A 144179-nucleotide genomic window follows, 5' to 3' on the forward strand; every position below is an offset into this window, starting at 1 on the left:
AAGAAACTAAGAACCTAGAAAAAAGGTTTGATGAGATGTTAACTAGAATAAACAGTTTAGAGAAGAATATAAACGATTTGATGGGGCTGAAAAACACAGCATGAGAACTTCATGAAGCATATACAAGTTTCAACAGCTGAATTGACCAAGCAGAAGAAAGAATATCAGAGATTGAAAATCAACCCAATGAAATAAAATGAGAAAGCAAGAATATAGAAAAAACAGTGAAAATAAATGAACAAAGCCCCCAAGAAATATGGGATTATGTGAAAAAACCTAATCTACGTTTGATAGGTGTCCCTGAATGTGACAGAGAGAATGAATCCAAGCTGGAAAACACTCCAGGGTATTATCCAGGAGAACTTCCCCAACCTAGCAAGGCAGGCCACTGTTCAAGTTCAGGAAATACAGAGAACACCACAAAGATATTCCTCAAGAAGAGCAACCCCAAGGCACATAATCGTCAGATTCATCAGCGTTGAAATGAGGGAAAAAAATGCTGAGGGCAGCCAGAGAAAAAGGACAGGTTACCCACAAAGGGAAGCCCATCAGACTCACAGCGGATCTCTCAGCAGAAACCCTACAAGTCAGAAGAGAATGGGGCCAATATTCAACATTCTTAAAGAAAAGAACTTTCAACCTAGAGTTTCATATCCTGCCAAACTAAGCTTCATAAGTGAAGGAGAAAGAAAATCCTTTATGAACAAGCAATTTTTCAGAGATTTTGTCACCACCAGGCCTGCCTTGCAAGAGCTCTGGAAAGAAGCACTAAACAAGGAAAACAACCAGTCCCAGCCATTCCAAAAACATACCAAATGATGAAGACCATCGACACAATGAAGAAAATGTGTCAACTAATGGGCGAAACATCCAGCTATCAGCAAAATGGCAGGATCAAATTCACACATAACAATATTAACCTTAAATATAAATGGTATAAATGCCCCAGTCAAAAGGCACAGACTGGCAAATTGGATAAAAAGTCAAAACTCATCAGTGTGCTGTATTCAGGAAACCTATCTCACATGCAAGGACACACATAGGCTAAAAATAAATGGATGGAGGAAGATCTATTAAGCAAAGGGAGAGCAAAAAAAAGCAGGAGTTGCAATCCTAGTCTCTTTTAAATTGGACTTTAAACCAACAAAGATCAAAAGAGACAAAGAAGGGTATTACATAATGGTAAAAGGATCAACGTGTCAAGAAAAACTAATGATCCTAAATATATACACACCCAATACAGAAGCACCCAGGTACATAAAGCAAGTTCTTAATGACCTATAACTCCCACACAATAATAGTGGGAGACTTTAACACTTCACTGTCAATATTAGATGAATGAGACAGAAAATTCACAAGGATATCCAGGACTTGAACTCAGATCTGGACCAAGTGGACTTAGTAGACATCTACAGAAACCTCCACCCCAAATCCACAGAATATACATTCTTCTCAGCACCACATGGCATCTACTCTAAAATTGACCACATAACTGGAAGTAAATCACTCCTCAGCAAATGAAAAAGAATGGAAATCATAACAAACAGTCTCTCAGACCATAGTGCAATCAAATCAGAACTCAGAATTAAGAAACAAACTTAGAACTGCACAACTTTATGGAAACTGAACAAGTGGGTCCTGAATGTCAACTGGATAAATAATGAAATGAAGGCAGAAATAAATATGTACTTTGAAACCAATGAGAATGAACATACAACGTACCAGAATCTCTGGGACACATATAAAGCAGTGTCTAGAGGAAAATTTACAGCAATAAATGCCCATCAGAGAAGTGAGGAAAGATTTAAAATCGACACCCTTTTGTCAAAATTGAAAGAGCTAGAGGAGCAAGATCAAAAAAACTCAAAAGCTAGAAGAAGACAAGAAATAACTAAGATCAGAGCAGAACTGAGGGAGACAGAGACACAAAAAAAATCCTTCAAAAAACCAATAAACCCAGGAGCTGGTTTTTTGAAAAGATCAACAAAATAGACAGACCACTAGCCAGATTAATAAAAAAGACAAGGGAGAAGAATCAAATAGATGCAATAAAAACAATAAAGTGGATATCAGCACAGATTCCACAGAAATACAAACCACCATCAGAGATTACTACAAACTATGCACATAAACCAGTAAACCTGGAAGAAATGGACAAATTCCTGGACACTTGCACCCTCCCAAGCCTAAACCAGGAAGAAGTTGAAACCTTGAACAGACCAATAACAAGGGCTGAAGTTGAGGCCGCAATTAATAGCCTATGAACCAAAAAAGCCCAGGTCCAGATGGGTTCACAGCCAAATTCTACCAGATGTACAAAGAGGAGCTGGTACCATTTCTTCTGAAACTATTCCAAACAATCCAAAAAGAGGGAATCCTTCTTAAATCACTTTATGACACCAACATCATTCTGATACCAAAACCCGGCAGAGACTCAACACGAAAAAGAACTTCCGGCCAAAATCCTTGATGAGCATAGATGCAAAAATCTTCAATAAATACTGGCAAACTGATAGCAACAATACATCAAAAAGCTTATCCATCACGATCAAGTAGGCTTCATTCCAGGGATGCAAGGCTGGTTCAACATAAGCAAGTCTGTAAATGTAATCCACCACATTAAAGAGAACCAAAGACAAAAACCACATGATTATCTCAATAGGTGCAGAGAAGCCCTTTGACAAAATTCCACAGCCCTTTGGCTAAAAACTCTCAAACTAGGCATCAAAAGAACATTTCTCAAAACAATAAAAGCTATTTACAACAAGCCTACAGCCAATATCATACTGAATGGGCAAAAACTGGAAATACAGCACTAGACAAGGATGCCCTCTGTCACCACTCCTATTCAATATAGTATTGGAAGTTGTAGCTGGAGGAATTAGGCAGGGAAAAAAAGGTATTCAATTAGGAAAAGAGGAAGTCCGTTGTCTCTATTTGCAGATGACATGATTGTATATTTCGAAGATTCTATCATCTCAGCCCAAAATCTCCTGAAACTGACAAGTAACTTCAGCAAAGTCTCAGGATACAAAATCAATCTGCAGAAATCACAAGTATTTCTATACACAAATAACAGACTAACAGAGAGCCAAATCATGAGCAAACTCCCAATCACAATTGCTACAAAGAGAATAAAATACCTAGGAATACAACTAACAAAGGATGTAAATGAACTCTTCAAGGAGAACTACAAACCACTGATCAAGGAAAGAAGAGAGGACACAAACAAATGGAGAAACATTCCATGCTCATAATTAGAAAAAATCAATATCGTGAAAATGGCCATACTGCCCAATGTAATTTATAGATTCAATGCCATCCCCATCAAGCCACCAATGACCTTTTTCACAGAACCAGAAAAAAACACCTTAAACTTCATATGGAACCAAAAGAGAGCCTGCATAGCCAAGACAATTCTAAGCACAAAGAACAAAGCTGGAGGCATCACGCTACCTGATTTCAAACTATATTACAAAGCTACAGTAACAAAAACAGCATGGTACTGGTACCAAAACAGAGATATAGATCAATGGAACAGTACAGAGGCCTCAGAGGCAATGCCACACATCTACACCCATATGATCTTTGACATAACTCATAAAAACAAGCAGTGGGGAAAGGATTTACTGTTTGATAAATGGTGCTTGGAAAACTGGCTAGCCATATGCAGAAAAAATAAACTGGACTCCTTCTTGACACCTTACACTAGAATTAACTCCAGGCGGATTAAAGACTTAAACATAAGACCTAACACCATAAAAACCTTAGAAGAAAACCTAGGCAAAACAATTCAGGACATAGGCATAGGCAAGGACTTTATGACTAAAACACCAAAAGCATTGGCAAAAAAAGCCGAAATAGACAAATGGGACCTAATTAAACTCCAGAGCTTCTGTTCGGCAAAGAAACAATCATTAGAGTGAACCAGCAATCAACAGACTGGGAAAAAGATTTTGCAATCTACCCATCTGACTAAAGGCTAATATCCGGAATCTACAAAAAACAAAACCAGATTTACAAGAAAAAAACAAACAAACCCACCCAAAAGCGGGTGAAGGATATGCACAGACACTTTTCAAAAGAATACATATATGAGGCTAACAAACATATGAAAAAATGGTAATCATCACTGATTATTAGAAAAATGGAAATCAAAACCACATTGAGATACTACCTCATGCCAGTTAGAATGGCAATCATTTAAAAATCTGGGCTGGGCGCGGTGGCTTAAGCTTGTAATCCCAGCACTTTGGGAGGCCGAGGCGGGTGGATCATGTGGTCAAGAGATCGAGACCATCCTGGTCAACATGGTGAAACCCCGTCTCTACTAAAAATACAAAAAATTAGCTGGTCATGGTGGCATGGGCCTGTAATCTTAGCTACTCAGGAGGCTGAGGCAGGAGAACTGCCTGAACCCAGGAGGCGGAGGTTGCAGTGAGCCGAGATTGTGCCATTGCACTCCAGCCTGGGTAACAAGAGTGAAACTCCGTCTCAAAAAATAAATAAATAAATAAAAATAAAAAAATCTGGAGACAACAGACCCTAGAGAGGATGTGGAGAAATAGGAACACTTTTACATTGTTGGTAGGAATGTAAACTAGTTCAACCACTGTGGAAGACTGTGGCGCTTCCTCAAGGACCTAGAAATAGAAATTCCATTTGACCCAGCAATCCCATTACTGTGTATATACCCAAAGAATTATAAATCATTCTATTATAAATACACATGCATACACACATTCATAGCAGTACTGTTTACAATAGCAAACACCTGGAACCAACCCAAATGCCCATCTGGACAAGGAAAGTGTGGCACATATACACCATGGAATACTATGCATCCATAAGAAACAATAAGTTCGTGTCTTTTATAGGGACATGGATGAACCTGGAAACCATCATTCTCAACAAACTGACACAAGAATAAAAAATCAAACACTGCATGTTCTCACTTATAGGTGGGTGTTGAACAATGAGAACACATGGACACAGAGAGGGGAGCATCACACACTGGAGTCTGTTGGGGGGAGCCAAGGGAGGGACAGTAGGGGGATGGGGAGCTTGGGGAGGGATAACATGGGGAGAAATGCCAGATGTAGGTGATGGGGTGATGGAGGCAGCAAACCACATTGCCATGTGTACCTAGGCAACAATCCTGCATGATCTGCATATGTACCCTTGAACCTAAAGTACAATTAAAAAAAAAAAAAACAGAAGGAGGAAAAAAAAAAGAAAGGCAACACTACACAAGGTAAAAGTGCTTTGGTTAAATACACCAAGTTCTTCCACATCAACTCTACACCAGGAGATACTTACATTACTTCCATTTTCCAGGCAAATTTATTTTATTTCTGTTATCTGAATTTGCTAAACTACTCTCATCCTAGATAGGTGATTATTATTTTTCCTGCCTGAGAAAGTTTACCTAGAATCTTTCGTGTTCTTTTTATTCTTCAGGTCCTAGCACTTTTTTTTACAATAATATAAAACCTTTTTGTTTTAGAGCAATTTTAGATTTACCCAAAAATTGTTAAGTTAGTACAGAGAGTTCTCACATTCTTCATATTGCTTTTCTCTATCATTACATCTTCGATTACTGTGGTACATCTGTTCTAGCTAATGAATCAATATTGACACATTATTATTAACTGAAATCCATAGTTCATTCAGATTTTCTTATTTTGTACCTAATATATTTTTTGTTGTGGTTTCAGGATCTCATCTCAGATACCAATCACATTTAGCCATCCTGTGTTCTCAGTTTTCTCTCGACTGTGACAGTTTTTCAGACCTTCCTGGTTATGATTACATTGATAGGTATGAAGAATCATGGTCAGGTATTTTATAAAATATTTTTCACATAAAATTTGTTGATTTTTCTCATGATTACTTTAGGGTTATGGGTTTTTGAGAGGAAGATGACAGTGGTAAATTACCAATTTCACCTTATACAAATGGTACATAATATTTACATCGTATCACTGTTTATGTTGACTTTGATTACCTGCTTGAGGTAGTTTGTCATGTTTCTCCACTGAAAAAGTACTCTTTTTTAAGGTATTTTTTTTAACTGTATTTACTGGAAAGAGGTCATTACAAGCATCCCACACTTAATGCAGCATCATGTCTACATGAGTTATTTGTGATTCTTCTGCACAGATTTGCCTCTTCTCTTCCATTTTTTAAATTAAATTATCTACATCACTATGGACTCATGGAAATTCATTGTATAATTTTGTTTATAATTGAATACTACAATTACATATTTTGTTGCTCAAACTGTTTCAGCTGTGGCACTGATCACTCTTTTATTTGGCTCCCGTGTTCCTTTGACACACTCCCATTATTATGAGCTCAGTTTTTATTTGAGCACTTTCTTATTTCAAGGTCGTCTTAAATAATTTTTCTGTCTCAATCCTAGAATCAGCCATTACTCTACAGATTCCCTCATTCCTTTTATTAAATCCAAGATTTAGGCACTTAGTGTGTTGACTGGTACTGGAATGTCATTGCCTCTGGGGTTCTCAACTGACAGAGCAAGAAAATATATGTCTGACTACTAACCTATGTATACATACATATCAATAAATATGTTGATGTGAAACTATCTTTATGAACTAAACATAAGTTTATATGTGGGTCCCTAACTCTAAAAATGACATTATCTCATGAATTATTCTAGCTTCTACTAAATGCTTATCTATAAACTTACATTCCAAAAATGAGAAACCTGGTTCTCACAGTTCACCATTTATGTATTTAATTGTTCAATTATAGCACATATAAAATTACATATGTGCTATAATTATATTGTATATATGTATTATATATTACAATTATATATAATTTTATATATTATATATACATATATAATTATATAGGTATATGTGTATTATATGTAATTATATATGCATATATATGTTAAAATATAAGTATAGCATATATATGTGCTATAATTGAACTATATATATATATATATATATATATATATATATATATATATAACGGTTTCAGAATTGTGAATCTGTATCCCTATGGAACACAGTTTAATACTTACAGTATTCATATGATTTCTTTTGCCTTTAGTCTTACACATGATACTCATTTTCAGTTAGAGTGACACCATACGCCTAGAACCTTCCTCAGTGTGATTGTTTCATACATGTTAAACAGAAGTAGATTGTGTTGCCACTTCTACGTTCCACACTGAAATATCCCAACCTCAGAAACTTTTTTTTTTTTTTGAGAGAGAGTCTTGCTCTCTCACTCAGGCTGGAATTTACATTCGTAAATTATGTGTGATCTCGGCTCACAGCAACGTCCATCACCTAGGTGCAAGCAATTCTCCTGCCTTTGCCTCCCAAGTAACTGGGATTACAGGTGACCACCACAATGCCTGGCTAATTTTTGTATTTTATTAGAGATGGGATTTCACCATGTTGGCCAGGCTAGTCTCCATTTTCTGACCTCAGGTGATCCACCCACCTCGGCCTCCCAAAGTCCGGGGATTACAGGCGTGAGCCAATACGCCTGGTCAGAAATTACTTTAAAATTTTAGACAGGTGCAGTGGTTCATGCCTGGAATCCTAACACTTTGGGAGGCCGAGATAAGCAGATTGCCTGAGATCAGGACTTCGAGACCAGCCTGATCAACATGGTGAAACCGTGTCTCTACTAAAATAACACACACAAAAAATTAGACGGGCATGGTGACTGGTGTCAGTAACGGCAGCTAAGCGGAAGGCTGAGGCATGAGAATTGCTTGAATCCAGGAGGCAGAGGTTGCAGTGAGCCGAGACCATGCCACTGCACTCCAGCCTGGGCAACAAAGTAAAACTCTGTCTTAAAAAAAAAAAATTGCATCCATCAAAGCTCATACATTGTGTTGTATAGTTCTATGGGGTGAAAATGCATAGGATTGTTTATACACCATTACATTATCATACAGATTAGCTTTATCACTCCAAAAAAATAACAGAAAAAAACTCCCCTGTGCTTCACCTATTTAGTCCACTGCCCCTTCCTAGAATTCCTAGAAAAACACTAATCTTTTTATCATTTCTGTAGTTTTGCCATTTCCAAAATGTCATAGAAGTTTAATTATAAAGTATGTAGCTTCTTCCTATTAGTTTCAATATGCATTTATAATTTATTCATGTCTTTTTGTGGCCTATTTCCTCTTTCTATTGTTGAATCATATTCAATGGTATAGAGGTACCACATTGTGTTTATAAAAATTCACTTATTGAAATACATCTTGGTCACTTTCAGTTTTTAGTGATCATGGGGGATAAAAGCTGCTCTATACATCCATATGTATATTTTTGTGCAGAAAAACATTTTCAAATCAATTGGGTAAATACCTAGGAGCATGATTGCTGTACTGTATTGTAGTACCCTGTTTAGCTTTGTATGAAACCGCCAAACTGTATTCCAAAGAGATTGTAGTGTTTTGCATTCTCACCAGCAATGAATGAGAGTGACTGTAAGCAATTGATATGATAAACATTTTTGGATTTTAGACATTCTTTTCAATAGTGGTACCTTTTTATTGTTTTAATTTGTAACTATCTAAGGACAAATGAAAAATGTCTTGTATGCTTATTTCATAATGTGGAGATTTAAACGTTCTTTGTATTTTTGAATACAAGGTATTTTTATGAGATATGCATTTTGCAAAAACGTTTTTTCTAATCTTTCATTTGTGTTTTGATTCTTTTAACAGTGTCTTCTGCAGAGCAGGTATTTTAAATTTTAATATAAACAAAATGTTTATTTCAATGATGATGCTACCAGCAGTGAATCCATACGAGTCTGCAGCAAACTTGATACTTGCTTCTTTAGAGGAAAGAATTCTGCTGAGAAGTAGAAATAGGTTTAAAGCAGAGGGAAAGACCCATTCACAGTGTCAGTCAGCACTTGGGAGGGTGACTGCATGCGTATTACATTTCTGAGGTTGTGCACTTGTTCTCTAGGGGTGATTTTCCTGCACCAGTCCAATGCCCTAGAGGAAGGCCATACATTTGCCATTTTGTCTCTCAGTGCATATGCTTGAGCCTGCTCACCCACTTCCTCCTGAGATCTTATTGGGAAACTGCTGGTCACCAATGCCAGGTATTTTCTGTTTCTTGGAATATTGTCTTCCCCTGGTGCCTGCTGCAACCAATTACCTTTTCAAGGAGACAGCTTACCAACTACCTGACCATCACCTAAGGATCAGATGACATTCTTTAGGGTGGGGTGGTGGATGCTCTCTTTCCTGCTTATTTCTGCAACTACCTACTCTAACAAGGATGCTTTTAGTATTGCATCTTCTGTGTATTTCCCAAAATACTGTCTATAACCCTGTGAAAAGAGATGTTCAGGGCACCCTTTTTTGTTATTACAAGCTGTTTTTATGTCTTCATTAACCTATACATTCATAATCCCTTAACTAATACTAAAACAAATTTGATGCATATGTCTAATTAACATGTTTAAGTACAGAACATTTATAAAACTGCCATGATAAGCCTATCTCTGCTTTCTTTTTCTTTTAATCTTCTGATTTTCCCTTGTCTCTCTATTTATGAAATGGAGGTATTTCCATTTTTTGCAGCTTAAGACCTGTTATAGACCACTTTAAAAATAGGACAACAGGTATTAAGAGATACTTTCCTGACTACTTTCCTATTTGCCACACAGAAGTATGTAACTAATATTCCAAGAAATTCTAGCCATCAAATAAATTGAAATATTTAGGGATATAATTAGAAGTGGGTTGGGAACAAAATTTGTTATAAGGTTTTATATATCAAATTTTTAAAATGCCAAATGAAATGGCTATTTACTGGTGCTGAGATGTTCTCTTAAAAGGTACAGAGAAGTAGAGCAAAATAATCATAAAGCCCCATCTCAAGCAGAAATAATTCCTATTAAAATATTATTAAGCAAAAGAAGGGCTAGAGATTTGTAAACTATATATTCTATTATTTTTTAACACAAAGTATTAAATATGTTTATTTTAAAAAGCAAATACTATTTAAAGGTATTTTAGAAATACTCAATATGAATTTTAAATCATGTTAATAATAAAGTATTAAATATATAGAAATGTGTGTCTGAAAGTTTTCTGAGATATTAAAGTTCCCATGGCATAATTGGTCTTGGTATTATTGCTTTATTTTATTCTGGGAATTCTGTGTTTGATGGGAATGTGAATTCAATTGAGCCAAATATGTACTGTGTAGGTAAGCGTTGATGACTATTGATTGTATTTTGGAAAACTTTTTAGCTGATACTAAATGAGTGAGAAATTTTCCTCTCCTGCTAAATTGGAGCTAACATACAATGTTGAACTTGCAGAGAAATGATTCTTAGAGCTTAGGTTAGGAATCATTTTTAATGTAAAAGGATAATATTGAACCAACATAAGTTGGCCTTGTTAAATACTTTCACAGAATTTCCACAAACATTTCTTAGTTTTTGAAGACATTTCATGTTTATGCAATCTATTGCATTGTGTGACAGCAATCTTATTGGAACATTTACATAAATCAGTGTGTAAGGAGAGTCACAGTTAGAGAGTATAAATAACCAAGTACCTTGAGTCTCATAGTTGTATTAAATACAACAATAGTTTAAAATAAAATCAAGCAGTGAAAAAATATGATTATGAAAAAATTTTTTATTTGAGCATATGAATAAAAATTGCTGCAATTTCTACTGATCGTCATTTAACATTAAACCCAAAAGCACCAGACAAAAAGACAACAGTATGAAATCTCTAGACTGCAAAACTACACCAATTTCTTATACTTGCTTTTTGGTTTTAGATGCACAATCAAATATCACTGCCAAAAATCAAGAAAGAAAGAAGAGATCTAAAAATCAAATTAAATTTTCACCATGGCCTGGGAGAAATTACCCAGCACTGAAATTCTTAATATTTGGTTCCCCATTCCAGCATTAACTTGTTGTGGGACCATGGGCATTAAACTGAATCTGTGACTCCATCTGTCAACTCTAGTTTAAGCTATCTGGATCACATGGATGGTATGAAAATGAAATAAGAAAACTACAGGTGAACATATTTTGAAAATGTTAGTAGATTATTGTCTTAGTCTATTCCTGCTGCTACAACAAAATACTTAGACTGGGTTAGTTGTAAACAACAGACATTTATCTCTCACAGTTTTGGAGGCTGGGAAATTCAAGATCAAGTCACCAGCAGATACAGTGTCTAATGAGGGCTTTCTCTCTGCTTCCAAGATACTGCCTTCCTATTGTGCTTCAAAGGATGGAAGAGGGCAGAAGAAGCAAACAGTTCCCTTGTATCCCTTTTATAAGGACAATAATCCCATTCATGAGTGCTTTTCCCTCATGACTTTACCTCCTAAAGGCCCTTCCTCTTAACATTTGGCAGTTAAGTTATATTTTGGGGGCATGCCAACATTTGGGCCATAGCAACTATCCAATCATAAGTCAGTAGCAATAAAGGTACTGACCCCATCTCATCTGGTCTTTATTCACCCTTACAAATCCTATTTCTTACCACATTGCTCCTTGACCTCTAGGTTTAGATACACATGCCTTCACTTTGCTTCTCAAGTCATATGTCCTCCTGCCAATAACTTTTGCACATATTTTGATTATCATATGACAGATGATCAGTTGATCATATTTTGCTCATATTTCTATGCCTGAAACATACTTCATTTCTGAGTCTTACCATCATGATCCAAACTCTGGCTCTCAATAGTCTTCATTTAGCTCTATTCTTCCTTCAGATATGAGCTCGGGTTGTACTTTGAAGGGAAACCTTCCCTGGTCTACTACTGTCCATGGTTAGATCAAGCTCTATCTATCATTTACCCTAATGACGCGAATTTCTTTCCTTCACACACTTATCATGGTCTTAATATTTTATTCTTTTATGATTATTTTATTTATTCTGTTTTCATGGTTATTTTGAAAACTCAGTGTGGTCAAGGCCCATGTCAGTTTTTGTTCAATATTGCATTACAAGTCCTTAAAGTAGCAACTAGCACCTATTAAAACTAAAACAAAAATTATTGTTGAGTGAATAAACTGAATAAAATACCTATCTTAGGTCATTTGTGCTGCCATAAAAATACCTGAAACTAGGTAATCTATAAATAATACAGCTTTGCAGGCTGAGAAGCACATGATCAAGGTGCTAGCATTAGCTGTATGATGAAGACCTCAGCAAGATGGCCATGAACACTCTCTCAAGCCCTTTTGAATGGGCTTTAATCCTTTCCATGAGTGCCCTTCCCTCATGATTTAATTGCCTTCTAAAGAACCTACTTCTTAATACTATCATCATTGATCATTAAACTGTAATAGATGAATTTTGAGGGACATATTTCAGACAATAGCAGTACTATATTAGGACTGTCAAAACCAAAAAACAGAACCATGAAAATAGAGCGATGATAGATAGATAGATAGATAGATAGATAGATAGATAGATAGATAGATAGATTTGAATGAAATGTCTCATTTGGGAGGCAGGAAAGTCTGATGTTCATAGGACAGGCTGGAAATTGGAAATTCTGGACAAAGTCGATGATACAGTCTTAAGTTCAAAGGTTGGACACAAGTAGAATTTCTATATTGCGGTCTGGAGACAGAATTTCTTCTTATTCAGGGGAGCAGTCTTTTCTCTAAAGGCCTTTAACTGATTGGCTAAGACTCATTTATATTATGAAAATTAATATGCTTTATCCAATGTCTACTGATTTAAAAGTTAATCACATCTAAAAACAAATACAAATTTTGCAACAATATCTAGACTGGTGTTTACCCTAACCAAGGCAAAGACACCTACATGCTTCATTCTCTCGTTTCCTTCAATTCTTGGTGAATACTTTCCTGACCAGCTTATTTAAAATTGTAATCTACACACCTCCATCCCATCTTTCTTCAAACTCTCCCTATTCTCATTTTTCATTATACGTGTTTTTTTCACAGAATATATTGCTAGTGGACATAAAATGTATTTGATTTATCCACTTATATATCTCTAATAAAATGTAAACTCTAAAAGGGCAAAGAATTTTGTCAGTTCTATTTACAGAGAAATGTCCGTGATGTTCAATAGGTTCTCAATAAGTACTCGTTGAATGAAGTAACTGAATGCTGCACAAGACTTGATTATTGGAACCCCTACTTACTAGTTGCATAAACTTGTGAAGTTACTTAATATTTTCATGTCTTGTTTTATTCATGTAGAAAATAGTTATTGAAATACATTATTTGACTATACACTAACTACAGTTCCAGATCCAATAGTACTAATGCTAGAATTATGATCATTTGATAGCAGACATAAATTCAGAGACCTGTGAAACTGCTTTGAATTCCTTTTCATTTGACCATCCTCAAATTGGCTTTTCCCCAGTCTGGACAAGGGAAAAAAGTAGATCTTGACACCACTGATGGTCAGTTGACAGATAATCAAGAGTTAATTTAAAATAAATAAGTTTTGGCTTTTGTTTTTATTGGAATTGTTTAGATATGTTATTCTTTCTCATACTGTAAGAAAATCTGTCTAAAAAGGTGATATGCTTACTGAACATTGAAATTATAATTTTAGCTTCAAGAGAATAAGAAAAGATACATAGGCAGTATTACAGAGTTGTTATAAATCCAGACCTGAACTTAGATTTTCTAGACTCAAATTCAAGTTTTACTACCTACCAACTATGTAATTTAGGTACCGTCTATAAACTCTAAACATCAGGTTCCTCAAATGTAAAATGGAGTGATAAATGCATCTACCTCATAGGACTGCTATATATTTTAGGACAGAAGATATGACAATGAGATATAAGAGATATATTTCAGGCACAGTTAGTAGAACAGAATCAGTTATGGAAACTTCTTTCAACAGATAAACTGGATTGGTTTTACAGAAAATATTACAGTCCACAAAGACAGAGATGAAGTTCAAGCACCCCACAGTGAAATTAAAATTATTTGACAATATAAATTTTAAAGGCCACAGCTGTCAAATTTCACAGAAGCAATTATTCTATCATCAGATAGATATCTGGAAAATGATCTAACTTACATAGTGATACTCCATTGACATGACCACAGATCATGGCATGGCCTTCCCAGAAATTCTACCAAGCACCAGAAATGGGCTCAGCATTAGCCAGTAAGCTAAAAAGTAATAAAAAACCATGAGTTGATGTTTGGAATTAGTTTGATTTGGAGGTGAGAATTTATCACTTTTTTTGTTTCTTGTCTCAGAAAGAGTTCACTTAAGCTCAACTTTCCTGGTTAACCATGCACAACATTGGCAGGTTTATTGTTCTATCTATATGCTTTGGTTTCATTTGTGTTATATAATTTACTTTGTTTAAATAAAAAAAAAGTCACCTTCAGAATTTAGAAGATGAGGTATTAAATTATATGCTTTCATATGAGAACTCTAAGAAAAATATTTTAATTTTTTATTTATCTTTATTAAATAGCTTAATCCTTCAACCAACAATAAATTTTTTTAGTGTCTTTAGAAAGATGATTAATAATATCTATTAAAATTTTTAAAGTCACATCATGATTAAAACAACAATGTCATTACTGAGGCATTGTATTAAGAAACACTAATGATTAAAGATGTATGCACAGGATATTTATTATGACTATTTTCATCAAAATAAGTAAAATTGCAAAAGGTAAAAAAGAAATTAAATATCCATCACTAGGTGAATTAGTGAATAAATTAATAAATTATATATCCATATCAAAAATTACTTTGCAGCAGCCATTTAGAAGCGGAATTGGACCTCTATTCCCAGAAATATGATGAACTAAGCTGATATTAAAAAGCTTTTACTGGCTGGGTGTGGTGGTCATGCCTGTAATCCCAGCACTTTGGGAGACCAAGGCAGGTGGATCACGAGGTCAGGAGTTTGAGATCAGCCTGACCAACATAGTGAAACCCTGTCTCCACTAAAAATACAAAAATTAGCCGGGCATGGTGGTATGCGCCTGTAGTCCCAGCTACTGGTGGAGGCTGAGGCAGGAAAATCACTTGAACCTAGGAGGTGGAGGTTGTGGTAAGCCGAAATTGCACCACTGCACTCCAGCCTGGGCAACAGAGGGAGACTCCATCTCAAAAAAAAAAAAAAACCTTTTACTCACAGCTCCAGTGATAGACAGTGTACATGCTGAATTAAAAATGTGGTTTTCTTTTTTAAAAATATTATAGCTTAAAATGAAAGAAACAAAAACAAGAAAACAAAAATTCAAGTACCAAAACAATGAGTAGGATGAAAGCCAAAGCAATAGCTGTGTGAGCTGAAGTTTCTGCAGCCATGGAAGAGTTCTGGACTCAGTAACTGTGAGGTTAGGTTTCTGCCCTCGGCTCCTCCAGGAATAGGAGCTTAAGGCTCAGATACATAGGAGGAATGGAGTTACAACTCAAGTCTCTGAAAAAAATCAAGACTACTGGAATGGATAAAATTTTAGATAAAAAATAAATCAATGACCTGATATATGAACCGCCCCCCACACAAATCTAACATTTCTCTTGAATCTGAGTAGAAAGAAATTCTCCCATGAAAAAATGAAATCATACTCCATAGAGTGTAGAGTCCAAATGTACTCTACTCAGTTGTTGTAAAGAAACCCCAAGTCAAAAACTACTACTAAAAACTTGTTCCAAACAACTGATGCTCCTGAACAAAATCAAAGCCAAAATTTTTCTTGCCTGATATTTCAAAAACCTTTATCATATAGAATTCTATAAGAAAAAAAGTGTACTTAAAAATAAGCTCACAGGAAAAAATTTTAAAATATGTAGTAAAACAAAACACCATGAGTAGAAGTAGAAAATACAATAAATAAAAGGATTAGGACACTCAAAAAATGAAATAGAACAATCCAAGATGGCCGATCGCTAACATCTCAGGATTGCAGCTCTCAGGGAAGGCAGAGAACTAGAGGACACCACACTTTCAGACAAAATCTGGTCGCTCACGGAGCAGAAGATCCCCCAGTGGAGGAAACACACGGGTGGCTAGCGCGACTCTCGTGGCCGGCGCAGCGGTTCCACGGGCACCTCGGCGCGGCAGTTCTTGGAGCAGAGTAAACAGGTTCGGAGGACCCCCAAGGGCCCCCAGCACTACACCAGAGCTCGGCGCAGCGGCTGTGATGGCACCTCGGTGCGGCAGCGCTCGGCTCAGAGTAAACGGGACCGGTTCCCCTTCTGACCGAGGTTTGGAGCCCCGTGAAGGCAGAGTCGCCTACTACGGACACAAGAAGGAAGCCCGACAGGAGAATCCTGGGCAGAAAAGCACCATCAGTTTTAACGCTGCTGCTCTGGCCCTGGGAACTAACAACCTGGACGCCCACTCAAGAGACCTAATCTGAAAGTTGCTAAATTCAAAGACGGCAGGAGGATAAATTTACAATGACAGGAAGAAACCAGCGTAAAAAAGCTGAGAACACTCAAAATCAGAACACCTCTCCCTCTAAAGATGATCACAGTTCCACATCAACAATGGAACAAGGCTTGATGGAGAATGAGAGCATCCTGATGACAGAATCACTCTTCAAGGAATGGATAATAACAAACTTCGGTGAGTTAAAAGAACACGTTGTAGCCCAATGTAAAGAAATTAGGAACTTTAAAAAAAGGTTTGATGAAATCCTATTGAGAATAGACAACTTAGAGAGGAGTATGAGTGAATTAATGGAACTGAAGAATACAATACCGGAACTCCGAGAAGTATGCACTGGTTTAAACACTCGAATTGTTCAAGCAGAAGAAAGGATATCAGAGGTCAAAGTCCAACTTCATGAAATAAAACGTGAAGAAAAGATTAGAGAAAAAAGGATAAAAAGGAATGAGCAAAGTCTCCAAGAAATGTGGGACTATGTGAAAAGACCAAATTTACGTTTGATAGGTGTACCTGAATGCTACGGAGAGAATGAATCCAAGCTGGAAAATACCCTTCAGGATATTATTCAGGAAAATTTTCCTAAACTAGCAAAGCAGGTCAACATTCAACCCCAGGTAATACAGAGAACACCACAAAAATATTCCTCAAGAAGAGCAACCCCAAGGCACATAATCGTTAGATTCACCAGGGTTGAAATGAAGGAGAAAATACTAAGGGCAGCCAGAGAGAAAGGTCAGGTTACCCACAAAGGCAAGCCTATCAGACTTACAGCAGATCTCTCAGCAGAAACTCTACAAGCCAGAAGAGAGTGGGGGCCAATATTCAACATCCTCAAAGAACAGAACCTTCAGCCCAGAATTTCATATGCAGCCAAACTAAGCTTCACAACTGAAGGAAAAATAAAATCTTTTATGAACAAGCAAGTACTCAGAGATTTTATTACCACCAGGCCTGCTTTACAAGAGCTTCTGAAAGAAGCATTACACACAGAAAGAAACAACCAGTATTAGCCTTTCTAAAAATACACCAAAAAGTAAAGAGCACGAACATAAAGAAGAATTTACACCAACGAATGGATAAAATAGCCAGTCAGCATCAAATGGCAGTAACCCCAAATTTAAATTGACTAAATCCCCCAATCAAAAGACACAGCCAAAACCCAATGGCATGTTACATCCAGACCTGTTTCACATGCAAGGATACACAAAGACAAAAAAAAGGGATGGAGAAAGATTTACCAACCAAATAGAGAGCAAAAATAAATAATAAATAAATAAAAAGCAGGAGTTGCAAATCTCGTAGCGGATAAAATAGATTTTAAAGCAACAAAGATACAGTGGTAAAAGGATCAATGCAACAACAAGAGCTAACGATCCTAACACCCAGATACATAGAGACTTAGACTCAATGAGACAGAAAATTAATAAGGATATCAAGGACTCGAACTCAGATCCGGAACAAGTAAACTTAATAAATATTTATAGAGCTCTCCACTTCAAATACACAAAATATACATTCTTGTCAATACCACATCACACCTACGCATAAGTTTAAATGAAACATTGATTGGCCATTAATAATACCCAATTTTTTTCAAAATAAAGCAATATTTCCATTTACTCTCCCTCTTTCTCTTCCTCTTTCTTCCTCTCCTTTACTTATTTTTTTTTCTCTTTTCTTCTCTCAAAAAAAAAAAAAGAAATCAACTTGTAAACCTCTAGATCCAGGTCGGCAATGTCTCTCTCATTGCTTGATTTCCTTCCTTCCCTTCCCTCCCTCCCTCCCTCCGTGCTTCCTCCCTTCCTTCCTTCCTTCATCCCTTCCTTCCTCCCTACTGTCCTTCTTCCCTCCCTTCCTGCCTTCCTCACCCCCCCAAAAAAAAATGAAATAGAATAATTTTCATTAGACTAATAAACAATTATGTGCAAGATTATTAGTATATATTTTCAAAAAATAGAACCCACAAGGAAGGAAAAAAAGACATCAGACAAAACCTAACGGAGCTGGGTACAGTGACTCACTCCTATAATCTTAGCACTTTGGGAGGCCAAGGCTGGTGGATCACCTGAGGTTAGGAGTTCAAGACTAGCCTGACCAACATGACAAAACCCCAGCTCTACTAAAAATACAAAGTTTAGCCGGGCCCGGTGGTGTGTACCTGTAGTCCCAACTACTCAGGTGTTTGAGGCAGGAGAATCACTTGAACCAGGGAGGCAGACATTGCAGTGAGAAGATATTGAGCCACTACACTCCGGCCTGGGTGCCAGAATGAGACTTTACTGCAGAAAAAAAAGAAAGAAAAAGACGAAAGCTAATGAGCCTGTTACAAATACTTTATTTTGTTTTATTTTTTTGAGATGAGGTCTCGCTCTGTTGCTCACTCTGTCATTGCAGCGTCAATTGCTCAAGCTCCACCATGTCTGGCTACTTTTTAAATTATTTGTCCAAATGAGGTCTTGTTAAGGTGCCAAGTCTAATCTCAAACTCCTGGGCTTAAGTGATCCTCTTGTCTTGGTCTCCCAAAGTGCTGGAATGACAGGCATGGGCTACCACATATAGCATGTCATGCATATTTTAAAAGAATGAGTTAGAGCTGCACTAGGAACTTGAAGGTGACAAAAAAAAAAAAAAAAGAAAGAAAGAAAAAAAGAAAATGAAAAAGAAAGAAAAAGGAAATTTTTTAAAGAAAAAAAGTATTAAATGACCAATGGGAATTCTTGTTCATCACACTTCTACACTACTAAAACTTATTTATTCTGGAATTCTCATATAATGTAAGTTATACAATTATAAATTTCTTATAATATGAATTCCACATAAATACTTAACTAAGAGGTACGTCTTATAATATTTTAGGTCCACCCATATAGCTCCCTTTAAAAAAATACACACAGACACACACACACACACAAAACACACAAGCTCCAGACATACCTACAACTCAGTGAATACAAAAACACTGATTTCTAAATGGAGACAGTGTATTCAAGTTATACTCTTGCCATTGTCCTTTTTGATTTCTATTACTTAGTTCAGATTTCCTTCTTAGCACTTATAACTATCAAGGATGAATAAGTCATATGATTAATTTCATTAAAGATGTAATTAGATATTTTGCTTTCTCATTGTGAGAATGATTACTCTGACTTTCAGGCAGTTGTGGGTGTCTTTATTTGGATTTAGAGCTAGTGGTAGATCTTTAATGAAGCTGTTAACTAATCTGCATTCAATATTTTAATTTTACAGAAGATAATATTCTTCCACAGACATGAGTAGGAGCCATTCTTTTTTAACAAAATGCTCTAGAAAGACTTATGTGAGAGTCTCTGGAATCACACCCTGCTACTACTAATACTAGCATCTATTTATTTGGTCATTTTATATCGATGCCTGAGTCTGACTCAGCCTTCTAAAGCTTTGCAGAGTGAAGAGCTAGTTTGATCAAAGCACCATTTCTTGTGGTGACAGGTCCTTCAAACTTATTTCCATTAATAAATAATTCTTTTCTAGGAATAAGTTTGCCAAAGCATAGTAGCAGAAGTTACAGACTTTGGTCTTTAAGAAGACCAAATGCACACTAGGCATTCCTCCTATAAATGCAAATTTTTTCTGCAGCTTTGAACTGTTATTTCCTTAGATTTTAGTGACTTCAGTGTTATTCTGTCTATGTAGATGCCAAGCCTAGATTTCTTCTTTTGTTTAAATATTTAGGCAACATCTTTTCTCATAATCATTATCTTCATTTACATTTATGTCCAATCGAAAAATGCAATACAATATTAACAAAGTGAAATAGAGATTATTATACCACCTTAGAAAGTATCAATCAGTATTTACATTTCAAGAGTTAAAAAAGGAGGTTATATAAGTTTCATAATTTAACTTAATGAGGCCACCAGACACAAACTACAAAAAACAATATTTCAAAAACCAGAGACATAATTTTATTTAAAAGATATGGCTATTTTAGCCTCTGGAAAAATAAGTAGAACGTTGTTAATTTTAAGTGTTTTTTTTTCTGGGAAAATAATAAGATCTCTGCTAAGGGTGGCTTCAATTAGATTTGGGAAAAAAATTCTGTACTTCTCTTTTAAGAGATGAGTCACTCAATTGAAACTTTTTTATTTCTCTTCTTTCCTCATTGTTCTCTAGAATTAGGAATAGCAATAGTCCTGAAATCTTGGATTTCCTTATCTAGAAAACTCAATTATCTTCCCTTCCATTTGTCTTAAAATATTAGCACTGTCCTTCCTTATTGACAGGTGGGCTCTAGGGAATTTGTGTGAGTTATAAAAAGCTATGTATCAGGATGGATGATTTTTCTTAAGTGGTCTCCGACAAGTTTACCGCAGCACTTGAAGGAACATGGCTTAGCAAGCAGTTACCTTTGTGCAATGCAAATATTCTTTACTAGTGCTTGACTGCCTTGTTACAATTTGTGCAATTTCACTATTTATTAATTGTATTTACGATTGACATGGTGAATGTATTAGTTTTCTGTTGCTTTATAAATAAACACCACAAAATTAGCAGCTTCAAAAAACACACACATATTATCCAAGTTCCTACAGATCAGAAGCCTGGAGACTCCTTACCCAGGTCTTCTACTCAGAGTCTTACAAGCTGAGAGCCAGGGGTGCATTTTCAACTGAGGCTTGGGGTCATCTCTAAACTCACATGGCTGAATTCACTTCCTTAAAGTGATATAAGAGACAAAAGAGAGAAACGATCAAACGAGCCCAAATGAAAACTCTAGAAATGACAAAATAACTAAATTATATATACAATGAATGAGATTACCAGCAGATAAAAAAAGTAAAAAGAAGAATATTAAACTGAAAAGTAAGTCAAAATTAAATACATAGATTGAAGAGAAAGAGATGTCTTTAAAAGATGAAATAAAGTAAAAAACTAAATGGACTTAGTGACATGGAAAAATGGTCTACCATATTGGAAGGAATGAAGACCAAGGGATTAGGCATAATTGCTTACCATTTTCAAAAACTGTTGAAAGATATTCGTTACAAAGTTAGTAAGATAAATTTTAAAAGATATCAACTAAATATGTTAACTATAGATTCAAGAAGCATTATAGGCGGAGCGAGGTGGCTCATGCCTGTAATACCAGCAATCTGGGAGGCCAAGGCAGGCAGATCACCTGAGGTGAGGAGTTAGAGACCAGCCTGCCAATATGGTGAAACCCCATCTCTCCTAAAAATACAAAAATTAGCCAGGTGTGGTGATGCGTGCCTGTGGTATTAGTTACTCAGGAGGTTGAGACTGGAGAATCGCTTGAACCTGGGAGGCAGAGGTTGCAGTGAGCTGAGATCACACCACTGTACTCCAGCCTGAGCTGAGATGGCAAAAAAAAAAAAAAAAAAAACCCTCATACAAGATACATATAAAATCATAAGAATAATAAATATTTTAGAAAAATTCTTAATATAAAAGACAAAAAAATAAGTGAAACTAAAGTAAAACATTTATTACTTCACAAATAGAAGAATAGCAGCACACAAACTGTTGACTTTTCAACAAAAATCAGTGGAGTAGTGGAGCTATCCCCACTGAATGGGGATATCTTTACTATAAGAATTTTACATACAAATTGAGAGGTGATATTGAAAGACCCAAGTTAAAAAAAAATACTAAATATTCAAAAGTACTCTTCAGGGAAATGTAAAGGTATAACACAGGTTATACTGATTAATTGGAATTAGTCTAAATAAATATTGACTGCAAAACAATAATAATATCTTTGGGGTTTTAAGTATAGAGTATTCTAAAACAGCTTTTAAAGAGAAAGAGTTAAAAATTAATACGGTGTTCCACAGGCCTTGAATTTTCCAAAAAAATAGTAACTTTAGAAACATAACAAATCTGAAGTCGATAATGTACATTATAATTTCTGGAGTGACCAATAAAGCAAGTGGATCTACATAAAATTTACTTACTTAATAGTGAAAGAAAAATTATTTCCTCGGATCAAGAACAAGGCAAGGATGATCATTCTCACCATTCCCACTTAATGATGTTCTCTATTTAACAATCATCAAAGATGTGATACTCAAAATGAAATGAATAAATAACCTGTTTTTGTGTCAATGAGAAAGGTAGTCTCATAAGACAGAATCTTAATTCAGATGATCAATAAATTCCTAAATTCAGAAACATGATTTCTTTAAATTGACCCAAATGATAAATGCCCCAATAGGATCTTTTCATTGTTCAAGGCCAGACACTGGGGTATATACCTCTCATCCATCATTTCACTGAATAGCGATAACTTTAATTAAATATTTTAAGATGATAATAGATGTTTAAAGAGGTTAGAGAATATGTCCAAGGCTACACAGTTTATAAGCCAAATAATTCAGATTCAAGGTAGGCAGTATCATTTTTAATTCTGAATCTTTAAACACTATCATTTTCCTGAATTTACGGTCCTTTATTATCACTAGCAAATTGCTTCAATTCAGTTTGTAAATTTTTAAAGTTGGAAAGTATACCTCCTCTAAAAGCTGGTGACAAATGAGAGATAAGTCTAAATTTAACTGTATTTCATCAATTTAAATCACTTTACACATACTGTTCATTCTCACAACCAAGTGCCATCTTTAAATGTCAAGAATATGCCTGCAAGTGAATCTAAACTTGAAGAATTTATTTTAAATATATAAAATTAGAAGAGTAAAAAGTATATAACATTCCTAGGGGTGGTTAGAATTCAGAGAAAACTATTCTCTCTAGTTTGCACAATACTGACTTGGCTGTCTCTTCCTAAGCCCATTCCTTTAACATCTAGGACTGTTGAACTGAAACATCTTCTGGCTTCTCCATCATGCCTCACAAAAGATAAATATGGGCTGCAGTTTGTCTCTGAAATTTTAGCTAATCCCCTCAACAGGAAGAGAATTTCAAAGAAATTCAGATTTCCTATGCATGAAAGCGTGGCCAGATGAAAATAAAATCCCTCATTAATCTGTGTGCATTGCTTAAAAATTATGCCACCTACTGTGCACAGAAAATAACCTGGCAACTCGAAACCAATTAGTAGGGCCAATTACTTGGATTTGGGATATAAATAATTTCCCAAAATTCCATCAAGGAACACTGTAATCTTTCGACCTCGACAAGAAGCACAAAATACTGTTGAGTCCAGATTTATATATTTGTTTTTCACATACAGTGAGTACTAAGAGTCAAATGAAAAGAATTCTCTTCCCCTGTTTTTTATTTCTTAGTCCTTCCGAAGTGGCCATATGTGTTGGCATTGCTTTTTGGCCAGCCAAATCGCAAGCTCCCCAGATATTTTATTTTTCTATTTTATCTCAAAATTTGTCCTACACTGCCAATCCTTTGGATGTGAAACTCTGGCTATGACTTTGAGGAAAATTTTTCCAGCTGTTCACATCAGTTACTTATTAAATCTCTCTGCCAACATAAACTACAGCTTAGATTTTATATTTTTTAAAAAATTAAAAGCTAATTTATGTTGTACATTTCTAAATTCTAGTACCACCAATACTTTCAGTAATTGTAGAAAATGCATCCTGCTTGGTATTTTTTCTACTTTCACATGTCCATTCAGGACCTGATACATATCAGTATCATTCGATAAATATTTGTTGAATGAATGAATTAATTAAAGAAGAGTATATTAGGATTGATGTCAATCTGCTACCAAATGAACACTAAAATACAGGATACCTTTCCTTAAGGGAAAAAATGTTTGTTGTTAACAATTTAAACCTAATAGACTCATGTTTTTCATTAGAATAGACAGAAGATTAAGAGTGAGTTGTGTTTTTGTTTAGAGAAATTATACAGAAAATATATAATCATTCAATTTGCTGATGATTATTTAAAATTAGCCAGTTTGTGGTCATTAAGCTGCTTTGAATATATTCTGTTTAATTTAGAAGGAAATATAAACATATTGAATATGATTCACCCATTGTGGGGTTCAGAATTTTAATGGGAAAATTTGATTGAAGGTTTGCAACTTAAAATTTTGTCCTCTGAAGGAGCATGGGGAACTTCACACCAAAATATGGCTCCCAGGTATAATGAGTATTTTGAATTAAAGGGCCTTAAAGATCAATAGACACTGGAAGAGGCTTTTCCCCTATCTACATAAAGATCAGAGGCCTCCCCATTCACCCTATAAGGATAACAATTTTTTTCCCCTCTGATATTGTTTGGATTTGTGTCCCTGCCCAAATCTCACATCAAATTGGGAGGAGGGGCCTGGTGGGAGGTGACTGGATCATGGTGTTGATTTCTTCCTTGCTGTTCTCATAATAGTGAGTGATTTCGCATGAGATCTGAGGGCTTAAAAGTGTGTGGAGTGTGTGGCACTTCCCCCTTCACTCTCTCTCTCTCTCCTGCTGCCATGTGAAGAAGGTGTGTGCTTCCCCTTCATTTTCCACCATTATTATAAGTTTCCTGAGGTTTCCCAATCATGCTTCCTGTTAAGGAACTGTCTATTTCTTTTCTTCATAATTTACCCATTCTCAGGTAGTTCTTTACCTGAGAGTAAATAATGAGTAGATAATGAGATAGCAGGGTGGGTGTGAGAACAGACTAACACACCCACCTTGCTATCTCATTATCTACTAGAGAAAAGAAGAGGAAGAATGTAACCACACCTCAATAGACTCTCACAAGATCATATCTGTCTCTTAGTCTCATTCAGTTTCCAACAATAACTATTTACAGGTTAATCTCTGTTTCCTGATTCATTCATTCTCCCTAGTAATAATTTATTGCCCCTCAAGAAAATTACCTATATTCCCACCCCCTCTGAAATAAGGCTATATATAAGTATCTGGGCCCCACTGGGGGGTTGGGTAATCATTTTGTTGTTCTCTCCAATGTGTACATTAATACATCTATATGCCTTTTCTCTAATTAATCTGCCTTTTGTCAGTTGATTTTTCAGTGAAACTTCAGAGAGCAAAGATGTTTACCTTTGGTCCCTATACTTCCATAGAACACTACTTTTAAAAGTTACTCTTTAAAGTTCTCAGATTTATAGTGCATAAGTATATATACTACATAGTGTTTAGTATAGTATAAATACAAGAACTTAATATAAACTGAAACCTTATTGTAAAATACTGACAAAGATTTTTGCAGTTAGCAAAATCATCAAAGCAAAATATATCCAATGTCCTTATATTATAGTAGCAGATTACAAACAACTCTATTAAATTCATTTAGCTCTAGGTGATGCAAACTACTAGATTTATTTCTTCTATTAGGAAAAATCAGAATCATTGGTTTTAAACTGACTTCTTAATAGCACCAATTACAAATTTAAAAATTACAGTATTTCTATGCTTCTAATTATTTCTTCTTGTGACTACCAGCAGATTACTGAGTAATACAGAATGACAGATTTTTCTTTATTTCACTCATGTAAACAATATCTGAACTATAAATTGTCTGTAATAGCATACTACGTATGCACGTTTGAAGCAAGTAACTTCATATAACTGGCCATTATATGTAAAGTGGTGATCCGGCACGGTGGCTCACGCCTATAATCCCAACACTTTGGGAGGCCAAGACGGGCGGATCACAAGGTCAAGAGACTGAGACCATCCTGGCTAATACGGTGAAACCCTGTCTCTACTAAAAACCCAAAATTTAGCCAAGCGTGGTGGCACACGCCTGTGGTCCCAGCTACCGGGGAGGCTGAGGCAGAAGAATTGCTTGAATCCAGGAGGCGGAGGTTGCAGTGAGCCGAGATTGCGCCACTGCACTCCAGCCTGGTGACAGAGCAAGACTCCATCTCAAAAAAAAAAAAAAAAAAAAAGTGCAGTGGCTACAAAGACTAGCTCTCTCATCTCTAGCTCTGTAAATTACAACTTCCTGTCAGTGGCCAGAAAAATGGTCTCACTTCTGATATTCTAGGGAAATAATCCATCCTGCAAAGGACCTAGGTTTTAAATTTCATTACCTATATAAAAGTCAAAGCTTTCAAAAAATTTTTTTCTATATGGTAATTTCTGTGTATCACAAAGTCAGGGACTAGCTTCCTCTTCATTTGTGTCTACAAAACCTACAAAACAGTATGCTACATTAGATAGTGGTTTCCAAATATTTTGTATAAGGCATATTTCTTCTGTCTGGATGTATTGTTTCTCAATGATAACAATTTTAGACAGAAAAGGAAAACATGTCCTTCATTGACTGAAGAGTGTGAAAATAAGTAATTGAAAATTAAAGCTGTTGGAACTTCAAATTATTTTGAGCCTTAAGGAAATGTGATTATGGGTCCTGAGTCATGTGATAGGCAGCTGTAACCTTTATTCCTCTGATTATAGGTCAGCTGTTTGTTTATCTACACTGTTTTGTAAAATGTTATAAAAGACTAAAGGGCACTGGGGAAAGCCCTTTCCCTCTTAAGTGTTGATTTTCATTATAGATTAACTTTCCTATTCTCTTACACAAAGACCTCACAACTATCATATTGTCTAAGACGGAATGTTGAATAAACCCTTTAAATTGAACCAAAAAAAAAAGGTGTTTAAAATTTAAAAAAAAAAAAAATCTTTAACCAGCCAAGTTGCTGTAACTCATAAACCAGCCTTGTATGAAAAATGTTGTAATCTTATTAAATTTTTTTTGTTTTCTGCTTATGTAAGCAAGATCTTAACTTTTCAGGTTTGAAGCACTGACTCTATTCCTTTGGAATCTGTGTTTCCCATATGGCTATCCTTAGCTTTGCAATTAAATGAATTCTTTTAAACTGGATTCTGACCCTTTCAATTATTTCAAGTTGACAATAGGAATACATATCCTTTAGCAAAGAGTAGACAAACAGGACTTATCATCCTTTCTTTTCAAGTGTTGCTTTTTTACCAGATTTTCATAGTGTCAAGATTCTTTTCCTCTAATCAGATGCAATGACAAATCCTGAGTCTTTAACTAGATAGAGGGGAGGTGTGGTGAAAGCACTGGTAAGCTCCAACATGCTAATATTTTAGAATAAAATGATCAGTGTTCTTATTAGACAGATATTGTTACAATAAATATTTCTATACTGTCTGAAATTACCATTAAGAATAATGTAGTCAAGATGTTTTGATTATAAATTACAGGTATCCATTTGAAGCAACTTTAATAATGAATTTGCAGATGCTAAGGTATTTTAGAAAACTCAAGAAGACAAATAAGAGTGGGTCATAGCAACAAGCTAGAAACCAGAGCTCAGAACACCGTCATAACTATTTTTCTGTCTTCTGTGTATGCCAACTCTAAACCCACTTAGGTCCTCATCCATTTGTCTACCTATATAATCTACCTGTATAACCCAAGACCAGTTATTATTTCTCTAAAAAATAAAATGTAACTCCTTGTCCTGGCAGTGGAATTTGAAGCTCAAAATGGACACATAACCTAAACTGTGTCAGTCCAGTTCCTTACTCCAAAATTTGAGAAGGGGCTGAGAGAGAGAAAAAAATATGCTTTAGGAATACCAGATTAAACAAATAAAAATACAGGATGCTCAGTTACACTTGAATTTCAGGTAAACAGCAACTAACTGTCAGCACCTATTTACACTAAAACATTATTCATTGCTCAGAGGAAATACAAATGTAAATAAGCATCCTCTATTTTATCTGGTAACCTTTTGATGACCTCATAACATGTAAAAAGGGATTGTCAGTGGCAATTCTATACAAAAGATACTGTGGTTTTCATCTTTACATGACTTCTTTGCAGAAAAAAAGGTGAGAACTAAGACTTCTGGCTTGAAGCACTCCATCTTAAAAAAAAAGTCAATTAAAACCAAGATTGGCTTAAAACAGTGAATGGCTGATTTAACTTTGGTGACCTACTATACATCTAAATTTTTAAAAGAACAAAAAGACATTATTTCCACGTGCTCTAGTTTCTGTAGCTTTTCCCCTCTTTCCACCTCTAATAGGAAAGAAAAGGAAAAACAAAACAAACAAGCCACTTGAAAAAGTTATTAAAGAAATTTATATTGAAAGCTCATTCCCTAATAGGTCAGATAATCAGGATGGTGACATTTATGAAAGGACAACTAACTTAGACTGGTTGGATAAATGCAAGGAGAACTTAGTATAAACTGAAACTTTATTGTAAAATACGAAGATTCTTTGCTTTACAAACTTAAGTCATGCTCCTAGAACTCTAGAGCTTCTCGTAGGCCCATCTGTGCACTGCCTTAAAAAATACAGTTTTAGCAAGAACTCTATTATATCAGTTTAACAAGAACCCTTCACCCCACCCTTGATATCTGATCACTCTCACTATCTGATCCATTTCCTCATCCTCTATCATCCCCCAGATGATGTCTGATCTACTGGGTCAGCCTTCAGCAACAATCTTGTTAGGTCAGTTTAGCCAAAATACCCTGTGACAGTTGATGACCTGAATTGGATCATTCTTCACATAACCAACTAAATCAGAGTTGAGGGGCCAGGTGGAAAAAAAGCACATAACATTGCTCTAGAAATGTAATTCTCTGCACATATGATGGCTGAAATTGCCTGTGTTAACCTGAAACCAGTTTTACCAATAGTTGCTGAGATGATTAGCTGAAACTCTAGGACTAATTTTGCAGGCCACCACTGCCCACCAATTAGAACTTTCTAGTTCCCCAAAGCTTTACTAATACTAATGAACTTTCTCTCAGGACCACACGTAACATTCCTCCTTTTTTTATAAAACCCCCAAATTTTTCTTTGTTCTTCAGATATACCAAAGACTTTTGCAGTCTGTTTCTAGGGCTCAAATTGTTATTCTTTCTTCTCAAATAAAATAGTAGAGATTCATCTCTATACTTTTATTTTGACTTCCACATGCCTAACCCTTGATGTTTCCTCTTCACAATTTCTTATCCACTGACCTGTGGATACACCTTGTTTCTTGGCTATAAATTCCTACTTGTCCATACTGCATTAGGAATTGAACCCAATCTCTTTGTCCCACTGAAAAATTCTGTTGTGACGGTCCTTTTACCTATTGCAATCATCCTGAATAGAGCCTACCTTACGATGTGTAACAAATGTCATTAAATAATTTTTTCTTTAACAATATCAGTATGAAAGTTTAACTGGCTTTGGTAATGAATGCTAATTCTAATGGGTAAATTTATATCTACTCATATGACAAATATTTATTCAGCAGAAATATATAAAAAAAACAGGAATGAAATTGGTCTCACTAAGAGTTTGAGTTATTGGTCTTTGTCCTCAGTGCCTTTCAAAAAGTCCAGTAAATATTTATTAGCTAAAAGCAAATGTCCTCTGATTATCCAATGTTAATAAAAGAAAAATTGAAGGTTAAATTAAAATAATGTCTACAGGCTTTTGCTCACCAAGTTCCAAGTTTATTCATTAAAAGTATCATTGAGATAATCTGTATAAAAATATCCAGTATTGTTGCCCTTTTAGAAATTATTGCTTTTATATATTAAATATTCCTGTTATTTATAAACTAGTTTGTGCTTAATAACTTAAAATATTTAAACATACACAAAACATTTGCCTAAAATTCATTAATTTGTTAGGGCATAGTACTGCTTCTTTCAGAAAATTCCTCAAGAAAAATGTGATTTAATTACGTAAGCGCAGGATTTAAAAGAAATATTAAGGCTTTCTGAACATTCACAGAGCTAATGAGGTTTAGAAAAATAGGACATTTTGCTTACTAAACTAAAATTTTATTTAAAAAACAAAAGCGAATTAATCCTTTTTAGCCCTAGAAAAGCAGTTAAGAATAATCTGAAAAATAATGGACCTCTAAAATCTGTCTTATTGCCTCCAAAAAATAATGATGTAGAATCAAAGTTTAATTTTGAAACAATTAAAAAAACATAAGAAGGGTTTTCAATGACTGGCAAATTAGTTACCCCAATTAATTTAAATATCTTTTTACTGAAACATTAATCTAGGGTTCTAGTCAAAGTTTTTGCATGGATAGAGAATCAAGAAACTTAGATTTAATTTCATAGTGCCTGGAAAAGAACTGGTGTGTCCTTGTCTCAATAGGTAATCTGGAATAATTTACTCATGTCCTCAGTTTCTTTATCTGTTTTATGAAATGATAATACATAGCCAATTAGCTCATTCTATTAGGTGCAAATAAATGATCTGTAGGTTATTCAGATCCTCCTCTTTATCTCATATGAATCAGCACATTGCAGTCTCTATGTTGGTGTTGGCCATGCTCTCCAAATTCTATTTCTCTACCTGTATAGGCTCACAACTTGACTACATTTCTCTGTATGCGGGAGAACATCATCAAAAATGATAAATGCCACCCTCAGCCTTGCTTTTCAAAACCTGCATAATCATTCATGATCTCTCTCCCTTCCTCTTTGCAGAGTCAAATGCTGAGAACTCAGTGGAAGACTCCAAGACCTTAGAGAATTATGGAGTCACTAGACCAAACTTGTCCAATCCATAGCCCATGGGCCACATGTGGCTCTGGATGGCTTTGAATGCGACCCAACACAAATTCATAAACTTTCTTAGAACTATGAGTTTTTTTGTGATTTTTTTTAGTAACTCATAAGCGATGGTTAGTGGTAGTGTATTTTATGTGTGGTCCAAGACAATGCTTCTTCTTCCAGTGTGGCCCAAGGAAGCCAAAAGAGTGTGTACCCCTGCATTAGACAGAATAAGCATTGGGAACTGATTACATCATTGTACAACATAGGTATGCACTAAACCATAGCATAAAATGTTTTGTATTCCATAAATATATACAATCACAATGTGTCAATTAAAATGAATAAATAAAAATACATAGGTGGCTGGATGCTGTGACTTACACCTATAATCCTAGCACTTTGGGAGTCCAAGGAGGGCAGATCACTTGAGCCCAGGAGTTTGAGATAAGCCTGGGCAACATGGCAAAACTCTGTCTCTACAAAAAATATAAAAAATTAGCTGGGCATGGTGGTACACGCCTGTAGTTCCAGCTACCTGTGAGGCTGAAGTGAGAGAATCACGTGAGTCCGGGAAATCAAAGCTGTGGTGAGCCATCATGGCACCACTGCACTCCAGCCTGGGCAACAAAGTAACACCCCCTCAAAAGTAGGCAAATAGTTATTCTCAGATTCAGATGGTTTTCAAATAAGTGTGTGTAACAGACCTTACTACCATAAATGGAAAGATGGGTACACAAATAAACTCAACTACCATAGAGTCATTATCTTTGTTGTATGCTGATTTTTTATATAATAGTGTGATATGATACAATGAAATAGCAATGATAGCTAAAATTTATTGAATACAGATTATTTACCAAGCACTGTTTCAAGCATAACATGTGACTGATCTCAATCAATACAACAAGCCTTACGAGGACAACATAATTATTCCTATTTTACTGACAAGAAATTGAAGCTCAAGGACATTAAATAACTTGCCCATATTCATGAAGTAGAAAGTTTTGAACTAGGAATGTCTAACTAACAAGTCCATGGCATTGACCACTTCAGTAAACCACAGCATAAAGAAGCAATGTGGAATGACAGCCAGGATACCAGGAATCCAAACTCAGCCCTAATACTAATATTAACAACATAATCATGAGCAGAGAATATTTCTCTTACCTGAGGCTCAAATTTCTCCTGGCCCTTTCAGTGTTAATTTTTTGTTATTCTTATTCAGGATCAAAAAGCTTAGAATTGCTCAAAGATTAATGACTTTCTACACCTGCTTTGCTGGTGTTTCTGTGTTTATCTCCTAAAATAAAGGATATTTCTAAAAATTCTGATTAAAAATCTAAAAAATATAACTGTGACATTGAGATGAAAAGTTTGAAGCAGGTGTCAATCTCTGTTTGGGCATTTTTCTATTTTGAATATCATTATGATGTGCTCCCCATATATACAACCCAATTAGAGAAATAACTTTTTTGTAAGTAGGGCTACAGAACATTCTGTATGTACAGGACATGCTGTATAATTAATGATATTTTCCTGCATCCTGTGTTGACATTGTCAGAATGCCTTAAATATCCTATATTCAGCCCTTCTGATTTTTTTAAGTCAGCAGTTAGAGATATTTTTAGACTATAGCAATTAGAATTTAAATTACTTAAAAGATGGCAACATTAGGTGGATATAATACCACTGAAAAGAAAAATTTGAACAATTTTTTATAATCTCTCCAGGAAACTTGGCTATGGGAAGACCAAATTGGAAGAATGAAAATTAGATGTACTAATTTTTCATATTCAAGAAAGAAAAAGACTATTATTTTGGCTAAAATCCCAGGTTCTGGACAAGAAACCATCTTTAGAGATAACCTCAGATTGGGAAATCTGCTCTGAAAATCAGCCAATCAGCAGCAGCCTCAGAATGGTACCGATACTTTGGAAAGGTAGCAAATCAGTTACAGTCCAAAACTTCTGAATGTCAGCCAGTGAGTGATTCCCTCTGGTGACCACGTTACTGAAAGTCAACTATCAATAGTGGTCTTTCTCCCAAGACCTTACTAACACAGCTGCAAGTCTGGCAATCCCTAAACACTTCTGCTCCTGAAAATCTGGTAATTCCAGAACACTGAACTTCCCAAAACCTTACACAAAATCAACAGAGCTGTGCCTTCCAAGAACAGGTCCCTCCTGCAAGCAAATGGGAAGTTCATTTTTCACATGACATGTGAATTCTATTTATTCATTCACACACTCCCAGTCCAACCCTCATTTACATTTATTTATGGGCAGACATGTGAGTGACAGACTTGTCCATACACTGTGAGATAAGCAAATTTAATATCTTTATTTCTTCTGGTAATTACTGTTAGCCTTTTAAAAAACTGTATATATTTTAAGGTGCCTCTGTAGTATAATAGATAGTACATTGGACTTCTAAAATTGTGCGTATTTGAACACCCAAATGCCAAAAAACAAAAGTGTAAATGTTTGGACAAATGACATAAAAGGTGGTCATTTACTAAACAAGGAAAAATTATTTTGAAGAAATTTATATAGTATGCAATTGTTCAATTATCATCCAATATCAAGAATGGTAGAAAGTAAGATATAAACCAGCATATAGTAATAGCTAAGCATATGAGATGTCTGATTAATTCAACTAGTATCAAAAAAAGTCACAAATTAACACCCTTTAACAAACATCTCCTGATTTTCCCACTCCCCATTTTCTGGCAAACACCATTTTACTCTGCTTCGATGAGTTATTTTCATATTTTGGCTATTATGAGCAATGCTTCAGTAAGCATGGAAGAAGGGTATAGATATCTATTCAAGATGCTAATTTCATTTCCTTTGGATTATTTACCCAGAGTGGGATTTCTAGATCCTACAGTACTTCTATTTTAAAAATTGTTTTAAAGAACCTCTCATACTTTCATTTTCAATAAATTTCTCATACAATTTATTTTATAATATCTGTACTGATTACATTTCTATAGTTTACCAGGGAAGGGTGCCTTTTTCTCCACACCCTTGCCAACACTTAACACTTCTATTTCTTTATAATGACCATCTTAACAGATGAGAGCTAATATCTTATTGGTATTTTGATTTGCATATTTAGGACCTTTGCATGGACCTGTTGGCCATTTGTTTATCTTCTTTGAAAAAAATGCCTATTAAAACAAAGATTGTTATTAATATTGCCAATGTCAGAGCAAAGAAACTTATTGACAGCTAAAGCTACTGCTGTACTTTTTTATAATTTACTCACTTACCTAGTTCCTCCTCCAAAGTCATTACCTTTTGAGTTTAAATTTTTGGTTCCACATTCTCCATACTGAAAGCTAATATGGAAGAAGGGCCAGAGAAGTAATAACCCCCTTTTTTTCTTATTTTCTCTGTTTTTCCTAAGGGTAGACAGCTGTTCACCCCTCATTCTTGTATTTTCCTTCCAGTTTGTACTCTTAGATTGCTTTTTACACATCCAATATAGTGTTTTCATCCTCCTCATGTACTTCAGTAGGTTCTTTTGCTTTCAGGATTTAGAAGCATTGCCAAAGACAGCCACAAAGAAGGAAGCTGTAGAGGTGGTTTCTGTTTGTTTGTTTTTGCTTTTGTGGTGGAGGAAAAGGGCAACAGATAAGAGGTTGTTGCCTCAGTAAAAACCTTCAGGCTGCAAAGCAAAAAGGTGCATAGCCACAGTGAAGATCTAATTGGATATAGTTTTTAAGTCACAGTTATTGCCAATTTAGGCTAATTCTTGGTTTTGGAGTTTTTATACACAATATTTTAATTAGGCTTCGCAGTTGTGCAACCTCTGCTCCAAACAGAAAAATAGAATTTTTTTAAAGGGAGCTTAATTTCTGAACTCTCAATGATTCATATATGTACATAACATCTGTGATGTTATGTTAGATGTTTGTTTTATGTTATGTTATGTTATGATGTTATGTTATGTTGTTATGATCTGAGTAGAAAGAGGGCCTCATATAATAAATTTGGAAGTGTTCCCTCATTTTAAATTTTCTGGAAGAGTTTGAGAAAGAGTTGAGCACCACTCTTTTTTAAGTGTTTCTTAGAATTCACTGGTGAAGCCATCTGGTTATGGATTTTTCTTTATTGGCAGGTTTTCTATTATAGACTCAATATCCCTACTGTTGGACTGATCAGATTTTCTATTGCTTTATGACTCAGTCTTGATAGGTTGTATGCCTCTGGAACTTATCCATTTCTTCTATGTTATCTAATTTGTTGGCATAAAGCTTCATTTGTTGGTGTAAAGTAATCTCTTGTGAACCTTTGTACTTCTTTCAAAGAAGAAATTACAACTGTGGAAATGGCTGTAATATCTATTAGGCATGTCACTCACATAAAGAGATCACCAGTTAGGCTTTATGTAAGTAACATGGCTGTTTATTCACCCAGATGCAGGTGGGCTGAGTCCGAAAAGAGAATCAGCAAAGGGTGGTGCAATAGGAGTTGGTTTTATAGGTTGGAGCAAGTGGTCAGTTAAAGGTGGTAACCTACTTTAGGAAGGGGAAGGGCATCATGGGATGCATGACCACAAGAATAGAGGTCATCTATTACAAACAGGCATGATCATAAGGGTGGGGGTTATCGGTTGCAAGCAGAGGGGAGAGTGAGGTAAATTACACAGGTACAGGGTTAGGGGTCTGAAGAAACCCAATGTCCAGGGGGGAAATTCTGCAAGGATGAACAGGAACAATGGTTGCAGGTTGCAGGTTGAAGCCAGAGAGCAATTAGTTGAGGCAGGAACAATTTGTTTAACTTCTTTCTGTGGCCAGCTGGTTACTTGTGGTTACGTCAGACTTTCTAGCTCCTGAGGACCATCCAGAGGTGTATGTGCGCATCACCAAGGTTACAATTACCAGGCTTCAACTTGGAAGCCTGACAATATCTCTTTTATTTATAATTTAATTTGAGTTTGCTCTATGTTTATTCTTTGTTAGTCTAACTAAAAGTTTGCCAATTTTATTTATCTTTTCGTAAAACAACTCTTAAATTTTGTTAGTCTTTTACATTATTTAGTCTCTATTTCATTTATTTCTACTCTGATCTTTTTTTATTTCCTTTCTTGGGCTGACTTCGGGCTTAATTTGTTTTCTTATTCCTAGATACAAAAAATTAGGTTGTTTATTTATCTGTATTTTTATTAATGTAGGCATTTATCACTATAAACTCTTCTCTTCAAACTGCTCTTGCTATACCATAAAGGTTTCGGTGTGTTGTGTTTCCATTTTCATATCCCTCAAGATATGATTTTTTATTTCCCTTTTGCTTTTCTCTTTAATGCATTGCTTCTTCAAGGATGTGTTAATTTCCACGTTTAAAAAAGTTTAAATTGGCCTTATTATTGGTATCTAAGTTTTACACCATTGTGATTAGAAAAATACTTGAAAATACTTTGATTTTCTCATGGAATCTTCAAGTCGGCTAAGTCAATTTGGTCTACAGTGTTGCTTAAGTAAGCAGTTTTCTTTTTCTGCCTGGACTATCTAACCATTATTGAAAGTGGGATACTGAAGCCCTATATGATTATTGTGTTGCTATTTTTCTCTTCAGCTCTCTTTTAACATCAGTTTTATGTATTTAGGTACTATAATGTAGGTACAAATATATTCATAATTGTCATATCCTCCTCTTGATAAATTTATCACCTCATCATTATATAATGACCTTCTTTGTGTCTTGTGACAAATTTTGACTGTCAATTTTTTAATATATGTATAGTAACCCCTGCAGTCTTTTGCTTAGCATTTTCATAGAATATATGTTTCTCTTCCATTTTTAGCATATGTATGTCTTTTTTTTTTTTTGAGACGGAGTTTCGCTGTTGTTACCCAGGCTGGAGTGCAATGTCATGATCTTGGCTCACCACAACCTCTGCCTCCTGGGTTCAGGCAATTCTCCTGCCTCAGCCTCCTGAGTAGCTGGGATTACAGGCACACACCACCATACCCAGCTGACTTTTTGTATTTTTAGGAGAGATGGGGTTTCACCATGTTGACCAGGATGGTCTTGATCTCTTGACCTTGTGATCCACCCGCCTCAGCTTCCCAAAGGCATATGTATGTCTTTAGGTTTAAGTGAGTCTCTCTTATAGGCAGCATATTGATAAATTTTATTATTATGTTTTTATTCAATTACTTTGTGTCTTCTGATTGGAGAATATAATCTATTTACATTTAAAGTAATTACTGATAAAGACTTACTATTGCAATTTTGTTGTCGGTTTTGTAATTCCTTTGCTCTTTTCTTCCTATCTTGCTGTCTTTCTGTGTAATTTGATTTTTATAATGATATGTTTTTATTTCTTTTTCTTTTATCATTTGTATATCTATGAGAGGTGTTTTTCTTGGTGGCTATGTTGGTGTTTACGTAAATCATTATATACTTATAACATTCTATTTTCAAGTTGAAAATAACTTCAATCACATGCAAAACTCCACTTTTACTCCTCCCCCACATTTCATGCCATTGATATCACAGTTTACATCATTTTATAATGTATTATAGCTATAGTTGTTTTTAATACTTTTGTCTTTGAATTTTTATAGTAATGTAAAAAGTTATTTGTATATTACCCTTACAGAACTAGAGTAATCGGAATTTGTGTATACATTTACCTTTGCTAATGTTTTCTTTTTTTTTTTTTAGAGATGGAGTCTCGTACTGTCACCCAGGCTGGAGTGCAGTGGTGCAATCTCAGCTCACTGCAACCTCTACCTCCCAGGTTCAAGCAATTCTCCTGCCTCAGCCTCCCAAGTAGCTGGGATTACAGGTGCCCACCACCACACCCAGCTAAATTTGTGTGTGTGTGTGTGTGTGTGTGTGTGTGTGTGTGTGTGTGTATTTTTAGTAGAGACAGGGTTTCACTATGTTGACCAAGCTGGTCTCCAATGCCTGACCTCATGATTCACCCACCTCAGCTTCCCAAAGTCCTGGAATTAGAGGCATGAGTCACCACGCCCAGCCAACACTAATGAATTTTATACTTACATATGTTTTCATGTTGTTACTTGGCAGTTTTTCATTTAAACTCAAAGAGCTCCCTTTAGCATTTCTGTAATGAAATGCTTGTCATGAACTATCTCAGATTATGTTTCTCCAGGAATGTCTTTATCCCTAGTTTTGAAGGACAGCTTTGTGAGATATAGTATTCTTAGTTGGCAGTTTTTTTTTTCTCTCCCAGTACTTTAAATATATCATTTAATTTCCTCCTGGCTCACAATGTTCCTGTCGAGAAGTCTGCTGATAACCTCATAGGGGATTCCTTGCATGTGACAAATCTTTTTACCCTCGTAGGCTTCAAAATTCTCTTTTTGTTTTGACAAATAAATATAATGTGTTTCAAAATATTCTTATTTGATTTTATCATGCTTGAGATCTTTTGAGCTTCATGAATCTGGATGTCTGTATCACTCTCAAAATTTAGGAAGGTGTTACCCAGTATTTCATTAAATATTATTTTTTGCCTTTTCTTTTCTTATTCTCTGGGACTCCCATAATTTGTATATTCATATGCCTCATGGTGTTGCATGGGTTCCTTATGTCTTCTTTTTATTTTCTTTTTGTTCCTTTTATTGGCTAATTTCAAATGATGGCTTGTTATCATGCAGACTTGCATTAATGTCTGTGCATTTGAAGGGAAAAATCATTCCTTTCAATTATTAAATACTGCTTTTGGAAGTATTTTGACTTTCTTCTGTCATGTCCCTAGAATATTGGGATTGCCTTTGGTACTATAGCTGAGTAGTGTTAGAATAAAGTCACATGGCTGCTTCTGGGTTCATCGTAGGTTCTGCAGTTGTCAGGCCTCTTACCAGGGGCTCAAGTAGGAGTGAATCCTCTCTGGACTGAGTGAACTACACTGCCTATAGGACCTTGGTCATTAGGGCTGGTGCTGGAATGAGGGTCTGCAGACAGTTGGACTGTTACTAGGTGTGCACATGGTATATCTTCCTCCAGGTACTTGTGAGAGTTATGTTGTGTCACTCAGTGGATCCTGGGCAGGTAGTATTTGCCATGGACTATGGCCTAAAGGGGGCTGCAGCAAAGTTACAGGGTTGCTTCATGGTTCACAGCTTGGACCAAGGTCTGCAGGGCTGCTTTCTAGGGCGTTGGACTGTGTCCCTGGCATGTAGTCTCAGACCACATTAAGAGGGGATGAAATCATTTACAGGGCAATTTTGGGATCTGTTGCAAAGATTATCAAGTATGCCTCAGGGATTCAAACAATAATACCTTTCTCTTGGTCCCTTTGTGAGCAGGACTGCTCTCAAACTTCAGCTAAATGTAGCTGGAGCCAAGGTGCCTTTTCAGAGTCCTCAGTTGGTACTGACATCAGCAGTTCTGTCACCTTAGATACAAATGAGAGTGACTCCTCCCAGGTTTCTTGATAGATAGTTCTGTTAACAAAACCAAGAAAAACCTAGCTGTAGCTATGTTCACAGTAGGATAGGGCCATTTCTGAATCTGGAGCTAACACCACAGTTGGTGATCCTGCCACCCGGGCACAGGTCTGTCTTCTCAAAAGAGCCCTTCTACGGTATGTGTGTGTGCAAGTGTGTGTGTGTGTGTGTGTGTGCGTGTGTGTCATTTTTTTTAATAGGGGCAGGGTCTCGCTATGTTGCCCAGGCTAGTCTTGAACTCCTGAGCTCAAGCCATCCTCCTGCTTCAGATTCCCAAAATGTTGGGATTATAGGCATGACCCATTGTGCCCAGCCTCTTTTAGGTCTTGAGCTGTACCAGGTTTTTATAACTTTCTAATTGAATCCCGAGACTCCACAGAACATTTATGTCTATAAATAGCTGCAAAATTATTCCTGCAGGAGTGGGCTGTGATCAAGGAACCTCCTATTCCACGATCTTGCTCATATTCTTACCAAAACTAGAATTTGTGATAGTTTAATTCAGGTGAAGAAGATAAAATAATCACAAAAAGTGATAACTTTCTGCATGATATAATATTATCAGCCTTTCAGCTCAAGAGACTGTCTAGATGTACTGCTACCAGAAATATTTTCTAATTCCAAAATTCCAATCAAGGTTTCAACTGCCAGGAAGAAATGTACTGAAAAAGAAAAGGATGGTATCTCCACTTACTATTACAGATGGCATTAAATATCTAAATGGCTTGCTTTTTTGGCACATTCAAGGATGCAAGTAATAATAATGCAGAAGTCATTATTTTTGTAGTACAATAATTTTCTCTTCTGAAGAAGGCTTCTTTATAAGGATATTATGAACAATATCTTATCTGTATGAGACCCTTGAAGTAATATCAAATATTTGTGGAGACCCTCATACTGAGTTAGAAGTTAATGAGAAAATTTGTATTGCTTTTGGTGAAGATAATAAAATTTTGGTGGATGTTTATGTAAACAGGCAGACATATTTATTCACAATTTAAACAAAGCATAATTCATTCTATGGAAGGTGTTGGTTGCATAATGTTGCTCAAAGAACATCTGATGTCCTTTTAATTGACATTGACATTATCATAAAATTGTTCTCCTCTTTCAGGAATTTTATGATTAAAACTGAGCAAAGTATTTTTGTGTTTGTGTTGCCACTCAATATTTTTCAGTTTCTTTCATTAAAAATACATTTGTTGTCTTTAACAAATAGAGTTGAGAGACACTTGAGTTTACTTGAAATACTATGGTTTTATCAAAATTGCACACAATAATTCCATCTAATCACATGCTGGAAGGAAGAGTATTTACTTCTATGAGTCGTGTAGAAGAAGATGGGAATAAAAATTGATGACAGTATTCTTTGTTGGTGGACACCATCTAATAAGGTCACCAATGAAGAGATGCACTGTAATTCCAAAAAACAGAAAAACAAATTATATCACGAAAGGTGGTGTTATGTATATTAATAAATCAAATTTATAGAGCAATGCTCAGAGTTGTTAACTTTAAACCAGGACATGTTCAGTAGACTGGCTCATAATGCTAATATTGATGTGCCTCCTTATTGATAAATATTTAATGGGCAATAGAATAAAGTAAATTGAATGTGACCACTGTAGAAGATATTTTACAATGTAAATGGAACACATAATGTAATTATATAACATTTTATAAGTGAATTTTGAAGGAACTGTTAAGGAGAGACAAATCCAGACAAATATAATTGAAGAGAGATATATGTAATTTACAGACATAATTTATTTCATGTTAATTTTTAGAAATGTGGCTCATGGAATATTTAATTTTATCACATTTAGCATATGCACTGACAATTATGAATAATTTAACTGGGCATCCTGTATTATATCTAAATTTGGCAACCTTCTTTGTAAGAGTGTTTTTAAAAGGAAAACAGTAGTTGAAATACTCTACTTTTTAAGAAAAATTACCCATTGAATAAAAGCCTACTTTTAATGTCAAGAAAAGGTTTATCTCTGTTGGATGAAGACAAATGGGTTATTCCCCCTTAAAGCTTCTTCAGGGAATATCTTGATTCTGCAAAGATGCTTTGAGACAGAATTCACCCTTGACAATTTTCCCTATGAGAACAAGTCAAACAGAGGTTTTCAATGCCTTCCAAGCCACAGGTATCCTTTGAAAAAAGTATTTCTTCTGAGAAATTCCCTACCTGGACAAGAGGTAAGAGAACAGGTAGATGGGTGATGAATGATACACTGTCTTTTTCATGCCTCTATAATACACAATAAATTAATTTCCTTTTCACTGTTGGTAATTTATATTCTAATTACAGCATGTAGGTGGGGAAAACAAAAAATGGAATAATCTGTTTGTAACATCTTTAGCATAATTCAAACCAATTTCCAAGACTTGGAAAAATAATCTCCGATTACGCACAGATTTTCCGTAGATTATTTATTCTTACAATTTTAAGATGGTCTACATTATGATTCCACTTGTCTATTAATCTTGCAGGTGTTAAAGAAAAGAATATTCAGTGATATTTGTTAAAGCATAGCAAGGCACACTTCGTTCAGCCCCATTACAATAAGCATAGAAACCAATGCGATTTCGCAGTCGGGGGAGAGATCGGGCTCAATTTTCAGTACAGCATGGATTAGTCGGAATTTTTAACAAAGGAATAGAGGATTTTGGAGGTAGTGGGAGAAGGGGTGAGTGGATAGAAAATTACTATGAGCAGACATCAGTGCTTTTAGTTAGTTAGTTAGGGGAACTCTGGTCAAACCACCCTAAGAGCATTTTGCTTAAGGCAGACCAGGGTAGACCAAACATCACCAGGGGAGGGCTGAATCCAATCAAATATTGAGAATGGGAAAGTTTCTTGCTAAAATGACTTAGCAGGGCTCTTATTGAATCTGAAGCGCACAGATGGACCTAGGAGAAGCTTCAGGAACGTAAGTTTGATCAGACAAAGAATCTTTATCAAAACCAAAAATCTTTGTTTTCATCAGAACCTGGATTGCATACCTCTATCATCCACTAGGATATTATACAATCAATCTAGGGTGGAATTTTATGCTTCCTTTACAATTTAACATTTATATTTTATGGCTTAATTTGATTTCAAATAATCTATGAATTTGCAGCTATGTGAAATATTAAATAGCTTATTGTGGTGTTTTATAGCTTCTTATTTAAATGTATGAGTATTTTCAAAATATAGCTTTAACACATTTATGCTAAATCATATTGAAATTTTTAATCACCTGTGTTTAGTTGGAATTTGAAAAAATAAACTCTTCTTTCAATATTGTTATTCATCACTAACTGTGCTTATGAATGCACGTGATCAAATATAAATGTGCCTGCCATATTTGGATCATAATTATTGCTGCTGAGAAAAGAAAAGAGGAAGATAAAAGCAGGAAAGAAAATCTACTTAAAAACCTGTGGATAAGAATGTCCACATAAAGCCGGGCGCGGTGGCTCATTCCTATAATCCCAGCACTTTGGGAGGCTGAGGCAGGTGGATCACGAGGTCAAGAGATTGAGACCATCCTGGTCAACATGGTGAAACCCCATCTCTACTAAAAATACAAAAATTAGCTGGGCATGGTGGCGCGCGCCTGTAGTCCCAGCTACTCTGGAGGCTGAGGCAGGAGAATTGCTTGAACCCAGGAGGCAGAGGTTGGGGTGAGCCGAGATCGGGCCACTGCACTCCAGCCTGGGTGACAAGAGTGAAATTCCATCCCCCCCAAAAAATAAACCAGAATGTTTAGATAAAAAGACTCAAGAGAATTTCACTGTGTTCATATATTCACTCTATACAAATTATTAGACCTTCCAAAGACTTAATGAACTATGAATATTTGTACCCAACTTTAGTTTGGAACAGTCACACTTCCCTCCTGCAATACAATTGAGAACTCATCCAGTGATATTGCCACTAGGCATATGAAATAAGGAATTCATCCAGAAGTTGTGCCAAATCTGCCTTGGATGAAGTTGAGTTGTAGTTACTTCTCGCAATGGGGAAAAAATTAGAACAGAATTTTTCTTTCTTAATTAGATTAAATTCAAAGAGTAAAATAGACTGTATCTTGTCTGCCTTGACTGCAGGCTACTCAAGCTGTAACACTGCCATCATCACTCCAGCTCTCCCCTAGCCTCACTAGCATCTGGTAATGGCTCAATGACAGTGGTTGGTGTTGCTTTCTTGCTTTCAAATATGTCAGAGTACTTAGAGATTTCCAGGATTTTCCCCAGTGAAGAATGCTTCATGTTGAGTTCCTTATTATGACTGGCTACTAATGCCTTGGTTTTAGCATGGCTCATTTCTCTCCATTAACAATTGAAGGGATAATGCTTTAGGAAACTGATGAAGGAACCATTTTTAAAGCCCTGCTACAAAATTCACTAGGCTCATAGTGAATGATTTTTACCTTTAAACGTTAATTTTTACGTCTGTCTTTTCCCATATGATAACAAATCTGGTGTATTATCTGGGGCAGAGTCTAGGCTCATTTAAGTTTTGCCTTCACTCACAGTTCATCTTCTCCTTAATCCTGATCTCTTAATACTGTTTTTACCCAACTTGTGTATCCACCTTTACTCCCAAATCTACCTATCAGCATACTCAATATGGTTACTTTCTTGTCTCTTCTTTCTACACTTGCTTTCTGCATCAACTTGGTCTTACGCTTTGAAAAGATGTTCTTCCATCCTTAGGACCTCCTGTTATCCAAGATGAGGACTCTTCTCCTTTTCATTACGTCCAATAGAATGCTCATCGTCCTATTTCTCATCTAATACACAAGTCAAGATAGCCCCTGCCCAGTCCCTCTTCAAAAAAGTGAGAATCTTGGGACTTTAATTACTGAACTGTGGTCAAACCGTCAGTACCCAACACCATGCTATGACTAAGACAACATTTACTTTTTTTTTTTTTGCAACAGTCTCACTCCGTTACCTAGGCTGGAGGGCACTAGCATGATCTCAGCTCATTGCAATCTCTGCTTCCCAAATTCAAGAGATTGTTCTTCCTCAGTCTCCTGAGTAGATGGAATTACAGGCACCTGCCACCACGCCTGGCTAATCTTTGTATTTTTAATAGAGACAGGGTTTTACCATGTTGGCCAGGCTGATCTCAAACTCCTAACCTCAGTTGATCCACCAACCTCTGCCTCCCAAAGTGCTGGGATTACAGGCATGAGTCACTGTACCAGGCCACCATCATTCACTGTTAACCACAGTTGGCCAGGTTTAGAGATGGTTTATCATTTTTTTTTATAAATAACACTTGTGTTTATGAACTAGATCTTATCTGTTCAAATAGCTAATATGTATATATTAAAGGATGAGCAGGTAATGTGCTACCAAATGAAACCACTACAAAAGCCTCCTCTAGTGACACTAATTGAATAACATAGCTTCTGATCAAAGAAACATTTTAGACATATCTTTCTGGTCAATTATCAGCTGATAAACTAGTTTGTGTCTATAAGAGAAAATGAGATACTTGATGTTTCTAGTCTTTTTAATTTAACAGGCTTTAAATTTTTTCAGCTATCTAACATGTGACCTCCAACAAAGCATAGTAAACTAGTAAACTGGTATCTGTTTCTCAAACACTATTTTATGATGTGTGCTGTCAGACCAATGCTGCGAACAGTTGGTTCAATTTTAGCCCGTAGACATGTTCTATACAAACCACAGTTTCTTGACCTGTATAATTTTTTAAATTATTTACAACACTTAAATTTGGAGGGAATTTTAATATAATTTTTTAAATTTGAAAACTTGGAATATCTGAAACATTGTGCCTCTCTCCCACATGGCATTATTTGTAGTCCACAGTCCTTACTACCCCCAGCTGTTATACCTATATCAAAGCACAGTGTCTATTGTGATGTTTTCCTTACTTTTATGGTAAAGTGAAAAAATAGTATTTCTTATGCCCAACTCTTCCTATCAGAAGTGAGAAAACACAATAAAAAAAATCTCTTGATACAGTTTGGATATTTTCCCTTGTCAAATATTATGTTGAAATGCCACCCCCAATGTTGGAGGAAGGGCCTAGTAGGAGGGTGTTGGAATCACGGTGGTGGGTCCCACATGAATGGCTTGTGCCCTTTCTGTAGTAATGAGTAAGTTCTTGTTCAATTAGTTCACCCAAAAGCTGATTGTTTCAAAGAATGTGGCATGTCCCACCTTTCTTGCTCCCTCCCTCATTACATGTCAGTTCCCTTTGCCTTCTGTCCTGATTAAAAGCTTCTTGAGGCCCTCATAAGAAGTAGATGCTGAAATCACGCTTCTTGTAGAGCCTATAGACCTATGACCCAAATAAACTTATTTTCTTTATAATTTGTATTTATAACAAATGCAAAATGAACTAACACATCTATTTATGAAAATCAGGAAAACACATACTTTTCTTATAGAGGTTCCACCTCCTTAATACAAAAAACAAATTAATCTGTCAAAGGAATGCACCTGGCTTGCTGCATTCATGCTACCCATCCAGCCACTGAGGGTATTCTCATTCATTTGCTATAGACCACAGGTCTGTAAACTATGGCCTATTGTCCAGATCCAGCCCACTGCTTGCTTTTCTAAATAAAATGTTACAGGGACACAGTTATGCTCATGCACTTACATACTGCTGATTTCACATCCAATGAAAAGGCAGAATGGTTATAACAAAACCATATCATCCCCAAAGACCCTTATTAACTAGCCCTTTACAGAAGCTGTACAGATCCCTCCTATAGATGATACAAAGGAAGAAGTTGGCAGCTCCAACTTCAGAAAAGTCAGAGATCAATATTAGCTAAACAGTTTGGGAAGGAATTCATAGAGAATATATTGTTCAGCTAGGTCCTGAACATATTTTAAGAAAAGTTTACAAAACAAATACCGTAAATTCTTCCAATGTTCCTAGGCTTGAAAGTGCCTATAAAAAATTCTCACTTAGAAGCAAAGAAAAATTAATAATGTTAACTATATTTTTATGGAACATTTATAGAGCAAGAGGACACTGGTAAGATAAAGAACACAGAAGCTAGAAAAAAAGTACTTTTTAAATTTACATTTTTACTTTTCTATTTGCTAATAGAATGTGAATTCACATATTTTGACATCTAGAATTGATTGAAAATAAGATATTGTCTTAGTGTCTAAATAAGGTAATGGTGAAGCAAATATATGCAGTGTACACATATTATTGTCAAAACTAAAACATTTTCTCTTCTTGAAAGAAAACTATAAAAACATAAATAAATTTATTTTTGCGAGATTTATTTCTAGTAATTTCAGAATGTCATTATGATTAAGATAGAAAAGTTTACCAAAGATACATTATGATTGTGGAAAAAGCACTTAAGAGGACTAGCCATGTGCAAAATGCCTGTATAATGTCAAACCTACGAAATTTATGTCGAATCGATTAAGTGGTAGAATAAAAGTTTCTTTGTTTTCTAACTGAAGAATAGTTTTGTTCAAGAAAAACAAATCATTTTTAGATAAAACTACATTAACTATCAATTAGTTTACAAATTTTATAGCACTGAATTTCAGAACTATACATGTCTGTTTCCTAAAAGACTACCCATTCTAAAAGATCCAAGCAGTTACGATTCTTCCAGATGAAATGAAACAGCATGAATGAATTTTCTGAGTCAAGCCCATGCAAATGGTGCATAAATCAATACAAAATGACACTTGTACAGCCATTTACATCCTTGCAAGACATTAAATAAATTAAACCACATAATAATATTGTCTATGACTTGATGGAAGGGCAAAATAACAGGAACTTGTTAACTGAGAGAGTGAAGAAGACAAAAATTAAGTAGCTGGCAAGCTGCTGTTCTACACTGGACCTTGTCATTGAAGACAGTTTAGGGAAAAATGCTTCTCAGGAAATGACTGAAACCTATGAATGTCAAGACACTCCGGTTTTCTTTTGCTTGCCACTCTTCTCTTCTAATTTGCATCTCTTTTCCTTCAGAAGTATAGGAACAATAGAACTTGGAATTACTAACAGAAGAATTTAGTACTGAAAATTTAATAAGTAAATACTTTTACTTATTACTTACAGACAGACCACCCCTCTGTCTGTTTAGGGAATAAGAAAGCACCAAGAAACAGCACTGTATTAGATGTGGCTAGGTCATGGAGGGTTTCCTAGATGAATAGACATCTTTCCTAGTCCTGAAGAAATGAGTATGAATCATTTAGTTAAGATGCCGCTAAGGATGATGAAGGAAGAAGGGAAATGTTGCAAAACCAGAGCAAGAGAAAGGGTGAACAAAAGATAACATTATCATTCACTAGTCACCAAGCCTGAAAATGAAATCATTTTTACCAAATTATCCCCCTTATGCTCTAAATACTTCAAGTGCACTTATATAAATAAACTATTTAAGTTATATATATTTAGAAGGGAGTATCTGAAACTTGTCTCAAGAACCTGGCAGAGAGCTTAGAACAATTCTTAGAAAAGAGTATTTAAAAATATATAATTTAGACTGGGCACAGCAGCTCACACCCGTAATCTCAGTACTTTGAGAGGCCAAGGCAGGAGAAGCATCACTTGAGCCCAGGAGGTCCAGAAGAGCCTGGGCAACAGAGTGGTAACCCATCTTTACTTTAAAAAAGAAAAAATTTGCTGGGAGTGATGGCACACACCTTAGTCACAGCTACTTGGGAGGCTAAAGTGGAAGGATCCCTTGAGCCTGGGAACTCAAGGCTGCTGTGAGTCATGATCACGCCACTGCACTCCACCTTGGGTGAAAGAGTGAAAACCTGCCTCAAAAAAACAAAATATGCATGTGTGTATGTGTATAAATAAATAATTGCTTGTGTAATTAAATATTTTTAGGTTTTCATATAATTTTTTAGTTTTCACATAATTTTTTAGGTATTCGCATACTTTTTCTTGCCTTGCTTGCTGCACTCAATTTCTAACTAGTTCTGCCTACTACTTCCTTCATCTAAATTGTGAATAACATTTTGTCATTTCTGTGTTTACAAGTTTTCAATGATTAAGTTTTTATGACTAATATATTGCTGGGATAATATAAAAATAATATAACACATTTGAACAGCAACTTTACACTGAGGGATAACAGTTTTATTTCATTAACTCTAATTCAAATATAGAAAAATAAATTAATGCCAAAATGTTGTCAAAATATAATTTACATGCATAAAAATTCAAATAATCTAAGTATATAATAATAACTAAATGTTATTTACATTTTGGCATTTTCTTTCAATAGAATTTTATTACAACCATTGAAAATGACAATTATCAATACCATACCAATACAATATAGTATTGTGAAATGCTTGTATCAATTCTATCAATATAAGTAAAATAATGAGGATTTAAATTTTTGTAAACAGTGTACAGATATAAAATTTTGCCTATTTTGTAAACAAAAATTGTTTACATATACCCATACATATATGATTATTCAGTGCATAAAAAAATGTGGAAAAGAATACAACTGACACTTTTAACAGTACTTTCTTCTGATTTGAGAAATTTGGAGCAGAGTCTTTCAATCATTATCTTATGGTGTTAAGGCAACCTTGAATTAAAATGAACAAAATAATTTAAGAATCAAAGTTTCAAAACATATATACATGTTGAAAATACTGAAAAGAGGCCAGGCACAGTGGCTCACACCTATAATCCCAGCTTATACTGGGAGGCTGATGTCAGAGGATCAGTTGAGGCACAGTGGCTCACACCTATAATCCCAGCTTATACTGGGAGGCTGATGTCAGAGGATCAGTTGAGGCCAGGAGTTGGAAACCAGCCTGGACAACATGGTGAGACCCCATGTCTATTTTTTTTAATAAAAATAAATAAGTAACAATAAAATATTGAAAAGAGACACTTCAAAATGGGAAAAGTCTTTGGGTCATGATTGTATATGCAGTTTTTAAATCTTTCTTCTATTTTTGTATTTACCCCAATAAGTATTACTACTTTGAAAAGCAAAACGTTATCAACATATATTTTCTTTTTTTGAGATGGAGTCTCACACTCTCACCCAAGCTGATGTGCAATGGCATGGTCTCAACTCACTGTTATATCTGCCTCCCAGGTTCAAGTGATTCTCCTGCCTCAGCCTCCTGAGTAGCTGGAATTACAGGCACCTACCACCATGGCCAGCTGATTTTTGGCATTTTTAGTAGAGACCCTGGGGTTTCACTATGTTGACCTCTTGAACTCCTGACCTTGTGATCTGCCCACCTTGGCCTCCCAAAGCTGGGAATATAGGTGTGAGCCACTGCGCCCAGCCAACATGTATTTTTTTCATGAGCAGTGTGATCCACCATTTAGTGTGCACATTTTTTACTGATTTATTTCCTCATTTAGTATTTTTTAGGCCATAAAGAATGCTCCTAAATCCAATGGCATTGTTTTGAGTGACTTGCTCTCCCCAGAGTGAATCCAAAGACGTGCCTTTGATAAACTCAGTAAATAGCTCACACGATTCTTGTATGTAATAAACATACTTTCTTGCTTATCAATTATATTGATTTAACATCAATTTCTTCAAATTCTACAAGAAACGGTAAAAATTTCAAAATCTTTATGTCTTTGCCATGATAATCTTACTCTGTTCACTTCCGCAATGTTTTCAGAGCACTAGAAAATGTCATTCAGCATTAAAGTTCCTGCTGTCATAAACACTCAGCTTTCCGGGCTCACTGTTTGTGAAGCAGGAGGAGTTTATTGCCTTATACATTGTCTCCAGTCGCGGGATTATTGATTAGAGCATTGACCTGATTGAAGATGAAAGTTGTGGCTCTTCTGAACTGCAAGTGGGTACTTTTCTTAACAAGAAAAGAAAATTCATAACATGAAAAGTGAATAGAAGTCTGTGCAAAGACTAACTTGGTTTTATTACTAGCCTTAGAGAAAATGTTTTTTATTGAAATTCTAAATATGAGATGTAAGAAGAAAACACATTTGAATACAAGGGTAAAGGATTTATAAATATTTTAAAGGAATACATATAAAAAATACACTTTTAAACTTTTCCAACATATTCTTAAATATATTTTTATTTTGAGATTTCTTGATTGTTTAAAAGCTACCGTATCTCTATGTTTCCAAAAACTTACAATACACATGCAAGTGAATTTTTCTTCTGGACGATTTTATGAAACAAAGTCCTTGGGTCAATTAAGGTGATATTATTTATTACTGACAAAATATAGAGTTTCTGTACGTTTGCTTATAGTTTCACTTAAGAAATTATTTTATTATTTTAGTCAAATCCATAGAGACAGATACTTAGGAAGTTTAAAATCAGATGTCATTATTTACATTGACTAAGAACTGTTTAGGAAGGGGCCGGGCATGGTGGCTCAAGCCTGTAATCCCAGCACTCTGGGAGGTCGAGGCAGGTGGATCACGAGGTCAAGAGATCGAGTCCATCCTGGTCAACATGGTGAAACCCCGTCTCTACTAAAAATACAAAAAATTAGCTGGGCATGGTGGCGCATGCCTGTAATCCCAGCTACTCAGGAGGCTGAGGCAGGAGAATTGCCTGAACCCAGGAGGCGGAGGTTGCAGTGAGCCGAGATCGCGCCATCGCACTCCAGCCTGGGTAATAAGAGTGAAACTCCTTCTCAAAAAAAAAAAAAAAAAAAAATTATAGTGTTTTATTATGTTTATGTTTTCTCTACTTTTCTCACGTATCTTGAAATATTATTTGTTAACTCATTCACTTATTTCTTGAGTCAACAACTTTTTATTAAATACTAAATTATACCAAGGTTTCTTTGGGGATCTGGAGGAAAAAATGGGAATTGAACCTATATAAATTTCTGTTTCATAGAACACTTAGTTTTCTGCAAAAAGCAAGGGAACATAAATAAATAAACAAAATACAAACTGTAGTATTTTAAGATTAACAAACATTCTATGGAAAAAAATAAAGCATGGTATGAAGAAAAGAAAAACAAGAACTTGAGTGCTGCTATTTAAAAACAGATGGTCAGGAAAAAACGCAAAAATTCTGATACTTTAACAGATTCTTGAAGAAAGCGAGGAAGCAGAATTTGGAAATCTTGATCACAAGATTCAAAGCAAAAGGAAAACAATGGCAAAAAACAATTCTCCCCATCATCCCCCACAAAAGTCTGTACTTAGAGTAGTAACAAAACAGCAAAAATGTGGTTAGAGCCTTATTATAAAAGTGAACAGAAGCAGGAGATGCTATAACACAGGGACTATGGAAGGCTTAGGGATGAAAAGAAAGGCAGTGGTCCCTATCCTGGCTGTACAGTAACATTGGGTGTTTCAAAAAAAAAAATCCTCTATCTACCAGAATCTCTGGCTAGGAAATGATGATTTTCCCTTCTTTTTTCTGTATCCCACCTTTTTATTTGTTTAATATTTTTTTCCCTCAAATCTTCAAGACATTTCTAATATTTAGCCAATGGTGGAACCACCAATATATGCCAAATTGGGCTAAAAGCTGGTAGTATGACTCAAATTCCATATTAAAAAAAAGAAGAGAAAGAGAGATAGAACTTCAGACTTTCTCACTATTCTGTGCACTGGGAATCACACCTCCCATACACTCCACAAGGAAGTTCAATTTTAAAAAACAAAACAAAAAGGCTTGGACTCAGGAAAATCAGACATAGCTAAAGGCAAAAACATGTAATCAAAAGGCAGAGACTGAGGGAAAATCTGAATTCTAAACGGTGAGATGACTCATCTCTAAGAACACATGTAGCTAGGTTTATAACTCTGCTCCAGACTCACAGCTCCTTCCTCAGAGGCAGAAGAGAACATTCCCCTGTAGGAATATAGTTCTAAAAAGAGATAAAAATAAGAAATCTGCTAAGACAGTAGATTTTGGGTTCTTTTACCATGAGCATACAAAAGGTAACCATGTAAAGAATGAAAACGTTAGTTTGCATTACTGCAATAATCATTACATTAAGTATATGTATATTAAAACATCACGTTTTACACCTTAAATATGTACAATAAAAAAGATATTTTAAATGCCACCATCAGCCAGGCACAGTGGTCCATGCCTATAATCTCAGCACTTTGGGAGGCCGAGGCTGGTGGATAACCTCAGGTCAGGAGTTCGAGACCAGCCTGACCAACATGGCAAAACCTTGTCTTTACTAAAAATATAAAAATTAGCAGGGCCATGGTGGCACATGCCTGTAATCCCAGCTACTTGGGAGGCTGAGCAGGAGAATCGCTTGAATCTGGGAGGTGGAGGTTGCAGTGAGCCGAGATCACACCACTGCACTCCAGCCTGGGCAACAAGAGTGAAACTCTGTCCAAAAAAAAAAAAAAAAGCCACCGTCTCACTAACATTTTAAAAACTACCTAATTGCAGGCCAGGTGTGGTGGCTCACACCTAAAATCCTAGAACTTCGGGAGGCTGAGGTGGGTAGATAACCTGAGGTGAGGAGTTTGAGACCAGCCTGGCCAACATGGCGAAACCCCGTCTCTACTAAACGTACAAAAAAAATTAGCTGGGCGTGGTGGTGTGTGCCTTAATCCCAGCTACTTCGGAGTCTGAAGCTCAAGAGAATCACTTGAACCTGGGACACAGAGGTTGCAGTGAGTCAAGATTGCACCACTGCACTCCAGCCTGGGCAACAGACAGGGACCCCACCTCAAAAAAAAAAAAAAAAAAAAAAGCCAGGCGCGGTGACTCAAGCCTGTAATCCCAGCACTTTGGGATGCCGAGGCGGGTGGATCACGAGGTCAAGAGATCGAGACCATCCTGCTCAACATAGTGAAACCCCGTCTCTACTAAAAATACAAAAAATTAGCTGGGCATGGTGGCGCCTGCCTGTAATCCCAGCTACTCATGAGGCTGAGGCAGGAGAATTGCCTGAACCCAGGAGGCGGAGGTTGCGGTGAGCCGAGATCGCGCCATTGCACTCCAGCCTGGGTAACAAGAGCGAAACTCCGTCTTAAAAAAAAAAAAAAATGATTGTAAACATTAGCTAGAAAATGTTTTAAATGAATCAAGATTAGAAGATTTTCCCCCTAAAATTCTCCAATCATTTTGAAATATAATGTCAAAATAACCTAAAAAATGACTTTCCAAAAAGTTCACTTTAAGTAGCATCAACCCAGAAGCCAAGAGATTCTTGCATCCTGGAACATTTTTTAAAAAGAAAAGAAAAAGAACTCATAATTCTGACATCTTTCTTCCACTATTTATGAAAGTTAAATTTAATGTTAAAACTTATGTAAAGCTCAATTAAGATAACATCAGGAACGAAAATTGCAAAAACAATAATAATTAAACCAAAAGAACAATCACAATATGAGCCAATATTATTTAAAGTCTGTGTGTCAACAAATGTGTTATGTTACATATATATTATCTACTTCTGTCATTACCTTTAAAGAAAATACTCTAATTTGTCCGAAATTATATTATTAGTAAAAACAAAGGATAACTTCTCAGTCTGATGTTCCTCATCTCCATGCTTGCCACCTGTCTGAGCTTCATTTTCTCTATTTACAAGAGTGACCACCCAATAATTAGTTAATACATTCTATCTACAAAAATATTTGACATATTTAGTGGAAGATATTATTGTATTATCATCTCCAGAGAACCATACATTTCAGGCTCCCTCCCAAATCCCATTTGGCATTTCCTGAGCTACAAACACATTAAAAAGGTTCAGTAACTTTTCTTGGATATTCTAATGTGCAACCAAATTCGAGAACCATTGAACTAGATATAAAATTTTTTTCGACAGGAAAACAGCATCAATTTTAGGAAAATTGTGTTAACAGAAAATCTTTATACAAATTAAACCTAACAGAGTTTAAGTGAGTAAAGAATGATTTGTGATTTGGGCAGGCCCCAGAATCACAGCAGATTCAGAGACTCCACCTCCGTCAGCTATGTGGAGGAAGATTTATAAACAGAGAAAGGAAAGTGATGTACAGAAGACAGAACTGAGATATAGAGACAGCTGGGTTGGTTATAGGTCGGTGTTTGTTTGCATTATTTGAACATGGTTTGAACAGTTGTCCATCCTTGATTGACCAAACCTCTGATATTGGCACGAGAGATTAGTCTGTTTACACATCCAGCTAGTTTGTGGTTCACTACCTATGGAGAAGCCTTTACACTAAATTTAAAACATGTAAAAAGGGAGCTTTAGGCTAAACTTAACAATTGAATAATACTATAATATCCAGAGAAGACTTATATAATAGCACTGAAATATTTGCAGTCAAGAGAGGATTTTGAATTTGCAATTTGGGTTGGTTTATAAGATATGAAGTTTTAAACAAGACTAGCCTTAACTTGTGTTATTATTTGAAGTTATATCAGATTAATAGATTCAGGAAACTATGCGTGGTTTCCATAGTAGACTATGTTTAATGACTGTCAATTAATGCTCTCTGGTCATTAAAGTTTCAAGTTAAGGTTTTTCCTCAAGAATTACTTTTGTTGTCAAAAGAAGATTAATCTTAGGAGAAACTATAACATGACAATGACACCCAGATTGGAAGGTCTAGTTGTCAGGACATTACACAGATGCTACTTTGCCAAAAAAGTTTATTATAGTCCATTTGCATTTAGACTTTAGATAAATTCTAAATATTTCTGACATAAAGTCAGATAATGTAAATAATCTAGAAAAAAATTTATAAATCACAAAATCCTCCAAAAATACACCTTCTTAAAATATACCAAAATATGTATCTGATTTCTGTGGTTGTCCTTAGGACTATTAACAAATATTTTGGTTCTCCTCAGCATATTGTGGAATTAAACTTTTTGTATGCACTTGAATTTTGGCATTGCCATGTGACTTTTTGGCCCATGAAAATGTGAACAGAAGTGTTGTGTATCACTACCTTAAGAAAGCCTTAAGAATCAGGTTATCTGTATTATATTTTCTTTTTCTCTGACATAGAACTTGAAATGTTTCAGATGATGATGACATTGTCCTAAGTCCTAGAATAAGAAGGACATGAAGGAAGCGCCCAGTAGCTCAGGACAGACATGCTATGTAGGCAAGAAATAAGCCTTTGCTTCTTTAAAACCCGAAGTTCTAGATCTTGTTCATTATCACGGCATTACCTTACTCATTACATGTGGCTTATTTGCAAATCAGAAGCTCTTATGCATTTTCTTAAAATATATGCCAATACCAAAATGGCTCTTTTAAAATTGAGTTTGTAATTTAAAACAAATTTTGTAAATAAACAAAAAAACCCATAGCAAAAACAACCTACAAAGATAACTAAAGATAATTATATGTGTAATTCCTTAACGCAACATCAAAAAGTAAACAAAAATAGCTTCTAATCTTGTATGTCAGTGAGAGTTATGCAAAGGGAATTGTGTGGAATTTAACCTTGTTAAGAATATGAAGCAATGATCTTAAGACTCTTGAAAAGAAGGGGCGAATTCTTCAGGCTGCAGTCAATAGCTAGTGGCAGCAAAGGAGCTGTTATGTGTGTTCTGTTTAAAAGACAAATCGCTCTTTTATTGACAGCCACTCTCTGCTGTGCTCTGTCTGAATGATGAAAAGGAACCAGGGCTCTAAAATTAGCAGAGAAAGCACATCCATCCCAGAGGGAACACACAAAAAGTTACAAATATTTTTCCGTTAAAAAAAATGGTTACAATAAACCTTGATAATTAACACTCTTTTCATAGCAAGTTAATTCCAAAATTATGAACCTCTTTTCATAAGTGGAAGGGTGATAGCAGCAGTGATTTTCCATTTTTCCTCCCAAGGAGACTCTTGACATAAGATGAATTTTCACAGAAACTTCCCTCACCTTTCTTTAAACTTAATATTCTCATCCTTTAAAAGCATTTCTTACTCATTTTAGAAGCTTAGGGGATACTGCCATGTAGGGATTGCTCATAATGAGATAAAAATTGGGAGCAAAAGTACCCATTTTTAAATTCAGGTTATGTAAACTTATCAATTTTCTTTAAATAGATATGAAGCATCACCCTATAACAGTTTGCAGTGTCTGGCACATAATAGGCAATCTACTCTCTCCCCAGTATATGAATAATGAATTTCATCTTAATCTATAATTTCATTTTTATATACCAGTATATTATATTTGCTATTGTATAACAGGACAACTGTTCTTTGTCATAAATTATAAATGTTAAGAGGAAACAGTCCTAGGTATTATGTGACAGTTCATATCTCTCCCATACATAAAATTGAAGTTCACATTCCATGAAAATGAGAGGTTATTTATAATCCACAGTCTTGCTCCACACAAAATATACAACTAACTGACACAAAATGTGTGTTCTTCCAAGACCAACTTCTTAACCAAAATAACTTTATGATTTCACTACTAAATATGCATTATGCCAATTATAGTTTAATGCAATACCATACTACAGATATTGAAAATCCTATATGAAGTATATCAATTAAATTCATAAAATACATACTTTATTTTTACTAAGAAGAATGAGTGGTTCTTTACCGTCCCTACTTTCGCAATCTACAAATTCAAACTAATAGACACATTTGCTGCAGAAGGCAGATTCCTCTTCTAAAGTCATAGACATGCGAAGGGAGAAAACTATGATGACAATACTGATAATTAACATAATATGTGGATAGATGTGAGTAAGCAGTTACAGAATGTAGCTCTTTTGAACTAGCAGTTATTTAGGGAAAAGGCATGAGAGATGATATGTTTCAGAGATAATAGATGATACATAACTCATGACATATTTCTTTAATGATGTCCTTCACAAATAAAGTTCTAGAACAACAGTATTTCCCAACAGAAAGCTGAATGAGACTGTATCAACTACCATAACAAGATATTTATACATTGAAATATTTACAGCACAAATGTTTTATGCACAAGAGGGCAATACACAAAGTTAGAGTGAGTCAGACCCTGGATTCAAACCAGGGCTGCTGCACTAACTAGCTATGGCCTGTAGGCAAATCCTAAATCTACTTAAGCCTTGGTCAAATTATTAATAGCTATGTTATACAGTTTTTATAACAATATAACAAAATAAAGTATATCAGTCTCCTAGCACTGAGCCTTTCATAAGTAGGTACTCAATAAATGTCAGCTACTGAGGTACACTTTACTAGTGCTCACCAATATCCAAGTTCTTTTCCTTTCAGGAACCTAGAAGATTATGTTTCCCACCCTCCTTATAGTTAGGCTTTGCCATGTGACTAGTTATAATCAATGTACTATGAACAGAAGTGTTAGCAAAAGTAAAAAAGAAGACATGTTTTGTATAGTGAAGCTACAAGACTCAACAGTTGTCATCACCCCTGTTTTCTGAGTAACAACATGTAACAAAGCTGTACCTCAATCAGAAGCAACATGTAGCACAAGTGAGTAATCAACTTTTACTGTGTGAAGCCAGAAATTGGTATCAGAAATGGGTTACTACTCTGGATAAACTTAGAATTATGTGACATTGAATAAAGAATTAGATGTAAGATTGAAAAATGCAATTTGAGAGTGCAGGAAGAAAACTGTCATGAAAGGTAAATTGGGACACAGATTATGAAGCTAATGATCTTGTTCTTTTAGGGAGAAAGAGTAGACAAATGGTAGAAGAGTGCATTTGGATTTTGGCAAGATTTGAAAGGAATTACAAGAAATGAATGAGCTCAGGAATGAACTGGTCAAATTATAGGCAGAAATAGATGGAAATAGAGAGATGTGTGATCCCACCTATGAAGGACAGACTGGTAACAGATAAACCTGTCTATCAAAATCAGCCAAAGGTCATCAGAGAGCAGAAGGAAGACAATACTTGAGTGGATGTGACCTGATAGAAAAGAGAAACGGCTTGTGATGAGTCCGATATTCTGCATTGCTTTACTCTACATCTGTCAGTTTTTAATCAGTGCAGACAAACTGAGAAGCTGAATAAAAAGTGACAACTAAGAAGCATGTTAGCTAAGCAGAATCTTCACAATCTTATAGAATTTGGAAGATAAAAATGAAGTTCAAGCTAAAAGGAAGCTAACAATAAAGAGTCAAAATCAGAAGGAGAAATAGGAACACTTTTACACTGTTGGTGGGAGTGTAAATTAGTTCAACCATTGTGGAAGACAGTGTGGTGATTCCTCAAGGATCTAGAAATAGAAATTCCATTTGACCCAGCAATCCCATTACTGGGTATATACCCAAAGGATTATAAATCGTTCTGTTATAAGGACACATGCACACGTATGTTCATTGCAGCACTGTTTACAATAGCAAAGACCTGGAACCTACCCAAATACCCATCAATGATAGACTGAACAAGAAAAATGTGGCACATATACACCATGGAATACTATGCAGCCATAAAAAATGATGATTAAGTGTCTTTTGTAGGAACGTGGATGAATCTGGAAACCATCATTCTCAGCAAACTGACACAAGAATAGAAAATCAAACACTGCATGTTCTCACTCCTAGGCAGGTGTTGAACAATAAGAACACATGGACACAGGGAGAAGAGCATCACACACTAGGATCTGTTGGGGGGATGAGGGGAGGGGCAGCAGGGGATGGGGAGGTTGGGAGGGATAACATGGGGAGAAATGCCAGATATAGGTGACAGGGGATGGAGGCAGCAAACCACCTTGCCATGTAAGTACCTATGCAACAACCCTGCATGATCTGCACATATACCGCAGAACCTAAAGTACAATTGAAGAGGGACACCCAGGCATCTGAGATCAACTTCCCCTTTGACTATCGCACTGCATTTCAGTAGAAGAAAAGGCTGACCAACTGGCGCCTCCTGTTTCACCTTCCTGTAGGTGGCAGGCTTGGTCTTGGGGAAACTCTCTGGAAGACACTGTTTTTACTTAAAACAAGATCAAACCAGAAACCTTTCACATGTGAGTCCTAAAACTGTAAACCAGAACCCTTTCATATGTGTTTCCTGAAGCTGTAAACCGAGACCCTTTTCATATGTGATTTCTAAAGCTATAAACCTAAGATTCTTCCACATGTAATATCTAAAGTATAAGCCTATATAAAGGCCGAATTTTCCTTTGTTAGATGAGTTGAATTTGGACAGATCATTCCTCAGCTCCCGACTGTAATAAAACCTCCTTCTTTTCCCATTCGGTGTTCGGGAGCTCCGTTTCTCGTGGCCCATCCTGCTACACAATAAAAATAATAATAATAAAAGAAGAAAAGTGAAGCCTGATAGCAGCACTTTATCCTTAAGGAGTTTGCTGACTCATAAGTAGAATGGAGCCAAGAGAATGAGAAGTCAAGCAGAAAGCTGATACTAAGAGGCAGACAACCCAACGCAACTTTCTGCAGTCTCACAATACTAGTGTTGGTGGGGTTTCCCAAGACCACTCGCGGCTCAGTGAATCACTGAAAGACTCACAGGACATAAAATCTGTTATACTCAGGCTTATGGTGAGGAAGGAGACCCAGGCAACTAGGATATCTCTGCCTTGACTTCCACACTGCATTTTAATAGAAGAAAAGGCTGGCTGGCTGGCGCCTCCTAAATCACCTTCCTGTAAATAGCAGGCATGGTGTGGGGGAATCTCTCCAGAAGACATTGTTTTTACTTAAACAAGAGCAAACCCTCACCCAACTTCTCCATCGACCAAGAGGCTTTCACATGTAATTTCTAAAACTGTAAACCCAAGACCCTTTCACTTGTAATTTCGAAGGCTATAAACCTAAGATCCTTTCACGTGTAATTTCTAGAGTGTAAGCCTATATAAAGGCAGAGCTTCTCTTTATTAGGCAACCTTGGTAGTTAGACAAAACATGTCCCCTCGCTCCCTGGCCGTAATAAAACACCTCTTCCTTCCTAGTTCGGTGTCCGAGAGGTCTGTTTCTTGTGGCTGATCCTGCTTCCATGGTTTATTACAAAAAAAGGATACACTTTGGAATCAGCAAAGTGAAAAAGGAGTATGGGAGAAATTCAGGAAAAATCAGGAGCATGTTTCAAGTGTCTCCACTAGTAAAGTCAGACCGGGACATGGTGCATTCTCCCAGCATTTGTGTGTTGCAATATATTCAGTGTTGCCAACCAGGAGAGATGCTCTGAGCTAACAATCCAGGGTTTTTATTGGGGATTAGTCACATAGACGCGCAGGGCCTGCGAGACCAACATTATCTACTCAGACCCCAGCCCTCCCACAGCAAAAACAGGCATTTACCATGAATCACATAGGATAAAGTTCTCTGGTAACACTGGTCAAGTGTGGCTCAAGAACTCAGGAATACAAAAACAAACTAATCAGGTAGAATATTCCAACGGCTCAAAGGTTATATCCCAGGAACTAGGGCAAGACCCAGTTCTGAAAATCAGCTTTTATCTAGAAGGTATAGGGTTTGAGTAACTCTGGCCTGCTGTTAATCCTTTTCTGCATAGTTGGGAAAACAAAAATTGTGACTGAAATGTCCCCCAAGGCTGATGGACCCAGATAGCCATCATAAGTTTTAGCTTATGATTTTGTAGAAGCCCCAGAATGGTTATGTAATGGGAAAAATAATGTTTCCCCAAAAGTATCCACATTCTAATCCCTGGAATTTTTGAATTTTTTGAGTTATGTGGCAAAGAGATTTTTAAGATGACAGGTGGCATTAAGTTCGCTAATCGGCTGACCCTGTGATGAGAACTTACACTGAATTATTTGTGTGGGCCCAATGACCTCACAAGGGCCCTTATAAGTTGAAGAGGGAAGCAGGCGAGAGAGTGTCAGAGACAGAAAAGGAGAGGTGATGAGGGAAGCAGAGTTTGGAGTGAATTGGGCCAACGATTTCAGGCTTTAGAGATTGAATGTTTTTGAATATGGACCATGGACTCCGAGCTAAGGAGTACAGGCAGTCTCTTTCAGAAGCCCGAAAAAGCAAAAGCAAAAAAAAAAAAATTTATCTCCCTAGAATTTTCAGAATGAAGATATCACGGACAACACCTTAATTTTAGCCAAGTGAGACTCATTTCAGCTAACTGATCTCTTCAGGTGTAAGGTAGTTAACTTGGATTTTTATAAACTATTGAGTCTACAGTGATTTGCTTCAGCAGCCACAGGAAACTAAAACTTAAGTGCAAAGCTGAAATTCATAATTATTGTGTGACATATTAATACTCTTTCATTGGTAACCAATAGAGCTAACCAGCAAGTATATGTGGAATAATTTTTAAAAGCAGCATATTCTAGGCAAGTCTCAAAAAGCTTTAGTAGACTGAAATAAAATGCTTTAAAATCACTGATCACCGGGTAGGTATGCTAGATAGCCATAAACATTTGGAAACTTAACCACTTAAAAACTAATAGGTCAAAAAATTTAAACTTAAAATTATGAAAATTTTAAACAAAAGATTACACATAAAATGATGTAGAAAGTAGAAAAAGCTTTGTTTAGAAGGGCACTTAATAGTTTTAAATATATGTGTTAGCAAATAAGGTGAATACCAATTATTTAAATATTTCAAAAAGTTAGAAAACTAGAATTAAACATTTCAGAAAGCATTTGAAGAAATTAAAGAACATGAATTAAGAAAATATAAAATAAACATGGAGATTGTGTGGTTCACTTGTTCAGAAACCAAATGCAATCAGAATGTGCTAACAGGTAACTGGGAAATTTCCTACTTATACCTCTCTTTCTATTTCCATCAATCATGACAAGAGAATATTTGCTATTTTACTGCATAGATTTTTTTTCAGCTAATATATTTGTGTTCTAAAAAGTCCATTGTCAAAAGTTCTTTTTTATTTAAATTGTGAGTCTGCATTGGGTAGAAGTAAAGGCATATGTTTCAGTATTGAGAACTCCTGGGTTCAAAATGTTTCTGCTACATAATTGGTGGTATGACCTTAGTCAAGTTATTATACTTAAATACCTTTTTTCCACCTATACAATGAGGAGCATGCTTAAAACTAACTCATGGGTTTCTTATGAGGAAAAAATGGAAAGCTGCGTAGTGCCTGGCACATAATACTTAGCACATGATAACCATAATTATTTTTGTGACAGGACTGATTTTTCTTTTGAACCTAAAAGTCCTACAGTGCACAATTCGGCTAACGGATGTCATGTGGCCTTATATATCTGAGCCACGAATCACATAATGCATTACTTCAAACTTTTTAAAAAACCTTTTTATAAAATATAATTTTATTAGAACTAGCTAAGATGTATTCTCTTATTTTTTTGGAGAAGAATCAATGAGAACTAAGGACTACATATTTTCTTTTTATGCAGAGTAGAAGAATGCCAGCTGTTTCTCATTACATTAATATTAAATGTCTTCGTGCAATAAAGAAGTACTTGTAATCTCATCTGCTTGTTTTCCTTTTTTCTTCACATATTTTGATAGTTCTACCAAAGCCACAGATAAAATTTGAGTCCACAAATTAACACTTCACAGTCTTATCATTCGAAGAAACCAGCAATATACCTTCAGTGCTTTGGTGTCATCAAGAATATACGGAAGAGGAAACAGAACTCAGATATGGGAAAAAGTATGTATGTGATCCAGCAGGAGTTACGTATGGTGGAGAGACAAAATATATTTGCTGCTTCAGTGAGCCAGTTTAAATTCACTGGTCTTGATGGTGGTAAACGGGCTCTGAAAAATGTTTTCTTACACTGTCTCTTTATATAGTTTGTTGCTGCATTGAGAGGTAAATGGGCTCTGAAAAATGTTTTCTTACACTGTGTCTCTTTCTATAGTTTGTTACTGCTTTCTTTTCTGACTGTACACTTTCCAGGTACAAATTCAGGAATGAGAATTTCAGACATTCTACAAATATGATGTCTAATGGTTAGACTTTAGGAGAGTTTACTTAGGTTCCTTAGGTGAATAGGAAATATGCTTCATCTCAAACCAACCAGCCAACGTATCAAGAGAGAAACTAATCTCTTTAGCAACTAATCAGTTCAGTAATTACACTGTAGGGTAAAATAACATGTTTGAAGAAACTGACATTTCTTTTAGATAAGAAAGAATTTTTCTATGATGTGCAATATGCTATCATTCTTAATGGTTACATAGAAAATTATTAGTTCTATTTTTTAGATGATGAGTCACAGAGATACAACATGTCTTACATAAGTTTTTATATTTCGGAGTCTGGAATATAATGTATTTTTCTCAGTTTCCAATCCTCTGACATCCACTAGCAAACTCTGCAATCCCCAAAGTCCAAGATTTTCATTTTCAAGGTACAGCCTAAAGGATTTTTAGGGGAAATAAAACAGAAGTCACATATACCTTAGCTAGTTGGATTTTGTTGAGTTACAACATGATTGACTTTTGCTATGAAAATTGGATCACTATTAGGACCACTTTCTACAACAAGAAATTTTGGTATTTGGATATAGACTCTTCTTCCTCTTGTTTACAAAATGGTCCTGAATTTTTTCTAGGAAGAAAATAGTAGAAATGGCACTTCTTATAACACACATTGAAAAACTCATAGTATGCAGTTGCTATACACAGCTAGGCCTGTACCCAGGTCTGAGATGTAACCCTTATTCCTCTATTCAGAAACAATTATATACAAGAAAGTGACTAATAGCAAATTTTTTTTTTTTTTTTTTTTTTTGAGACAGAGTCTCACTGTGTCACCCAGGCTGGAGTGCAGTGGCACAATCTCAGTTCACTATAACCACCTCCTCCTGATTCAAGCAATTCTCCTGCCTCAGCCTCCTGAGTAGCTAGGATTACAGGCATCCACCACCATGCTCAGCTCCTTGTTTGTATTTTTAGTAGAGACAAGTTTTCACCATATTCGCCAGGCTGCTCTCAAACTCCTGACCTAAGGTGATCAGCCTGCCTTGGTTTCCCAAAGTGCTGGGATTACAGGCATGAGCCACCATGCTTGGCCCAAAATTTTAATTATAATTTTGATTCTGATTATTTTACTTCTGAGTTACTCTTAAATTTTCCCACCTAGTATGTTACTCCCCAAGAACCCAATATCTTAATACTGACTCTTGCTGTTACATTTCTCATTGAGAGTCCTCTAAATTTGACCTATCTCAAAATATCATATGTCACAAAGTTACGTCTTTTCTTAAACCTAATTCCATGAACAAATCTAAATTAGAGAAAAAAACAGATTAAATGAAGTTACTCTTATTAACAACTCTCTTAGAAAACAACTCCTATTTGTCTATATTTCTTAATCTTTCCAAGCACATATTCTTAAATTATAATGATTCTTAGATTATATCAAGCTTAAAAATAAAATATTTTAAAATAAATTCTATTTTTAAATCAGGGAGTCATGGCTCTTGCATAGGACTGGGAGATGTTTAAGTCACAAAATACAAGGTCAATAAAAATTGTTTTTGACACATTAGCAACACAACTGTAAAATAAAAATTGAAACAATAGTGTACAGTAACAACAACATTAAATAGTTAAGAATAAATAGGCTGAAGTCTTTATAAGACCTTGATATTGAAAACTACAAAATATTGTTAGAAGAAATTCAAGAAGACTTTAATATATGGAGAGATAAACCACAGTCATATTAGAGGACTCTTTTATAAGATGTAAATTTTCATCAAATTTATGAATTTGACATAATGCTGATGAAAAACTCTGACAAGCCAATTGGAAATGTAGTTGGAAAGATCATGTATATAAAAATTCAATGGACATAAAAGAGTCTAAAAATTTGAAAACCAAATTGAAGCAGAACACTGTAGATGGACTTAAATATTAGATTTCTTTTTTTTTTTTTGAGACAGAGTTTCACTCTTACTGCCCAGGAAGGAGTGCACTGGGGGGATCTCCGCTCACTGCAACCTCTGCCTCCCAGGTTCAAGTGATTCTCCTGCCTTAGCCTCCCTAGTAGCTGGGATTACAGGTGCCCACAACCACACCTGGCACCCAGCTAATCTTTTTAGTAGAGATGGGTTTCACTATGTTGGCCAGGCTGGTCTCGAACACCTAACCTCAGGTGATCTACCAGACTTGGCCTCTCAAAGTGCTGGGATTACAGGCATAAGCCACTGTGCTTATCTAATTAATTAGATTTCTAATTAGATTTCTTAATTAATCATGACAATATATTATTAGCATAAATATACACAAATAGTTCAGTTGAGCAGAATAGAGTGTCCTGAAACTAACCAACAGTTATACGGTGAATTGATTTTTGCCCAAGGTGCCAAAGAAATTTAACGGAAAAAGAATAGTCTCCTCAACAAATGATTTGAAAACAACTAGCTACTCAAGGAAAAAAAAGGAAACTTAGCTCATGTTTAATATCAAACACAAAAATTCATATCAGTGAACTATAGAAATGGAGACTATCTTTGCAAACTGGTAGTATGAAAAGACTTTTTGAACAGGAATGAGAAAGCACCAATCTTACAGAAATAACAACAGAATTGTCTTTATAAATTAAAATTGTGGTTCATCAAAGACCCCCCAGCTGAAATGGGAAAGGTTCCCTTTTCTTTCTTCGCAGGGCGTGTGATGGGGATGTGGCTCTCTTCTTCAGTCCCCCTAGAGGCTGTGGGGCTCAGCCTTTGCCTGCTGCTTAGCAGGGGGTGCCCTGAGCCCTGCAATCCTGTAGCTGTAGAGGAGGAGGCATACATGGCCCCTCTAGAAACGACTGGTCTGATTTGCACATTTGGCAGCTGGGCTGAGCCTAATTCTTATTTTCTTAGTAATACTGCCTTAACTGGTAGCACAACTCTTCACATTCTGAAGAAAAAAGAGCCATTTTAAACCATATGAGAAATCTGGGGGGTTTGATAGACCTGGGTAGGGTAGTTTTTTAAACTCGGTGAAGGAAGACAGAGCCTCTTACCCGCAGGAAAGAGAGATGGCAGAGTTTTAGAAGATAGGCAGACCTGACAGTTTCTCATTGTTTCACACTCACCTTCCAAGCAAGGTCCCCAGCTGAAACAGGGATGGTCCGATAGGCCTCACTTCTTCAGTGCTCTGCTACTCAGACCTCTAGGGGAGCGTATAAAAGGGCAGGCTGTGGGGCTCAGACCCCACGGCAGTGTCTAGGATGAATGTTTACAGCTGAAGCCCCAGTGGGCGTTCCAGGATGCTCTTTTAGTTGCCCTCTATAGGCGCCTTGTGTTAACCAGCTTAATCAGGTAGAAACCTCCTCACAAGGCCAGAGGGCTTTCTGTATCCAGGGGTTCTTGCCTTGGTGTACCATAAGAATCGGATCACAAGTGGGCTTAAAGAATAATGTAAACTTTTATTGAGTGGAAGTAGCTCTCAGCCAATGGGGGAGCCAGAAGGGAGACGGTCCTCCCCTGGAGTTGGGCTGCTCCGTGGCCCTGGCTCTCCTCAGACTGCCCGGCCAAACTCCTCCACCTCCTGAGAACTCTGCCTCCTGCAAACTCCGCCTCCTCCAAACTCCACCTCTCCAAACTCCACCTCCTCCAAACTCCTCTGCCTCCTCCCTTTAGTCAGTCAATGGCCTGCCCTCCTGCAGGTGTGCTGGCTTCTTGCACCTGTGTGCTCTCTGACAACTCCATATCCTCTCAATGTTCAGCCGCTGGTCTTCTTCCACTGACGTGTTCTCTCGCTGCTCAGTAGCTTCTGTCTCTGCCTTGCTAGGGTCTGGGGTTTTTACAAGCCCAGGATGGGGTCATGGTGGGCCAGGTTGGTCTTGGAAAATGCAGGATTCCGGCACGAAGGCAGAAATGCCTCTCCTTACCTACATGCATGGGGGTAGAGCCCTCACTGGGGACCACACCTTCCTCTACCCAGCACTTCCCTGTTGCCGCTCCCTTATCATTTAAAGGGACCAGTTTCCTCCCTTCCCAGCACTCCCGTATCAAAAAAGACAATGCTAAGAAAATGAATAGGCAAGTCAGACTGCGAGAGCATACTGGCATTACATACATGTATCTGACAAAGGCCTTGAATCCAGAATATATGTAATACAATATTCCACATATAATTTGTATTATATGTAATACAAAATCCTACAATTCATTAAAGATTAGACATAAAAGTTTTAAATTAACCAAATATCTTGAATTGGCCTCTCAGAAAACAAGATATAAAAGTGGCCTACAGGGCACATGAAAGAGTAGTCAACATAAGTAGCTATCAGGAAAATGCCACAATATTATTACAACAATTTCACCACAAAATTCATACCACAGTATTATGCTACTAAACATGCACCAGAATGTCCAATAGAAAAATGACAGGCCAGATGCAATAACTCACTCCTGTAATCCCAGCACTTTGGGAGGCTGAGGTAGGTGGATTATTTGAGGTTAGGAGTTTGAGACCAGCCTAGCCAAAATGGTGAAACCTTGCCTCTACCGAAAATACAAAAGTCAGCCTGGCGTGGTGGCAAGTGCCTGTAATCCCAGCTACTCAGGAGACTGAGGCAGGAGAATCCCTTAAACCTGGGAGGCAGAGGTTGCAGTGAGCCAAGATCACACCACTGCACTCCAGCCTGAGTGATAGAGTGAGACTCCATCTCAGAAAAGAAAAATAAAAGAATGATAACACCACATGTTGGCAAATGTGTGGAGTGGTTGTAATTTTCTTACAGTGTTTGTGGAAGTGTAAACTTATAAAGCCAGTTTGAAACTCAGTTTTGTCATTTCTCATGAAGGTAAGCACACAACTACCCTATGATTCAGCAATGCCACTTCTAGGTATTTATTTACATGAAATAAAAACATATGTAAACAAAGAGAATCGAACAAGAATATTTGTAGCAGATTTATTTGTATTAACTCCAAACTGGAAAGCCACCACAATGTCCATCAACGAGAAAACAGATAAAGAAAATTGGTGTAGGCTTAAAACAAACAAACCCTTTACAATAAAAAGAAACTTGATTCACCAAAATATATGGATCAACTACCAAATGTCAAGCAAAATATAAGAAGCCAGATACAAAAGAGTATTGCAATGATTCCACTTATATGCATTCTTACACAGGCAAAACTAATACATAATGAAGTAAATTAGAGCAGTGGTTCCTGAAGATGATGGTTATGGATTACCTGAGATCAGCGTGACAAATTTTTCTAAGATGATGGAAGTACTCTAGATCTTGAAAGGCTACACACATATTAATATATGCATCTATCAAAACATATGACTGTACTTCTAAAATCTGTGCATCTCAATGTAAGCACATTTCTTAATTTAAAAAATATATATCTGCTCAACATCTAACTATATTAGGTATAATCGCAAAGACCAATGAAAAATAGAATACATTAATTTCATTAAAAAATAGTTGCAGGTAATGAATACCCTACTTTCCATGATATGATTATTAAACATTGCGTGCCTGTATCAATACATCTCATCCACTTCATAAATACATACACCTACTATGTACCCATAAAAATTACAATTAAAAATTATTTTTACCAAAGTTAGAAACACATTGGAAACCTCCCCATTTTAAATTTTTAATTTTTCTAAAAATTCAGTTGTTTGGGAAATATATTGCTTTGTAATAATGAATAATAATTGCAATTTAGAAAGGACCAGAACTCACACTTAGATAAATACAAATAAGGTAATTACTCCAAATTAGATTAATTTTTCCCTACTCAAAAACTGACAAAAGGTAAAGATGTGCTTAAATTGCATCTGTTCCAAACATGAGATTAATCAAGAAAAAAAGCAATTATAATAAAAAATTACGATAATGGTCATATTTACTGAATTCACTAGGTACCAAGCCTTGTTCCAAGCATTTACCATATGTTAATTCATTTGATTCTTGCTATAGCATTTGAGATAATAATACTGTTAGTTACAATTCTCATACGAGAAAAATGAGGCATAAAGAGATGAATTTCTTCATGACCACATAGATGGATTTAACTCAGACTATTTATTTCAAGTTCTGCTATACGCCAGTGGGCTCTACTGCCTCATGATAAATCTAGGCTAATACATATGCTTATACAGGCACAAGATTGTATTAGTGAATCAAGATGAAACATGTTAATAAAAGATAGTTGTTCTCTCTGAATATCCCCCAACAACAGAGAATTTTTAATCATAATTGATACATGTTAATTTCCAAATTTATTTCTGCATCTTCACATCTCCCTTGAAAGCCAGACATAGCCAACTATCCTATTTGGCTTCTCTACTTGGATATCCATTAGGCACATCACATTTAACATTTTAAAAACCCATGAATATTAATTTTCCCCATCTCACTCCCTAGAAACATTCCTCTTGCAGTCTTCTCCAACTAACTTAAATAGTATTTCCATCATCCCAGCTGGTTGAATTAAAAACCTGAATAGATCCTTCACTCCTCTTCTTGAATACTCCACATCCAATTTGTCAGCAAATACTGTTGTTGTTGTTTTTTTTTAATATATTCTGAATCTCTCTACATCTCTTCCTATACATGACATACCCCTGTTGCAAGCCACCATAATATATTGCCTGGCTTGTTTTAATATCTTTCCAAATCATCATTCTACTTCGACTCCCTGCTCTTTTATTCTTATAAAGCCATCAGTGATTATTTTAAAACATAAGTCAGATTATGTCACTATGCTACCCAAATCCTCAAAGATAATCCCAGATCACTCAAAGAAAAGGCCGAAGTTCATTCAATGACCCATAAGTCTGCCTGATTCTAGCATCTCATTATTCCTTTAACTCCCCTACACTTCCTCTGTGCTAGCTTCTTTCCAGCTATGGTGGCCTCCTTGGTGTTTATGAAATTTTTCAGGCATATTCTGCCTCGTGGTCTTTGGTTCATGCTCCTTCTACTTGGAACTGTCATCTAGCAGATATTAGAGCTCATTCTCTTCTCCTTCAGGTATTTGCTCAAGTATCACCTTCCCAGGGACCAACATCTTTTTATAAATTTTTTGTTACAGTCTTCCTCTGTCACTCAGGCTTGAGTGCAGTGGCAGGAACAAGGACCTTCCAGGCTTAAGTCATCCTCCTGCCTCAGCCTCCCAAGTAGCTGGGACTACAGGCTCACACCGCCATGCCCAGCTAATTAAAAAAAAATATATATATATATATTATTTTTTCCATCCTTCATAGGACTTTTTTTTTTTTTAATTTTCACAGAGACAGGGTCTGGCAGTGCTGTCTAGGCTTGTCTTGAACTCCTGGACCAAGCAGTTCTCCCTCCTGAGATTCCCAAAGTGCTGAGATTACAAGTATAAACCACCATGCCCAGCCCAACCTCTAAGATCTTCTATTTTTTTTCCTCTCTCTCTCTCTCTCTCTGTCTCTCATGTGTGTGTGTATGGTAGAGACGAGGTCTTGCTATGTTGCTCAGGCTGGTGTTGGACTCCTGTGCTCAAGTAATTCTCCCACCTTGGCCTCACAAAGTGTTGGGATTACAAGTGTGAGCCACTGTGCTCAACCCTCTTTCAAATCTTTACATCCACTCCTCACCAGGCTATTCCTTTCCTTCTTTCCTGCTTTTCCCTCATGGCACTTATGATAACTAAACTACTATTATTGTTATTTCTTCATTTTATTTCCTGTCTGCATTTCCCCCGTATAACGTCCGCTCAATGAGCACAGTGATCTTTGTCTATTTTATTCACTACAATAGATAATTCCAGAACCCAAAACTCAATAGTAAGTGGTTGAATAAGTGAACAAATGAGCAATGGCGTACATTTTCTAGAAACAAGCACATCTTTCCGTGAATGCTATGATCCTCTTAGAACACCAGATGATTAAAATCTACTCTTAGAAGACAGGAAAATCTGGCCTTGTGAGTTTCAGTTGCCACAGAACAACTCCCTGCTTTGTCCAGTTGCTTGTTCCCTCCACAGGGCCAAGAAATACCATCCCTTTCTCCAGCCTATATACCTCTGCCACAGGCCCGGATCTAGCTTCCTTGTTATGAGATGATTTGGGATGATTAATTTTATTAATGGTTGGTGATAGTTTTGAAGGTTCTACTTCTCCAAGTTATTCCAGGTCTAGAAAAGAATTCCCTAGCCTCAGCCCACCCTGAGGACCCCTTTAGAGGAGTCAGCCATTTTATCAACCAGAAGCTAGGTAAGATGAAATTATACATGCTACTGACCGGAAGTGTGGGTTATTATTTTAATTCTAACCTTTCTTCTTATGTGTGCCTACTTGCTATGCAGCATAATAATGACTATTCGGGTCGTTTTTTATTCATGGGTCAGTTGTAGGACATATTAGTAATCATCAGTTTCCATTTCCTTTAAATCAGAGGGAGGCTGTGACTCCAATGAATGGAATGGGACAGCAAGTGTGTCCCTAGGTTTCAATAAAAGTGGACATTAAGGACTAAAGTAAATTTTTATGAATCCTGTGGGCCATAGAAAAAAATGGAAAAGAAATTAAAAACCCCTCAGAGCAACATTGGGGAACGATATACTCCAAGGGCAGGGCAGAAACGTTGTTAATATAGGAAATATTATTTCTAAATATGAACTAACGGCACACTGTCTCTTCAAATATTAATGCTTGTCCTTGGAAAAGAGGTATATATTAAGTAGGTCATCATTTATTATGTAATAGTAGAGGGTCAGCAGGCTTGCAGCTCTCATTGGAAGTAATATTGAAAAGAAAACTTAAATGGAAAGAAAAGTGTTTCTTTGGTCCAAAGCATAGGAGTCTATCTACAGCACATGCCCTGCACTTACTGTCCTCCCAGATACTTGTGAAACATTAGTGCTGGGTGCAGCTTAAGATGCGGTCATCCAGAGTGGACATGGGCACAGGGGGAAGGTGGAAGAAGCCAAAAGCAAGTTTGCTCATTGTGGGAGAAGATTTGAGTTTTGCATGTCAATCTGAAGTCAAGAAATTCAGATAATAAATGAAGGGAGATGTCCAGTGAGGACTTTCTTTTTAAGTCCAAGAAAAGACTGAATTGGCTGGAATTTTAACCTTTAACTTCTTACAGTGTAATTTCCTTCATTGTCCTGAGCCTTCAGAAAAAAACAATGTTTTGATTGAAAGTGGAATGGACCAGGCACTGTGGCTCATGTGTGTAATCCCAGCACTTTGGGAGACCAAGGCAGGCAGATCACTTGAGTTCAGAAGTTTGAGACCTATCTCAGCAGTATAATAAGACCTCATCACTACTAAAATAATTTTTTAAAAATCTTAGCCAGGTGTGGTAGTGCCTGCCTATAGTCCCAGCTTCTCAGGGGGCTGAGATGGGAGGACTGCTTGAATGCAGGACGTTGAGACTGCAGTGATCCCTGACTGTGCCACTGCACTCCAACCTGGGCAACTGTACTCCAGCCCTGGGCAATTGCTCTCCAGCCTAGGCAACTACACTCCAGCCCTGGGCAACTGCATTCTAGCCCTGGGCAACAGAACAAGACCGTGCACCACCCACCAACCCCCACCAGCCACAAAAAAAAAAAAAAAAAAAACACGGATCTTCTGGCTAACTGCTAAATAGTTGAGTGTTGAAATCATAATTTATCCCTAACCAGGATGAAGCTGAGTAATAACATAGAATAAATATTTAAGATATACCAATGAAGTTAAAACACTTTATAAGTCTGTGATATGATTATTTTAAAAATAATAGTATAGTTTCTTTGTTATTTTGATATTACAGAAAAATTCTTAGTACCATCACTTGTTAATTCCTTCTGAAGATACTATATTAAATGTTTATAGTACTAAATATGTGCTCACTTTGAGATTAGTGGAGGGCAAGATATGTTTTGATCCAGATCTGAATAGATTACAGTCGAGAATCATGTTGCCACAAATTGTTTTCTTTTATCTTTAATAACTAATTAAAAACAACTCTTCTTTAGCTCTTAGATTAGCAGATTTAGTCTATGGTGATGTTGCAATTTCGTTGAAGCAATCTTAGAAACTGAAGCTTTATGCACAGCTTGAAGATGCTTTCTGAGTATTCCCAGAAGCAGACTTACTGCCCTCACTCTTTTATTTCTATTTTTAATTTATAGTTATTCTATATAACACAATCACTTGAGGAAATGCCCTTAAATCTCCACTCTACAAAAGTTGCATTGAATCTGTATGATTGACTTTTCTTAAAATAAAATTGCCTCCGAATTCTCAATTGCATCTCAGTTTTACTGCATATGTACCAACTTTAGCAATTATTTCCAGGAACAGGGCACAGTCATCATGTAAGAAACATCTGAATGCAAGAGATGTCATTTTGGTTGTGTGATTCAGTAATTTTTAATGAATGATTTCTTCTTTCTAAAGCAATTATTGTTAGTAAGTGTGCTTTGGTATTAGTATGCCACTTGTCACATATTTACTTCAGTATTTGTATCAGCAAAATATAATATTACAAGTTTTTTTTCAAGAAATGTTTTTAAACATGCAGTCATTGTTCTTTCAGATAATTTACATATAATTACATGAAAAAGAATCTCCAATCTTTTTTGTTTGTTATGCAAATTTCCAAACCCGAAGAAGAATGATGAAAGAAGCCCATTTTTATTTTGTTAACCTAATAACTTTGTGACATAGCCTGTGAATCTTGAATTCTGCACACAAAACTGACTTTTGGGAATAAAACATGGTATTCTTCCAAAATTGTTGATAGCACTTCCATGTTTGTTCTCTTCTTAGTGATATTTGGATAATGTTTTTTTGCTTTTTGTTGTTACATGTTCTAACAGGTTTATTTGAGTGTAATTTACATGCCATGAAATTCCCCCATTGTAAGCATGTAGTTCACTGGTATTTAGTAAATTTATAGTTTTGCAGTCATAACCACAATCCAATTATATATAGAACATTTCTATCACCCCCAAAATATCCCTAGTGCCAATTTGCAGTCAATCCCTGTTTCCACCCCCAAGCCACTTATCTGTTTTCTGTTTCTGTAGATTTACTCTTTCTGGATATTTCATGTAAAGGAATCATAAAGTATGTGGTCTTTTGCATTCCAATTCTTTCTTTGAGCACTGGAATCAGCAAACTACCTGCTGGCTGTTTTTGTAAGTAAGGTTTTACCGGCATACAGCCACACCTATGCATTTATATACTGTCTGTTGCTGCTTTCGCACTACAAAAGCAGAGTTGGGAAGTTGCAACAGAGATCATCTTGTCCACAAATCTGAAATATTTACTACCTGATTCTTTAAAAAACATTTGCCCACCTCTAACTTAGCATATTTTTGCATTTCATCTTAAAGTAGATGTTGCTCATTCAGCTACCAAAGACAAAAAGCTAAATGATGGCAAGTTGTCGATTTTAGCCTTATACCATGACTGAAGCCAAAATTTGATGGATCTCTACTGTAAACCTATGCAGACTTGGATGTTAGCCCTGTAGGGACTAAAGACTAAAGAAGCAAAGAAAAAAAAAAAAAGAGAAGCATATTCCACCCCATCTTTTTGACTGTATCTTTTTGCCTACTATAGAGAGCAGACATGTGCATCCTAAGTAAATAAGCGCTCAGAGTTTCAGATGATCATCATTGTTACCAGAGAACGACCCATGACAAGCCAAAAGCAACACTGAACCAGAGGGGTTTTCCAAGCAGAATGTGTATAAACTCAAATTCATAAAAAATCTTCTGATTAGACTCAGTTTGGAGAAAGTGGTTCCTTTAAAAGGGAAAGAAAAGGGGCGGTAAGTCATTGTATTAAAGATCAGATTATTTTGAATATATTTTAACTGAAATCCTAATTGTTGAATATATCCTGTATGGACAAAAACCCATGAATTGATATAAAAAAGAGACAATTTGATTCTGATATTAAGCCTTTATGTTTATCTTCTTTTACTTTTGTTTGGAAAGGAAAAAAATAATGCTGCCTATTTAACAGAAGTCTGATATTCTCTTGAAAAAGGAATCAAGTTTTTTTTTTTTTTTTTTTGAGACGGAGTTTCGCTCTTGTTACCCAGGCAGGAGTGTAATGGCGCGATCTCGGCTCACCGCAACCTCCGCCCCCTGGGTTCAGGCAATTCTACTGCCTCAGCCTCCTGAGTAGCTGGGATTACAGGCACGCGCCACCGTGCCCAGCTAATTTTTTTTTGTAATTTTTAGTAGAGACGGGGTTTCACCATGTTGACCAGGATGGTCTCGATTTGTTGACCTCGTGATCCATCTGCCTCAGCCTCCCAAAGTGCTGGGATTACAGGCTTGAGCCACCACGCCCAGCCAAGGAATCAAGTTTTCTAATAGTAAAATATTGCTGCCTTGTTTAACATGGCTGGAGAACTGACTAAGCAAATACTCAGTATCAGGACATATAAATAAACAAAATGAAAATGTTTAAGCAACTCCATCATATAGATAAGAAATAAAGACTCATTTTCAAATGTTTCACTTATTTCAGATATTAACTTTATATTTTTATGCTTTTAAGGGCTTTGTGATAAGACTTTTTATGTGGATTTGTTATAACATGCAACTGTTTTAATAATAGTACAACTTTTATATTACTTAGAAAGAAACACGAGTCACAACTAGTGGTGTTTTTCAAGTTAACATAAAAGATTAAATTGTTAAATCAGACTCATGCAGAGAAGAGATCCTATCCAATATCGTTTCATTAATTATTTAAGATTATAAGAAAGAATGGCACAAAAATAGCAAGGAGATGTCTATTACATCCTTCGTGGCTTCCAGCTTCTCCTTCCTTCATCAGTCATATGCTTTCTAGCCAGAATAAAAGATAAGATATCGAAGTTAGGGTTATGGATTGCTTCATCAAGCAGGGAGAGGTTTAAGTTATGAAACTGCATCCATAACACCTGTATAGTATATGTGATATTTACCAGGAAGCTGTGGTTCATAAACCTACACATTGTAGGTTAGTTTACCAAAAGTAGATGTAAAAAAAAGACAACTCATTCAAAGTATTTTATAGATTTAAAACTCTCCTCTTAGAAAATACCATTAGTCTGTTTACCTAGAGGTCTAGATATAGTTACAAGAAAAGCAGACCAATTTTTTGCCTTGTTTTATTATCTCTTGTAACACTTTCTTGTTATGGACTAAAGGTTATATTATCTAAAACTCATGTTAAAGCAGTAATCCCCAAGGTGACTATTTGGAGATGGGGCAATTAGATCGTGAGGGTGGGGTACTGTTCTGATGGGATTAGTGCCCTTACAGGAGGCACCAAGGTGTGTCATATGCTGTCTCTCTTTTAACCTTTCGTTTTTCCCCATTCCCACCTCCCAGACCCAATATACCACATAGTGGCACAGGGAGAAGGACAAAGCAAGATTACTTTCTACAAGACAGGAAGAGAGCCCTTACCAGAACCCAACCATATAGCCACCCTAATCTCAGACTTTATGCCCGAAGAATTATGAGAAAATGTGTTTCTGTTTTAGCACCCAGTCTATGGTATTTTGTTATGACAGCCAGAGCTGACTAATTCTCCTATTAATCATGGAAGCAACACAGCCAGCATCTTTAACACCTTCCTTTCCATACTCTCTCCTCTAAGTTTTCTGGCAAACTTGCTTTGGGATTTAAAAAGCATATCTGAAGCTTTTGGATAAAGAAATTAATCATTCTAGCAGAACCATAACTATAGTAGAATAAACTTGAATGTGAATTCCCCTGTGATCATTTAGAAATCCTCAAATTTTGTTTTTACCTAAAATTTGAATTTCTTTTACTTATTTACATGATAAATACATGTTCATTGGGAAAATTATAAAATATAACTAGTTTAAAAACTTCAGCAATAACTTCTATTATTAATAACATATTCACCTATATTATTCCAACATTTTCTGGATATAGACACTAGATTTATTTACCAAAATTAGATTTGTTGTTTCAGAATATGCGTTTTAAATAGTGTACTGTGAACTCATTTCCAATCTATTAAATATGCCTTTATTTAAAACATCACGTTACTAACTATACTGTGTATTACATGTTTATACTGTACCATGATGATATATTAAAGAAGTATATATTTGTGATATGATAGATGAATCAAAAGTACACAATAATTCATCAGATAATGCATATTGAATAAATTGGCCATTTCTCTTGATTAAAAAAAAGTCTTATAATATAGTCACCTTCAGTGGTAGATTTCTGTTTTGTGTTTTCTTTTTCAGGTGTTTTTGATAAAGAAAGGGTTTTCCTTGTTGCCCAGGCTGGTCTCAAACTCCTAGGTGCAACAGATCCATCTGCCTTGGCCTCCCAAAGTACTAGATTACAGGTGTGAGCCACTGTGCCTGGCAGAGACTTCTATATGTTCATTAAAATCTACTCTCTTTTTCTTCCTGGAAATACAGCAAAAATATATACTTTGATTTAAAGTGTGTTCATTTAACTAAATTCTTATAAAAAATAAAGTAAAAAGTGAGAAGAAATGATGTCTGTTATCTTCATTACACATGAGCTTCTGTATAATCATTTTTCTCCACCAGCTGGAAATCAGATGTGGTAGTAACCCAGCTTTGACCACACAGGTGACTATGATGCCCTAAATATGATGGTGACTTACAAGAAACATAGGTTCTTGAATGACCGAGAGGAACAGAGCTGCCCCATCTACCTACGCCATTCACTTTAAGTGATCGTATTATTGGGTCAGTATTGCCTTGCCCTAACTAATGCATCATCTTGTTAGTGAAAAATGAGAATTATCTGCAGCAAAATTGTAACTCCCACACGGCTTCAGTTCTGCAGAGCAAATTTGAACTTCATTTTCCCGTTATCGTTAAAGCCTTGCTTCAGGAACAAAGCTATTTTAATTTTCATTTCTGGATCTCTAGCAATCATGTGGGCATATGAGCATTCCTCATTTTCTATAGGGTCAGGAGAGCTCTCAAATTTTTCCTGCTTCTGAGGCTACTGAAGCATGACAAATCAAGGCACTATCCACTGGCTACCCAATAGGAGTGTCCCTCATCCTGGCCAGCTAATTGCTCAGCCTGGTCATCAATGTCAAGGAACTTCTCATTTTATAACTTTGCTACCCAAAAGACCTGGGAAATAATGGAGGTAAGCATCTTTTTTAGAATCAGAAATTTAGAAGACTTGTGCAACATCACAAAGATAACTATTTGCAAAACCAGGATTAGAACTTAGAAATCTTAATTCTTTGTTAAGCATGCTGTCATTTGCTCTAAAATACAAGCACGGAAAAGAGGAAAAATATCTATTCCAACAATTCTGACCTTGAATTTATTTCATTTCCCCACCATCTTTAATGCTAACCTACTATATTGCAATATAGTTTATTCCATTCACTCAGGGTGAATTTTAATTATTCGTTGACTTAACAAACATTCACTATCCACCAAAAAGGCCCCAGTTACTTTGCTGGGCACTAGGGATGAATAGTTAGCCTTACATGTCACAAATCAGGCTAAGTGCTTTCTAAGCACTATCTTCACAACCACTTTACAAGTAGATCTCTGCATCGCCATTTTATAGATCAGTTCTTGTCCTAGAAGAGGTGACCTCTAGTAAACATTCAATTACAATACAGTGTTGGAAGTGGGATGTACTTTGTACGATAGAAGTAAGGACGAGGTATATGGGTTTATATAATTCCAGTGTTTTACAAAGCCTCAATGGACAGAATAACTTGTTAAAAATGAAACCAAAGGTAAGATAGATAAAAGGAGATGAGGAGGATGGGAAAATCATAACCTCCAATTTAATAAAACTTTGGGCAAATCCTAGTCTATCACTGTACCTAATTTCTTTAGGTCTATTGTTTATTAGCACCTCCCTCATATGTATCTCTGTAATCCAGTACCTGTTTTCAGCAACGTAATGCTAGTTATAACAATTATAAAGCTTAAAATTCCATCTAATCAAGAAAAGGAACTAGAAAACCTTTGTTTTACCCTTTACATCTCTGCCTTACCATAGAATTATTATTTTCTACAAAATGTAATTGTCTAATGCTTGAAATATAAAGGCTTCTCATGCATGAAAGACCATAATTTTAAAACATTTCTGGGTAGAATTTTTAAAGATCAATGAAGCATTCAGTAATTTGTATAAATCTAAGTGTGAAAAGATGGAAAAGGAAATAGGCCTATAGTGTGATCTCTAGGTCATGAATAATTTTTCTCTTCTAGTATCAACTGTTAAATAAGATATATATCTGATTGACAGCATAAGAACAAATTATTTCACATACTGCTGGCCTTTGGTGGCAGAAAACTCTTAAATATAGATATGAAGGTTTATTGCATTTTATTAAACGTTTAAATAATGACTTAAAAGATTTATGTTCCATAGTTTATGAATAATGAATAGCTAACTTCCATTTTATGGCCCTTGAAATATTTCCATAAATATTAAAATTTTATATAAATTAGAAATTGACATGGAATACATACCTAAAATTAATGTGAACATAAAATAACCTTAAATTTGATCATATTTAGGACATTCATTGTTAAAATAAAAATTATAAAATTCCATTAGGAAATGCTTTGTGCATAAAATCCAATATGTAATGAACACAATGAAATATATACTCATCTTTTAAATACAACAATTTATGCTTTATTCATAAAAATGAGTTTAAAGATTATTAATAAGACTTCTTAAATTATCAGAGACTCAGAGACTTCATCCATAATTAGCAAAAGCTCTAATAATTTGCTTTCTTATAAAATATGAAGCCATGTTATGATACACAAGAGGCGGTTTAAGTTTTCCATTTATCTCTGCTTTTCTCTCAACTTAGTATCTCTGCCAAATTAATAGACATTGAGATTGATAACTTTGTAAACAGATCTGTTTAAGAATAGAAAGTTAACAATAATACACTTAATATTCTTAATGTGTTTTATACAATGCCATAGAATATCAAACTACTTAATTTATTTCAAAATAAATTATAAAATGAAAACATGTAATTATAAAATGTGGACTATAATACATGGAATGAAATACCTCCTGTTCTCCCATACTATTAGAAAGTATTCTCATAGAATTCAATTTTAAGTTCTGATCTACTCTCTGAGATAAAAATGTTCACTCAATGCCCAGGCTTGCACAACTAAATCTCTCAACTTTACCTAGTGATGTGCTTCGCTGGATGCATGTGATCTTTATAACTTGACACTATTCTTAGATTTTAAAGGAATCATCACATTTAGCATATACCATCAATGTATGCTGAAGGGAATATATGAATTCTCAAAAAATGTTGGCACATATATTTAAACTTCTGCCATGGATGATAGATGTAGTATTATCCAGCAATGACCTAATGGCCAATATTCAGCATGTATTATCATGAATTCTATTTATTAACTACTCAAGTTCTCTGCCTTCTGGGCAAATGTATGGTTGATGCATCTAACAACAACAAGTGTACCCTGAGAATGATGCATCTGACAGGAGTAACTTATGAGGGCTACCATGTGGAGGTTGCTCGGGGAAGGGCACTAAATGAAGGTGCTTTATAAACTGCATGCTTTTTCTAAGTGGTTGCAGTTCTTCTGTCCAGACTCCTGCCACTGGACCATCCCTGCATGTAAGTTCCCTCTAATAAAACCGTAAGTCTTGTTTACTGGTTCTGGGTCTTTTATTTGGTCTCTTGAACCTGGTACCATTTCTACTGAAGTTAATGGCAGTCTGGCATATCAGCATATGATGAGATTTTAGGCTTCCATATCTCCAAAACCAGGCAAAGTCATAAGACCATTATTTGGCCAGTAAAATGTTAATAAAAATGTTAATTAGAGGCAGTAGCAGCCAGTGCTAGATTCAGCACTCTCTTCTTGTTTCCACATGAGGGCTTAAGATTCCCTCTTAATCTGAGTGTCAGGTGAAAGAAACTGCCTGCTGACCCACACCGAATACATAGCCTGAGTAAGAAAAATGATTCTTCACTGAATTAAACCACTGGAATTTTCAGGGTTAACAGTACAGCATTCACTGCCAATTTTGACTAACACAACCACTAAAGAGAGCCTGAATGAGTCACGTGTATGTTTGATAGGCTTTATAACATAATCAATACTTCCTCATGGATACTTTTAGCATGAAGCAATGAGACAAAATTCAAAGTGGTCATCTATTTAAATTTTATGCAGGACTGGGCATTTTCTTCTATTTTTTTTCTGAAAGTATATAAAGTTACTCTACACAACATGTTCTTCTCTCCTAAAATAATGATGACGAAGAAAAGCCAGCCTTTTCAATCCATGACATTCATAAAACCTGCAACTAAGTTAGTTCAACCATTTTGAAAAGCAGTGTGGTGATTCCTCAAAGAACTAGAAACGGAATGACCATTCAACTCAGCAATCCCACTACTGAGTACACTCAAAAGAATAGAAATCATTCTACCATACGGACATATGCACTGGTATGATCACTACAATAGCAAAGACATGGAATCAACCTAAAAGCCCATCAATGGTAGATTCATTCAAGAAAATGTGGTACATATACACCTTGGGATACTATGCAGCCATAAAAGAATCACAAGATCATGTCCTTTGTGGGAACATAGATGAAGCTGAAAGCCACTATCCTTAGCACACTGATGCAAGAACAGAAAGCCAAATACTGCATGTTCTCATTTATAAGCGGGAGCCAAATAATGAGAACACACAGAAAGAAAGAGGGAAACAAAAGATAATGGAGCCTACCTGAGGAAAGAGGATGAGAGGAGAGAGGTTTAGAAAAAACAACTTTTGAGTATTATGCTTAGAATCCTGGTGATTCCCTGAGTCACAAGTTTACCCACATGACAGATCTGCACATGTACCCCTGAACCTAAAATGAAAGTTAAAACATTTTAAAAACTAGAACTCTCACTGGACAAAATTAACATTAAAAACATTACTCAAATTAGACCTTGAATCATGCAAGTATTATCATATATTTACTTTTGGTAAATTGATTCTTCTGTAGATTAGCTATTGTTAATTTGAAGTTTATAATTTACCATATCTATTAAATTAGAAGTATTTTGCATCTACTTATACTCAAGTAACTTGGCATTCTAAATGCTCATAAAAATTACTAATAAAATGCAACAAACACATGGCTGGGCAAGGTGGCTCACACTATAATCCCAGCACTTTGGGAGGCCAAGGTGGGAGGATTTCATGAGGTCTGGAGTTCAAGACCAGCCCGGCAAACATGGTGAAACCCTGTCTCTTCTATAAATACACGATTTAGATGGGCATGGTGGTGGCTGCCTGTAATCCCAGCTACTCAAAAGGGTGAGGCAGGAGAATTGCTTGAACCTGGAAGGCGGAGGTTGCAGAGAGCTGAGCTCATGCCATTGCACTCCAGTCTGGGAGACAGAATGAGACTCTGTCTCAAAAAATAAATAAATAAATAAAAATGCAAACACATTTCATTTATTTACATATTTTATGGTAAGCAATTAACAACTTATTAAACTATGCAATGTTCAGATTTCTTATAACAACACATTATCTTTGACAGAAAATGGTTTTATATAAATCCCTTCCAAAGTAAATTTACATTAAATCTGAACTCATGATTTGTTAATGGCATAAAAAGCCTAACATAGGAAACTATCACCTTTTGAATATGAAAATCATATTTTTCTAGCTGCAAAGAGAGGAATGCAGTTAAAAGGAGTATATTCAAATGATGGCTATCTTCATAGTTATAATACACTGTTTTCTGTCATATTTTTCTAACTTCTTTAAATATGTTTTACTTATATATATTAATTTCTTTTCACATTGCTATAAAGAACTGTTGGGTAATTTATGAAGGAAAAAGGTTTAATTGACTTACAGTTCAGCATGTCTGGGGAGGCCTTAGGAAACTTATGATCGTGATGGAAAGCAAAGGGGAAGGAAGACACCTTCATAAGGCGGCAGCAAGGAGAACTGCCAAGCCAAGGGGGAAGAGCACCTTATAAAACCATCAGCTCTCATGAGAACTCAATCACTATCACAAGAACAGCCTGAGGAAGCCACCCCCATGATTCAATTGCCTCCACCTGGTCTCTCCTTTGACACACAAGATTATGGGGATTATGGAGATTACAATTCAAGATGAGATTTTAGTGGGGACATGAAGCCTAAACATATCACTATATCTGAAGCTATAAAGTTCATTAAGGGGATTTCTTCTATAATTCAGCCCCTTTATAATATACGATGATCAATGTCATATCATAACTGCAGGAAAAATTTTAAGAAATAGAAACCCTAAATATCCCTAATTATACCAGGATTAAAAACTTTTTTCCATGCCTATAGCAGCATTTTCTTAATAACATACATTTTTATTACATTATTGACTAAATTGTGGTGCAGTCTTTTGACAGGTTGGTGCAAAAGTAATTGCGTTTTTTGCCATTGCTTTTAATGGCAAAGCCACAATTGCTTTTGCACCACCCTCAAAGAACAGGATTTACACACAAGACAAACTGAGAATCGCTTGTTGAGACAAATATTTTATAATATATGTGTCCTATAAATCTATTATAAAAAAATAAGTAAAGAACTCTCACTGAAAATTGGCTTCTTATTCTTGAATATTTACAGAGGTCCCATTTTCTGTTATAGCATTTAAATGAGGTTTAAGTAAAGCTAATCCTAAATGAAGGAAGATATTAACAGTAAAATTTATTACTTTAAGCAGAACATTGACTATTTTTAAAGGCATAAGTAAAAACAAATACATAGGAAAAAAAAAGGTTTCTGGCATTTTACCTAATTAGGCATATTTCAAAATTGTGATTTTACTAAAAAAAAAAAAAATGAGCTTTTTAGAATCACAATCAAAATGGTGAGTTTCTTACATCCCTTCATTTTACCAAAATTGATGACCTGGTGTCAAAATTTGTTATTTTCTACTTACTTTCTAATTCTCTTTGGAGTTTCTACCTATTTTCTGATTAAAAGCTATATTATCCAGACTTCTATTTATTCTGTTTATCTTGTGCTGCTTCATGGGCATTTCTAGAACATTTTTTGTAGTGATATTCCCTTATCTTTGATTTTCAAAAAAATGCATAAAAGTATGGTTGACCTTGTAATCTAGGTCTGAAACTTACAAATATGTGTCTATTGTTTTGTTTTTATTTGTGTTACTATTCATTTTGTTGCTTCAGGAAACTTCTGATATTTGGTATAATCAAATAATTTGAGAGACACTGTGCTTGTAAACACTTTATTGAATATTTTTCTCTGTTGCTGACATGGCGGGAAAGGCTTACATTTCAAAATGTCTCAATGTCTTGAACTATATGAAGTCAAGCATTAATGAAGCAATTACACATCTAACTAAAGAGGAGAAGATGCAAAATATATGGGTATCTAAACATTCCCTTATATCACAGCTGTGTCCCATTAGACTATAAACGAAAAGGAATGAGAGTCATTAACTGTAAATCAGGTGAACTCTGTTGGTCTACAGCATGCTGTGCTTAATTGCCTACATTCCTGGATCCTTCGCCATAGCTTTTACCATCATGTTTGGTGCTAGCTTACTTCTCTCCATTCTATCTACTACTGTCCCCTTCAGACAAGCATCATCTCTCACCTTGATTAATACAGTAGCCTCTCACCTTGATTAATACAGTACCCTCCCACTGGCCTGTGTGCAGTGTAAACATTTCTATGTTCGTTTTGCCTGATGATCTGTCATTGCAGACATCTCCTTTACCATTCCCTTAAAACGTGATGACTCTGCTTTGCTAATACATTTCCAAAGGGAGTTCAGTGCCACATATTTGGCTGCCATTTATTTTTTACTAAACTAAATTTGTTTCAAAACCTTCCTCCTAGTAATTGGTATATAAAATTTAGTTCTGCCTCGTGGAGCTATCCAGATTAAAGCTGTCTTCATCATTTTACATCTGTGGAAACATTGCTTCCTGGCATCTCTTCCATGTATTACTTCTACTTATTACAAATATGGCCTGTTTTTCAGAAACATTCACACTCCTTTATCCTTGTCTAAGCACATTTTCATTTGCCAAAACCTCAATTAACAGATGACAACTAAAGAGAAGACTTCTGGAATGGCTGTCTGAGGAGCTCTGTGAACTCTATCTCCAGTGAAATAACCATAACTGGGGAAGATGATTAAAACAACACTTGAAACTATCTGTTAATAGTTAATAGTTAGCAGTTGTTAATAGTTGTTAGTCTCTGTTAATTGTCCTAAGGGCACACAGAAAATGAAGATACATTTATTCAAGAAAATCTGTTAACTCTCAGGATATCAAACGATATCATTTAATACAGGATCGATTCCTTCTCCATCTCTCCAGTTCAACACAGAAGAAACTCTATCACTAAAGATCCTACTGAGAACAGAGGGCTCCCTCTGTTCCCAGCTCCCAGTCAGGGCTGAAGTTTCTTCCTGGAAGTTACAGGCCACCAAGATTTATCACATACAGCCAGCTCCGTGTTGCGGGAGCTCTATTCTAGGCAAGAGCAGCCAAAAGGCCGTGGACTATCTTTCTTCATCCAGTTCCCACTCCTAAGGCAGATCTACACCAAATGTGATAGATCAAAAATACTAGAGTCCCCATTGCCCTGCCCAGCACCTTACCTGTAAAGCCAAGGTGTTATCTTGAGAGAAGCAGATCACTGTCGTTCTATTTCCTTGAAAGTTCATGGCCATTATATACTATCCTGTGATATGATTCACTAGAATCTATTGATAAAAACTCATTTAATAGTTAAAAAAACACTATTGTGCTTTAAATGCCTCTTAAATATTATTTCTGCCTTTTCTAGTTTAAACATTTTTTCTCTGTAAACAAGTAACCATTGACTCTGCCACTTGTTCGGTCAACTTAAGTATTGCTTCTCACTTCCCTTCTCCTCTCTCCATCTCCAATGCAGGAAGTATTGTTTAATGCTCATTGCCTCTTAATAAGACAGTTTAAAATAAACTTCTAAGTCTAGTTTCTGTTCTACCTAATATTGTAGATATCTATGCCAACTTGATCTGGAGGTCAGAAGTCACTTTTTTACTAAGCAATTTTCAAAGATTCCTTAGTGCCTACAGAATAAAATGTTTCCCTTCCATTATCAGGCCTAAGCTTTTTTCCCTGATTCAGTTTTCTACTACTTCCTCAATTATACCATCTAGATGTGTTAAGAGCCACTTCCAGAAATGATGACTGACAACTGATAATTAAATAAGTTATTAATGATTTTTAAAGTCTAGACTGACACGACTGAATGCTTAATTCAATAAAAATGTTAAATAATAATGTGTAATTATTTCTCCAATCTATTGAAATTCCTGTTGAAGAAAGTACTGAAGAAAAAGAAGACATACAAATGGCCAATGGATATATGAACAAATGGTCAAAATTACTAGTTGTCAGGGAAGTGCAAGTCAAAACCATAATGAGATATCACCTCACACCTGTTAGAATGGCAACTGTAAAGAAGATGAGGCTGGGCATAGTGGCTCACGCCTGTAATCCAAGCACTTTGGAGGCCAAGGCGGGCAGATCACCTGAGGTCGGGAGTTCAAGACCAGCCTGACCAACATGGTGAAACCCTGTCTTAAAAAAAAAAGATGAAAGATAAGCATTAGCAAGGTTGTGGAGAAAAGGCAACCCTTGTACATTATTGGTAAATATGTAAATTAGTATATCGTATCCATTATGGAAAATAGTATGGAGATTCTGCAAGAAACTAAAAATACAACTATCATATTATCCAACAAGCCCACTTCTGGGCATAGACCCAAAGGATATGAAATCAGTATGTTGAAGACATATCTGCACTCCTATGTTCATTTCAGCATTATTCACAACAGCCAAGATATAAAATCAACCTAAGTGTCCATCAAAGAAAGTATAGATAAAGTGTGGTGTATATACACAACAGAATACTACTCAGATTTATGAAGGAAGAAAATCCTGTCATTTGCAACAACATGGGTGAACCTTGAGGCACTAAATGAACGAAGCCAGGCACAGCAAGATAAACATTACATGATCTCATTTATGTAAAATCTTAAAACATTGAAATCATAGAATAGAGAGTAAAATGATTGTTACTAGAGGCTGAGGGGCTGGGAGAATTGGGGAGATGTTGGTTAGAGGACATAAAATTTTAGTTAGGCAGGAGGAATAAGTTCAAGAAGTCTATTGTACATCATGATGATCATAGCTAATGATGACATTCTACATCCTTGAAAATGCCAAAAGAGTACATTTTTAATGTTCCCACCACAAAATATGGTAAAGTATGAGATGTAATCCAGATGTTAGACAGCTTTTGTGTGAGTCACTTCACAATATGTATGGAAATCAAAACATTATGTTGTACAAGACAATCAATTAATAAAGAAAGTGCTGAAGAGAAATTGTATTTGTTTTTGCTTAAAAACATTTAACAACATATTCCTAAAACCATTTCCCATATAGCAATGTTTTCTAAATCCCTTTTATTACACTATGCTTTTTTACATATTGGAAACGATTTGAGAAAGGAGAGGTAATTGCAAGCATGGCTTGACCTGGTTTAAACCCTGAGAATTTTTAAAACTCTAACGTTTAATTAGAGAAAATTATAGTTTTCAGGTACAATGAAAATACTTTGAGTCATAAAAGATCACTACAAAAAAATGGTTAATTTTATATTGAGGATGGTTCCTTAAAAGTGTAAAAACCAATTATAGGTTAGCTCAATAGACCTGTCCCTAGACTGATAACCAGCATCCCATTAATTCCAAAATTATATGAAAAATTGAGTCATAATCATACTATTATAGATAAACAAAAAACAAATAAAGGTATAATAAGCTAATTCAGTTTAAAAATGAAAGGGAAATTAAAATAAAACAGAACTTTGACTTAATTCAAAATGATCTGTTGTAATTTCAGGGCTTTTGTTTCTTCTCTTTAGCATAAAAGTATCAATCATAAAAATTGTAAAAGTCCCTCAAGTTATTCATCATACAGAATAGTTGTCAGGTCAAATGAAGTAATAAAAATAATAACAACTGTTATATATATGTTAATTTATTAATTTATATATATTGATGTATATATAAATTAATAACTAAATTAATACATATTAATAATTAAAACATATATATATCTCTCTCTCTCTCATGGGATATCAGAAAAAGAAAGCCAAACTCTCAGAAAGAACTTGTTGGAACTATGAAAAAAAGCCCTAAGCTAATGCTGAATCAAGGGAAAAGTGACTTAACCATGGCAGAACTTTGTTGCATTTTCTTTGGCCAAGTTCCAGTGCCCTCCATGGATTTGTGGTGGTCTTAAGATAAAACCTTACATTCTCATTGTAGGTTCAAGACTCCAGAGGGAGTCCCTCAAGTTATCGCAAAAGTCCTTCAAGTTATTCATCATACAGAATAGTTATCAGATCAAATGTAGTAATAAAAATAATAAAAATGATTAATAGCTAACGTGTTGACTCCCTAAAACATGCCAAGGCTACCCTAAATGCTACATATGCAACATCTCATTCAATCCTCCCAACAAACACATGAGGTAGGTACTTTTATTTCCATTTCATTATATAAGGAGAAAAAAGGGACAGAAAGTTTATGTAACTTACTCAAGTTCAAAGACCAAGGGCTAGTGACAGGCCTTAAACAGTCCAGTGAAGAAACTCAGATTCCTGAGCAACAGGCTTTGCTTCTTCCTGAAAGTGTCCTGCTTGCAAAGTCCTCACAAAGTCTATACAAGCAGTTTCCCCTACATAGAGTCTTATATGGGACATTGTGACACTCCATGAAAAAGTGAAGGTCATTTGTTCTGCTTAATAAGGAAACTGTATGGTGATGTGGAAAGTGCATAGACAGAAAAACAGGTTTGATTCCAAGTTCTGCCATTTATCAACCATATGTGATCTTTGGTCAATTAACTAACCTCTCTGAGTCACACATTTTATGATTCAAAAACAGAATAATAATGCTGTATTTGTTTTCTAGGGTGTCATAACAAAATATAATAGATAGGGTGATGGCTTAAACAACAGAAATATTTATTTTCTCACAGTTCTGGAAGTTAGAATTCCAAGACTGAGGTGTCAGTGGGTTCTTCTGAGTCCTCTCTTTGTGGCTTGCAGACAGACTCCTCTTTCCGGTGTCCTCACAAGGGCTTCTCTTAGTCTGTGTTATCTGTGTCCTAATGTCCTTTTCTTATAAGAACACCAGTCAGATTAGGGTTCACCCATGACCTCATTTTACTTTAACCACCTCTTTCACAGTCCTATCTCCAAATACATACAGTATTTGAGATACTGAGAGTTAGGACTTCAACATCTGAATGGGGCAGGGGCATGCACAGTTCAGCTCATAGTAGTTACCTTTCAGAGTTAAAGTAAGGTTATGAAAAGGTAAATCAATTGCCTCGAAATTGGGAAGCCTCTAAATTCTAGCATCTGTATTGTACACCAGTAAAGTCAGTATTATTTGATGGTCTATTACCTTTTCCTAGCTTTATACATTGACAGGAATGTGCATACTGTTTAAAGGCTAATGTGACAATAAAGGGTTAACACATGGACAAGTTTTGGTTCCCCCCACGCCCCCAGAGGGAGTCTCAATCTGTCACCAGGCTGGAGTGCAGTGGCCTGATCTCAGCTCACTGCAACCTCTGCCTCCCGAGTTCAAGTGATTCTCCTGCCTCAGCCTCCCAAGTAGCTGGAACTACACACGTGCCACTATACCCAGCTAATTTTTGTATTTTTAGTAGAGACAGGGTTTCACCATGTTGGCTAGGATAGTTTCGATCCTTGATTTCCTGATCCCTGACTTCCTGATCCCCCAACCTTGGCCTCACAAACTGCTGGGATTACAGGCGTGAGCCACTGCGCCCAGCCAAGTGTTGAGTTTTAGAAAGATGAATAGTATTTTAATTCAACTATTTAAGGTCATCTTTGATTGTGTTAAAAGGACATCTAAGGAAACAAATATAAAATAAACATCCTTACTGATAGCAAATGCTTAATTCTGCATACACCTCAAATCATGGTATAGGTAGCTCAATGGGACATTGGAAACTGCCTGGTCAAACAAACAACCACGTTTACTTTGCAAATGCAGAACGTGAGCCTGACACTGGTTAGGTGACTTGCCTTAAGACACACATACAGTTAGTTGCTGGCATAGCGGGTTCTTATTCCTAGTTTGTTGTTCTTCCTTCTATGCTATACTGTCTCCTGCGGTTTTCCTGGGATAATGGTTTTTACAGTGTCCAGGTGGGCAGATTCCTTGAGCTCCGGTGCTTGAGACCAGGCTGGGCAGCATAGCAAGACACTGTCTCTCTCTTAAAAATAATAAATTAATTAAATATGGGCAAAGAATTGGAATAGAAATTTTCCTAAAGAAGACATAAAAATGCCACACAAGCACATAAAAAGATGTTTAACCTTGTTGGTCCTTAGAAAGATGCAAACCAAAACCACAATGAGATGCTATTTCAAACTCACTAGAAAGCCTAGAATTAAAAAAACAGTAAAAGAATTAAAAAAACGATAAAAGGTGAATAGCAAGTATGGGCAAGGAAGTGGGGAAAGTGGAACCTTCATACATTGCTGGTAGAGAGGTAAAGTGGTAAACCATTTTAGAAGACAGTTAGATCATTTCCCAAAAGCCACAGAATTACTGTATGACTCAGAAATTCTATTCCCAGCTAATAATCAAAAGAATAGAAAACAGGTTCTCAAACATTTGCACACAAATGTTCATAGCATCACTGTTCACAGCAGGTAAAAAGTGAAAACAACCCAAATGAACCAAAATAATGTGTATCTATAAAATTGAATATTATTCAGCAATGAAAAGAAAGTACTGATGCATGCTACAATATAGATGTTTCTCAAAGACACGCTACCTGAAAGAAGCCACCAAAAGTCAAATACTGTATAATTCTATTTATGTAACATCTAAAGATAAAACCATAGAGACCGAAAGCAGATTAGTAGTTTCCAGGTGATAAGGAATGGGGGAAATAGGGCATGATTACTTAATGGGTATGGCGTTTCCATTGGGAGTGATGAGAATTTTTTGGAACTATACAGAAGTGGTAGTTTCTCAGTATGGTTAATGTACTAAATACCACTGATCTGTACAGGGTAAATTGGTTAATTTTTTATAAATTTTACCCCAATTAAAAAAAATATATACAACATAGCATGAGACTGTTTAAAGTACATCTTGAGAGAGGACTGAGATATGTAACATAGTTGGCAAACAACATAAGAAAAAACATACTTAAAATATATTAGAAATTTCCAACATTCATATAGTTTGGAAAAGAGGAAGGCCAACTGTAACCAGAGTTTATATTGAGCATAGAGAAAGTAAATATTGATTTTCTATTAGTTGATACCAGGTTTTGCTGTGGTTAAAAATAACACAACAGCAATATTTCAGACTTACAGTGATAATATTTCTTGCTTACATATATATCAGCTGATAGTTGACTTCAGGTTGGCTCCATGTCATTTATATTCTAGGCTGAGGCTGACGAGGAAACTTCTTTTTCCATCCCATGGCAGAGAGAAAAAAGAAATGGCAGAGCCAGTCTATGCTTTCAAACTTCTGCTCAGTTATAGCATATATCACACCCACTCACTTTCCATGGCCAGAGCAAATCATGCAGCCAGGAGTGATGTCAGTGTGGTGAGAAGTTTATGCTCCCTCTGGGAGAGGCACTGCAAAACACATGTCAATGAGTGAGGATGTATAATCCTATTACAAGGACAGATAAAACCTGGATATTACATATAATCCACCATTTTAAAGGATGAGTTGTGGAAAGAACAAAGGAGAACTTACTGACAATATATACAACAGCAATCTCTAGGTCCAAAGATATGAACTTTCTCACCCCCGCCCCACAGCCTGGTAGATATTCCCAAATTGTCCTGTAAAAAATGTAATAATTTACTTTCCCACCAGAAATGCATGTTAGAGCTTTCCAACAATGACATTATCAAACTTCTTTAATGTTGACAATCAGATTAATAAAAAAAAATTCATTCTTGTTTTTCTTTTTTTGATCATGGTAAAAGTTGGACATTTTATGTTTATTGACCATTTGTTTTTCATAATTTATGTATTGCCTCTTCAGGTAATTGACAAAGAATCATATTTTAGTATGAGCTAAGAAATGAACCAAGCTGTTCAAATTCTTTTCTGTCTGTTGAAAGCCAGATTTGAGGTTTAGCTAGTGTAGGTAAGGCCGTAAGCTAAGTAGAGTAAAAGAATTCTGGACATAGGGATTATGATTGACTTCTCATGCGCCAGAATTTATTCTTGTCTTCTTAATTAAAATATTTTAAGTACTATTTCAACAAAGATTTATCTACCAGAAATGGAAAGAATTTATTTTGAAGGAAAGACTAGGATCCACAGATTTTAAAATATGAAATCATGGGCCTGTGGTATTTTTTTCCAACCCCAAAGAAGAATTAAATATTCCCTGGTCTTGTGCTAGTGTAACACAAATCTCTTATGTCTGAGAAAATGCAACCACTCTGCAGCATTCTTCCCAAGATTCTTTCATATTTCCTCTGCTACATTTCCTAAACTGTATCTCATAGAATATTAATTTCAATAGATACCATGTAGCAAAATGAGAAGGAAGAAAAAATGTGGTCTAATAAATGTGTGAAGTGCTGCATACTGAATCCTGCCCTCAAAGAACAACTTGTTAGCTGTGTGAGATAGTTTGAATGTTGCCCCACCCAAATGTCATGTTGAAATGTGATTCCCAGTGTGGGAGGTGAGGCCCAGGGGAGGTGATTGGATTATGGGGGTGGATTTCTCATGAGTGGCTTAGCGCCATCGCCCTTGGTACTGTCCTCATGATAGTGAATGAGTGAGTTCTCCTGAGATCTAGTCTTTAAAAAGTGCCTAGCACCTCCCTGCCCTTCTCACACCTGCTTTTGCCATAATTGTAAGCTTCCTGAAGCCTCCCTGGAAGCCAAGAAGATGCTGTCACATGCTTCCTGTGAAGCATAAGAACTGTGAGCCAATTAAATCTTTTTTTCTTTATAAATCACCCAGTCTCAGGTATTTCTTTATAGCAATGAAAGAATGACCTAATATACTCTGTGAACTTGGCAAGTTATCCAGCCTCAGTTTCCTCATGTGGACAATGAGGGTCATATTAGTACCCACTTGGCAGAGTTCCTCATGAGTGTTAAGGTAACACAAGCTAAGCCCTGTACCTGAGGCACAGTAGGGACTCAATGAATTTTCATTCTTATTTTGATGGCTGTTACATTAGCTGCTGTAGGCTATAAAACAGCTCTGTAGTAAATAAATGTGTTTGGCTTTGTCCTGCCAGTTTTCCTCAAATAATCTGACACTGAGAAATTGTTTTTCTCACCCAGCATCTTGCTCTTTCCTTTTATCTAATGCCTGAATCATAAAATGGAAAGAAGTAGGAATGGAGAGAAAGAATAGTCATGCTTCAGATTAGTAAGGAAGTCTTCATCTTCTTATTTCAAGTTCTCCCTCGAGAGTCAACCTAAAGATTTGCCCCGATTCTTTGCACTAGAGGTCACCACAAACGGTTGACACAACTTGTTCAAAAGCAATGCCAAACATTATAATTATCTGTGTCTGCTATGAATCAGTAGAAGGAAAAAATATTCTATTCCTTATTTTCCATATTCCTCCTATTATGCTAAGAGACCATTTTTCTGTGAATACTTTGGAATAAGAAATGAACCTGCTGGAAGATTTCAAGAAAAGGAAATCAGTTCTTTCTTTTGTTAATACATAAAGCACAAATGTCTATTCTCCAAGGATATAGTCCCACTTCCCTTTATTTAGAATTAAGGACAGTATTAAACACAATATGTATTTCCTGATATTAACAGCTACTTTGTGGGAATTCTTGTGTAAAATACAGAATTGCTCTTCTTGGGTGCTGTTGCTGATATGGTTTAAAAGCATTTGTTTACTGAATAGCAAACAAGATCTGTTCTTAAGGAGAGCATCTCAGAAACTGCAGCTGGAGCAGCTGTGAAAATCATAGTGTTTTCTGTCTAATAAGGCTAATCTGACACCTAAGAGCTTTCCCACCCCTTACATAATGGACATTATTAGATACTTGGCACTTTGGAACAACCATTTACCCAGAGTAGACAAATAAAAAAGCTGAATTTTATATTGTATCAGAAGGTACATAAGGCCAGGTATGGTGGCTCACACCTGTAATCCCAGCACTTTGGGAGGCCGAGGTAGGCAGATCACCCAAGGCCAGGAATTCAAGACCAGCCTGACCAATATAGCAAAACCACATCACCACTAAAAATACAAAAAATAGCCAGGGTGGTGATGCACACCTGTAATGCCAGCTATCGGAAGGCTGAGGCGGAAGAATCCTTGAACCCAGTAGGCAGATGTTGCAGTGAGCTGAGATCACGCCACTGCACCCCAGCCTGGGCAACAAAGTGAGACTCTGTCTCAAAAAAAAAAACAACAGAAAAAAGAAAAAATTGTAAATTTAAAATAATTTAATGAGGATTTTAATCTACCCACACTACAGAAAGTATCTAGCAAGTGACTTTTTTATTCTGTATATTTAATAGTAAGTGAAAAATTAAGTCATATTAAGCATTGCAGCCCAGAAAACTATGTTTAACAGCTTTCAACATTCTTCTAAAGTAAAGATCCTCTGCTTATAACATATGAGAAAAGAAAAATAGCTGAGAGCATTCTGAGCTTTGTGAGGTATTCAAAATTTATCAGGCCCATAGAGGCCAGCCCTGGTGGCTCTTGCCAATAATCCCAGCACTTTGGGAGGCCAAAGTGGGTGGATCGCCTGAGGTCAGGAGTTTGAAACCAGCTTGGCCAACATGGTGAAATCCTGTCTCTACTAAAAAATACAAAAATTAGCCCAGTGTGATGGTTGGGGTACCTGTAATCCCAGTTACTTGGGAGGCTGAGGCAGGGAGAATTGCTTGAACCCGGGAGGTGGAGGTTGTAGTGAGCTGAGATCATGTTGCTGCACTCTAGCCTGGGCAACAGAGTAAGATTCTGTCTCAAAAAAAAATAGTGACACCACTTTTCCAAGAAATCATAGCTGAGAGCATTCTGAGCTCTGTGAGATACTCAAAATTTATCAGGCCCGTAGAGATATGAGTGCAGAACTTTAATTGTGCTAAGAAATCACCTTTTTCCAGGAATCATGAATACTCTACCTCTCTGTTAAAGAAACCTTTAAAAGTAGCATCCCCAAACCCCTTTGTGCAGTTCTCTTGAGTACACCCACACTCCCCTTTCTTGAGTGTGTACCTTTCATTTTGCAAGAAATCTCTGTACTTTCACTGTTTTCTGAATCATCCTTGAATTATTGTTTGAGATGGTGTCAAAAGCTGGACACCCATTGGAATCAAGGTCCCACTGGTGTTTGAGAACTTTCTGTAACCTACTGGTATCAGTTCAACAAACTGTTTTAAAACTCTCAGTATTTTGTCATTTCTCAACCAAGTAAAATTCAAACTCCTCATTTGTCATACAAGTTTTTATGTGATTATTTGTTCCCATTGTACCTCCCAGCCTCATCTCTTAGCATTTTCCTCAAGCATTCTTCTTTCCCTGCCTCTTGCTATTCCTGGAATATTCTCTCTTCTACTTCTCCTAATTCCTACTTACTAGCTGGGAAGCACCTACTACCTCAGATCACTCCAGAAACGACCTCTCTCACACATTCTCACAACCACTCTAGGCTGAGTACCTGTCCTTCCCGAGGTCCCTTACAGTCATGTTCCATTGTGAATCTTGGCACTGAGTCAGCACTCAAAATCTATTTAACGAGTAAATTAATGGATGAGCAAATGAGAACATGATTGTATTGAGTAGCTAAAATGTGAACTGGATAATAAAAGAGAAATGAAGAGCCTATGTTTTTATAGGAGACTGTAAGTTTTACTAAGAAAAAACAGCAGGACTTAGACTGAACTCTCAAATTTGCCCCTTTTTAAAATGGCCCTTTTAAAATGTAAGCCGTCTTTTTTCAGAATTATTTCACAGCTTTATTAAAGAACATTGATGCTACTGCAGCTGAAGTTCCTCAACTTCTTTGAAAATGCTTTTTACCTAGAATCAAAAGGCGTCCAGGTAAATCCAAACCTCCAGAAGCTTCACCCAAATGTGGTTCTAAAGAGGAGCTATTTGAGGCAAAATCACGATCATCCTTGTACTAAGAGTCAACTGGGGCCCAACAGTTTCTTTACCAACATCCAATCACCCTAATCAACTGTGAATGGAGTGGTCATGAGAACAGAGATAAGTTCCTCTTCCCCTGGACCCAGAGACTCTCAGAACAATCCATGGCCTTTGGATATATGGGCAAGAGCTCTTTAAAAGCACAAGGTTTCAGACTATCTTAGATTTGTCTATTAACATATTCTAGGCCAACTGTGAAGCCTTCTGCAAGCCACAATATCCTCCCAATTTCAATATTTCCATACATAAAATAAAGAAGGCTGCTATGGCTTATTAAAATGTTCCATGGGATTTCTTTAGTACAGTACTCCTACCACAAAATAAGTGCCCAGTAACCAACAGCTAATGTTTTTATTTAAATAAATTCAAATTTCTTTTTGAAGAAAGATAATAAAGCGATAAAAGATAAAACTACCTCTAATCATTTTTTAATTTTTGCATAAGAAAATTATTATTTGAGTGCATTTCTAGATTCAAATTGCCAATTTGAATTTTTATACCAATACCAGTCATTAGATTAGGTGTTCATCCCTCATATCAGTGAATTATATCTGCAATAACCCTATATCCAAATAGGGTCACATTTCCCATTAAGAATTAGTGACATTTTGCCATCAAATTTCTATTTTCTCTTCAGATGGTGGCTATAAGGCAGCATACTGGTAATACTAGAAAAATAAATGCAACAATTATTGTAATAGTAGCCACTGCCATTTATTAAGTATGAGCTTTGTGTCAGGAACTGAAGTGCAGGCTTTATATGCATTATTTCACAATTTAATAATGGCCCTTTGATTTGTGCTTTATTACAATCTAATTTTACAGAGGCTTCAGGAGATTAAATGGCTTGCACTAAGTCACACTGCTAGAAAGTGGAAGAGCTGGGACTTTAAGTGAGAAGGTCCGACTCTTGAGGCTAACCACCATACTCTGTAGCCTCTCAGTACCCTGCAGAGAATTAGGAAGGATCTATGAGAGGATGTCAGGCTTTCTTGACTCCCAACACTATCTGACTGCACAACGCCCTGATGTGTAGGATATATTCAAGAAGTATGGAATGGGATACATTATTTTATTTAAAATTTATTTTCTTAAATTGTTACCTATTTTACATTATAATGCTATCCACGTTATTAATTTCCTTATCTTTTTTTTTACAGGTAGCACAAGGATGCCTTGATAGGAGAAATGAGAAAATAACCTAAGAATCCAGTTTGTTAAAATTGTATGCCCTATTTTGAGTGGGAAGATGGAAGAGAAGGTCTAAGTCTGGGAATAATTGATTGTACCAATTTTGTTGCAATTTTAGATCATCTCCTTGGGATGGGAAATTAAAAGCCATTTAGTCCAAACACGCAGGAAGCAGGCCAGCCGTTGTTATTTTTAAGAAAATGTCTGAAATGGAAAATCTTCGATGGAAACCGCAGCTTTAAGTTTGTCTGTGCAGCTCCTCAATTTGAACTGAGATTGACTTGAACAAAAGGCATCATTTCAGACCACAATGGTTCCCAGCAGCCTCCTTGCAAAATACATGGTGTACCTTCATTTGTCAAGTCATCTCCCTCCCTTGATGGCAAATGTGAATTTCACAGCATATCCCATTTCAAAGACGATGACAATCTTGTTTTGAAGCTTCTGCTCGCAAATGCTCCAAACTGCATTTCACTTACTGCCCTCAAGTGAAATCTACTATTTTCCCCCTTCTGATGATTGACTGCTTCAAGCACTAGAAACATATACAGTAAGGTAATTATTGAATTCCCTCAGTTAAAAATATTCTTGGGAACGACTAAGACCTGGCCTCTATTCAGAGGTAGCAGGGACATTTGAGTAAGCCATGCTTGGCTTCTATGGCAACTCAGCAAAGTACAAAAGTATAGATGTTCACAATTTCAGTTCGTAACATGTTAAAACAGGATTCACTTCAAGTTAATGGTCTATTTAAAATGAACCTGGGGTAAGGAAAATAAATAAATGCTTGATGTTCTTATTTCTTCGAGAATAGTCTTATTTCCTTAAGATGATTTCAGTGAGAAAAACTAAAGTTCATGGAAAGCTGTATACAGAAATACACAGGGACATGCCCACAAATCATGTTAATTTCTTTATTAAGCTATATGAAATTGCATAAATTAATTGCCAAACAGCTACAAATGATAGTGAAACCTCGAGGGATAAGAATAAAAAATTATCCAAAGAATGATATTAAATTTCCCTTCCTTCACAATCATTCTCACTCCAATCAGTTCAAACAGAAAAGCGTCTTATTGCCTTATGTGCCAAGTTTGCCATTGTCCTTCCCAGAATAACCCTTTATGTCTTATTGAGGGTGTAGGACTGGCTTCTCCAATTTAGTCAAAGTCTCCCTCTCTCTGGTTTGCATTGGCAGCATTTAATTGACTACCCAAGCACTGGGAACTCAGATGAATGAGGATGAATTCAGTTTTAAGAATGAACTAAAGTCCTAAAGAAATATTTGGTCATCAATATCATTGCCCGGAGATGTTTCTGCAGGACCTCTCATAGAGTTTTGAGCTTGGTGTTGACTTGGGATTGACACAGTTCATATTGAAAGAGAAGTTTTTACCTTCATCTGATCTTTATATAAAAACAGACTCCTGAGCCCCAGAGCAAGAGATGGGCTACACTAGCCTCTTTACTTCCTGCTCACACTAGTGAAGGATGTGGCTTCTCCCTTGGTCCCTCACCTTTCCTGCCCATTTCCCGGTCCCAGCACTGCCTCCTCAAACTTCTCCTTAGCTTCTATTTTCTTTCCCCTTTGCTTCTCCAAGGAGCCAAGCCCTGCTTCTTACTATAGGACAGCCCCTCATCTTCTCAATGATATAGAACATTGACTAGACTTGTAAGAATATTTACTTATTCTACTCAACATAGGGAAGGCTCTTCATAAAAATTTGCTATTTTGAATTTAATTAATCAAATTGTTCCCACAGATGATTGGTTCCAGTTTCAACTTAAAGAGATAGATATAATAATAAGACACAACAAGTTTTAAAAAATTAGAAACAATAAGATCCTTTGAAAAATTGATCTGCAAGTGCACAGGAACATTTAATCCAATTCATTTATTATATAGTTTTTTATTGCATTTTAGGTTTTGGGGCACATGTGAAGAACATGCAAGATTGTTGCATAGGTACACACGTGGCAGTGTGATTTGCTACCTTCCTCCCCTTCACCTATATCTGGCATTTCTCCCCTACTATCTCTCCCCAACTCCCCACCCCCCGCTGTCCCTCCCCTGTTTCCCCCCAACAGACCCCAGTGTGTGATGCTCCCCTCCCTGTGTCCATGTGTTCTCATTGTTCAACACCCGCCTATGAGTGAGAACATGTGGTGTTTGATTTTCTGCTCTTGTGTTAGTTTGCTGAGAATGATGGTTTCCAGGTTCATCCATGTCCCTACAAAGGACACAATCTCATTGTTTTTGATGGCTGCATAATATTCCATGGTGTATACGTGCCACATTTTCCCTGTCCAGTGTATCATCAATGGGCATTTGGGTTGCTCCAGGTCTTTGCTATTGTAAACTGTGCTGCAATGAACATTTGTGTACATGTGTCCTTATAGTAAAACGATTTATAATCCTTTGGATATATACCCAGTAATGGGATTGCTGGGTCAAATGGAATTTCTAATTCTAGGTCCTTGAGGAATCACCACACTGTCTTCCACAATGGTTGAACTAATTTACACTCCCATCAACAGTGTAAAAGTGTTCCTATTTCCCCACATCCTCTCCAGCATCTGTTGTCTCCAGATTTTTTAATGATCGCCATTCTAACTGGCGTGAGATGGTATCTTGATGGGGAAAGGATTCCCTGTTTAATAAATGGTGTTGGGAAAACTGGCTAGCCATGTGCAGAAAGTAGAAACTGGACCCTTTCCTGACACCTTACACTAAAATTAACTCCAGATGGATTAAAGACTTAAACAAAAGACCAAACACCATAAAAACCCTAGAAGAAAATCTAGGCAAAACCATTTAGGACATAGGAGTAGGCAAGGACTTCATGACCAAAAGACCAAAAGCATTGGCAACAAAAGCCAAAATAGACAAATGGGACCTAATCAAACTCCACAGCTTCTGCATTGCAAAAGAAACAGTCATTAGAGTGAATTGGCAACCAACAGAATGGGAAAAAACTTTTGCAGTTTACCCATCTGACAAAGGGCTGATATCCAGAATTTACAAAGAGCTAAAACAGATTTACAAGAAAAAAACAAACAAGCCCATTCAAAAGTGGGCAAAGGATATAAACAGGCACTTTACAAAAGAAGACATACATGAGGCCAACAAACATATGAAAAAATGCTCATCATCACTGGTCGTTAGAGAAATGCAAATATTATATAGATTTTTAACAAAAGAATGTCACTGACTGAAGTTACATAAATGGCTTAATGCTAAACAAAGAGTTATTACCAAACCCTCCAAAAGCAAGTCTATTCCAAAATATCTGTGAGATAATGAAAGATTACTCATTAGGCAATGCGATAAATTCTGTTCTGTATGGTGGAGTAATAGGTCACTTCCCATCTCTATCCCTGATCTAACGTAATCATTCTTTATTATACTGTGTTTCTAATAGGAAGAACTTTAATTCAAAATGTTATAGGATTTCAAGCCCTGGGGATGGGGCTTGTGAAATGCCAACATCAGGCCAATTTCAGAACTCTCCAAATAACACTGAGAGCACAAGCCAATCTTGAGCAACCAAGGATCTTATAAAAGAGGGAGTTATGCTATATGGTTACAATGAGTTTTAAAATGGCCCCAACATTTGAAGGCATTGCTTATAATCCCCAGTATGTTTGTTGTAGTTAATGAGTGAAAACCTAATGAAATGCCTATATATTATATTGGTATCCAAATTCCCAATGACATCTGAATTTTTCTTCACTTTCCTGAAAATATTTTTGCTCCTCTTTTGTCCATTCCTCTAGGACACAATTCAGTCAGCAGTAAAGCCATAAACACAGAAATTAAATAAATATTTTGGAAAACAAATGTGAGTTAAGTTTCAGCCACAAGTTGTTTGATACTGTCCTTCACCCACACGAATGAATTGAACAGAGAAATCACTTGGCACAGACTAAGATGTTCCACATGCTAATTAAGAGCTCTGTTAGTGGTTGACCTTCAATGATTAGGTGCATATTTAATCCCCTTTGGTTTCTGCCTCTGACTGTGACAAGATTAGATAAACATCTTACTCAAATGTTAATAAGAAATTATTTTATTTCAGAGCTTTAATGTTACATGTGTACTGTGTAGATGAGATTCGAACTTAATACATAATTGACAGGTTGCCCCTCCACTCCAAGAAATAGATTAAAACTTAAAAAAAATTACCTTAGTAAAATTTTTGATCTTGGCTTTAAGCAGATTTAGCTCATTTTATTATTACTAAGTAGATTTTCATTTTTGTAATAATTTTGGTAAATAGAATTATTAGGGTCTAAGCTGGATGATCCAAATATTTTTTTAAAAAGTATAACTCTAACAAAAACTACAAATAATTTGACCCGACTTAATGAAAGCATAAAAAGTTATTAAAGATAGCAAACAACAAAAATAAACATTAGCAAATATATAATAACTACTATGAAGTAGTTAAGTGTAGGCATAGTGTTTTTCTTTTAGACAGTTGAGAATTACCTACATCAGAATCGCCTGTGCTGATTTTCTCACCTATAAATACCTGACCCCATCTTCCATGTCTTTCATCTTTGACTTTGTAATCTGCGTTTTTAATATATTCTCCTCAAACTAAAAACCATTGTTTTATTACAACCACTTTTAAAAAGGGACACAAAACATTATTTCCCTATTTAACCAAGTACATTTAATCTTTTTTTTTTTTTTTTGAGATGGAGTCTTGTTCTGTCACTCAGGCTGGAGTGCAGTGGCGCCATCTCTGCTCACTGCAACCTCTGCCTCCCAAGTTCAAGTGATTCTCCTGCCTCAGCCTCCCAAGTAGCTGGGATTAAAGGCATGCACCACCACGCCTGGCTAATTTTTGTATTTTTAGTAGAGACAGAGTTTCACCATGTTGTCCAGGCTTGTCTTAAATTCCTGACCTCAAGTGATCCAGCCGCCTTGGCCTCCCAAGGTGCTGGAAATACAGGCGTGAGCCATCACACCCAGCAAGTACATTCAATCTTAATGTCCAGTAGATTTTACTTTTAAAGGAGAAAATTTATTTTATCCTATTTCTCTACAATATCTTCAAATACAAAATAAACAAAAAACTAGTTTTAATAAGGACATTTTAATATGCATTTTTGTACTTTCTAATGCATTAACTTGTTCATTTATTTAGAAATACAGAACAGGGAAAGCAGAGAGGAAAAGAATGGGAGGGGGAAATGCTTTTATTCATATCTTTACTTATACCAAAGTTATCCAGCTACTAGAGGAGTATCTGTAGATAATTTTTTTGGAGGGGTATGACCTATCACATAAAAAAATTAGAGGGATGGAATAAATGTTCTAAGTAGTCTGAAGCAATTGCAAACAGCTTATCCTAATACTTAATATAATAAATGTTTATTGCAAGGTTAGTGTGAAGTCATTAGTGGAATAAGTGGAAAAGCGCAATGGCTAGAACCCTGTTTTCCCCCTAGAATCCTATAGAACTCAATCTTAACTGCAGTTTTGGACGGGCTGCACTACTAATGTACTTCCAGTAAATGCTTCTTCTGCAAGGTATCAGGTTTGAAATATATTTTCTGAAGAAAAGACCTTAAATGAAAAGTTTGTGCATAAGAAGGTTGATTTTGGTTTTCAACAAATCATTTTACTCTCCTTCCTGATTAGACAAGTAATATCTCCTATTACTTGTACAACAAGAGAGTCTTTGAAAATAAATATTTATAAAAAGAAGTCTAGAACAATTATAGTAAAATTAGGACTCTTATTGTAACATCAGCATGTTTTTTATTTCCTTATTGAGATGGCGAACAAAATTAATTTTTCATTCATGCTGAGATAAAATAAATACATTATATTAATGTTATAATATGATAATCAGTAGCAATGTACAGCAGTTCCTCAAATAATGTTTCATTCAAGGTCATTTTGGTATAATGATGATGAGGAAAAAATTTGGTTTCTAGCAGGAACCACTGTCTATGTGGAGTTTGCACATTCTCTTCACATCTTCATAGCTTTTCTCTGAATATTCCAGTTTCCTTCCACATTCCAAAGATGGGCCCGAGGCTCACTGACATGTCTATGTGGCCCCAGTCTGAGTGTATATGTTTATATGTATGTGTATGTGTACATGTTTGTGTATGTGTATGTTTGTATATGTGTACATGAGTGTGTCCTGTGCAGGGTTTTTTCCTACTTTGGGCCTCACGATCCTGAGCTGGAGTAAGCAGTTTGGAAAATGAATGAAGGAAAAAAATGAATACAAATTATTGTCAAATAGAAATTCATTAGGTCTTGATAATCATATAAATGTGCAATAATAAATAATAAGGTACAGAAGTGCTCAGTTCAACCACTGAAGTAGTGAAGGACTTGCCATCCCAAAATATGCTGAATTGGTATATTGATTATTCTGAGTTGAAAACATTGGAGAAGTGACGGTTTCAGAAAGGGGTGGTAACCTGTCTCTTCCTGCATGTAGCAAGCCATAAAGAATCCTCTGGGAGGCCAGGCATGGTGGCTCATGCCTGTAATCCCAGCACTTTGGGAGGCCAAGGCAGGTGGATCACAAGGTCGGGATATCAAGACCATCCTGGCCAAAGTGGTGAAACCCTGTCTTTACTGAACTATAAAAAGCTAGCCAGGCATGGTGGCACACGCCTGTAGTCCCAACTACTAGGGAGGCTGAGGCAGAGGAATTGCTTGAACCTGGGAGGCGAAGGTTGTAGTGAGCCGAGATTGCACCACTGCACTCCAGCCTGGGCAACAGAAACAGACTCCATCTCAAAAAAAAAAAAGAATCCTCTGGAAGAGATGCCTTTCCCCACCAGAGTGTAAAAATAGCTCTTATCAGGGGATGAAAATAGTCCTACTAGAAAATGGGAATTGGAAGCTGCAGTAGACCTGAATAAAGATACTTAATAAAGGAACACTTACCTCCTGCTACACCCATCCCTCATGTATCTCCTAGTGACTTCCCTAAACATTTATTGCTTCTAGCCAGATCTCTTTTGTCCTGTAATTTCTTTTGAAATTTATTGTTCTTTGTCTAAAAAAGCATGAAAGCATCTTTCTTTGGCCATCTTTGGACTTCATTCCCTTGTGAAGATCCCCATGTGCATATAAAATCCATACAGTTTGTATGCTTCCCCTTGTTAATCTGCCTGGTGTCAATTTGGTTCTTGATTCAGCCAAATAGCCTGCATAAAAGATAAAGACAGATGATCTCTGGCTCCCCTATAGCTACATTTGTTCTTGTTTTCTTTTGAACTGCATAGTGAGAGGAGAGTTTCTCTGCAATTTTTGGTTTGCAAACATTCATTCTTTGATTTAGCTCACCACCACAACCACCACCATCACTCACTGGTTCACCAAAAACTGGCAGCAAGTTAAATAATTATCTTGTTTGTTTTTATTAACCTTTCTTAACTGTACAGTGAAACAGGCCCAATTGTCTCATAGAACTATTATTTATGGGTTTCTGAAAAATAAACACAGAAAATGACCCTTGCTTGTCCTAAAACATGAAACTTACATTTCTCCTACCTGAGTTCCTTCCTCGAAACTCACTCTCAGGCAAGGAATTGAAACTTACCAGATTACATTCAGACAATGAGCCACCAGACCCCTCATACATCAGGACTGCTTCCTTACCCCTTCTTCATTCCTGTTTTCCCACCTTTCCCACTATATAAACCTCCCCCAATTTGAGCTGTTTGGGAGATGGATGTGAGACTTTATCTTCCTTTCTCCTCGGTTACAGCACCCAATTAAAGCCTTCTTCCCTGGCAATACCTGTTGTCTCTGTAACCGGCATTCTGTGTGGTGAGCCTGACATTCTGGTAACAGTAGCTCACATCTATTTCAATGTTTAATATTAGACATGCTTTAGGTCTTTCTTTAGATATTTTCTAGTGTTTCTGTGACCAGGAATATGACATAAGAACTTAACTCTTGTTTATATCAATTAGCCTATGGTAAAATTGGTTTCATCATGCATTATTTCATTTAAAGTCACATTTTCTAAGAACTTATGGATGATGTTAAGTGAAAACTTATTATATTACAAAGTATGTGCCTCATAGGCTTCAGCCCCAAATGACAAGCTATTTCTTATATCTATTAAATACACAAGTACATTAGACAAACTTAGGTGATGGTATAGCAAACTGTTTTATTAATTTTTACCAGTAAATTAAATATTGAAGCATAACTCCTCTTCAAACACAATCTCAATTTGATAATTTACTAATTTGGAAAGTGATATATAGCAAGGAGTTGCTGGCTTAAATGGATGATTCTTAAGTCTTCATATTACCATAACTACAAACTATTGTGACTGATCATCATGGGAAGGCTTTTATGATAGGAAAGACTTTACATAGAGAAATTTGCATCTCACAGAGGTTCTTTGTGTTGGGGGTTGGGGAAGGGGATAAGTTAAGAATTGAAAGACATAGAAAAGAAGAAAGTCTACTGTTACGATGTTGCCTGCCAAGATATCCTAATGGTGAAAAAAAAAAAAAATTAGTCCTCCGAAATATCTGGCAGGCAAGGCAAACAGCAAAAAGTCAGAATTCAAAATCAGTAATGACTGCCTCTGAATGAATAGAGCTTTCTAATAGACTTTTTTTTCCCATGCAACTAAAAAAAATCAAGTTTCAATGAGTTATGCTCTGGTGTTTTGGTGTCTCAGTACAATTTTGCTAACAATGCAAGATTTGATTTTTTTACTTTAACACTTTCTAATGTGGCACAATCCACTGGGGATTTGGAATCAACTTAATTGATTTTAATAATTTCAGAGTTAATCTCTCAATTGTGGAAAAACCAGACATTAATGTGTCTATGAAATTTTGCACCCCACTCTGAGGCCCATCAGCTCATGACAAATGAGCATAGGAATCACATCTTTATAGGAAATTCATTTTGCTTGCATGAGACTTTATTTTAACATCCAAAGTTAAATTTCTATCATTTAAAAATAAATAAATAAACCACATGTCATTTAATGAAGAGCAAGACTACAGACATGAAATGGTTCCAAATATGTCCATAGCTCAGTAACTCTATTCCTATTCAGTCATTTCAGGATCTACACAGTGATACATGAAAAACACAAAGTGGTTTAACACTAAAAAATTTATCAAGCAAATAGTATAATAGATTATTTTATTAAACAACCCTATACATTTGGTGGTAGATCAAACATTATTCTGTCACTTCATTGTATCAATTGTTTTATAAATTTAAACACAAAGTAAAAGTTTATCTTCTGAAAGTTGATTAAAATTTTAAATGAGAATTTTTTTTCAGGAAACAGTGAAGAAAAATACAAACTGGATATCTGATTTATTATAAATTCAAACTGGTCTACACTAAATAACCACATGAATAAACACTGTCAAATATAATCACTCTCAACCTTTTATCTTCTACTTTTGTGCAATTATTTTTCTCATGGTAATCTTTTGTTTAATGAGACTCAAATTGGGTTTTAAGATGAAACTCAGCAAAAAGAAGCCTACAGAAGCAAAACTCTAATAAAATCTAATGAGACCCTGCAGTTCACGGGCCTTTCTCCTCTTCAATTCTACCACTCTATTAGTTTTGGAATTGCCACAGCCAAAATGAGAGTTTGGGCAAATCTGAAATGTTCTCCTGTGTGTCCAGCAAAATGTGACTGGACTGACACAAAGTCCTTATCCCACTCAGTGTAACATTCTAAAATTTCCCTGAAATATTGATAAGTTTGATTATGGGTTATTGCTCTAGACCCAGATAACAATGCCACAGAATCTACTGTACAGCTATCATGACATTCCTATGACGCATTCACAGAATGAGATGAAGTCTCCTATAGATAGACTGATCAGAGAAGTCCTCTCTGAAATAACAAGGTGAGAACTGAAAAGAGAAGAAATTAAGACAATTCTCTCTATGCAATAAATAGAGGCACAAGCATTCCAAACAGAGAGGACAGCAATGTATAGGGACAAAGATGGGAAGAAATTTGACATGCAGAAGGACACAAAGAAAACTACAGGGCATAGTCAGCATGGTGGGGTGGTGTGGTGAGAGAACCATTTAGGAAGCAAGGCAGGGACAGTCTTGCACCCATGAAATCCAGGATGAATAAGGTGGATTTTTATGCTAAGTGCACTGCATATTATTTGGAGGTATTTAAGTGGTGGGAGGATATGAGTTGGTTTATAATTTTAAGAGATAACTTTGTCTGATTTGTAGTGAATGGGCTGTGAGGCAGCAAAAGTAGACTGAGGAAGGCAAGTTTGGAGGCTTTTTCTCTAGGAAAGAAAGGGTGATATAGTAATTGTACCATGACTGTGGAACGAATGTAAGCTAATGATTTAAAAGTGTAATCAACAAAACTTTTTCATGGATTACATAGGAGAAGGCAGGCATTGAGGGACAGAGATGAGTGGAGGAATGCTTGAGGAGGAATAATAAATTCTACTTTGGCTATTATAAGTTTTATTTGTCTGTATCAAAATAGACATATCAGCTGAGAAGCATGGCTCATGCCTTTAATCCCAGCACTTTGGGAGGCTGAGGTGGGAGGATCATTTGAACCCTGGAGTTTGAGACCAGCCTGGGCAACATAGAAAGACTTTGTCTCCACAAAAAAAAAATTAAACATTAGCCAGGTGTGGCGGCACATGCCTATAGTCCCAGTTACTTGGAAGGCTGAGGCAGGAGGATCATTTGAGCCTGGGAGGTCAAGGCTTCAGTGAGCCAGGATGCCACTGCACTCCAGCCTGGGTGACAAAGCGAGATCCTGTCTTTAAAGAAGTAAGAGAGAGAGAGAGAGAGAGAGAGAAATATGTCAGTAGGCATTTTAATACACAAATATAGAGCCAAAGAGAGATCAGGAAAGAAAGACAGATTTGGGAGTCATAAGCTTATGGCTGGTGTTTGGAGCTGTGGCAGTGTGGAGTTCACAAGATGCCTCAGGGAAGGAATATAAACATAGAAGTAAGGTTGTCTGGGATCGAGTCCTGGCAGGCTTTAAAATTTATAAGTCAAACAAAAGTTAATGAGAAAGAGTAGCCAGTAAGACATGAGGAAAAAATAGAGAATAGTGTTGTGGAAACAAAGAGAAAAAGTATTGCAAAATGGTCAACTCTGGCACTGCTTAATCATCTAGCAATTAGGACAGTAAAGTGCTTAAAGGTTTTAACAACATTTACTACCCTCTCAAACTTGGAAGATCCATAAAAAGGAGGAAATATAGTTAATTTTACATAATTATAGGCTGCATCAATTTAATTGGTGAGTAGCATAGAATTCATAGCAAACTCCTAGGACACTTGTTCCCTCTACTCCTAACTCTTCTCAATCTAATGAACCCCCACACTTCTCTGGTCAGCCTCAGCTTAAGCAGCCTCTCAGAAGCCCATCCTAACAGGCCAGAGACCACCAGATCCCCTATTACATGCCTTCTTTGGAGACTGTACCTCTCCATCTTATCATTTAATTTGTGCCTTCAATTAGCTGTCTTTTCCTTTTGGGTTTAAATCTGATGCAAAAGGAGGGTGGGGAGTGGGAACAGCTGCATATCTGCATTCACTATCTCCAATACTAGAAGCATGATAGGTGTTCAACAAATATCTATAGAAAGAATAAAGCCTTCTTCTAATACATAAACACTCCACTATGACTGAAGATGGGTAGAAGTTATAAAAATTAGACTGAAATAATTTCGGCATTATTGACTGATTTTATGCTGAAACAACTATATATTTAGATTTAACATAATCCCTCTATCCAAACTATATGCAATATAATTTGAAAATTGCTAACATCTCCCACATAAAAATATTTACCAAAGTTATCTTGATATAGGGCTAAACATTTCTCTAATATTAACTCCTTTTGTTTTAAAATTCTGCAACTTTTACAAATATTCCTTCAGGGGGGTCATATATATTTAGCCACCATCAACTATGCTCACCTTAGTTGAAATTCATCAGAATAATCGGTATCCAGCAGTCATGTGACATGACCTGAAACTGACAAGTTTACTGCTGGATAAGGAGTCAAGTATTCTGGCTACCAGGGCCCTCCTCTTCCTAAATCTGTGGCTTTAGAGTCCTGGGATATAATAAAAGCAGAAACAACGGCCGTTTTTCATCCTACACATTGAATTAAACAGTGTTTCAGAGACACAAAGAACTGTCTTAAAGAGTTGAAAACTCCAAACTTTACAACTTCTCTCATCTAATATGGACATAGAGGTGCAGTAAGTGGCACAGCCAGGATTCAAAACAAGGAATGACTGACATGAGAGGACATGCTCATTCCACGCTCCTTCCAACTTCTAGGAATCTACTCAGATAACTGCTCATTGAGAAAACATTTATCTCCCACTCCAAATCTACACCCCAGCTCAGTAACTTGGTATTCGTAAATTTAAACCCAAATACAATGTAGCCAAAGGTCAATATTCTTATTATCTTAAATATTCAAACCAAAAATCCTGCTCTGCACTGCCAAAGGCCTCACCATTAACACTGTTCCTGGTCTGTTCAGAAATTCACATAGATAAAATACCTATTATGTGTCAGGCACTAAGTTCTTACAGACATATTATTGCATTTATCCATCATGGCAACCCAGGGAAGGTATCTTATCACTCTCCTTCTCTTTTGCAAGAATACTGGGGTTCAAAGAGAAGAAATTATTTAGGTAAGGTGGAACAACTAGAAGGTAGCTAACAGATTTTTTTTTCATGTAAGCAAAGCAATTCATGAAATTATTCCTAGTCATAGGCATTCTGATTCTAAACCTAAATTCAGCAATTTTTAAAATGTGTTGGACTTCACATAGTTTATATTTTTTCCAGAACAATCTATTTAAATTTTCAAAGAAGTCAATACCTTCTCCCTGTGTCCACTTTCAGCTTACATTCAGAAATTCCAGGATCAATATTTCTTTAAGCCTCAAAATGGCCCAGAGCCAACTGGTGAGACAACAGTCTTTCTTTTCCAGATTCAGCTCATTGCATTAAGCTGTGCCAACAGAGCACAAATGTACCCTGGATGCAAAACAAAACATTTAATCCAAAACCACGGGGTTCTGACCAACACGATACCAAGTAACCAGTGTGATTGTCTTGGTACCAGCCTGCTAGTCTCCCATGGAATTGTCTAGCTCCTATGTCTTAAGTAAATGTAGCTTTGTGAGTTTGGACATTCAGGTGCAAACAAGCTCTGTAAATCATAAAACATGTTGCCAGCCCTCTATAGAATAAATGACATACTAACAAATGCCAAGAAAAATTATGATGTTCCCTTCCCCTCATAAGTCACTTATCCAATGAGCCACATTACTCCTAAGCCCCATTCTTGTCTGCCTATCATTCTATCCGGAAGTATGCGAGTTTCCTGGAGTCAGCAGGGAAGATAGTTTTGTTCTAGATCACTGACCCTCTCATTAGCCTCAAGCCAGTGATAGCAGAGTCAGTATACTGCTGATCAACTTAAAGCCTGAACTCACTCAATTTTTAAAACTCAGAGAAGCAAACCAGCCCCTGGCAGTCTTTACTTTTAATCCTTTCCAACTTTTAAAATCTTCTATGAAATTTATGCTCTTCTATTTGCATAGCTTAACTAGCATAGGTATTTCTTTTATGACTATGTCTTATCATTTCTCATGAGAGTCACATTTCATACCCACAGAAATTCAACACGAAGTGGCTTCCCCAGGTTCTCTCAGCTTGTAGGTGGCAATGTCAGGGCCTGCACTAAATCTTCCACCACCTAATCTTTTGCTTTTCCTACTGAGGCCCAGAGGCTGAGACTCCCAGCCTCACTGAGTTCACTCTTGGGAGAAAAGGAAAAGACCACTGGTTGACCCCTGTTTCACCAAAAATAAGATTGGCCAGAGGACGTTCCACTGAAGCATGGCAGTGTCCTTCGACTTCCCTCCCTGCCTCCTCTCTTGTCACTGCAGTTCACTCTTCAAGGAGTAGTCAGGACAATATTTTAAAATACAAATACTCTTTGCTCTCCTACTCACACCTTCCAGTGCTTTCACTTTGTACTTGCAAATAAATAACGAAAAGAGTTTTATTACAGTTTATAAGATCCCACGTGATCTATGGTATGTTTTCTCTTTAATTTTTTTCTCAAACTCAAACAATTCCTTATCAGTCCCTATACCAAGCCACCCTGGCCTATTTCACATTCCTCAAACAAACCAAGTTCAATCTTGCTTTGTGGCATTTCCTCTTGCTGCTCCCTCTGTCTGGAATGTTCTCCCCAGTTGCTGGCTGGCCCTTGGCATTATCCAGGTCTCAGGTTGAAAGTCACCTCCCCAGAGAGGCCTTCCCTGTTCCCTTTTACCAAAGGAGTTCTTCACTACCCTTCACTACCACACTGATCCATCATGTGGCTTCTTTATCTTACTTACCTGCACCTAAAATTATTCTGTTGCTTTTCTTGCTTTTCATTGATTTTTCCTCTGCTCACTCTTCACTCCTTAACCACAATACATGCTCCATAAGAGCAGAAATAATGGCTGCCTTATCACTCCAGCTCTGTTCCCCAATATGTCCCTAAAACATTTTTTAAACCTAATAGCAGTATCTGCATTATGGCAGAAGTTCAAAAACTCTTCTTTAAGTGATAAATAAGTCACCTGTAAAAAGTCAGATAAATAAAATATAGCATCATTATAAGTTCAGATCTCCAATCTGTGACTGTTTACTTTGAATGTGGCCAATGCTTATTTCTTCAGTGTTTAAAAAAGCATTGTCAAGCCAATTTAAAAGGAAAAGATGATATTTTGGAAAAAAAAAAAACTTTTTAGACATTAAAGCAACATCCAAGTTCAAATAAAACATCTGTAGAAAATCAAGTCTTGACATTGAAGCAAACATGTACGGTCTCATGGGTGCTTAGTTAATATAATCTTGCATTGACTTTAAGGTAATGAAACAGTGTTTTCTTTTTCTTCTCAGTCCTCTAAGTCAGACATGATTAATTTAGAGCACCAATAGGCACACAGAAATTCCCTACCACAATGTCTACATCTTCCCTTTTCTTTCTCTTTACAAACTTTCCATGTTTCTAAATAACTTACTCCCTGGCCTCAGTCAAGAGAAAAGGAGGATTTAGCTGGAAAAGGAAAGGTCTTCTTTCCTTTTGGAACTGTAAAAGAAACCACTCAATTAATGTACTGAGCCACTCAAGATGATTCTGATTCAAAGAGATGGTTTCTCTTTTTAAAGTTGTATGTGGATTTACAGTCAGGGCCAGCCAACTAGTTTTCAATGATTCCCTGTATCCACTGACACTTAATTTCATAATCATAGTTAGATTATAAGCATTTTTGAGCAAGAACTATTATATTCCCCAAAGCATAGGACTCAGTGGGTAACTAATAAATACCTATTAATTCTTGTCCATTAACATAAGTTAAAAATATTTTATTATATTTACTTCCTTTGAAATCCCTCAGTTCACTTATGACTATTTTATTAGGCCTACAAAGAGAAAATGCAGTACTGGCACATAAAATACTAAAGTTCAGAAAGTTTTCTTAAATTAAATACCAACTGCTTCATATACAGCCTTTAAAACTGAACATTAATTAATCTAAGTTTGCTGACACACATTTTAATGCTTTTATTTTCAAGTTCATTTAACAAATGTTCATTTCACTTATTTCTCAGAAAATATATTTTCTTCATGCCTTAGTTAATCTGTTCACAATTTTAATATTTAGACTCACTTAATATTTTTTGATAAGGAGTTTTGCCTTCACACCTATTAAGCAGCTCAGAGAGTAACTCTGTCAGAAAGAAAAGATGTAAGAATAAAGCAACGGGTTAAAGAAAAAGAAGAAACTTCCATTGACACTACTTAGAAAATATGACACTTTATGTTATCATGCTTTCAAAAGTAATTCCTTGGGGCTCTCCTGAATCAAATCATAGAAATTTAAGCAATAACAAGAGATTATTTCAGCCATCCTCCAACTCCCCAGTATCAGTCACCACTGAGAAATGGGATTTATTCCTTTTCATCTCCACCCACCGACTTCCCTGAGGAATTTCCCCAGGTAAGGAATTTTCTCTCACTTTAAAAACATTCGCTCTCTTACCTTACTTTGCATACTTAGGGAAATTTTTGAAGAGATCATTCCTTTCAGCCTGGAAAAATGATTTTGACCTCAAATGCTTTGCTTTCCTAGCACTGCCTTTGAGCTAAGAAATAGCAAGAAGCTAAAAAAAGATCCCTTTAACAGGAGAAGGCAGAAACTCTAAGTCATGCTTCACTGTTTTCATATCTACTTGTATTTCTACTGACAGACTGAGCTTTGAAATTAACAATAACTATAGAAAGAAACCTTCAAAGCTGGCTTGGGGAAATTAAATCAAATATTATTTCAATACCGGTTTAGCCTTTTACAAATAAAATATTTTAATTAACTTTAATTCAAAACATACTCTTCAATGATGTTTTCTTTTTGAACATTGATAGACAAAAATATTTTTTCTCAACTAGGTGGCATATCCAACTGTATTCAAAGAATAATTACCTGTTATCTTTAAATAGTATCTTTTTTTAGATTACTTTCAACATTAAATAAATAAAGTATTCCTTTGATATTTATCCTGAAGGACAACACATAAAGTTGCCCATGTGAGAAGCATCTCAATTGCAAATCATAATCATACCTTCATTAGTAATTTATGCCTTTGTGACTCTTGATTTGGGGCTTTGTAGAAATCCGTGTTTATTTTTGCTGCCCAGGTTGTCTAATTAGGATAGACAGATGCATTTCTCTTGCAGACTTCTAGCTGTCTCAGTTTCAGCTACTCCAGAGGATGTCTGTTTAACTCCTTGACATGTGTCCAAGGTCCCCTCAGGAATGTGGAGTGCTCCCCAGAATATATGTCAGAAAGTCTTAAAACATATTTGTTTTGTCTGGAAACACAGAAAAGGAGCTACTTAAACTTTGTTTTATGAAAATACTCTCTCATACCAGTCTGTTAAACTGGTACCATTTGTTCACAACTGTTTGATTAATTGATTTTCTCATACTTTCAGATATACCACAGATATGACAAGCAATCAATTCATACCCCAGCTTTGAAGTCATGAGAAAAACGAATCCCTGTTTAACTTGAGATTGCTAGAATTTAGACTTAGCAATGATGAAAAAAGTGAGCATCCAGCACATAACTAAAACATGTCGGGCTACTTAGGAATACCAAGATCTCCAATCCCATCTTGTAGAGAGGCACAAAAGAATTTGTGTTAGAACAGGTGCATATACAGGCATGAAATTTGTCTCTCGGAACTACAATTATGATACTCTATTCCATTCAATAAGTTCTTTGCTCTCATTTTCAGCAGATGTTTTGATCACTTCTTTCAAACTATGCATCTGCTTTATTTAGAGGACATTAAGAGCTAATTAATTTATTACCAAGAAGTCGCCATTTCCTTTTGTGAGTTCAGGCTTTGTGATTGGTAAACTATCTAGTATCGGGTTTTTCATTATGTCGTGGAATATTTAGAGTGTGACTTCGCCAGCCAGAAACCTCTGTGGCTGGTGGTACCTTCTGTCTAAGTATTGCTTGCACCACCTGGGCTCATGCCATGCACTCGGTGTGGCTGACTGCACTTGGCTTGCAACACCAGCACAGGGCCCAATCCCACCAAAGGTGAGCCAGGCGCAGTGTGGTGACAGGTGTGTGAGCAAACAAGCAGGGGGGCCAGCAACCAAGCACAGCCCGGTATGCTGGCTGCTGTGGGGGGCCTGGCAGCTCCAGGCACCTGCACAGGTGCCGGTTACATGCGAGGCTGCAGCTGGACCAGATGTACTACACACAGTTTCCCTTGCAGGCACCCACATCTGAATTAGGAGCATGTGGTGGCACCCGGAAACATCGAAACACCAGGAACTTCAGAGCCCCAAAGAGGTTGTCACAGCCCTGGCTTGGGGAGCCTCTGGGTCTGGGCTTCTCTAAGGGCTGCAGCTCTTCTCTCCTCATGGACGCAAGGTGGCATTTGTGGGGGTGTGTTTCAGCCCTATTTGTGTTACAGCTCTTTCAGTCCTGGCATTCAGCGGGTCCTAAGTTCTTGTGCTGTGTCTAGGAATAATGAGGTGTGTGGACAACTGGAGAGTGAGCAAGGCCTGGAGAGAGGAGGTTCACTGAGCAACACAACAGCTCTCAGGAGACCTGAAATGGGCGGCTCCTTTCCAGAGAAGTGCCCAGCTTGGGATCTGTTGGAATACAGCACTTTTGAGACCGTGGAGCAATGGGGGTGCTTCCCAGATCCTGGAGAGAACAGGGATGCCTCGGTCCATAACTGAGGCTGGGTGGCTGCAGCTGCGCCAGGGAGGCCAGGGCTCCTGACCCCCTAACTTAGATAGTGGTGGGGCTTCCACCTCTTCCCATCTCTCATGGGCTCTGGAGTTTGCAGCTCTGGCTGCACCTCCCCAACTGCAGCTGGCATCTCGGCAGCACTCCAGATGGGCTGCCACTGCCATCAATTCCAATTACAAAAAGAATCAATTCAGAAGCCTCCAGTGAAGAAGACAGGTTAGTTAGATCTCCAGTTCCCAGGTTTCAAATATTTTATAAATTATATGTGCAATTTAAAAAACAAACCTTTCAAACCCACATCAAGCTCAAAAGAAAGAGAACTCTGTGTGTGTGGTAGAAAACTGAGAATCACAACAGTGAGAATCGGGTGAAGTTGCAGAAGTCCTTGGAGACATCTGAAAGTCGTACAGATGTCAGAGCGTATGATTTTAGCGCTCAATTTTCAGCTAGTTTTGTGGTCATTCTTAGGGGAGAGCTGGAACTATCCTTTCTGCAAAAACTCAAAAGCCAAAGATGGGAGATGATTTTGTCTAAATCAGGAACTTTAAACAATCAACAAACACCTCTCCCCACTTGCTCCAGGGCTTGCCTTGAAAATCGACCCCCGTCCTGGGCTTCAGGTAAATAGTGATTATTATGCATGTAGAACCCCAAGCCTGCCCTGTTTTAAGTGTGAGGCCCACATTCTGGGTATTCAAGTGGTATGAAAACCCAAGAGGAGAAGCTGGTAAAAAAAAATGTCAGCATTGAAATCCTGTCCAAAGGGGATGGTGAAAGAAGACAACTCCCACTGAAGGTGGGCATAAAACACACAGCACTGAAAGAAACCTGCCCATGTGGGAACTGACTGGCCAATGCAAGCTATGAGAGACTTCACACTCAAACATACACCAATAATACTAAACGTGCTGAACATGTTGAAGGGAGAAGGGAGAAAAGACAGGCAGAATGTTATGAAAAAAGGACAAGTAAACTTTAGAAAGAATCAAGGGAATGTCTAGAGATGAAAAACTGTTAATAAAATGGTCAAACAGTGAATGAGACAATTTGAAAGAGATAATCTGTCATTTGAAAGACAGACTGGAATAAATTACCTTGAGTGCAGCACAGGGAAATGGAGGAGCAATAAAGTGATATAGTCTGGGGAGATTTAAGGTTAAACATAGTGTGAAGACAAAAAGCTCTGTCAAAATCAATCACTGGGGAAAGGACAATGAAGTCGGCCTGCTAATTCGAACAATCCGTGCAGGCTGGTCACTGAGGGCTCCATTGTAGTTGAACTCCATGGTCTATAAAGCTGGTCACATTATTCAAACTCCAAGAGGCCTCCCCACATGGTCACTTAGCTCCTCCAGTCTACTTACGCCCACTTTGATCTATTTAACATTTTAGATTTCAAATTCACAAGTTTAATTTTTTTTTTTTTTAATGCACAGGCCCCTTAATGTGTCTTAAAACAGACTTCCTCTGGCTGTTTTAAGTGCATCCTGGAAAGCAGAACTTCAGGCCCGAATTAAGTTAATTGCTTGCCCTGCAATTATAATTCTCATAATACGATGATCTTCTGATTTAAAGTTGGCAAATATCTATCTTGCATAGAAAGATTTTTAAGGTTTTAGTCGTAATCTGAATCAGTTCACAAATTTCTAACTATCTGATGCATTTATTTTCCTCTAGCTGGGGAGAGTCACAAAGTCTACATACATCTGAAATATTTCTGTATCTGAGACCCAAAACATGAAATCAGACGACCACACAAGGAAGGACCAAGCCACATATGTGAAGGACAAATTGAAGGAAGCCAAGAGTCAGCATCTGGAGTTTGTCAGTCAGCTTGCCAGGAGAAGGCAAGGGGACTATGGGGGGATGTGCTATGCCAGGAAAATCTCATTCTAACAAAGAGAATTGGTTTTGGATGCTTTATAGCAGCTTTATATGATACTAGACTAGTATCAAAGCAAACATTGTATTGGACTTAATGTATAGGAAGAAAGGTCACTATCAAAAATTATCAGGTTCTATGCTCCTGAAAAGAAGTTATTATACTAATATTTACTGATTACTCTCCAAGTTCATTGCACTCTTTACCCAAAGGTTATCTGAGCAGAAACACAAACACCCTCACTGAAATGCACTCAACTCTCATCTGCTGTGTGTTCTTACCATATCTTCTTTTTCTTCATTGCCCTCATTGTAACTCTCTGATGTATACATTGGATAATGATTTATCTTCTGTCTTCCTCACTAGAATGTAAGCTGCCAAGCCAGTGATGTCTGTGTTGCTTACTCTCATCTCTAACACTTTGGAGACATAGTATGAAGTGAGCAAACATTTGTGAATATGCGAAACATGGATGAACGTACAGATGAACTGAAGGCCTCTTATATGTTAGATATTTTACAGATCACCTTACTTGCTGAAGCTACATCTCTGACATACAAAGACATGATGCCAGACTCAAGCTGTCTGTATATGACTTAATGGATGTTGGCTGATGAAGGAAGGTGCAGGTGAGCATGTATTTGGATTATTCAGTGTAGGCTCCTGTGTAGAAAACTGTTCTAAAAATGAAGCCAAAACTATCCTATTCTTTTGCAAATTCACTGAATGTTTTCCAGAGGAAAGCAATGCTGAGTAAATTTTATTTTAATGTACCATAAAACCATTTTTTGACTATGAAAGTACAGACTCTAATTTATAAGGATTAACAGTCGAACTTTGATATCCCTATTCCAAGAAATTATTTGTGGAAACAGCACCATGGGATGGTGGAGCAGGCATAAATATGGAACAAGAGGGTCTGCATGGACCTAAGTAAGTCCCCCACCTGCTCCTAGCTGTGTGATCTTGGAGTCATTGTCCTGATATTTTTGAACCAGCATTTTCCCTCTGGAAAACGGCAATGAGAAGGTCTATTTATATGGATGCTGTAAGGACAAGTGAAATATCACATGTGAAGGTGGTTTAATTACTACAAATTGATCACACCAATGAAATTCATGCTTCTCCATTTGGAGTCAAATAATAATAAATGAATTGATTTAACTTATGGCAGAAAGTTAAGTGAATTTTGTCCAAAAGGAAGAAGGAAAACTTTGGACCAAGAAAAACCAAAATCACTTTTGAAACCTAACATCTTTTCCTTGCATTAAAAAAAAGCCAAACACACACCCACACATTGTCATCAAAATAAGATTGCTTTCAGCCAGATAAAAAGCCTCTCTCTTCTTAGGTCTGAGTTCAATCATGGCCTCACCTGGGCCCTTCCAAATGGAAGATTCTCCTCTTTAGAAGCCTGTTTCGGAACAAAACAAAGTGTCTGTTCCCAGGCTTCAGAAACACCCAGTTTTCAGAAAGCTCCTTTGAACGGTATCAAGGCAGACATTAAATTAACATGAATAAAAAGGGGTCAGGAGTATGGTTTCTACAAAGTGAGCAGCTCCTTTTCCACAGGTCACTGAGAGAACTTCCCCTGTAGGTCCAAGACTCCACAATCAACGCTCCCTAAAGTTTAAGAAAGTGGGATACAGAAAAGGGTAGAAACAAGCACATCACACTGAATATGAGGACAGGCGCATCCCTGGTGGCAGGTCTTTCTGGGCTTTATGAGTGCGACCAGAGCGGTGGTCACACAAGGTCCTGCCCTCGCGAGGGCCAACCTGGTTTAATGCTCTGTAGTAGCAGTATTAAAATTACTTTTTGTTTGTTTAGCACTTTCATTTTTCTCTAGGACCTGCAAATTATGTAGCCTCGTGCCCACGGAAGCTTACTGGGGCCTCTTGCCTCCACAAGAACCACTGATTGAAAGAAAGGGTAGGAACTCCTGTGACTCTATTTCCATTGCCATTCCCTGGAACACCATCAACAGCTCTGGTGTGTCCTGTTCTCGGAACCAACCACACCACCTTCACCGCCACCCAAACCTGGTCTCCTGGGACCACCTATTCTCTGAATGTTTCTACATTTAGAGAAGCTCACCCTCAGAAGAAAGGAGGCGGGGTGCGGTGGCTGCCTATAATCCCAGCACTTTGGGACGCTGAGGTGAGATGCTTGCCTGAGCCCAGGAGTTCAAGATCAGCCTGGACAATACAATGAAACCCCATCTCTACTGAAATACAAAAAATTAGCTGTGTGTGGTGGCGTGCGCCTATAATCCCAGCTACTCGGGAGGCTGAGGGAGGAGAATTGCTTGAACCTGGGAGGCGTAGGCTGCAGTGAGCTGAGATCGGACCACTGCACTCCAGCCTGCGCAACAGAGCGAGACACTGTCTCAAAAGAAAAAAAAAAAAAAAAAAAAAAAAAAAGACAGAAGGCAGCATTTTTAAAAGTGATAAATATGGTTAAAATTTTCAAGAACTTGGACTGTTTTCCCAAATGTCCAGGCGTCTTCCAGGCAGCCCTGAACTGCAGACACAAGCCCCTAAACAGAATCAAGGCTCCAGGGAGCTCGGGCGCTTCGCCTGGACGCTCCCAGCTCCCGCCCCCACCTCCTAGTCGTGAAAGCCGGGTTAGTCTTCATTCTGGATCAGCAGACATGTTTCTCCGAGAGAATCCAGCACCTTGAGAATTTTTCCATTTGGGATGCTTGTGTGTGCGCCCGCAAGCACGTTTTAGAAGCTACAATTAGCCCTCTTGAAAAGGAGAAAGGGAGCGGGAAAAAGGAAAGAAAAAAAAAGCAGGAACTTCTGTCAATTTGAGTTCAGTTCAGGCTGCCTGAAGATTCAGCTTAAAATAACTGCACCACCGATGCCCCATAGAAATCATAACGGAAGTAGAAATTTGCGTGGTCCCACATCACCATCTAGGGGACAACAGGTGAAATGACAACTTTCTACTCCCATTTGTACTGACCTTTGCTATCCTGCACATATGCAGGCAGGTCACAGAACACGTTGTACGCGCTCTTCTTCAATCAGGTGGTCTCAATATCTACAGTCACTGGCATACCACGAGGAACAGGAAATCTTCGGAGGGTTTAGGATAGAAGAATTATGTGATTCTGCCTATTAAAAAGATTACTGTGTGTACTTTGTGGAAAGTAGCCATATGGGTGCAAGATGGAAGCCACAGAGAAAGCAGGTAACAAATTACAGCTATGCCTCGCTTAATGATACATCCCAAGGAATTCATCCGTAGGCGATTTTATCTTTGTGCAAACATCACGGTGTACTTACACAAACAAAGACGGAGGATCATACTACATACCTAGGCTATGGTATCGCCTATTGCTCCTAGTCTACAAACCTGTGCAGACTGTTGCCGTATTGAATACTGCAGTCAGTAGCACAATACTGTAACACAACAGTAAGTACTTCTGTATCTGAACAAATATAAACATAGAAAAGCTACATGACTGTACTGTAACAAATGAGAGGGAAGATAACCCAGATCAGGGTGGAGTTGTGGAGATACAGCGAGATGTGGAAGTATTTTGAGGTTTTGCTGAAAAATTGGATGTAGGGTATGGAAGAAAACAGATGTCAAGGATGACTTCAAAGTTTTTTTAGCTGAGCAGCAAAAACAACTGAGTTACCATTTACCAACTCAGGGAAGATTGTAGAAAACTCAGTCCGAGAGGATCCTTCCCTATGAGGAAAAAGAAAAGACTCTTCTGACTACTACTATGAATACTGGTGGAAGATGTCTTCCTGTCTTTCAGACCTGAGCTCCAGGAGGAGAAGCCTCAATGTTAAAATAAGTTCAAAGTGTATACTCTAATATGGGAATGGAGATGTTCGCTATGAGGCCAACATTCAGTGTTACCAAATCATACCTAGAAAAACATGGGGTAGGAGAAGAAATCACTTAACAGAGTGGATTAAAAGCAATAGGGAGAGATGATAAAGTTGTTCGAAACTCACTCCTCATGAATCAGGCTTTTCAAGCTTAGTTATGTAAAAACTAAGGAATTATTAACTATTTTTATTATCTGTGTATTCTTCACTGTGTTTTTTTTTTTCCTCATTGTGTTTTATACCTCGATGAACACTGGAGGATACCATGCATTTATTTGCTCACTGAAGCAGTAATTGCTATGAGCCAGTTAATGTGCCCAGAATTTGGGGGGCAAAGAGATGAATAAGACAAAGCCTCTGTTCTCAAGGACATGTAAAGCTAATGGATGACATCACCAATAGCTAGAAAAACGACACCATCCTTTTTGAGCATCATCAAGACACAGGAAGAATTGACCAGGGAAATTAGGAGAAAACCACAGTGAATGAGGTATTTAAGCTGTTCAGAAAATATATTTTTAAACTATGTGGTTAGCTACATAATAGAAACACTTAAATTTAGAAGGTGCAGCAATTTCAATTTATGCAGGCCAGAGGAATTCCCATGAACAAAGGAGAGTTGTTCTCTTCTAATATTTGGAGAGTGTGGACATCTTCTAGAGATAAGTCAAATACTGGAGGGCAGCTGTTTTCCTCCATGAAAAGTGCACCTCACTCCTAAGGCTCCACCACTGGCTAATGGGTGGAACTTCAGGTATTCCTAAATCATATTTTTTTCTTTTTCTTTTGAGATGGCATCTCACTCTGTTGCCCCAGCCTGGACTGCAGTGGTGCTATCTCTGCTCACTGCAACCTCTGACTCCCGAGTTCAAGCAATTTTCCCACCTCAGCCTCCCGAGTAGCTGGAACTACAGGTTCCCGCCATGATGCCTGGCTAATTTTTGTATTTTTAGTAGAGACAGGGTTTTGCCATGTTGGCCAGGCTATTCTCAAACTCCTGACCTGAGGTAATCTACCTACCTCAGCCTCCCAAAGTGCTGGGATTACAGGTGTGAGCCACCATACCCAGCCCTGAATCGTATGTTAAACTTATTTAGGTTTAGCTCAAAGCACCTTCTATGTTTTAATAAAATTTGGGCCACAGTTTCTCTCTATGTAGTGAACTGCTACATAACTTAACATGCAAGCAAGTTCTAACCTAACCTAAGAGTAAGACTTTGTAACCAAGCAACAGAGTCTTAATCAATCCGTAACAGCCAATCCCAGGTTGAAGTTTGCCAAATTCCTCACAAATAAGGCAAATGCAAAATCGCACCAACCACATAATCTCTGTAATAAGTCACTTCCTGTCTTTTTCTTTATATAAATACAGCTCAGCATTTTGAACCATCTGCCATTTGAAGTGCTGCCTGTTTTAGAGCCTTTTTCTTGCTCAAATAAACTCTGTTAAAGTTAACTTGCTTTAGGTTTTCTTCTTTAACCGAAGTCTCTTCCAAGACTTCCTGATAAACCTCCATTTTAGTTCACTGGTGCTTGGCAGTTTATAGCAAGTCAGTGTTCTAATCTTAAAAGTTTAGCACCAGATAAATACAAATGCTTCTGAACCAAAAGTATATTATATTGGAAAATATTATTAAAAACAAAATTCCCTCCCAACCCAGAAAACTTCTCCACAAACTAAGAAGAGAAAGAAAACAATTATGTTATTGAATAAGCATTAAACCAGAATGTGATGTATAAGAAATTGCAAAGACAGAATGAAATCTTACTCTTACAGAGCCAAGCAGTAAACCCATCACGTGCTCTCAAGGTAAACATAACGAGTCCTCAAGTAAGAGGACTTGACGACACCATTTTTACACATAGTTCATCTTAAAATCCTCTGGTAATTGTGGTAACTACCTGTGTTAGTTAATTGATTTGTACAAAGGAAAAAATAAGTTTCTCATATCTTTATGAAAGAAGATCATTTTGTAACTTGGATTAAGGTACACACCAAAGTTAGGCTCCTACCCTCCCACAGAACCTGGGAGATACGGTGCTACCTACCTTAATTGATTATATTTGAAAGACATGGTTCCTAGGTCCTTGAGAAAGACTTTTTCGCCAAGTGGCTTATTTGCTTTTAAAAAGATTTTACATACATTTCAAAAAGAGAAAGAACTTATACTTATGGTATACGTTTCCTAAAGTAAGAGGTCTAGAAAAAGAGAGGGAAGTCTCTTCCTTTATTTTCAACAGGGAGAATTAAGACTCTTGCTTATGATTTGTATTTGCCCTGGCAACAGCTCGTCAGTTACACTTGAGCATTGTAGAAATTTACAGGCAGTTTTCTGAGGGCAAGATCTCACTGAGAAAAAGAAGAGACTGTGAGAGTATCAAGGGGCTTTCTTGAGTACAAAAGGGCTTTGCTAAAGCTGGTAAGCAATTAGAGAGAGGAAATAGAGGTCAGTGGCTGAACATAATTTCTCTTCTATTCCATCGTTTTGCCTTGTTTTGTTAATTTATTTCTGAACTCATTTAAACTCCTTCCAACTCAACTATCTTTCCTCTAGTTCTGAATACTCAGGCCTCTTCTTCAAAAACAAGAAAATTGTATTAACACATCTCAGAAGCTGCTCTGACTCAGTTTGCCCAGTGAGATCAATTTGTAAGTGCTTAAAGACAAAACAACCCAAGGACACTACAAATCAAAGTAAACATGGTAATTTTCAGCACCTTCTCCTCAGTCCTTCTGAGGATGGTCTCATGACATGTTAGAAGAAATTTTTGGCTCAAAAAAGATGCTCTCATATGCACATACATTACATCACCAGGATGCCTTGGAAATAATTATATCTAGACCTTTAGGTCTCTGAGATTTGCTGAAGGCCAGAACTGTTCATTTTACATTTTAAGATTCTCTAGCACAAGGGAATTTGCAGTTGCCCTCCAGGGCCCATATCCAATGAATTAAATTTATTTCCAAAGTCCCCTTTATAGTCAAACACTGCCTGTACCCATGTGTTCATTTAGCCAACACTTCCTCAGCCCAAAGTACAAGCCAGGACATGTCTTCCACCCTAGTGATAAGGAAATGGAGACATAGCCCCTGCCTTCTAGGAACTCAAGACTTTCCTCATACTCAAAAACCCAAGGATGAACAGGGCTGAATGTGGTCAGTTATGTAATAACTGCCAACTACTACAGCTTTGGTACAGGTGAAGTTTTACAACGGCAGGATGAACTGAAGTGGGGGACATGTAAAAAGTCCAAATGGTGCATTTTTCTCCCAGGCCAAGGCATTTAAAGGGGAATAAAAATCGAAGTGAGGATTCATGAAGCATTTCCAAAAGAGAAAGCCAAGACTGGAAGATTCTTCTACTGAAAACTTTCTTGAGTCTCAAGTGCACAGGGCTAAGAATTCAGCCCTGCAGCCTATTAGCTGAGTGACCCCCAGACAGTGGCTTAGCCTCTCTTGATCACATTATCTCCATGTGTCGAGTGGGGGTGATAATAACACCCATCTCAGAGGGCTGTTGTAGGCACTCAGTAAGGTTCTGTCAGTTTGGGATTTAGCAGAGTTCCTGCTACATAGCAAAGACAGCTGTCATTATTCACATTATGATTACTGTTATTTTCTGGTAGTGACACTAATGAAATCAAATTTTTCCTTAAAAAGAATTACCTTCTATTTGTATTCAAAATATATTTCAAAATTGTAAGTGGGGAATTTAAGTAAATATATTTCACCATATGGGATATCTCTGGATGGAACCGTGGTTACCTCTGGGAGGCCAAATGGGAGGCAGAAGGCAGAGATGAAAAAAGATGTACCTCTCATTGTATATATTTTTAAGTGAGTTTTTACCATATGACTATGACTATCTTACCTGTTCAAAAAAAATAACACAGAAAGAGCAATTTGTTAGCAATATAGAAAAAAATATATAGATAATAATCATGTCTCTTCATGAGACTGAAGTTAAAAATTGTAATGATGCCGGGCGCGGTGGCTCACGCCTGTAATCTCAGCGCTTTGGGAGGCCGAGGCAGGTAGATCACAAGGTCAAGAGATCAAGACCATCCTGGTCAACATGGTGAAACCCCGTCTCTACTAAAAATACAAAAAATTAGCTGGGCATGGTGGCGCATGCCTGTAATCCCAGCTACCCAGGAGGCTGAGGCAGGAGAATTGCCTGAACCCAGGAGGCGGAGGTTGCGGTGAGCCGAGATCGTGCCATTGCACTCCAGCCTGGGTAACAAAGCGAAACTCCATCTCAAAAAAAAAAAAAAAAAAAAAATGTAATGATAAGAGTTTGCATTTATTGAGAACTTCTTGTATGGCACTTTAAAAAACTATTTTATATGTATTAGCTTGTTCATTCCTCACATATAATGAGAGACGATCAGTTTCTGCAGATTGAAGATGAGATGTGAGGAGGCTTAATAACACACCCAAGATTACTTACCGGGCTGATACGTAGCAGAACTGGAACTTGGAGCCAGTCTGGCCCTGTGGGGCTACACACACACACACACGCACACACATGCACACACACGCACACATGCACACACACACACGCGCGCACACACGTCTCTGTATGATCACAGGTGGATGCGCCTGCAGCAATGTGCTGCGCAGACACAAACTTGATGTTCTGTTCCCATGCTTCACTGGCCCAGCTCTGTGGCTACATTTAGCAACCTTTCCATACCCACGGCTTTTATATGGATTCCACAGATAAAAGTCATTTTTCAGAAGAAAGAAGAATAACATTTAAAGAATTAAAAAATATATTTCTGGTGCCTGCACATGCTGGAATTACTGAGCAATCCCCGTAACCATATTAAAGGTTAAGATCCAAAAGGAACTAAAAAAATTGGTGAGTCTTTTTCCTGGCTCGTCCATGAATCTGCACATTTTTTTGAGATCTGTCTGCCTTGCACCTGCCAAATGAATTATTAAATTTATGGGGGTGAAGCTAAGCCTGAGCTACTGATCAGTGAAATTGTTTGCAACTGGGTAGAAGAGCTGTACTGCTGAGAACTCCAGAAAATGGCAACATCACTCCAAGTGCAGGATCCAGCCGTGAAAACATTACTAAGTTGCATGCACTTGAATGCTAGGTGCCAGAGGCTTAGGGAAGGGGTTATTTTGAGCCTTGTGAAACTTCTGTATGATGCTGGGCCAATTGCTCCCCAAACTAATAAGATCAGAGTTTAGACATAGTCTAGCTCAACTCTGAGACTGGCATTTATTTATCAAGATGTTAAGGCAAAATCTACTTTTTAGAAAACACCTTATTAAAATAGCTTTTACTTACCATTTAAGAGGCAATCTCCCAATGTTAAGTTCGACTTAAATTTAAATGTGTGACTCTTTAGTAGTTCACAGCTTACATGAGTCATTTTTTAATATTTTTCGGTTTGTTGTCAGTGAGATCCAAGGCTAATAGGATAGTGGAACCAAAAATGTAATTATAGCAGATATGTAAGTGCTTGCAGAAAAATGGGCTTTGTAGAAGCCTGGAGAGCTGGAGACAAACACATTATTCACGGATACTCAGGCATTGACTCCGCTTTCTCTCCCTGAGCTATACGAATGTGATCATATTGATGTCCTGTTCACGCACCAGGAATGTTATTAATAGTCTTCTAAACTAAACCACATGGATTGCTGGAGTTGTTCTTTGAGATAGAGATAAAAACTCTAAGGATTAATGAGCAATGGTGTGACAGTAATTGAGTTTGTCAATCTGGCTAGGCTCTACCTGCAGGGCGTTATCATCAGTGTTCAAACACACCAGTGCTTTACCGGTTCTTCAGCCTGGGATAAGTATGCCCCAAATGAGATCCGGCATCTCCCTCTGCTTCTGCCTCACTGACCACTCTGGAATACATGCCCAGCCCTCCCAAGGCACATTCACATGCACACAACAAAAAATTTTTTTGAACAATCCCAAAACAGTTCATTAATAAAATAATACCTCTGTTGAGCTAGCTAGCCACAAATTACAATTAAGGGCATAATTCTTAAATTTATGAGGAAGGGAGAGTTTTCTTAGTTTTAGTTAAGCCCATGCTATTCCATTTCCATTATGAATATATTTTCCACCTTCCTACAAAAGGAAAGGTGGTCTGTAAGTGGACATAGTCACTTTCCCTTAAGAATTTCAATAAGGGCTAACATTTTTCTGTTATGCTTGGAAGTTTTCAATTCATTACTTCCCACATTCGGCTATTTGATATGAAACCTCCACAGCACACAAGTGAAGACTGGCTTGTGTATTTAGAAACAGAAACTTCTATTACCAAGGTCATCTTTGAGATTAGGTACTCTAGAGTCACCAGTGTGTATAAATGGTTGGAATCTGCTCTCATTGATAAAACAACAGGAACAGCTGATACATCACATAATTCCACCAGATAAGTGTAGGTGGAGTCTGGTTTTCAGACCAAAATATCTGAAAATTGATTTTGATATGCAGAGCCTTATCTTAACTTAAAATAATTTTTCCTATGAAAAAATTCCATTTACTTCCTCCCCCAAAACACAAAATTCATTAGATTAACAAGGCTTTATGCCACTTATTTATAGGAGTATGAATGGGAAAGTAACCATGAAACAAGGAGCACAGTGGAATTGTGAAAATCGTAGCTGATAAGTAAAATTCTAGAAAGGTTGCCATTGCCTTAATCAATTGATATAAATTTGCAACTTCCAGTGGAAGAAGAGGAGCTGACAACTACACGCAACCCTTCTCTCGATCGACCTCCATTGAACTTTGCTACCTATGTAAAGTTAGGCTCTAAAATTTTTAAATGTATATGTCAAAGGAGTACATTGAATTTTTGATAGTATTATGAAAACACTACTGATTGAATTCTTATCATTTTGAAATAAATAAACATGATTGCTTAAGCCTAGTACTCGGACTTCTGAGTTGGTCTCCAGCTGTTTTGTTGGCCAAAACTCACAAGGATTACTTGGGCATATCCACCTGCAGCATGAGAATTATAACACACAAAAACAAAGTAGCTTACTTGAAGAACTGGTTGCAGCCATAAACCAATTAATAATGTATTTGATTGTAAATAAAAGCATAATAATAATAAATTGTTACATATAGCTGAATTGAATCAGAGACCCATCACTGGTTTTAAATAGAGCACAGATAGCCTTTACCATAAAGGAGCAGTTCAATTCTTAAAACATTTACAGCCAGTGTCGGGGTTGGGGGAGAAGAAGAGGGAGAACATTAGGAAAATACCTAATTTATGCAGGGCTTAAAACCTAGATGACAGATTGATGGGTGCAGTAAATTACCATAGCACATGTATACCTATGTAACAAACCTGCACATTCTGCACAGGTATCCCAACACTTAAAGTGTAATTAAAATATATTTATTTACAGGCAGTGAACTGACATGGTACAAAAATGGAAGGAAATTAATTAGCAATTACTGTGTACTATGTCAGGAATTTGAGAAATATGGAGAAATAGTAACTATAAGTACAGGGGAATCACATGACTTGCAAAACTCAGTCGAAACTCTGATAGAGGGATGAAGGAAAGGAAGGTGAAGGGAAGAAAAAATAAAGAGAACTTGAAATGATTAATTGGCAATTAAAAGTTAGGTGGGAAAATCAGAGGGTCTTCTTGGTTGCATGTAGAACACTCTCATTTTCTCAAAGAGAAGGAAGAGAACATTGAGGACCAGGCTTGGAAATTAATTTTAAGAATAGCTCAGCTCCAAAAGCTTAAATTTTCAAGCAAATCAGGTCTTCTATGCCAACGAGAGGACTCTGGTTGGGAAAAGGTGGAGACAGCCTCAGTATTCATTGGGCATAGCTCGGCTTCTCTCTGCCTCATCATGCTTCCTTCCCCAGCGTCCTCCAGGCGCTTATTCTGACAATTTTCCCTAATCAATATCCTACATATTAATCTCCATCTCAGAAAAACCCAAGCAATAGATACCATGTATAAAAGCTGTGCAAACCTACAAAAAGTGCGACTTATTGTTCTGGAGTATTCATATAGAAGAGTATAAAATAGACAGAGAGATGTGAAATACCAAGTTGAGATAGAGGTTCCCTCAGGAGAGGAAAAGAGGGGAATAGGATCAGGGAGAGGTACGCAAAGGCCTTTATCCACATCTATGATGTATTTATTTGTAAATGGGAGAAAGAAGGGAAGGAGTAAGAGAATTGGGAGAGAAAAAAAGAAGTGAAAGTAAAAGGAAGGGAAGAAATGATAGAGGGATGAAGGAAAGGAAGGTGAAGGGAAGAAAGTAAGAATGGAAAAAAGTATAGCACAGCAAAATGTTAAGATTGACTGATCTGGGTGGTGACTGACTTATGTTACTTTCTTTATATTTCTCTTATTCTAAAAGGCTTTTATTTTTAATATTTAAGAGAAACCCAATATTTGAATCACCTAAAGAGTAGAGCAGCTGAGATGGCAGGGACTTAGGGAGTCCAGAGCCACCCTCACTAAACACCTGGCCCCACTCTCCCTGGTCAGTGGCCCTCATTAAATCACCATAGAATATACTTTATAAAAGGATTCAGCTAGAGGGTCAGTGCTCAGGGTGGTAGCTTTCCCGTGCTATTTTGTAGAAAGAGCAGAGAATGCACATCTAGGGGCATAAGTTTGAATTGCTCTGATGCAGACCACCTATAGGAGCTGCAGCTATAAATATAACTCCTCAAGACTTAAATAATCTCCAAGGTCAATTCCATTCTAATTGAGATTCTATGAATAGAGTGGGCCTTCTGCTCTGAGGTTTCCTACTGCTCCTTGCACTGAATAGTACAATTCCTATCCGGATTCAAGCAATGATTCAACAGCACAAACAACATCTTTGGAAGCTGTGTCAGCTCATGCACTGCCGTGGGACACTATGCAGACACTGAATAAAGAACTTAGTAAGAACTTCCCAAATAAAGAAGGGGAAAGTGCTTGTTACCACAGAAGCCACTTAAAGACATGGCCTGTGACCCAGCCAAGTAGTGAATCTACTGTGTGCCTTTAGCGCACTGCAGAGTGTGGGAGCTCTGTGGATAAACCTTTTCCTGTTTACTCCAGTTTCTCTTAGAAATTGTCTCCCTTATTGAGATTATAAAGTCTCTAAGGAAAAGGTGGAAAAATACATACCACAAGTCTATTCTGGCTTGTATACTTTTTTAAAAAGCTCTTTATTTTGTTATTAAACAATTGACTTTGAATATCTTTTGACAAATCTGGGTGATGGCTACCCTGACTTATATTACTTTCTTTATTTTATCTTTATGCTAAAAGGCTTATGTTTGTGATACCTAAGAGAAACCCAGTATTTGAAACACCTAAAAAGTGTGTTCTATGTGACTGTGAAAAGGAGCCAAACTTCCTGCAGTCATCATAGAACTCATCCCACGTGCCTCCATTCCATACCTCTTATGCTCCTTTTGCCTATGATGATATTACCTGCCCTGCCCCAGAAGTTTACAACTTATTCTAAAGGCAGAGATTATGCCTTCATTTATTTTATCTTTCATCAATGAAATCACTAGCTGCCAGGCACTGGGCTGTTCACTGGGGCAAAATGATTTTTTCTGTAATGTCTGTGCCATCATTGGAGGTCAGAGTCAAAGACAAGCATTATAACTGGAGCTATACTTTCTTTGAGTCACAATTAGAAGAGTATATAAGGTCCCTAAGGAAGACAGAGAGGGCTAAAGACATCAGCAGGTTAAGAAAGAGGTGGTCAGGGAAGGCTTCTAAGAAGATGATCTCCTGAGTTTCATTTAGAAAATAAATCCCTAGGCAACCGAAGGAGAAGCAGGTGTTCCTGCTGGAACATCACCTCTAAAACCACAGAGGCACGAAGCGCAACGTGAGTTAACACTGGTAGCAGGTCAATGACAGACGCTGAATCCCACAGCTCTATAATAATGTGGAATGGGTAACCTTGGACAATTCCTTCAACCTCCTGTATGAAATGGAGATAATACTTTTTTTGTGGTGCTCTAGTGAGAACTTAATATGGTAATATTTGTTAAAGTTCTTAACACAGCACCTTGCACATGGAATGCCTTCAAATGTTCATTTAAGCTAATTCACATGACAGCACCTTGGGCATTCTGATCCCTTTTGATGGACTTTCTGTGGATCTCCATTATAGCACTTCTACAGTAACCAGGAGTCCATGCAATGTTAGTGAGGGTACCGTGGTTTTGCACTTGTGAAAAATAATACTTTCAACCTGCTTTCTAGATGATACAGACATATCACATTTTTGTTCCTTAGAACATGTAGTAGCTAATCTTCAAATATAGCCCTAATGAGCCCGACTTGCTTTTGAGAAAGTCCCTCTCACGAAGAATTTGTCTCTGGGGTACTTTTCCAAGAGTATGTAGCAGAAGTGGCACTCTGCCAGTTCTGGAGCTAAGACTTAAGTCCATGTAGCTTTCATGCTCTTGTGAGCCTTAAGCTAGCACGTAATAAGCTATACTACTATGCTGGAGAGACTACATGGAGAAACAGACGGAGGCTTTGTAAACAGAGAGAGGCCCCGAAATTTCATGAAGAGAGAGTGTCCCAGCCGTCCTAACCCCCAGCTGAGCCTAGACTTCTGGCCATACCCACCACGGCACTACAAATGTAACTGAAGCAATACTGGACTTTCCACCCACTACAGCCTCATACAAACCCCAGAGAAATTCATAGAAAAATTATTCAGCTGAACTCTTATAAAACCATTGATGTATAAATAATAACAATGTTGTTACCATGTCACTTGGCTTTGGATAATTTGTTTCACAGTAATAGTTAACTAAGATGGATAGAGTAAGACACAGCTTTGGCCCTTGCCAGAAGACTGAGAAAATAGAAGTAACTTTGCCTTTAGGCAAACGTGAGCTCATCTTTTTTTTTCCCCTTTCTCTATATTTAAGTGATCTATCCAGTGCTGACTTAAATATCATCTGTAACACAGTAGTTTATCTTCAATAGTAAGAGAGACTCCAAATTTTAGCTGGTATATGGATTTCTGGAATAAAGAGCGCACTTCCCAGTTCCTTTGCATTTAGGTGTGTCCAAATTACTAAGTTCTGCCCAGTGGGTTGTAATTGGAAATGTCACATGCAGCTTTTAGATAGAGTTCTTAACAGGAGGGAATGTGTTCTCTTTCATTTTTTTCTCTGCCTACTGGCATGAAGGGAGACAGACTAGCTTGGGGTCAGGCAGCCACATTTTACCATAAGATCAAAGTCATATATTGCTAGCAGAGCAACAAGGTAGAAAAAGTCTAGTTCCCTGATGATTGCAGAGGCATACTTCTGGACAGATCACCTTCAGACTATTTAGATGAAAGAGATATATACTCCTAGCTCATTGAAACCAATGGGAGGCCAAGGTGAGAGGATCACTTGAGGCCAAGAGTTTGAGACCAGGCTGGGTAACATGGCAAAACCCCGTCTCACCTAAAAGTACAAAAATTAGCCAGGCATGGTGGCACACACCTGAATCCCAGATACTCAGGTGCCTGAGGCATGAGAATTGCTTGAACCCAGGTGGCAGAGGTTGCAGTGAGCCTAGATGGTGCCACTGCACTCCAGCCTGGACAACAGAGCAAGACTCTGTCTCAAAAAAAAAAAGTAATTTTGCTATTCTGGCATTTGCAACCAAATCCAGTCCTGACAGATACACCATTTTAAAACTGACAATCCCCAAATTTATAACTCCTGTCCCAACCTCTCCCCTGAACTCGACTTCTTGTACCCATCTGCCTATTTATATAACCATTTAGATATCTAACAGGCAGCTCAAATTTAATGCATATAAAATTGCACCCTTAATTTCACTTACATCCAAAAAGCTTCTTGCACTTTCTTATCCATTGCAGTAAGTGAAAACTCCACTGTCAGTTATACAAGCCAACAACCTCAGTCACATTCACTCCTCTTTTTCCATATACCTCATCTGGTCCTCAGCAAATCCTGTCACTCTGCCATCAAAAGCTGACAATATTTTTATCACCTCCACTACCGCTAACCTTATCCCAGCCACCTTCTCCTCAGTGAGACATTTGGAATAGCTGCCGCTCTTATTGCCCCCCAGTGTTCAGTGTGATCTTTTAAAAATATATTATGCCACTATTTTTTTTCCAAAATCTTTCGATGGCTTCTTAGCTCAGAGTTAATCCCAAGTCCTTACTTTTCCTATAAGTCTCTACGTGGTCTTGCCTCTCACCTGCACTGGCTCTCTGATCTTATCTCCTGCCTCTGTGACTTTCATTATTGTGCCCCAGCCACTCTGGCCTCTTCTTTTCTTTATCCATATATGGTCCAAACGGTTTTTTATCTGTTGCCGCCTCAGCCTGGAACATTGTTTGCCTCAGACATATACACGGCGTGTTCCCTGCCACCTTAGATTCTATGATTAAAGAGAAACCTTCTCTATCCTTCCTATATGGAATAGCCACCTGCTACTTCTCAAGAGAACATTGACCACTCTATGCAAAATGGGCACTTCATATGTCCATAAGTAGTTAATTGTTTCTTATGGCATGGATTAACACCTGATATATTACATAGTCACTGGTTTATTTTCAGTCCCCTCCCCAATAGATTGTAAAATATATGCCAGCTGGATCTTTGTGTATTTTATTCATTCTTGAATCCCCAGAACCCCAAACAGTACCAGGGACATAATGAATGCTACATGGGTATTTGTGGAGTGGATGAATAAAGGGTGCACAATAAACTTGTATACAGAATCTTAAATAAGAAAAGGACTCCAAAGTGAAGATAAAAACCTTAGGGCACTTCAACTAAATTGTCCTTCTTAATGATCTGGTCTCTGAGTTCTAAGATCCCCTTGTGGGCAAAGGCCAGAGTGTCGGACTGTTTTAAAGAGGACTGTTTTAAAAAGCCAAAATCAAAACCAGAACTAACTTAATGGTAAACTAAAAAGAAGCCAAACATGTGTTCTAAGTGTTTTCAAATTTAAAAGAATTTTAAAAATCATGCTTTTAATTGACAGTGAGGGCAGAGTCAAGTTCAGACTATGTAAGGATATTTGAAGATTGCTCTTAGGTGTTTGATTAAGTGGCACATGGAGTAGCCAACCTTAAAAATTAGGTAGCCGGGAGTGGTGGCTCACACCTGTAATCCCAGCATTTTAGGAGGCTGAGGTGGGTGGATCACAAGGTCAGGAGTTTGAGACCAGCCTGGCCAATATGGTGAAACCCTGTCTCTACTAAAAATACAAAAGTTAGCCAGGCATGGTAGCAGGCACTTGTAATCCCAGCCACTCATGAGACTGAAGCAGGAGAATTGCTTCAACCCTGGAAGTGGAGGTGGCAGTGAGCCCTGATCGCACCACTATACCCAGCCTGGGCTACAGAGGGAGACTCTGTCTAAAAAAAATAATAAATTTGGCATGGAGTGATTAAGTAAAATCATGGGCCATGCTTTGTTCAACAAGACTGAAATTAAACCTTCAAGATGTGAAATACTAATTTTCAAACATGCATGGTAGCTCCCTGCTGGCTTCAGGTATTAAGGAACATAAGCAAAGTCAGCAGTCAGGGGCAAAGATAACTATACCTTTCTTGTTTGCATATCCACTTTTATTTTACAACAAAAACCAAAACCTTTCATTTGATTTAAAAACTGTATTTCAGTATGGAATCTATTATTTGGCAACTGTGACAAAATCACCATGGAGTTTCTTTGCAATACTACGATCTAGGCCACAACTAAAAAAATCAGAGGCGGTAAGTCTGAGGTGGAGCTTAGGCATAGGCATTTTGTTTATGTACTTATGTTCAGTTCTAGAGATATCACAGATGCTCCAACAAGGTTGAAACTGTGGGAGCTTGGAAACCAGTATCCCCAAATCTAGCACTTGAGCATGCAGAACTAAAGAGGAAGCCTGTATGATGCTGCCCTGCTCCTCCTCTGTCACTTCCAAAGCAGAGAATGTAAGTTGTTCTCTGGTTTCCTTATCTGCCCAAATTCCAGACATGCCAAAGAAGAAAGCAGTTATCTTGGGTTTCTTTTCTAAGCTTTTATTAACTGAACTCATCTTGCAGAAAGACTGAAGTCTGTCAACACACTTGAAGAACAGACTTTTGTCACAAACCATTGTCTGCTCCAAGGCCCCAACAGACTTTGTCTCAGGCCATTGTACATTCTTCAAGTCCACTGAATTCTCCTAAAAATAATTTACTATGCTCCTTCAAATCATCCATTCTTCTCCATCTCCCTTTCCCCTAAGGAAAAGGATATATAATTATCTGTACTCCCTTGGGATATATACTCTATGATTCTCCCCTGTGCATGCTAGTAATTTTATATGACATTTCTGCCTTTTGTGAGTTGATTTTTGAGCAAACCTTCAGAGGGCAAAGGGGAGGTTTTCCCTTGGCCCCTGCAAAACCAATGACTTCATCTATGTGAGGCTCTGAACACCATGGAAGATTCAGAAGGAATCATGTGTGGTTCCTGCCACCAAGGAATATACAAATTACATTTTGGTTATCTCAGAATAGTAGGTTATGGTGGTGTTTACTTGTCTTCCCTTTGTCTTTCTGTGTTTTCTAAATTTTCAGTAAAGGATATAAATTAGTTTGTGATAAAATGAAACAGAAGTTATTTTTTAAAGTGCAAGAACCCCAAATCATTTTGTCTTTCCCTATGTGTTTTGTATATAAATCAGAAAATGTATCCTTCAATGCCTGTGATTAAATTGCAGGTAGGTACTATTGTACATGATTGCTGTCAGTACTGATGGGCCTTAAGAATCCCTGGAAATCTTGAGGAATCAAAGTTTAGTTTACAAAACCCTTGGAAAGTGTTAGGGGACTAAATGGGGGCACTTCTCTTAAGAATCACTAAGAAAGGAGATCATAGCAACAAGAAACATCCTGTTATGCTGGTTCACAGTTTTTTTCCTACACAGAAGTTATATTAACATGCAGGGCTGTTTTATGTAATAAGTCCAGCTTCACAATACCTGCCTTACTTCCCCTCCCACCACAGCCCCGCTTTCCTGGGCTGTCGCCAAGGCCATAACTAGTTCCTTTCTCTCTGCCAGGGGAGCTGTCTACAAAATCTTCCTATTGCCTGGTGAGTTCTCTGAACCTTCCTTTTCAAGCCCTGAAAGTGAAATTTCTTCCCAGCTAGAGCCAGGGAAGCTATTTGCAAATAACCTTCGCTGCTGTAATCCTCAGGGCTGCCTTTAGCCAAAGCACAACGCAATCGTTTGCAGAATCTTTGCTGATCCGTCAGTGCATCACCCAGCCCTACAGCCTCACGACCACCAGAGGAAAGAGGAGAAATCGGCTCCTCCCAGCGCAGCGCAGCAGGCGTGGGCATGTTCAAGCCGGCGCCTGGGTACACGGCGAGCTTCGGACTGCCTTAGGAATCCCGGGTTCTGCGCCACTGCCTGCGGCGGGGTTGCTCGCTTGCTGACTTGCGAGGCCCTTATCCAGGCTGGGCTGATCCCACGTTCCCGGGATGGGATGATTTCCTCTGCCTTTACCTTTGATATTGATTCATTGCGGCCGTTCATTTGGCTGGCTCCAATTCTGGCTCCATGTGAAGGCAGCTGCCCCGAGCAGAGTTGAGACACAGATTTCTTCACAGATACATTCACCACACACAGTGCAACTGCAGTGACGGCTACTAGCAAGACTTCGGAGTTGTCAGCGCTCATTAAAACCAAGCCGGGTGGCTAAAGACAAAATGAAGGTTGTTGAAACAAAAGAAAACATCTAATTATGATAAAGTTTTGGATCTAGTGCCAACATTAATCCAAAATCGTGATAAAACGTTAACAGAGTATTTTTGACTTTGGGCAAAGTCTTAGCTAAAGATTCTCAGCTGTTTCATTATATTATGTAAAATATGTTACATTCCATTTTTTATACAAAATAGAATGACATAATGACATAATAATGGCAGATCATTTTAATTTGTCCATTTGAAACTTGTCTTATTTTAAAAATTAATTTTTGAAACTCTAAGATATTTACAAATTCCCAAGGACTGCCTTTGAGGGGTATTTTTATAAAGTAGAAAAGCAATGTCCTCATTTTGGGACTTGAACTATAAAAATGATGACAAATATACTCCTGTGAATAGAACTATCTAGAGGGAGAGACTTGATTGGCCTTATCTACAGGACACCTACTCATCCTGGAAGTGGGGGGAACAGAACAAAATATTCTAGAGGGGTAGGCTTTGGAACTATTGTATAGCACTGGTTGATTATTTTTATTTCTCACCTAATGGCCTTAGTCTTTGTATTTATCTGCAAAAGTCTTCAAACTCTCTATTCATACTTGCTTACCTTCTTTAATTCCCTTGCTTAAAGCCTTCCATACAAATTACAAAAGCAATAACTAACCATAAGTGTGGGCGTACTATAGAAGAGAAACAATTTTTTTAAGGTAATAGCTCATTTGCTTCTACAACTCAATGAAGCAGGTGGTATTCTCAGTTACATGTCAGAAAACCAAGGCAAAGAAAGAAGTGACTTACTCAAAGGTCACGTTTGGAGTTGAACCCAAGTAATTCTCACCCAAGTTCTTAACCATTCTATTATTATTGTCCATCATTCTTTATTTACAGAATACAAGCCACACTTTCTAGCATGGTATGTAACACCTATCATAAACTGACCTCATTTTTCCATAAACTTCTTTTCATCCTCCAAGCATCAAATCATCCCTACATATCTACATTAATTATCTTCCTTCATATTTCCCCCAAGTCCCATTCCTACCACTGGTGAAGACTATTTATCTTTTAAGACTCAACCAATGTCACCTCTTATACAGATTTACATTACTTGCATGAACAAAGTTTTCCCCATGCTAGAATATTCATGTTATGCATTCTTCTCTTAGAACTTATAATATTATATGGTAAGTATTCCTCTGCATGTCTATTTCCCTTTCTAGAACAGTGGTTTTTCCAGCTGGAGTTTGTATCTGTTAGTAGATGGCAAAATCCACTTAACAGGGTCAAAACCAGTATTTGCCATAGTAAAAGGGAGTAGAAAAATCACACAATTGAAAATGAATGATGAATTATAGAAATATTACTTTATCATGTGTGCGTGTTTGTGGGCTACTATGGGGTTGGACTATGTCTCCCCCACAGTATATATTAAATCCTATTTAATATATATTAAATATTAGTCCATTCTCACACTGCTATGAAGAAAATACCCAAGACTGGGTAATTTATAAAGGAAAGAGGTTTAATTGACTCACAGTTCTGCATTGCTAGGGAGGCCTCAGAAAACTGGCAATCATGGCAGAAGGCAAAGGAGAAGAAGGAAATTTCTTCACAGGGCAGCAGAACAGAATGAGTACAAGCAGGGGAAATGCCAGACACTTATGAGCCATAAGATCTTGTGAGACTCACCCACTATCATGAGAACAGCATGGTGGAACTGCCCCCATCATCTGCGTACCTCCACTTGGTTCTGCCCTTGACACATGGGGGTTATGGGGATTAGAACTAAAGGTGAGATTTTGGGTGAGGACGCTGCCAAACCATATCATTCCACACATGACCCCTCCCAGATCTCATGTCCTCACATTTTAAAACATAGTCATCTTTTTCCAACAGTCCTCCAAAGTCTTAGCTCTTTCCAGCATTAACCTGAAAGTCTAAGTCCAAAGTTTCACTTGAGACAGGCAAGTCCCTTCTGCCTATGAGCCTGTAAAATTAAAAGCAAGTTACTTACTTCCAAGATACAATGAGGATATAAGCACTGGGTAAATATGCCTGTTCCAAATGGAAGAAATTGGCCAAAATAAAGGAGCTACAGGACCCATGCAAGTCCTAAATACAACCCTTAAAGTTCTGGAATAGTCTCCTTTGACACCATGTCTCACATCCAGGTCATGGATGCAAGAGGTGGACCCCCACAGTGTTGGGTGGTTCTGCCCCTGTAGCTTTTCAGGGTACAGACCCACTCCTGGCTGCTTTCAGGGGCTGGCATTGAGTGCCTGCAGCTTTTTCAGGTGCACATTGCCAGCTCTCAGATCTATCATTCTGGGATCTGGAGGATAGTGGCCTTCTTCTCACAGCTCCACTAGAAAGTGCCACAATTGAGACTCTGTGTGGGGCCTCCAACCCCACATTTCCCTTCTACATTGCCCTAGCAGACATCCTCCATGAGGGCTCCACCCTTGCAGCAAATTTCTGCCTAGAAATTCAGCCCTTCCATAGATCTTCTGAAATCTGGGTGGAGGTTCCCAAACCCTGACTCTTGTGTACCTGCAGGCCCAACACCACATGCAAGCCACCAAGGCTTGGGACTTGCACCTCTGGAGGAGTAGCCCAAGCTGTACATTTTAGCCATAGCTGGAATGCAGGGCACCAAGTCCTGAGGATGCACAAAGCAGCAGTGTGGGTTTTGGGTCCAGTCCACAAACCATTTTTTCCTCTTAAGCCCCCAGGCCTGTGATGGGAGGGTCTGCCAGGAAGGTCTCTAACATGCCCTGGAGACATTTTCCCCATTGTCTTGGTGATTAAAATCTGGCTCCTTGCTACTTAATTTTCTGCAGCTGGGTTGAATTTCTCCCCAGAAAATGCGTTTTTCTTTTCCATTGCATCATCAAAGTACAAATTTTCCAAACTTTTATGCTCTGCTTCCCCTTGAAGCCACATACCCTAAATCATCTCTCTCAAGTTCAAAGTTCTGCAGATCTTTAGGGCAAGGGGAAAATGCTGCCAGTCTCTTTGCTATAGCATAGCAAGAGTGACCTTTACTCCAGTTCCCAACTAGTTCCTCATCTCCATTTGACACCACCTCAGCCTGGACTTCATTGCCTATATCACTATCAGCATGTTGGTCAAAGTCATTCAAGTCTCCAGGAAGCTCCAAACTTTCCCACATTTTCCTCTCTTCTCCAATCCCTCCAATCTGTTCCAACCCTGCCCATTACCCAGTTCCAAAGTCGCTTCCACATATTCAGGTATCTTTACAGCAGTGCCCCACTATTTTTATAGCAATTACTGTATTAATTTGTTCTCACACTGCTATGAAGAAATAACAAATACTGGGTAATTTATAAAGGAAAGAGGTTTAATTGACTCACAGTTCTGCAGGGCTTGGAAGGCCTCAGGAAACTTACAATCATGGCAGAACGCAAAGAAACAGCAGGAACCTTCTTCAGGGTAGCAGGAAAGAGTGAATGCAAGCAGGGGAAATGCCAGAAACTTATAAAAATATCAGATTTCATGATACTATCACAAGAACAGCATAGAGAAAAGTGCCCCCATCAATTGATTATCTCTACCTGGTCCCATCCTTGACACATGAAGATTATGGGGATTACAATTCAAGATAAGCTTTTGGGTGGGGACACAGCCAAACCATATCAAGTCCTTTACTCAGAATGTGATCTTATTTGAAAATAGGATTATGACTGATGTGACTAGTGAAGTTAAAACATGGTCATACTAAAGTAGGGTAGGCCCTTAATCCAATATGCCTGTTGCCCTTATAGGAAGAGAAGAGGCACAGTCACAGAAAGACATAGGAAGGGAGAATACCATGTGGTGACCAAGGAAGAGTCTGAAATGCTATAGCTGCAAGTGAAAGAATCCCAATGATAGCAAGCAAATCACCAGAAGCCTGGAAGATGCAAGGAAAGACTCTTCCCTAAAGATTTCAGAAGGAGCATGGCATTGCCTACCAACACCTTGACTTTGGACTTCTAGCCTCCCAAACTGTGAGGCAGTAAATTTCTGTGTTTTATGTCATCCTGTTTGTGGAGCTTTGTGATAACAACCCTAGGAAGCTAATACATGTGTGCAGGTGTGCACTGAGTTGCAAGGTAAAATGTATTTCTCACTCTGGGCCCAGTGAAGAAGTTTGAAAACATTTTCTTTTACATTACGTCCAATTCAAAGTCCATGATAACATCTTATCTGTTCTTGTGTCTCTATAACGTGTTTCGTGTTTGCCACACAAGAGCTTAATAGATATTTGAGATCAAAAAGGGAAGTGAGAGGTGGGAAAAAAAGAAAAGGATGGGAGGGAAAGGAGATGAAAAGAGGGAGATGGAGAGAGGCAAGGGGACAAGGGAAAAGGAGAAGAATAGAGGAAAGAGAGAAAAAAGGTTGGTTTTGTGCTGGCCTTAGAAAGCACAACTACCCAAGTTTCAGATCACTGTGTGTTGAAATAATAAGAATAAAAGCCCTATTTAAAATAGATGCTAATGAGAAAAATACTTTAGTGACTTCCTACGTCTTTTTGTAACATTAGAGATATTACAGTTGAGAATAAGCATAGGCTTTTATGAAAATAACAGAAACAGTCATTAATTCTGCCCATATAGAAATGATTCACTTCCATCCTGCAACCAATTCCAAAAATGTTTATAAAATGAGTTAGCACTATTTCAAAGTACTCTGAAGTAGCTTCCTCATAATGGGACAGGCCTTAGAGCACACACACAGACTGACGTACAATGAATGAGGAATTGCACTAGTGTTCTAGTTAGTTGGAGATGAAATTTTATGTATTTTATTTGAAATATGTTATTTCTTCTCTATCATGTTTGCCTGTATTATAATTCTAATTTTAAATAAGTATTCATTGATTAAGAAAGTACATAGGCAGAAACAGTAATTTTTTTTCCTAGAAAGCAATTGTGTATTTACACAATAGTAGATGTCTCTTACATTGCAGAGGGGTGGGTAAGAGCAGGATGGCTAGGAAGCTACAGTACCTATCCTGTTACAAATGCAGCACTTTCAGATGGCTGGAGGAATAGATAGCACTCTCCACTTAAGATTGTTAATTTCTCAGTGGGAAACCAGGTAAAACAGGCAGTACATACTGTTCTTTACAAAAGTATCCTCATTCCTGAAGCCACCCTGTAGTTGAAAGTACAGTTCTGGAGCCAGACTATTGGGTCCAAATCCCAGCTCTGCTCTTTAGTCAGCAAAGCCTTGGGCAAGTAATCCCTTGGGGTCTGTCTTCCTATGGCAGAGCAAGGACAGCCACACCACAGGACAGTGGTTGGGCTGGGCCCCCTGTCCAAGATGGTGCTGGGCTTGAGCTCCATCTCCCTGGCCCATGCATGTCTACATCACTGGCAGTGGTGACTGTGTGCTGCTTGGGAGATTGCACTCAAACCACCTCAAAACATCCTGGTGAGCAGTGGACACTCACAGACAGAAGCAGGGCCAAGGCACGGGGCTGGTTCCTGTGAGACTCTGGGGGCACTGTGAGCCTTTGGGTGGGGCAGATGCACAGAGCTAGCCTTTCTGCTCTCCTGGCACACAGAAGTCAATGTTCACACTTCCCTTCTCCACCATAGTGTTTTCTCTCCTGTGTGGTCTGGGTAGAAGGAACCAGGAACACAAAGCCCCAGCACTGCTGCTTCTCCTGAGGAGAGAACAGATTTGCAGCCTGGCTCTTGCCGGGAGGACTCCTGTCCTTGCCTTGTTGGTCAGCAGATACTTGCTCCTCAAGGAGAAGGGGTAGTCAGTCCTTTTGAGCCAAGTTACTGACCCATGTGGAGGGCTGGTCTCCTGCCCTGCTCTCACCACAGTCCTGGGCCTGCTTTTCCTCTGGCTTTGCACAGAAGGGCCTGATCCATTGACCTTACAGATGCATGGTCACATAAGGCTAGAGTCAGACTGAAAAGCCAAGTCTTTCAGCAGCAAAAATGGATCTAAGACATCAAACGGCACCAATGCTGCTGATTTGGCTTTTGCAGCAGGTCTGATCTTGGGAGGCGATGAAGTGTGACTTCCTTTCAGTCCCCCCGAGCTGCAGTCCACCGAGCTGCAGTCCACCTGAGCTGTAGTCCACCCAAGCTGCAGTCCACCTGAGCTGCAGTCCACCCAAGCTGCAGTCCACCTGAGCTGCAGTCCACCCAAGCTGCAGTCCACCCAAGCTGCAGTCCACCCAAGCTGCAGCCTGGCAGCTCAGGTGGAGCATGCTCTTGCAGGTCCTGTCTAGCTATGCAGGAATGTGAGCACAACTGCATGCAGTGCTTTGCCCCTGGGATCCACTCCTGTTGTGATTCCTGAAGTGAATATGCCCCAAGTCACTTAGCAAAGAAACGGTAAACATTTAAAGATATTAACAAGCTGCCTGCGTACTTCTTAGGTTAAAATGGCCGATGGTGCATTGGAGAGCTCCTTCTATAAACAACTCCAGCTTCTCACATTTTGGTAGCTACAGAATTGCAGCTCCTGAGGCATTGAATTCACTTCCAGATAGCTCTAGGTTGCCAGTGCATAAAAATGAGGGAAGAAGAAAATGAATAAAATGAAAAGGCTCCATCAGATTGGAGCAAGTAAAAATATGGCTAACTCCTGGCTTCATGGGCTCATAATCATTTCTTTTCTTTAGGCCGCTGAAATGAGAGATTTGCATGTGCTTACAAACTGTTGACATTACTCTCTAGCAGGTATTTATGAATGCACATTAGCTTCAATGACAGTATTTTTTAAATAAAAGTCAGGATACATAGACTGGTAAAGGAATTTATTCCCCTGGTTTCTGAATTTACTCACAGGAAAA

The sequence above is a fragment of the Callithrix jacchus genome, chromosome 12, assembly GCF_049354715.1.
Source record: "Callithrix jacchus isolate 240 chromosome 12, calJac240_pri, whole genome shotgun sequence".
Taxonomy (NCBI): domain Eukaryota; kingdom Metazoa; phylum Chordata; class Mammalia; order Primates; family Cebidae; genus Callithrix; species Callithrix jacchus.